This window comes from Manihot esculenta, chromosome 10 (assembly GCF_001659605.2).
Source record: "Manihot esculenta cultivar AM560-2 chromosome 10, M.esculenta_v8, whole genome shotgun sequence".
In the NCBI taxonomy this organism is placed as follows: Eukaryota; Viridiplantae; Streptophyta; class Magnoliopsida; order Malpighiales; family Euphorbiaceae; genus Manihot; species Manihot esculenta.
In genome coordinates, this window is record NC_035170.2 from 3,552,501 (window position 1) to 3,673,012 (window position 120,512).

The 120,512-nt window shown below is 32.3% G+C and overlaps 7 protein-coding genes across 17 annotated transcripts; 2 read left to right on the forward strand and 5 right to left on the reverse strand.

Annotated features, from left to right (window-relative positions):
• The first annotated feature begins 8,963 nt into the window (after positions 1-8,963).
• Positions 8,964-23,938, forward strand: LOC110623889 (ABC transporter B family member 20). 2 transcript variants are annotated; one of them, XM_021768906.2, is made up of 11 exons: positions 8,964-9,649; positions 16,357-16,411; positions 16,506-16,681; positions 16,769-16,969; positions 17,615-17,874; positions 17,955-18,265; positions 18,358-18,578; positions 18,673-19,013; positions 19,163-19,947; positions 20,036-20,277; positions 22,051-23,938. In XM_021768906.2, exons 1-11 carry the CDS (start codon positions 9,251-9,253, stop codon positions 23,278-23,280), a joined length of 4,221 nt encoding a protein of 1,406 aa, XP_021624598.1. In that variant the 5' UTR covers positions 8,964-9,250; the 3' UTR covers positions 23,281-23,938. The 2 variants fall into 2 exon arrangements, with proteins under 2 accessions (XP_021624598.1, XP_021624600.1); XM_021768908.2 differs by having other exon boundaries at positions 9,589-9,649; positions 16,586-16,681.
• Positions 23,939-24,556: 618 nt separating this feature from the next.
• On the reverse strand, positions 24,557-28,275 carry LOC110624982 (photosynthetic NDH subunit of lumenal location 1, chloroplastic). 2 transcript variants are annotated; one of them, XM_043961205.1, is made up of 8 exons: positions 28,050-28,275; positions 27,859-27,955; positions 27,316-27,399; positions 26,429-26,502; positions 26,220-26,342; positions 26,069-26,140; positions 25,156-25,252; positions 24,557-24,952 (listed from the first exon to the last, which is right to left on the reverse strand). In XM_043961205.1, exons 1-8 carry the CDS (start codon positions 28,110-28,112, stop codon positions 24,849-24,851), a joined length of 714 nt encoding a protein of 237 aa, XP_043817140.1. In that variant the 5' UTR covers positions 28,113-28,275; the 3' UTR covers positions 24,557-24,848. The 2 variants fall into 2 exon arrangements, with proteins under 2 accessions (XP_043817140.1, XP_043817141.1); XM_043961206.1 differs by having other exon boundaries at positions 28,059-28,274.
• A 1,354-nt stretch (positions 28,276-29,629) lies between these two features.
• Positions 29,630-33,268, reverse strand: LOC110618398 (psbP-like protein 1, chloroplastic). Of its 3 annotated transcripts, XM_021761524.2 has the most exons (8): positions 33,108-33,268; positions 32,934-33,027; positions 32,104-32,178; positions 31,838-31,920; positions 31,637-31,759; positions 31,404-31,475; positions 30,642-30,738; positions 29,630-29,986 (listed from the first exon to the last, which is right to left on the reverse strand). In XM_021761524.2, the coding sequence occupies exons 1-8, from the start codon at positions 33,168-33,170 to the stop codon at positions 29,883-29,885; spliced, it is 711 nt and encodes a 236-aa protein (XP_021617216.1). In that variant the 5' UTR covers positions 33,171-33,268; the 3' UTR covers positions 29,630-29,882. The 3 variants fall into 3 exon arrangements, with proteins under 3 accessions (XP_021617216.1, XP_043816549.1, XP_021617217.1); XM_043960614.1 differs by lacking the exon at positions 32,104-32,178 and having other exon boundaries at positions 31,838-31,911; XM_021761525.2 differs by lacking the exon at positions 31,637-31,759.
• A 3,686-nt stretch (positions 33,269-36,954) lies between these two features.
• On the reverse strand, positions 36,955-44,855 carry LOC110624995. Its single transcript, XM_043961141.1, has 6 exons — positions 44,718-44,855; positions 43,925-44,610; positions 43,724-43,810; positions 41,143-41,215; positions 40,241-40,905; positions 36,955-37,351 (listed from the first exon to the last, which is right to left on the reverse strand). The coding sequence occupies exons 2-6, from the start codon at positions 44,606-44,608 to the stop codon at positions 37,262-37,264; spliced, it is 1,599 nt and encodes a 532-aa protein (XP_043817076.1). The 5' UTR covers positions 44,609-44,610; positions 44,718-44,855; the 3' UTR covers positions 36,955-37,261.
• A 2,872-nt stretch (positions 44,856-47,727) lies between these two features.
• Positions 47,728-57,620, reverse strand: LOC110624793 (protein-tyrosine-phosphatase MKP1). Of its 5 annotated transcripts, XR_006352296.1 has the most exons (5): positions 57,390-57,620; positions 54,376-57,012; positions 52,057-52,234; positions 48,866-48,927; positions 47,728-48,207 (listed from the first exon to the last, which is right to left on the reverse strand). XR_006352296.1 is itself a non-coding variant. In XM_043960935.1 (3 exons), the coding sequence occupies exons 2-3, from the start codon at positions 56,881-56,883 to the stop codon at positions 52,178-52,180; spliced, it is 2,565 nt and encodes an 854-aa protein (XP_043816870.1). In that variant the 5' UTR covers positions 56,884-57,012; positions 57,390-57,620; the 3' UTR covers positions 51,921-52,177. The 5 variants fall into 5 exon arrangements, 1 of the variants encoding a protein (XP_043816870.1); XR_006352294.1 differs by lacking the exon at positions 47,728-48,207 and having other exon boundaries at positions 48,750-48,927; XR_006352295.1 differs by lacking the exon at positions 47,728-48,207 and having other exon boundaries at positions 48,750-48,927; positions 57,266-57,401.
• Positions 57,621-59,950: 2,330 nt separating this feature from the next.
• Positions 59,951-75,542, reverse strand: LOC110624779 (beta-hexosaminidase 1). Of its 2 annotated transcripts, XM_021770095.2 has the most exons (16): positions 75,114-75,542; positions 74,927-75,010; positions 74,368-74,403; positions 72,260-72,371; positions 72,080-72,150; positions 71,816-71,946; positions 71,490-71,506; positions 71,162-71,210; positions 70,321-70,421; positions 70,029-70,088; positions 68,943-68,976; positions 68,476-68,574; positions 61,738-61,797; positions 61,393-61,643; positions 60,370-60,565; positions 59,951-60,139 (listed from the first exon to the last, which is right to left on the reverse strand). In XM_021770095.2, the coding sequence occupies exons 1-15, from the start codon at positions 75,450-75,452 to the stop codon at positions 60,390-60,392; spliced, it is 1,620 nt and encodes a 539-aa protein (XP_021625787.1). In that variant the 5' UTR covers positions 75,453-75,542; the 3' UTR covers positions 59,951-60,139; positions 60,370-60,389. The 2 variants fall into 2 exon arrangements, with proteins under 2 accessions (XP_021625787.1, XP_021625786.1); XM_021770094.2 differs by lacking the exon at positions 59,951-60,139 and having other exon boundaries at positions 60,226-60,565.
• Positions 75,543-103,070: 27,528 nt separating this feature from the next.
• On the forward strand, positions 103,071-108,062 carry LOC110625010 (metal tolerance protein 11). Of its 2 annotated transcripts, none has more exons than XM_021770492.2 (6): positions 103,071-103,470; positions 104,444-104,553; positions 104,654-104,899; positions 106,395-106,475; positions 106,646-106,879; positions 107,412-108,062. In XM_021770492.2, the coding sequence occupies exons 1-6, from the start codon at positions 103,305-103,307 to the stop codon at positions 107,757-107,759; spliced, it is 1,185 nt and encodes a 394-aa protein (XP_021626184.1). In that variant the 5' UTR covers positions 103,071-103,304; the 3' UTR covers positions 107,760-108,062. The 2 variants fall into 2 exon arrangements, with proteins under 2 accessions (XP_021626184.1, XP_043817087.1); XM_043961152.1 differs by lacking the exon at positions 103,071-103,470 and adding an exon at positions 103,950-104,090.
• The last annotated feature ends 12,450 nt before the right edge of the window (positions 108,063-120,512 follow it).

A 120,512-nucleotide genomic window follows, 5' to 3' on the forward strand; every position in this document is an offset into this window, starting at 1 on the left:
AATATTTTAATATATTTTTAAAATCAAAATATTAATTAATAAGTTTTTCTATATTACAAAACTTAAATAATATTTATCCTATAAAATAAATATGGCCCTGTGTTGATTTTGGTTTGAAATTAACAGTTGGATTTACCTTTCAAATCAAATTAAAATGTATTCGATTTAAAACGGTTGAAAATTTCAATTTTTTAACGATTTCAGTTCAGTTTGAGTTTGATTTTAAAGCATTATAGTTTTGATTTCAATTTTAATTAAATCTAATTTGATTTTGATTTGAAAAAAAAATTAAAGGTAAAAAAATAAATAAAATATAAAAATAAATATAAATTTTAAATATTATTAAATATATATTTTATTAAATAAGTAAATTATAAAATACATCCATTTATATGATATAAAAAATACCCGAGAGAGAAATTCTTGGAAGACGTGATCTTGTCCATAGGTACTTGAGAAGCTGCAGAGACCTAAAACCAAACAAGTTAAAAAAACATTCGAGGAAAATCAAGAAGAGATAAACAAAGCAATTAAACGAAGCGAAATTCCCACATCCCTGCAATCCTGAAGACTAGACACAAACATGTATTTTGCGACATCATACTTCTTTTCAACAGAAGTCAGTCGAAGGTATCCGACTTGTTCAGAAAGGCTTAACTGGGGCAGATCGTTGCAGCCTAGAAGGACATCCTCCCAAGAGAGCTCCACCTCCCAAGACAACCCGGAATTCTTTTTCAGCTCTACCACTGCGAACCCCTCTACCCAGCCTTTTATTGAGTCATTGTGACCCGAAAATATGGACAGCCCTCCGCAGGGGACAAAATAGTAAAAGTCCTGACTCGCCCTAACTAGCCAAAAGAAGATAACAAACAGACGCGCTGTGGGTGTGAACCCCCAGCAGTCAAATAGACTCAAATGAGCACATGAATAGAATGAAATTAAGAGCCAGCATCCAAGGGGTTATCCTGAAATACCGGAAGATCTCAATGAAAAAAGGGGAGAAGGGAAATGTTAAATCACACTCTCGTTGTTTGACAAATAAGACCAAACTGCGGTCCCTCTGAGGGTCGATTAGACCAGAGAGAGGAGGATCCGAAAGGACGATCCTCTCATTCCGATAGGGAGCCCGAATATGGAAAAGAGGGGTATCCAGATACTCTCGAGAAAAGAAATTTTTTAGGGTGGACGGAGTAATACTAGACTCTTGATTAATGACGGGCTATCCATGGTGAAGTGAAAAGCGTACCTTGAAAACGATGGGGGCAGAAGGACAAAGCAAGCGGAACGCGCAGAGAATAGAGAAGAATAAGAGTTATGTGAATACTAAGAAAATTCGAATTTTGAAACAGTAAAGAGAAGAAGAGACGTTTTAAGGGGGACAGTCCTCGGGCCACGCGGTGAGAAGGTAAATGGGCAATTGATGACCGCTGGGTTTCACCACCCCGATATGAGGCCGAGCCCATGATGACAGCTCTAGTCCAAGGTTCACGAAGCCTCTTAAATGGGCCGGTCCAGACCATTCGGCCTTGAGATCGGGCCTCCCTTGGGCCTCAATCTCTTTACCCCCAGCTCGGTCATGAGGCTTAGCAGGAGAGGGGATAACCAGTCCATCCACCTAGTAGATCTGTTTACACGCGTGCCAGGGGAAAAATTAAATTGCCGTTTAGTATGGAGCAGACGTCTAATGCTTTTGTATGTACTTATCTATAAGACAAAGACATGTGGCCCAGTAGCAGCAAGACCATTGGACGTCACTAGCAGATAAAAGAAAAGAATAAAAGGAGGGGAGCACCCTCCTCTCAGACCAAGCTTACTCAACCATTGTAAACCCTATTTTCTCTGGATCTCAGAGCATCAATACTATAGTAATTAAATAGTAAAAAATTAATATCTAAAATTAATAAAAAATTTATTAGTAGATTTTTCAATAATTCACGGACGTTTTAATAAAAATTTTAAATCAATTGACTAAATAATAAATTTTACTAAATTTGATAGATTAAATAGTTATTTTCCAAATTATCTAAACATCATATACATATCATTAAAATACGAGGTTGATGTTAATGTAAGGGTACAAGAATTCCAAACTCATATAAGTGGTAGCTTTCTAATTTCTCTTTTTATTAAAAAAAAATAGAATCACCATTTAATTATTATTTATTGAAGTTTGAATATCATTTTTTTAACTTAAACATTTTATTATGGATACATAGTGATGATATGATATTTGTAGGATTATATTTGCAGGATTTTGGTGTGAGTGAGATTTAGAAGAAGGTAGGATTTTGGTGTGAGTGAGTGAAATTAATCTAAATGGTCCACATTTTTCTTTTTTATTCATTTTTCTCTTATTCTCTAGTGAGGTATAATCTTCATTCGGCTACGGTGCCACTTATCACTACTACATAGAGCTGTACCGGTCTTTTCACCATTTTCAAACGGCCATTTAATTTTTTTTCGGCGCTTGTGTTGATAGGATCGTGGCATAATTAGGTCTGCTCCCCTACTCTCTCATCACGTTAGATGATGAGTTAGGTCCCTCTTTGATGAGACCGAACCCCAATTAGCCCGATTTATTCAGACTGAATTACGCGCTAATAAATCAATTTGCATAAATTCTAATAAGTTTTGGATTTAATTCTCTAAGAGCTCGACCGGATACCATTGGCCCCCAACGGTCATCACATAGGATCATAAGAATTATTTTTCATTTTATAATTATTTTACTTCCAATGGAATGATTTAATTTAATTTTTTTTCCATTTTCTAAATCTTTTAGGGATGATTTAACTGATTTATTTAAAGTGAGAATAAAAATGAATTTTTATATTATTTGACTATAAAAATAATAGTTCTTACATAACTAGTGGCAAAGCAGAACAACCTTAAAAAAGAAAAGAAAAAACAGATAAGAAGAAGAGAGCCTTGAATGGACAGAAGAAATGCACTGGCACACACACACACCCGCATCCTCAATGATATCTCTGCCTCGGCTTTTTCTCCTCAGTCTCTTGTTTGCTGTAATAAAAAAACTCATTTTCTTTATTTCAAAGCTACACTAACCTCACCCACCATTCTACACAAAACCCATACTTTCTCTCTCCCTTTTGGCCAACACATCACAAAATTCCCCAATTTAAAATGTTAAACTTTTCAAATATTTCTATATTAAAAATATTTAAAATAAATAAAAAAAATTACTATTATTCCCATAATACAAAAACTCATTAAGTCTTATTTTAAAAATAATATATTAAAATATTTATAAATTTTTTAAAAAATTTACTAATTAATCACTCCATTATTTTTTATCCGTTATATATTTAAAAAAGTTTTAAAAAATTTAAATATCTTAACACAGAGAAATTAATTATAATATATTTTTATAAAATTATACGGAATAACTAAATTTTTTTTTCATATTATATGAATTAAATAATAAAACACTTAACTATTAAAATTATTATAATTGTAATGACTAATTAATAGATTTTTAAAAATTAAGAGATTAATTAATAAATTTTTTTCATAATATAAAAATTAAATAGTAATTTTTTCAAAATAAATATGTATTTTTATCACTATCCAACTACAAGCTATTTTTTTTAGTAAAACAGTAATTTATTTATTAATTTATTAATACATCCCTATTTAACATTATTCCTAAAATAAAATTTATTAAACTTAAAATTAATTTAGTAACATAAGTTATTTAATATTAATGTAGTACCATAAAAAGAAGATATATTTAGAACATTAAATAAAATTTATTATTTTAACTATATTTTCTTAATTTGCATGAAATTTGAAGTTACTCTATTTTTATGATATTGATGGAATATTTTTCTATTATTTTTAAATAAAAAATTTAAATTTTATATGATTGGTTACTGAAGTTACACGTTTATTGTTGAAGTTTAAAAGTTTTCATTTTATTTGAGTCTCTAATAATTTTAAACCAGACCAAGTCTATTGGAAAAGAACTTTTTAAATCCTTAATAAGATTTTAATTATTTACTTAATTTTTTTTTTCATTGAAATTCCTAACTGATAAATCTAATTTTTCTCTTACTCCATGATAGATTTAGTTTTATTTTGGGTCCATCATATAGGTTTCTCAATATTCGATTTGATGAAAAGACTTGCGAAATAAGGAAAGATGGTCAATAGTCTACCGAGATGCTCCCGGTGGAGACCCTCTGATGTTCAAGTCAGGTTTCTGCTTATTCATACTACACCAGTTCATTTTAATTCCTTCGGCGGGCGTGCGGATAGGACTGCGAAGTGACTGGACCGATTACTCTCCCTCACATCACATCATCGGACTGGGTCCGGCCCGGCGTGTTTGGGTTGAAGCCTGAGATGCCGAGTTGATCAGTCTAAGGAGGGCTTGATGGATTTTGGACCATTGTTCTCTTTTTAGGTCCGGTCTCGCCTAGAGTAGAGGAAACCCGACGGTCATCACTAACTAATCGTTAATAAAGAATTAGCATTTAAGTATAAATTAAACTAAGTTGGAACAAAACAAAATCTACACATTACTGATAAACGTTAAAAAACAACCGTTCTCTCTTTTTGACGAAAGCCGATGATATCTTTTTTTTATAACTTAAAATTTTCTGTGAATTTCTACATGTCAGTTGATATATTTTTAGAAATGTAAATGTTTTGTTCAATAAGAAAATTATTTTTCAATTTCTATGAAGAAAAGGAAAGAAATTGCCGAGAAAAAAATTGAGAAAAAAAATATATCGTAATTGAAAGGATGAAAGAAATAAAGCATTTCATTGAACAAAGTCCATCAAGCAGCTATTAAAGATCATCAACCTGATGAAGTAAAAATCTTAAATTTTTTCTTTAAAATATGATAATTATCATTATAAGCCTTTAAATTCTCACAGTATCAAAAACATTAACAGAGGCGATCCGCTTGTCATTAAGGGAGTAAGAAGCAATGGTGGTTTGAGAATTATGGGAAAATATAAATTTATTAACAGAGGCTCGCGAGATGGCTCGTTGAGAAAGCTCACGAGCAGACTCGTTAAATAGGCTCGTGAGTAATATTGTTTAAATAAATTGGTGAACTAATTCGTTAAATAAATTTATGAACACGTTCATATATTATTAAAAAAATAAAAATAACTATAAAGTTATAAAATTTAAACTATTATAAATACTTAAAAATTATAGTATTGAAAATTACAAATAATTAAGATTAATTAATATAATTAGTATTCTTTAAAATTAAATTATAAAAATCTTTTGTATATAATTATTATAATAAGATTCAATAAAATTAATGTATAATCACAAATAATTAATATTAATTATTATAATAAGTATTCTTTAAAATTATAGTACTACATGATAAATTGAGTTGTAAAAGTTATATGCATTTTAAAATTAAAGTATAATTATAAAAAAATTTTTATATATAATTAAGCATACAATATAAAAGATGATAATAATTATCAAAGTATATTAATAATAATTAATTAAGTAAACAATGTATATTAATCAAGTGTTTTTTAGTTAAAAATTTTAACTAAGCATTATTGATTAAAGTATCAAAGTATTATTGGTTAAAAATAATAATTATCGACAATAATTTTCGATTTCTGACATTTCATTTTCAAATTTCATCTTAACCAAGTATTATTGGTTAAAAGTTTTAACTTAAAAAAATATAATCAGTCCTATATGAATACTATAAATAATTAAAAATTATATTTTTAGAAATTTCAAATAATAATACGTACTTTTTAATATTATTATTCAAGTAGTATTACCTGATAAATTAAATTGTAAAACTAGATACTTTTTAAAATTAAAGTATAATTATAAAAATCTTTTTAAACTAGATACTACTATAAATATTTAATTAATCATTATTAATATATTTATATAATTATTACTAAAAATTTATAATTATTAATATTATTCGAGCTTTTTTAACGAGTTTCTTAATCGAGCTTTTCGAGTTCAAGCTCGAGTTTTATTAACGAGCTTCTTAATTGAGTTTTTCGAGTTCGAGCTCGAATTAGGCTCGTTATTAAACTGAACGAGCCTTTCACGAGTCGAGCTCGAATTGAGCTCGATTATAATATTTAATTTTCGAGCCGAACTCGAATCAAATATTAGAGTTCGAACTCGAGCTTCCAAACTTTTTTAATAAACGAACTTGAGCTTTACAAAGTTCGGCTCGGCTCGGTTCGATTACACCCCTATCCGCATACCGTCGGTTTAGTTCAAAATCGAATCGAACTGAACTGAAATTTTAGTATTTATGAAAACCGAACAGAATCGATTTTGAGCAGAAATCAAATCGAATCAAACCGATTTGATTCAGTTCGATTTAGTTCGGTTTGATTGATTTTGATTTTTAATAATTTTTTTTTATTTTTTATACTTTATTTTTAATATTTTAAAATTTAATTAAAATATTTAATCTTAATATAATTTAATTTCTCTATATTATTGAAAATAACATATTATTATCACTAATCGGTTTGGTTTGATTTTTTCGATTTTTTTCTGATCAAAATTAAACTGAACCGAAATAATTAAAATTTTTAAAATTAAAAATCGAACCAAACTGAATTGAATAAAAAATCGAATTAAATTTTGAAATTAATTCCGTTCGATCGATTTTTTTTATTTGAACCGAATACTGGTCCCTGCTACCGCAGGAATTAATAATTTGCTTTAAATTCAAGTGAAAACTGATCAATATTTTACAATGTTGAAACTGTGAATTAGTAATTAATTACTTGCTTTTAATAAATCACTCATAAATTTATCAGTTATGCTTGGCAACAGTTTTAGTAAATTAAAAAAAAAAAAATAAAATTAACTTGAGGCGAATCTAATATAAATTCCTTTTTATATGATAATGAATTTTATAATTACTAAATTTTTTATTGTTAATTCTAATGTTGATTGTAATATTGTTTTGTAAAAAATATATTTTAGCATTTTTTAAAAATTTAAAAATTAAAAAAATTAGTTAATAAAAAATATTTTTATAATAAAAAAATAAATAATTTTAAAGAAAAATAAATTTCTCTTAAGTTATTTTTGAATATAATTTATTTTTTAAATGAATAAGTTTTTAGATTTAAAAAATATTTTTATTTAATATAAAAAAATATGTTTAAAACTAAATTTACATTTTATTGTAAAAGTTTTAAAAAATGAAAAATAATATATTTTTAATAATTTTTAAAATAGTCCAGTCTTGTTTCAGCGGGTTGACATGAGTACAAGAAAAGAAATTTTTTGTCCAGATCTCTCCGTTTAGAAGTCAGAATTGAATAAATTAACAATTAAAATTTAATATTTATAAAAATTAAATCAAATCGATTTTGATTAGAAATCGAATAAAATTAAATCGATATAATTTAATTCGATCCGATCAATTTAAATTTTTAATAAACTTTTAATTTTTTACGACTTAATTTTAATATTTTAAAATTTAATTAAAATATTTTAATTTAATTATAATATAATCTCTATATTATTAAAAATAATATATTATTATTAATTAATTTGATTTAATTTTTTTATTTTTTAATTAAAATTGAATTGAATTAAAATAACTTAAAATTTTAAAATTAAAAATCGAATTAAACTAAAATAAATAAAAAGTTATATTAAAATTTTAAATTAATTCAATTTAATTAATTTTTTTAATTTTAATTAATTACGGCTAACTCCTTTTCCTATTCTCTTTAAATTTTAATAAAAAATATAATCTCTCAAATTTTTATATACGTGTGAAATGTAATTTTTATAAAATAAATATAAAAGAGACTTATAATAAAAATATATTACTTAGTGATTTGAAATTTATTTATTAATTTTTTTAATTATCATGTGGCAATTCTCATAAATTATGTACATATTCTGCTTTAAAAAGTAAAAAAAAAAAAAAATTGAGCGTAAAGAGAAAATAATTATTGAGAATAATCTTTTTCCTTTTCAGTTATCCTTAGAAAAAATACAATGTAGCCCCACTTGACCGTTAACCTAACTTTACCAACAAAACAAAATAAAATTAAACATTTAGAATTTTTATTTATTCTAAAATATATATTTTCATTTATTTATCCTTTAATTTTTAATTGTTTTAGAGATTAATTTAAAATTTTAAAACATAATTATTTATGTTTTAAGTTTTAAATTATTTAAATTTTTAATAGTAATTTTTGTTGCATTTTTAATAATAATTATTTTTATTAAAATAAAAATTTCAATTACCTTTTTTTAATAAAAAAATTTACTATTTAATTTTTAAATATAAAAAATTTTTTAATTAATTTTTTAATTTAAAAAAATATTAAAATATTTTAAAAATTTTAAAAATTTAATTAATTAATCATTTTATAGAATTTTAACAGTTAAATATTACTAAAAAATTTAATATATTCTTATGTATTATTAGAAATATTTATAGAAATATTTTTTTATTAATTTAATTTCATAATATAAAAAAATTATTAATTAATTTTTAAAAATATATTAAAATTTTAAAAAATTTTAAAAAATTTATTAATTAGACTATGTATTAAATTTAATTATTAACTATTATAAAAATTTAAAATATTTCAATATAAAAAATTAATTAATAAATATTTTTATAAAATTACATTAATTTGATAAATTAAGAAATTTTAGATTTCAGATCTTTAATTTTCATTTCAAAAAAATTTTTTAATAAAATTATTAATAACAAATTTTTTATAATAAAAAATAAATAATAAAATATTTAATAATTAAAATTAATAGAAATACTGGATAATAAAAAGTTTAAAATTTATGAGATATTTTTAATATATTTTCAAAAATTAAAATTGATTAAATGGTAAATTTCTCTTTTCCAAACGAAAAACAATAGAAACTGGTGCACTACACGCGCCCTTTTTCTCTAGAGTGGAGCTATCGTAGGGGGTGAGTCAACATTTCCTCTTTCTCCGCCTCTTTTGACTGAATCACCTTCCTCCTTCACTTAGCTCCCATTTTTTCCCTTTAGCTTTTCCAGCCCAAAACCAAAAAGGAAAAGAGAGAAAAAAAAAGAGAGATTTTTAATAAAAGAGCACGAAAATCACACTCAAAACTCAGATTCCAGAACCTCAGAAATCCCAATTGCTTTTGTTTTTCCCCTAAATTTAGTGGATCTACTGCTAAATTTAGCGGGGCAGGAATTTTTAGGGTTTTTTCTGTGTAGAAGGTGCACAGTTCAGTCAAGATGATGATCTCCAGGGGACTGTTTGGGTTGTCCCCACCTCATATACAGCCGTTGACGCCGGTTTCTGAGGTCTCTGAGCCTCCGGAATCGCCTTCTCCTTATCTGGATACATCTGCTGAGGCAGCTGCCGCTGCTGCTGCCGCTGCTCAGGCTGAGGCGGAGGAGGAGATGGAGGAGACGGAGGATATGGAACCGCCTCCTGCTGCTGTTCCGTTCACGCGGTTGTTCGCTTGTGCTGACCGACTTGACTGGTGTCTCATGATCGTTGGCTCGCTTGCTGCTGCTGCGCATGGCACTGCGCTTGTTGTGTACTTGCATTATTTTGCGAAGATTGTTGAGGTTATGCGGATTGGTCCTAATAGTAATAGACACGAGGAGCAATTTGAGAGGTTCAAAGATGTGAGTATGAACATTTCGAATCTTGAAAATTTGCTTGCAAATTTTGTAGTTTCTGTGTTTGCTTTGTTGTTCAGAAAATGAGGGAAGTGGAAGGAAGCTGAGATTTTGTGTTACGGGTTTTTGGAGCTTGCTTGAGTTCAGGTGAATTGAGTATATGTGGTACTTAGGTGAGATTGATTGGCGGGTTAGTTAAATTAGGATTTCGGGCTTAGAATCTGAAATTGATTATGTAGTTTGATATCACTTCCTTTCCTATGTCTGGTTATTGGAAAGCACATCCTTTTTTGTAGTGAGAATTAGATGAAGAAGCAAGCACATCGTTTTTTCTAGTGGCAATTGGATGAAGAAGCAAATTTATATTTTTGAATTGAGAGGAGTGTTGTATAAGAAGAGGTGCTATTTAGTTGGTTGAACTTTACGATTCTGCATTTGATATTAAATCTTATATGATTTAATTTTTTTTTTTTTTAAGTTTTGCTTTATATGTTGGGTTTGATAACTACTAATATTTGCAGGTAGATTGTGTTTACAATTGATGCCATAGTTATACGCTACAACCATTAATTTGTTTTCCTTAATTAATGGAGATAATATATTAAGGTTGGGGTAAGGAAAAGGCAGGAATTAATAACTAATAGAGCATTACCTATCAACAACAGGCCTCTGTTATCAACTCAGCTAAACCTCAATCGCAAACTATCAAGATCAGTTATATTAACCCTTTTCTTCCATTCTAGTTAGTTTAGGACCACATTTTATTGCAAGGTCTTGTGATCTAAAACTCTAAATCCTTCTTTATTGCTTAATTCTATGCCATTATTGCTTTTGTCTCCTCTTCTTTATTCCTTTAACCGGTATGTATACAATTTTTTTGTATAGGCACTTGTTCCGATCTACATTGTTGATGTGCAAATATCTCAATATTCTCTCTATCAATTTATTCTTAATGGGTGCAATTTTCATATTCCTTCAAATGCACTTGGTGATTTCCTGTTGCTTTCATGCTTCCATCTTTACACTTGCTCTCTTTATACTTCTGATATATGTTGTTTCATTGCGCAACATTCATTGCCACACATTTTTTGTAGCCAAATGCAGTCTTGTAGAGCTTCTCCTCAAACTTAGTGGGGATTTTGTGATTACTTAATACACCACCTTTTTATCCTTTTCAATCATTCTGCCTTTATCTTAAATTTTGCATCTTCAATTTTCAGTTTTCTCGGAAAGTAAAAAAGGGAAATAGAATACTGTTCTTCACAAATAAAAAGGTTCATGATAGTTGTCAAAGATGCAAGGTGTGGAAGGCACAACTTGGGGCCTAGGCATTAGGTGCAAGTGTATGCCCAAGGGATGTTCCACTGTCATGTGAATTAGGCTCACATTATTCTTAAACTGCGTATAAAATCTTGCATAATATTTCAGTTTGTAAATTCTTAATGCAACATCAATTATACAAAAAAGTTCACTACTGAAGCTAGTTCATTAAGTCACGTGCAAAGTAAGGTCGAATATAATCACACAAGTAAGATTATAATTTTGAACTCCAAATTCTACTCTCAAGCTATATAGTACTACAAAAAAGATGACTAAAAAGTAAAAAGTTAAGTTCATCAAAAGTCATAAACACCCAATAGTACACAGGGTCATAGACACTTGATAGTACACAAGATATAAGGAAGTCCAACAAAAAGTAAGATTGAAAAAAGAAAAAATCTCATAGATCGGTACACTAAGGTCCCTTTAAAAGGCTTGTGCTTGGGCATTGTCGTGTGCATGGTTATTAAAGGTGCGCCCTAGGCGCGTTAGGCCCTCAGTGCAGCGCCTAAACACCCTCCAGAGCGAGCCTAGGCGGCCAAGGAGTACCTAGGTCGCCTCAGCTACACAGGCGATTCAACTTATGAGCACAAGAAGAAAAAGAAGAAGAGGAAGAAAGAGAAGAAGAAGAAGCAATCCAACTTTAGAAGATGTGTCAACTTGGCATTAATTGGATTGCGATATGACCTTTGCTATGTGAAAGATCAAATTTTAGCTAGTTTAGTTATTCCAACTTTAGAAGATGTGTCAACTAGGCTCTTACGTATTTCCCTTAGAAAGGTGAATTTAATTCTCTTATGCATTTTACTGATGATGTTGATGCGCAAGAAAAACAACGTGATAAATCCTTGATGGTTTTGGTATTAATTGGATTGTGATATGACCTTTGCTATGTGAAAGATCAAATTTTGACTGATTCAGTTATTCCAACTTTAGAAGATGCGTCAGCTAGGCTCTTACGTATTTCCCTTGGTAAGAGTGACGATATAGATATGGAATCCTCAGTTTTAGCCGTGCAGCCAAGGAATCAAGGATAAGGAGGAAATCGCAAAGGTAAAGGGAAGAAGTTTCATTGCTCCTATTGTGATAAGAAAGGTCACACACGGGATGCATGTTGGGCATTGCATGGCCGACCACCATGGCCCAATCAACCCGATAATACTGGCAAGTCAGTAGCTCATCTTGCTCAATCTAATGAAGAAGGCCTGCTTTCACAACCTACTGATAAATCTCAGGAACTAGATTCAATCACTTTAACTGAAGAAGACTATAAAGAATACTTGCAGTTCCAAACAGCTAAGCAACATCCTCCATCTTCCAGCATTGCTCACTCCGGTAATTCTTTTGGTTGTCTAACTAAGTCTTCACCTGTTGGTCCATGGATCCTAGACTCTGATACTTCTGATCACATCTCTAGTAATCACAATCTTTTCTCTACTCTTGTTTTACCTTCCACACCGTCTAAAGTCACCTTAGCTAATGGTTCACAAACTCAAGTTAGTAAGTCTTCACCTGTTGGTCGATGGATCTAGACTCTGATACTTCTGATCACATCTCTGGTAATCACAATATTTTCTCTACTCTTGTTTCACTTTTCACACCGTCTAAAGTCATCTTAGCTAATGGTTCACAAACTCAAGTTAAGGGCATAGGAAAAGTACAACTTCTTTCTATTTCCTTAACTACTGTCTTGTTCACTCCTGAATATCCATATAATTTAATGTCCATTAGCAAATTGACCAAAAATCTTAATTGTTCAGTAACTTTTACTGCTGATTCTGTTGTGGTGCAGGATCGGAATATTGAGAGAATGATTGTAACAGGATTTGAATCACAACGATTGTGCCACCTCTCCACCTCTCCAGTTGCTTTTGTTTCTACCACTTCCGCTGAGCTTATTCATAATCGTTTGGGACATCCTAGTCTTCTCAAATTATAGAAAATCGTCCCTAGTCTTTCTTCTTTGTCTTCTTTAGCATGTGAGTCATGTCAACTTGGGAAACAAACTCGTGCTTCATTTCCCAAGCGAGTCAATAACAGGGCCACCTCAATGTTTGACATTGTTCATTCACACATTTGGGGTTCAAGTCGTGTCAGTACAACTGTGGGATTTCAATATTTTGTTACTTTTATTGATGATTATTCTCGTTGCACTTGTTTTTTTTAATGAAGAATCGCTCTGAGTTATTCTCCATTTTTCAAAAATTTTGTGCTGAAATACATAATCAATTTGGTGTTCGCAATAAAGTTTTGCATAGTGATATTGCATGAGAATATCTTTCCTTCTATTTTTCTCATTTTTTGTCTACTCAGAGTATTACTCACCGGACTTTTTGTGCCCATACTCCTCAACAAAATGGTACTGCCGAACGAAAAAATCGGCATTTGATTGAAACCGTCCGCACCTTACTCATACATCATAATGTTCCGCTGCGTTTTTGGAGCGAGGCGGTCTTTACTGCCTTCTACTTGATCAATTGTATACCTTCCTCTATTTTGTAGCATCGGAGTCCTCATTCGGTTCTCTTTCCTAACCAGACCTCCAACCAGTAGTCTCTGCGGGTTTTTGGATGTATATGTTTTATTAATGATCATACTCTTGGTAAAGAAAAACTCCAGTCCAAATTAGTTAAATGTGTTTTTCTCGGCTATTTTCGGCTTCAAAAAGGTTACAAATGCTATGATCCCACTAATAATAGATATTTTGTCTCTACAGATGTCACATTTTTTGAAACCTCCCTTACTTTTTTTTCTAGTCCAATGCACAAAACCTTTGTTCTTAGAACTTTGCCTATACCTGCAACTCTTATATTTCCTTGGCCTCATGTCAGTCCATCTCCCACTCCTACACCTCTTAAGGTCTACACACGTCGGCCTCACCCATCTGCTACTAACAATGATACTTCTCTTCCGGATGCAGGTACTTCTAATGACTCACCTTTTATTCTATCATTACCTACTTTGGTCATGCCTTCAGTAGCAACAGCTACTCCTCTTCTTGCTATCCAAAAAGGTATTCACTTTTCTCGAAATCCTCATTCCATTTATAATTTTGCCGGTTACCATCTTTTGTTTCCTTCCTATTATACTTTTGTTTCCACCATGTCTGCTGTTTCTATACCCAAGACAGTTAGAGAAGCATTGGATCATCCTGATCAGTGCAATGCAATGGTTGAGGAGATGACTGCTCTTCATAATAATAGAACTTGGGAACTGGTCTCTTTACCACCTGGAAAGTCTACTGTCGGTTATCGATGGGTTTACACAGTTAAGGTTAGACTTGATAGCAAAATTGATTGCTTTAAAGCTCGCTTTGTAGTTAAAGGTTACAACAGATCTTTGGGCTTGATTACTGTGATACTGTCTCTCCAGTAGCCAAAATTGCTTTTGTTCACCTTCTTATCTCACTGGATGCAATTAATCACAAATGTTGCTCAGGGGGAGTCAGACTTAGTATGTCGTATTTGACGCTCCTTGTATGGTCTAAAAGAGTCTCCAAGAGCATGGTTTGGATGATTCAACACTGCAGTTCAACTGTTTGGAATGTCTCGAAATAATTATGATCATTCCGTATTTTTACGTCAAAATGGCGATTGATGCATCTACTTGGTGGTCTATGTTGATGATGTTGTCATTACAGGAAAATGATAGGAAATGATCATTCAACATTTGTTTAGTCATTTCCAAACTAAAGACCTGGAAAAATTGAAGTACTTATTGTGGATTGAAATGGCATAGTCTAAATCAGGTATTGCAATTTGTTAACGAAAATATATTTTGGACATATCAGAAGAAATAGGCATGTTAGATTGTAGACATGTGGACACTCACATGGATCCAAAATGTCAAACTGGTTCTTGAATAGGGAAAGCCACTTAAAGATCCTGCTAGATACAGAAAATTAGTTGGCAAACTCAATTATTTCACTATCAGTCAACCATATATTTCCTTTGCTGTAAGTGTGGGTAGTCAATTTCTTCAAACCCCATACAGTAGTCACTGGAATGCAGTCATTAGCATTTTTAGATATAGCAAAGGAGTTCCAGGACAGGGACTACTCTATAAGGATAAGAATCACTCACAAATTGTTGGCTATTCTGATGCAGATTGGGTAGGTTCCCCTGCAGATTGGGTAGGTTCCCCTTCAGATAGACGATCTACTTCAGGATATTGTATTATGATTGGAGGGAATCTTATGTCCTGGAAAAGTAAAAGATAGGGTGTGGTTGCAAGATCAAGTGCAGAAGCAGAATATCGAGCTACGGCTTTAGCAATATGCGAATTCATTTGGTTGAAGCAACTCCTTCAGGAATTGAAATATAGCGATACTAGCCGAATAAAGATGATATGTGATAATGAAGCTGCCCTCCATATTGCATCAAATCTAGTTTTTCATGAGAGGACGAAGCATACAGAGGTGAATTGCCATTTTATTAGGCAAAAGATTGAGTCGGGATCAATTTCTACTATTTTGTCAACTCAAATGATCAACAAGCTGATGATTTCACAAAATCTCTTCGAGGTTCACAAATCGAGTATATTTGTAACAAGTTTGGAGCATATGATATGTACCCTCCAGCTTGAGGGGGAGTGTTGAGATTCTTTCTATAAATAGCCTAGATTTCTAGTGATAATTAGGGATATGATTATGTGATATGATTGAGACATGATTAGGCTATAATTAGGGAATTAATTTATTTTCTTACCTAGTACTTACTCTTGTAAATAGTATATATACTCCAATTGGTTTGAGGGGAATAATCAAGTATTTTCTCTCAAAGCTTTTGTTTTCTTCTTCTTTTTTTCATCATCTGTTTTAGTTATTAACAGAATAACTGCTCCTGGATTTCCCTCCAAAACACTTAGCCAACTTTTGTTGACTTTTCAACAGCTCACGCACCCTTATGTATGAACCTCTTTCTATAATACGTAACAGAAGTTTTATGTGTGTGCGGGGATAGCTTTTCAACTCGTCCTTTATTTGTAATCTGCAATCAAACAATGAATACCTGCCTTGGATAAATAAAAATTGAAAATAGCCTGTGTCCTTGAAAAAAGTTAAATTTTTGGGCGATATTCTAAAACCCATTAGGTACAACCAGTGTTGCATGGCCATGTGATTTTTTATTTAAAATTTTTTTTAATCATGCGCAAGATAAAATACGTTTGCCATAAATTTCAGAGATCCCAATGTTTGATTTTCAACGACTGAAACTTGGACATGAATATTCATTTGATATGTGCACACAAGTCAAGGATATATAGCTTCATATATTATTTAGGTTATTTTTGAGGAGGATATTTTGGTTCATTTATGCTAAAAATAAATTTATTGTTTTTGTGTATTTCAAGCAGATTTAAATTTTACTAATAAAGCTGTTTGTTTTCTGCAGCTATCTTTAACAATTGTTTATATAGCTGTGGGTGTTTTTGCAGCCGGTTGGATTGGTAAGATTTAGAATTATCATGATTTTTTTTTGCTTTCTTCTCATGTAAATTTTCATCTTTGTTGCCATCGATGCTAACTTACTTTCTGTAATAGAGGTATCTTGCTGGATTTTAACTGGGGAGCGTCAGACTGCTGTCATAAGGTCTAACTATGTTCAAGTATTACTTAATCAGGACATGAGCTTTTTTGACACCTATGGGAACAATGGGGACATTGTAAGCCAAGTATTGAGTGATGTGCTGCTCATTCAGTCTGCTCTTAGTGAGAAGGTATCTTAGAATAGAGATAGATCATTCCGCGAATTTCTGATTCCCAAGTATCATAGTTAACTAGTTGAGAGGTCTTGAATGATGCAGGTTGGAAACTATATTCATAACATGGCAACATTTTTTAGTGGTCTTGTCATTGGATTTATCAACTGTTGGGAGATTGCGCTTATAACGTTAGCCACTGGTCCATTCATTGTCGCTGCTGGAGGTATATCAAATATATTTCTTCACAGGCTTGCCGAGAGTATTCAAGATGCATATGCAGAAGCTGCTAGCGTTGCTGAACAGGTTTATGCTTTCTCCTGTTATTATTATACCTCAATGAATCCACAAATCCTGCTTGCTCCTACAAACACAAAAGGGGCCCTAGGGCTCATAAAGGAATGAAAGGATTATCTATACATTAATTCATTTAATATTTAATAGTATTCTCTCTCTAAAAGAGATACTCTTGCCTTAAAGATATTAAGGTCTGTCTCAAATGAATGTTTCTTCTTCCTATGATAGTGTTCTTATTTACTGTTTCATGAATTTGGTTTAACTTGCTACATTTCTCTTTCAAAAAAAAAAAAAAAAGACCACAAGAGATGACCTTACAGAAAAAATTAGGTCTTCTAGATTAATGTGTTTAGTTTAGTCCTAATGAATTACAGTAGAGGCATAGATACTAAAGGCTTGCTTCAGGTACAAAGTACAAACGCTTAGAGAAACCTGCCCTAGCACCTCAAGTGCAGAAAGTTGGGTGAGGTTCATGCCTCAGGTGATGTATATGCATTTGATTGGTGGCCCATTCATTGGAACCTCTACTTGTCCTGGCTTCATATTGTTGGCATCTGTTTTTGCAAATTGCAATACATTACAATTTATTCAGTATGCATCTTTTTTGTGAAATGAGCTATGGAACAATTTGTTAATGATTTCTCAATTGTGCAGGCAGTCTCATACATTAGGACCTTATATGCATTTACAAATGAAACTTTGGCCAAGTACTCTTATGCAACCTCGTTACAAGCTACTCTAAGATATGGTATTTTGATTAGCCTGGTGCAAGGGCTTGGGCTTGGTTTTACATATGGGCTTGCAATATGTTCTTGTGCCTTACAACTATGGGTAGGAAGATTCCTGGTTACACATAACAAAGCTCATGGTGGTGAAATTATAACAGCTTTATTTGCTGTAATTTTAAGTGGCCTGTAAGTCTCTTTTTCTTCTCTGTTGTTGGTGCTGTTATCTTCTATATGGTTTTCTTATCTGCTCTTTGGGTGTTTTATAGTGGGCTAAATCAAGCAGCAACAAACTTCTATTCATTTGACCAAGGACGAATTGCTGCTTATAGACTTTATGAGATGATAAGCAGATCTTCCTCCACAGCTAATCAAGATGGAAACACCCTAGTGTCGGTGCTAGGAAATATCGAGTTCCGGAATGTATATTTTAGTTATCTGTCTCGTCCTGAGATCCCTATCTTGAGTGGATTTTACCTCACTGTACCTGCTAAAAAAGCTGTGGCACTTGTTGGCAGAAATGGCTCTGGAAAAAGTAGTATTATCCCTCTCATGGAGCGGTTTTATGATCCTACCTTAGGTATTTATGGCTCATTATATATCACCTAAGGTTTCACTGAATTTCCTTAACAGCATTTATTCATTTTTATTTTTATTTTTATTATTCTGCAGGAGAAGTTCTTTTAGATGGAGAAAATATTAAAAACCTAAAGCTGGAATGGCTCAGAAGCCTTATAGGACTAGTCACTCAGGAACCTGCCTTGCTGAGTCTGAGCATAAAAGATAATATCGCATATGGACGGGATGCTACTTTGGATCAGATTGAAGAAGCTGCGAAAATAGCACATGCACATACATTTATCAGCTCACTTGAAAGGGGCTATGAGACGCAGGTGAAACTAGCAAGACTAAGTTTTTGCTTGAACCTGTGTTCCGTTATTTATCCTTTAGCCAATCTTCTGAGAATTTAACGCTTTTGCCTTGCAGGTAGGGAGAGCTGGTTTAGCATTGACAGAGGAACAGAAAATAAAACTTTCTATTGCTAGAGCTGTGCTTTTGAATCCAACAATTCTTCTGCTTGATGAGGTGACTGGTGGACTTGATTTTGAAGCTGAGAGAACAGTGCAGGAGGCTTTAGATCTCCTCATGTTGGGACGGTCAACCATAATAATAGCCCGGCGGCTCAGTCTTATTAGGAATGCTGATTACATAGCTGTAATGGAGGAAGGCCAGCTCGTTGAAATGGGTACACATGATGAATTATTAAACCTGGATGGTCTATATGCAGAACTTCTCAAATGTGAAGAAGCTGCAAAATTACCAAGGAGGTATAGGCATATTTCACTTAGAACTATGACTGAAAAAAAATTTCATGTTGCATGCAGCTTCTTTTTTCAAGTATATATATATTTTTTAAAATGATGAAAATTTGTGGTCTTCTAGAATGCATGATTATGAGATATGTGTCTTTCTCCAGGATGCCAGCTAGAAACTACATGGAAACCACTGCTTTCCAAATTGAAAAGGATTCTTCTGCCAGTCACAGCTTCCAAGAACCGTCGTCTCCTAAAATGATGAAATCACCTTCTCTTCAGAGAGTTCCAGGTGTATCACGGCCTCTGGATGGCACCTTTAACTCACAAGAATCACCAAAAGCTCTGAGTCCACCACCAGAGAAAATGATGGAAAATGGTCTTCCATTGGATGGAGCTGATAAGGAACCATCAATAAGAAGACAGGATAGTTTCGAAATGCGACTACCGGAGTTGCCCAAGATTGATGTTCAGTCTGCAAATCGACAAACATCAACTGGGTCAGATCCTGAGTCACCTGTATCACCCCTTTTGACATCTGATCCAAAAAATGAACGTTCCCACTCACAGACTTTTAGTCGGCCTCATAGTCACTCTGATGATTTTCCAACTAAATTTAAGGACGCAAAGGATACAAAGCACCGGGAAGCACCATCTTTTTGGAGATTGGCAGAACTTAGCTTTGCAGAGTGGCTTTATGCTGTATTAGGGAGCATTGGTGCTGCTATCTTTGGTTCTTTTAATCCACTTCTTGCTTATGTTATTGCGCTGATAGTAACCGCATATTATCGGCCTGAACAGCATCACTTGCGGCAGGATGTAAACAAGTGGTGCTTGATCATTGCCTGCATGGGTGTGGTGACAGTTGTTGCAAATTTTTTGCAGCACTTCTATTTTGGTATTATGGGTGAAAAAATGACGGAACGAGTCCGAAGAATGATGTTTTCAGGTAAGTAATCATTATTCTTGTGGTAGGTTCTTGAGAATAGAAATTCCTGTATATGAAGTTTGCCTTGTTACTGCCCATTATGTAACAGCAATGCTGCGCAATGAAGTTGGATGGTTTGATGATGAGGAGAATAGTGCCGACACATTGTCCATGCGGTTGGCTAATGATGCTACATTTGTGCGGGCAGCATTTAGCAACCGGCTTTCAATATTTATACAGGACAGTGCTGCTGTTCTGGTTGCCGTTGTCATAGGAATGCTGCTTCAGTGGCGATTGGCTCTTGTGGCATTGGCAACCTTGCCAATTCTCATGGTTTCTGCAATTGCACAGGTTTGCATATTTTTTCTTTCTAATTTCAACTAGATAGCATTTAGTTGTCAATGACTCATTGCTTTCATATTTCTTAGTTTTTGAATGGACCAATTTGTGGATCATTATTCTTTTGATCTTTGTTGCTGTCTGCATGCCAATGAAAAAGATCATATAGTTGCTTATTCTATAAATTGTATTCTAGGAATTCTATTGGCCAAATACCTATTTACACACTTATATTATTTCAGATTAGTCCATTAAACACTTGAACTAATATTGTAACCTACTAAACATCTAAATGTACGTAAATCATAATAATTAAACACAAATTAACCATATCATTGATGACTTGTCGAAAAAAAATTAGAAATAGTTTTAATTAGTGCTAATTATGCTCAAAATTCTATTGATTGGACTCTAAATTTTCATAAAATAAAAAATTCCTCTCATATAACTTTGTCAATTTATAAAAATTTTTTGAGCGCAATTAGTAAAATTTAGAGTACAGTAAACAATATATATGATCAATTTTTTACTTTTTTTAATGATAAATTTTCAATAATATAACTAATTTGTGTTTAATAATTATGATTTTTACAAGTTCAGGTGATGAATAGGTTATGATTTTATTTTGAGTGTTCAATGGGTTAATCCCAATCAGTATAGGGGTATGTATGAGTGTTGAGCCAATTCTACTGCTATCATTCTTTTGACCTGCGTTGCTGTGTGCACGCTAATGAGTCAATTTCTCTCTATTCTTTCAACAAGATCTATCTTATTGTTGTTTTCTACAAGATTGCAAATGCAGTTTTGCAATTATTTTCTTCAAGATTATTCAGTTTGATTACTCCATATTCAGTTTGATTACTCCATATGTTGAGTCTTTTAGTTTATTGTATTGATTGTGAAGTTGAAAAGAGAAATAGGAAATATTCTGATATCACTTATAATTTCTAAAATGCTCTGAAGCAAAGAGGACTAGAATTTCCAAAACATCATCCTGGTCTCTAGTGTGGCCATTAAGTTGACTAGGGGATGTGTAAGGAATGAAGAAGAGGAAGCAAAGGAGTTGTTAAGTGAGGGTTGTTAAAGAGATCAGTTTGTTGATTGTAAGTTGTAACTGACTTGAATGATTAGTAGCCAAACTATAAAAGGTTTGAGCTGGAGGTCGAATGCATTGTGGTTTGTTAGATGAAAATTCAGAAACTCCAAAGCTCTTGTAATTCTCTCTGGAATCTTCTTCTTCTTCTCTTTCCTCTCCAGCTGCTCACTTTCTCATACTTCCATTCTCTCTTTCCAGACAACTTGTGTCTCATATTTGAGCTCTACTCTATCCTGAATGGTGGAGTTCCTTACAGGATTATCCTGGGATACAACTCTTATCAAATGGGTTGGGCTATATTTTTTTTTATGATTGGCATGCTCAAAGTTATTGCTTATTGTTAAAAACGCCTAGATATTTGAATGCTTTTGCTACTTTTCAGATTTTTATGTTCTGTCTTATTCTTTTCCTTGCATATGTTTTCACTTTCACCTTGTATTTGGTATTGAGACTTGCATTTTCAAAATTTTTTTTCCGAGAATTTTTGTTTGCATGATCTATTGGTCTTTGCAATATTATGATCTTTCCAGTCGTAGCTACTTTAATGTTTCTTGGATGTAAGAGTTATGTAGAAACTAAGCTTCAAATATATAAATGTCTTTGGTATTTGACAATTTAATGATGACACATTGTGGTATCTAATTCTTTTGCCCTCAAATTCTGAATGGCTGCCAACTGAAATGTTGCAGAAGTTGTGGCTTGCTGGATTTTCGAGGGGAATCCAGGAGATGCATAGGAAGGCATCATTGGTCCTTGAGGATGCTGTTAGAAACATTTACACTGTTGTAGCATTCTGTGCTGGCAACAAAGTAATGGAGCTCTATATTTTGCAACTAAGGAAAATATTAAAACAGAGTTTTTTACATGGAATGGCCATTGGTTTTGCATTTGGCTTTTCACAATTTCTTCTTTTTGCTTGTAATGCTCTTCTTCTCTGGTACACTGCATACTGTGTAAAGAATGGTTATATGGATATGCCTACAGCCATCAAAGAGTATATGGTTTTCTCATTTGCAACATTTGCGCTAGTAGAGCCTTTTGGATTGGCTCCTTACATTCTTAAACGGCGGAAATCTCTCATTTCAGTATTTGAAATTATAGATCGAGTGCCCAAGATAGATCCAGATGATAACTCAGCACTGAAGCCACCAAATGTCTATGGGAGCATTGAGTTGAAGAATGTCGATTTCTGTTATCCTACTCGCCCAGAAGTGTTAGTATTGAGCAATTTCAGTCTCAAAGTTAATGGTGGACAAACAGTAGCCGTGGTAGGAGTCTCAGGCTCTGGAAAGAGCACTATAATATCTTTAATGGAGAGATTTTATGATCCAGTTGCTGGTCAGGTTCTACTAGATGGGAGAGATTTGAAACTTTATAATTTAAGATGGTTGAGAAGCCATCTAGGTCTGGTTCAGCAGGAACCAATCATCTTCTCAACAACCATAAGAGAGAACATTATATATGCTAGGCACAGTGCCAGTGAAGCCGAGATTAAAGAGGCTGCAAGAATAGCAAATGCTCACCACTTCATCAGCAGCTTGCCTCATGGTTACGATACACATGTGGGGATGAGGGGTGTGGACCTGACACCAGGACAAAAGCAGAGAATTGCAATTGCTCGAGTGGTACTGAAGAATGCGCCCATCTTGTTATTGGATGAAGCTAGCTCTTCCATTGAATCTGAATCTAGTAGGGTGGTGCAAGAGGCACTAGATACCCTGATTATGGGAAACAAAACAACCATTCTGATAGCTCATAGAGCTGCAATGATGAGGCATGTTGACAATATTGTTGTTCTTAATGGAGGGCGAATTGTTGAGGAAGGGAGCCATGATTCTTTGATGGCAAAGAATGGCTTGTATGTCCGGCTGATGCAACCCCACTTTGGAAAGGCGTTACGACAGCATCGACTTGTTTAAGTTGGGTTTTTGACATTCAGGCTTAGTTCCTTTGTATAGAACTTAATTGGCCATTTTAAATTTCTGGAAATGTGGATACTCTTGCACTAAAGAATACTTTCCAGAGTGGGCAAGTTCCAACGAGAATGACGAGACTTGTAACAATTTTGCTATGGTTGGATGGGTGGATTTCAGTGGTGGGTGGCAGTGGCAGTTTTAGCTTTGCAATGTAGGGTTTAGAAATAGGGATTTTGAAGCTTGGTTGGCCATTGAAGACATGCTCTCAGGGCTAGATGCATATTCTTTTTGGAGGCAAGGATTGGGTTGTTGCCTTGTCTCCACCGGGTATTGATTTGTTCTTTGATCGAAAAAGCTGGTGGGAGGGAGAGGTGATAATTCTAGTCCTAATGAGGTGTGCTTATGGATTTTGTTTTTCGGTTTTTCTTAGATATTCTTTTTTTCTGACTGTCTTACGTATTCCAAGTAGCATGGATGATGAATGTGTTTCATACTGTAAATTTTACATTTGTGAAAATGGAAGTTTAGAAGAGAAAAGAGGTGGAGGGTATTTGTTGTAATCTTTCTTTGTAAATAACTACGTGGATAATTTGTAAGCTTTTTTAACTTTTTGCGGCATAGTTAACTAGTTCAATTCTTGTTCCATTTGCTTTGTGCATCAGATTAGTGACCTTTTAATCTTCTGCAGGAAATTGGGAAACCAGCTTTATTCTGCATGTTGTAATGTCTGATAATGGCTGTGAACAACTTCTGCCTGTTCTTAAAGCATGGAAAATTCACTATGAAACTTGATGGAGAATATGAGTTATATAGGCAAGTGGGTGAGCAGCCAGGTTTAATTTTACTCAAATACTTAAATGGAAAGTTTAATTTGGCATATTTTTAACTTTTTATTCAAATTAGTCCATAAACTTTAATTGAAGCTCACTTTAGCCCAAAATAGTAAAATTTTGAGCTAAATTTTTTCATTTATTGATTTTAGATAAGAAAAAAAAAGTAAAATTTCTTGATATCTTGATTTAGCAAAAGATCAAGTAACAACTTTGATGTTCTTGAATTTAGGGAAATTTGTATTTAAATTGAACTTTCTATATGATTGAATAGGGAATTATTTAACCCTCATGATTGTTTTACAAGTTGAAAAATTATGCATGATTTTATATATTTCGAAAATGTAAATTACATTTGTTATTTAAAAAGGAAAATTCTAAATAAAAAAAATTAAATTAAATTAAATTAAATTTCTGTGAAATTTTTTATTTCAAACAAGGGTAAAAAAAAAAAAAAAAAAAACTACTGTATTTAGAGAATGAATGTACTGAAATATGAAGTACTCGACTTCTGATAGCTTACGAACAATAGCAGCTACACAAAATATTTGAACAAAACGTGGATGAAATTGAATATTAATGAAGTCCTTAGTATGCAGCTCAAGGGCATTACATTTTAGTCTCACTGCTAAGGGTGTGAAGGTGAAGGGCAGCTGAGGAGATCATAACAAAAACTGTTTCTGCAAAGTATCTACAATCAATGCCAATGTGTTTCTCGTTCTGTCAGAACTCTGAAGTAGTTTAGATATCAAGCATCTTGAAGGAGTCTGCTACTACTTTAAGCTTGTTGCGAACTCTTTTCCATCGTCTTTCATTTGCTCCCACAATCAGGGTGTAATATCTCCCTGCACACAAGGCCATCCAAGTCTCTTACTTACATCTAAACATGAGATCTAGTGAATTAAAAGCTTACATATTGCTGATCTTATGATGTGGTAGGGCTTAATTATTCGGAATTACCAAAAGCTGTGGTTTGAATAACTTATTTACCAAAAAGTGATGAATTGCGACTCAAAATCGCGTTTAACAAAAGATAGTGTTTTTTTACCATTGCCAATTCCAATGGTTGCAAAGGAAGTACTTGAATAATTTGGAGATGTAAGCTGATATTCGAAGGTGTAATAGTTTTTCCCATCTATGGATCGCTGCATTCAGTAAATAAGCCATCAAAGAATTTGTCAGCATCAATTTGAAAGATCATTCTGTTTACCCACAAAACCTACTCATGCTTTTTACAATCAACTAATCACATAGTAACTTCTGAACCTTATGATTCATCTTTTGAAAGCTTTATATAGAGATTTCACTACAAATGGTAGCAAAGAACAAGTAGAGGCTGCACACCTGTTTGGCATTATGGTTTCAGCATCAAAAGTGCTTTTCAGAAAAAGACACCATTTTAGACGCCATTGAAGAAAGTAATTTGAAAAAAGTTCTGTTATTTTAGTATGATTAAAGCTTATCAAATATAATCTTAAATAATTTTCTAATACTAGATAATTAATATATTTAGGGAAGCTTTTTGTTAGTCATTGAGAGGAGAGAAAAATAAGAGATATGATTGAGACTGTCTTCAATTTTATTGATCATACTGCTACTTATACAACCAAATATAACTAAAAAAATAATATGAGGTTATAAATAATCTGAATCTTAATTTAAAAATCTTAACAAAATAAATTAAATCTAAATTATTTGATTTAACATATTTTTCAAGGACATTAGTTTGCAGTGTACTGATTCAAATATTCAACAACCTTTTTCTCAATAGAATTTGCAACAGCAGTATTAAACAGATACTTCTATGGATATAGGCAATCAACAAGAATTATGTTTTAACTGAGTTATCAGGTTTGTTTCAGAATTGATCAGCTACCATGTGGCATGAACATTTTCAGTTTAAGGTGAAAAATTATCCAACAGGCAAGAAAAACTGAGTAGTAGGAAGTATCAGTATTAACCTCCTGCATCTCAATTATAGTTGGAATTTGATTTGGTGCAGCGTACACATGTTTCACTAAATCAGAAACAACCTGGACAACATAAATTCTAGTCAAGGAATATTTAGACATTCATGATTCAGAACAAGTGCAAAATTATCATACTTTATACCTGTTCCATTGGTCCCAAATCATGAATGTCTTTTTTATCAGTTGGTATGAATCTTACTCTTACATTCTGCAATTGTAGGACTCTGTCCTTAAATGCAGAATCATGCCCCCTGAAGTCAAAATCCTAAACAATGGACAAGAGACTGCCCTTGAGTTTCATAAGCTGAATAAAGTCACATTTCCATATTATTAAATTAGCGCACAACTTACAATCCAATCTGCGGGATAGTAATATGAATATCCATCTTTTGAGTCGGCAAAAGCTCTATAATTCTTTGGTGCCTCTACACAATACAAAAATATGAGCAAATTGTAATAGGAGTGTCTATATGTAAATGACACTATTCTACTAATCTGGCACACAAAGCATTTGTCCTTTTGTCTTTGTTATTACCATATCTTCGTCCTACAAAAATAGACCTACTTATTTTTCATGTGTATTAAAAGAATATAGTTTATGTAAAAACAATAAGTATTTATTGTCTTTCCTAATATATCCTTACTTATGTTACTCCAGTACTAAATTATTCTTGAAACTAATAAATTTTACTTTTTAATGTACATTAAATAGGTCTATATTAGGAAGTTAATAAATAAATTACTAGTTCAAAAGGGAAAGTGGTCTATAGTTTAGGACGGATGAAAGAAAGCTAAGCCTATTTTTATATGATAGAGAGACTATTTTATTTGGGTTATTGGGGAAAACATGGGGCGTCGAACTCATGACATTTAATGTAATTAACTTAAACTCTATTCAGAAGGAGGTTTTGTAAGAAAATGAGATATTTTTTAAGGTTTTAAGACTGAATTTGTACTTCACAGAATTTATGGTTTTATAAGATACGGTTTTTAGAGAGATTTTAAAAAAACTTGCATTTCCAAGTAACCAAATATAGGGGTTAAAGTTATTGAGGTTCTCCTTAAAATTGGTCCTTTCCTCCTAAATAATAAAAAATAAAAAAAAAATTTACCATGAAAACCTTAATTTCTTCTAAATTCCAAAGAGAGTAGGTGCATAAACAGATTCATCCCACTTAGCAAGACATTGTATACTATATATTTAGAGAATTACATGGAGATAGACCAATATATGTTACCTTCAGCAAGAAGGGGATTTACTGGGAGCAGACTTGCTGACAGTGCTCCAACTCCCAACACTAGCAATCTTCTTCTGCAATTGCCTAAAGGAAATTGGTATTGTGAATCACAAGACAGAAAAAAAGAAGGTTGTCTATAGTGCAACTTTTTGCATTAAAAAGCCAACATCTACTTATTCATTGTTGCAAAATTCCATTACTAACTGCACACTGAGGTATATCTTCAATCAATTGGTGTTCAAGTTAAAAGAAAGACGAAAACTAGAAGTCTATCAATTATTTCTACCAGAAAAAAAAAAAAAAAAAAACCAAGTCAAAGGGCATAATTTGGGTAGAAATTTGTGGATAGAAAAACTCATATTATCCAATCACCAACTTTCAGGATTTAAACTCTATGCTAGGCAGTGAGAAATTTAATTTGAACTCAAAAATCGAAGTTAAAACTGATAAGGGTTTCTTCTAAAACATGATTTCCCAATCCTAAAACAGAGCCCATTAGAAGATAAGCACTGAAATTGAAGAATACTCTGATGGGTATCTTACTTTCTTCATTGAAGGTTGCTTCAGTAGTGTATGAAACAGAGTCGACACCAGCTAATGGAAAGGGTCGAGGCAATTCATTTGAACAAGGAACGTTTAACTGGAAACACAGAAAAATTTGAATATCTATGAATTAGGCCTGAGCGATTGAAGTTAAAGTAGAAGCAAGAATACAATGTTGAGAGGAGACTGACACTAAAAACCTTTTGGGATAAGGTTGAAGAAACCAAACTCAAAGAAACTGAAGATAATGCCATTGATAACTAGGAGAAGAAGAAGTAGCTGCAGGTTCTCATAAATTAGCTTTGGTTGTTGATGGGGTTAGGAGCTTGTGGTCCTTTCTTGGAGAAGTTCTATGTGCGCACTTATCCTTCTCATTTTACAGTAAATGGATAATGCAGGAGTTGCAAGGAGAATATTGGCGCTCCTGCATTTTATTTGGTGCTTTTTTCAAAAAGGCCAAATTTGTTTTTAACTATAAAAAAATCAAATTTCAATTTTTAACCTAAAAATTTTCTAAATTATTATTATAATATTAAATATATTCAAATAAAATTAAATAGATTGAGTATTCTGAATCAAAGCAAAATTAGATAAAAAAAATAAAATTTATTATTTTCATCTTTCCTAAATAATTTAGAAGTAAATTTGGCCTTTTCAGCTAAATTTTTTTTTATTTCACTTAAATTTTTTTCTTTAAAATCCAGTCCACCGTACACCCCGTTATACAACAAATATTTTTTAAAAATATTGAGTTTTAAATATAAAAATTATTAATTAAAAATATTATTTTATATAAATAAATAATTAAAATATATAAAATTAAAAATATTGAGACAATAATAATAATCGAATTTAAAATAATAATTTAATTTAATTTCTGACGGGTTCGGATTGAGGTATATTAACTTTTGTAGATTCCGAACTGTTTACATCTTAATTATTATTATTATAATTTATTTTATTTTCTTTTCAATAGAATCTCTCATTAATTTGCTTTTTTTAATTAAATTTAAATTACTCTTAATATCTAACTCAATCTATTTAATCATAACTTTATTATTTTAAATAAAAATTAATTTTTCATTTTATACTATCTCCACTCCATAATATATATATGGTTTAAGATTTATATAATAGTTTTTTAATTTTAAAAAAATTATAATAATTTATTTAAAACATCCTTTAAATAGTTATAATTTTTTTACATATTAATATTAAATAATTTAAAAATTTAATAAATATATAAAAAATAAAAATTAATGTTATCTTGAAATTTATAATTTAAAATAAAAGTAAATTCTTTTAATATTGTGGATAGTATTAAAAATGATGGATATATTTAAAAAATTAATAGAAAAACTTTGACTTTAACTAAAATAATTATAATTACTTACTTTTTTGTAAAAAAGTAAATAAATAAAAATTATAAACGGAGAAAATAACAACAATTTTCTCAATTTGAGGGTCCGATTATGTTGATTAAGCATTTAAGTTTCCAAGGTCATCTACGAGCTGATCTAAAAACCATCAAGCTTTGATCTTCTCTTGGAGAAAAAAATATTTATTTCATTGGGGAGATTTACTATGAAATTCTTAATTTTTTTAGAAAATTTATTAGTTCATTCTTATTACAAAATCAATTAATTAAGATATTTTTCAAACTCCTGCGCGAAAATAGGCTAGTCTTCTTTTTTTTACTGGGAAGAATGCATACCTATGTTTTCTTGTGGGATGAATGGGCCCCTCTAAATCTTATTTTAGACACTGAATGTAATTTTTATTTTTAATTCAATTTAATTTTGACTATGAACAAATGAAAATTACATGACTACAATATGTCAGAAGGCAATGTCATTTCCCTAAAAATGACTTCCCATGAAGCTCTGCAACAAAGAAGAGGAAAAAAAAAATGAAGAATACATGGCAATAAGAATTAAGGCTCATAAAGCTCTGGAGATGAACAATGGTGCTTCACATTTAGAAGCTTAAACCGGAATGAGATAAACGGGGATTGAGCAACCACATTAAACACTGAAAATATTGAAGGAATCAACGACTGCGTGCAATTTATCTTTCATTTTGTCCCACCTCCTTTCATTGGCCCCTGTGGTCAGTGTGTAGAATTTACCTGCCACAGAAAAGCCAGATCCAAATGAAAAAGCAGAATGAGGATGATAACTTGCTTTCTGAGGGTCGGGGTTTATTTGACATTAAAGAGCACATCTAACTAAAGATGTTGGTAGTGTAGATCAGCATTTTCACAGGGAACAGAAGTGACTCAGTCTTTTGTAAATAATTTTAGAGATATACAAATGACAGGATTGAAGTTTTGGTCCCACTCATGTCATTGATCTGAAGTGATAAGAATGACTAATAACAACACATGGACTACTTTTAATTTCAGATATTAAATAACTAAAGAGAGTTGCCATGAAAGATCATCTCAGGCCTTGAATCTCCAAAGCATCACCAAAAGTTCCACTAGCAATTGTAGGGCCAATATGGCATATGTGACAGTGCGTGGCGAAGGGAGAAGCAAAAGGGAAATAAAAAAAAAATAGAGGAGACGAAGGAAGATTATCACAGCAATTTATGGATTTGTTCTGAAAATCATAGGTTGATCAATTCATTTCCACGAAATCATGATATCTATCCAAAGCAAAAAGGGGTAGGAATTTATTCAGAAATTTAAGATCAGCAAATGAATGATGAGGCAGGGTACAACAAGGTCAGCTAATCCATCTCCCAGTAACATATTAAAATATAATGAATTTGTTTCATACCGTTGCCAATAGAGATTGTACTAAGAGCATGACGGGTATAGTTTGGAGCCTGAGCAATGAACTCAAATGTGTAATAAGCTTTTCCATCAACGTCATGCTGCATCATAGACAAAATAAAATCAATTAAGAATATCATCACATAGCCAGTACGATCACTTGCATTGATAAAATAATAATAATAATAATAATAAAAGCAATTTTTAACCAAGTAAACAATGTAGCTGTTGAATCATAGTATTCCATTAATAAATGTAGTATAACTCAGTTCAGTTCAGCCCGACATGGTTAAGTTATTCTTAATTTTTAAAAGCATTGGGCTTCATGAAATATAGTAATTTTGAGCAGCCATTAATATCTTACAAATGCAAATCTCCACAATAGTCTATATACGTAACTAATAGTTTCAATCATGTAACTCACATTTGATTTCTGTCATTTATGCTTGCAAAAGAGGTTAAGAAGGATAGCAGGGAGATTGAAGCCAACCAATTGCCTAAGGAATTGTTTGGCCTTTATCATTGTAATCCAAATTGTGAATGTAGGTTTCAGTGTCCAAATGTAGCATTCCACAAACTTATTATTTTATATCCATCATAAAGTAATCAGATTCATGAAGGAACTGAAAGGGAATCAATAAAATCTGAAGTGCTTAGTACAACAGATGATTCCCCAAAGTATTTTATTGGAAGCAAATGGCGCCTTGCCACTTTGTGAGATCATAAAAATTAAAACACACTCAAAGTAAACAAGAGGAAATCATACCTCAGATGCCTCAATTAGTTTTGTTTTCTGGGATGGAGGGGCTAACACCTTTTTGATCAAGGTTTCAGCAATCTGAGAATGTGAAATGAACATTGTTAGCACCTTTCTATCAGTTAGAGTTATGCTCTAATAGACAAATTACAGACCTATGCATGAGTGCAAAATAGAAACCGACCATGGTCTTCTGTTCTTTGGAACAAATATAAATGATGTTAGGAGCATTTATAGAAAACCTGTTGTGGAGGTCCAAAGTCCCGAATATCTTGTTTGTTGGTTGGGATCATATTTACACTGACACTTTCTAATGGCTCAATGACATCTTTAAAGACTTTGTCTTGACCATCAATGACCACTTCCTGTCAACGTCCCAGGGACCAATGTATTTGATATCATCATGAGAAGAGGAACAAGGATGGAACCAATAGAAGACTTACCTGCCACCCAAATGGATACAGGAATGAGTATCCATCCTTCTTGTCCGTGACTAACAGGAATCCCTTTTTAGTTTCTGCAGCAACTGAACCATATCAAGGATGTCCTCTTAGGATATCAGAATCATTATTTAAGGAACCAACATATTGCATTAACAGAAATGGTGGTTTTTCCAAGTTATATACAACTTGAGCATAAATGCAGACGCTTCATTAGCTTATGAACAAAGCAAAACAGAAAAGCCTACAACTGGAATAACAAAACTAACATGAAGTTTGGTTAACAAGAGAAACCCAAGGAGCAATCACGCTGACAGCAATCAGTTGGCGTCTCCTTGATTTAACTGCAAAGGTAGATCAAAATTAAACGGAAAAAAAAAAGAAACAGAAGCATATTATAATCAACTTTGTTCCAAAAATATATATTTTCTTTTTCAATACATTAAGGTAATTGAAGAATGTAAGTACACTAGATTATCATATCCATATTCCAAGAAGATGGCAACTAAATGTCCACCACAAATATTTACAGTCCTCAATCAATATGCTTGGAAAATGATTTTCTTCTGTAGGCAACAAGTATGAGTTACTAAGGTTATTCTTCACATCAACTTGTGTGTAAGCATGCAAAAAAGGAAGCTCTCAGTCTTTTCTACAATTAACTGCAGCAATGAGAATTGATCTTTAATATTATACTGTGTTTTTTAATTAATTTTTTTTTCTTCTGCAGTTGACCTGTAGTACACATCCTGTCATAGCAAACACCACCTAGAAGATAATTATTCATAAACGGCCCATTAAAACATCAGGCATATCTATGCCAATAGATTCACAAAAAGATGCCCTTCACTTCGACATAATATCATAATCAAATTGCCAGCCAACATTTTCCTAAAATTCACTTGAATTGAACCATTGTATAGAAACAAATTGCACTCTATAAGCAACCCATGTATCAGTGTTAAGTAAAATTCAAATAATGCAATCAATAAGAGTTGCACAATTCAAAGTATGCTAAACTAACTTGCCAATTTTCCATGATTAATAATGACATTATTCATAATAGAGAATCAGGCAATTAATCAAACACAATACAGACCTTGAGCATGAGCCAATGATTGGTGAGCCCGAACAACAAATGAAAAACCTCTTCTACAGCAAGGAAACGAACTATGATACCTTTGTAGTCCAATCTATATACACAACAGAAGAAATCAAAACATGCAAGATTATATAAACTTTTCAGAAATGAGTATATATGGAGAGGGAGGACCTGAGGAAAAGAGTTGGGAGACAATGTACGAGAAAGAGAAGGCGAATTTTGCAAGGAAGCCATCGTTGAGCGTAGTGGGTAGAAGTTGTATGGACAAGAAGAGACTAACGTCTCTGCTCTGCTCTGGACGCCAAGTAATTGTTTTTTTTTTTTGTGGTGGAGAGCCTGTTGAGAGATAGAAAGCACTGTTTTAAATATTAAAAGTTAACCGTCGTCGTTTAGCATTGCACATTTGTAAATTTTATTTTATTATTTTAATATTTTATAATTAAAATATTTTAAAGTAATTTTTAAACCATAAAAAATTATAGTTTATATGTTTTAAAAAATATATTTAATATTTCTTATAGTTTTAAATAATTTAACTAAAAAGTTCATTCATTAATATTTAGTATTATTACCGTTATTTTTTTATTATATTTTATTATATTATATTATAATAACAAACAATAATATTAAAACCTAATAAAAAAATCTTTTAAGTAATTTTTAAAAATATAAAAATTATTTAACGAATGCAAAAACTAATTAGTGAATTTTTGTAACATAGATATTTGAAAGTTTTAGTATCCGTTAACAATTTTTGAAGACTACTTCGCTCCTGCTCGTTAGCCCACGCAAGTGCTGCATACACTTGTTCCACTCTTCTTGCATTAAACATTGCCTCAAATTCATCGGCTGCCAAAACTGTTTCCTTCTTAATGATCACAAGCATGTTCAGCTCCTTGTGCTGATCATTAATCACGCTCGCTTTTCTACGAGCAAAACCTAGGATTTGTCTAATAACATCGTCTTGATTCCTTTAAGAAATCCAGCTCTGCGATGGACTTTGTCTCCATTGAATTCTATCTAAAGTAAAGGAGATATTTGAGTGGGATAACATCCTGGAAACGCAAGCCCATGACGGTGCACCATCGTCGGAAGTTAAAGAGTGACATGGGAAAGAGAAAGGTATCGTTGTATCGCTGGGGTCCTTGATCTCGTTTGGCAATGAGGATTTGAGCTGTGACTTCGGAGATGAAGCTTGAGAGGATTCTTAAAATTATAGAGAATTTGGAGGTTGAAAGAGAGTTGTCTTGCCTTGAACCGCCGTAGATTGCGGAGACGTAGACATTGTAGTTGTGCGACATGGTGGGAGATAGACATTGCCAAAGATTTATTGTTCATATAGAGAGAGCCAACTGCTGAAAACTCTAATTATTCTTTTGCTGTGAGATTTCCATGATCAGTTGTGAGAAGGTTTAACATTCTCGCAGTGCCACATTCAGATTGAAGTGTATGATAAATATTTATAACAACTGAAATAGATAATTGATACAGAATTCATTCATAACTGTTTTGATTTTATTTTTTATCTAGAGCAACATTACATTTTTAAAATTAAAGTTTCACATCAATAAAATATTTAAAATTACAAATTGTAATAAATAATAATTAGATTAATTATAATATTTATTTTTTAAGTTTATAATATCAATTATTATATTATAACAATTATGTATATACATGAAAAAAAATTATATACTCTACCATTCGAATTCATTTTTAAAACACTAAAAATAAAATATAAAAAATAAAAAATCTATTAAAATTTCAACCCATCAAATCAAATTAGATTGGTTCGATTTAAATTAATTTTTATTTTAAATTAATTTAATTTTTATAAATATTAAAATTTTAAATTTTAAAATATTTAAATTAATTTAATTTTAAATTGAATTCACCGAATATTATAATCAAATTGTCATTTGGTTCAAGGACACTACATCTCCAATTCAATTCTTTAGTATGTCATAAATCACAAAGTCATTGTGAATAAAGTTCTATGGCATTAGATTCTTGAATTTTTACAAAAAAAATACTCTTAACAACCTATACTAAGATTTGAAAGTATCAAAGGCAATGACCGGTTGATTTCAGAATTCAAATTATGTGGTGAGGTCTAGAGAACAAGATTTTAGTGTGTAAACTTTATTCTTCCATAATGGTATTTTTTTTCTTTTTATTTTTTTCTTTTTGTTTGCCAATGGTGTCCAACGGTCTCTCTGCTAAGTGATGTTTGTCTCTGTCAGGTGGGTCTCTCTGCTAAGTGATGTTTGTCTCTGTCAGGTGGGCCCGTATCATTAGGTGTCATACTTATGTCAGTCGCCCATTTAATTTTTCTCAGTGCGCATGCGAATAGGACTGCGAAAGGACGATATTTACCCATTTCTCCCCATGTTTCTTTCTCGGGCTAGCCTCTTATTTACTGGGCTTGGACGTATAGATGACCCGGCCTGTCATTCATGCTAGATTCTAGATTGAAGTCCCTAGACAGGCTTGTCCAGGGGCGCTCCGAACTCACAGCATTTGCAGAAATTTACTTTATTAAAGAAAGAAAAATATTTGACGAAGTAAAAAAAAAAATCAACTAAATAAATATAATTTTAATATTTTTTAAAAATTTTAAAATGATTTAATTAATTTAACCCAATCAATATACTTTAAAAGAAAAAAGAAAAAAAAAATGGATTGGACTGGTCTCAACACTGGTTTAAGGAGTGGAGAACCATGATTGGCTCAGTTGGCTCCCTTAATAAATAGTCCCAATCCAGTTTAGAAACTCAAATCATTTAATTTGTTGTATTTCCGATTCAGTTTATGGTTCCAAACAGCTTATTTGATTTTATGTATTTATGTTTAACAGCTTCTGGACTATAGAATAGCAGAACCTTGGTTGTTATCTCATTGTCTTTTAGTTCAAGGACACTACAAGTCCTATTCGTTTATCTAGTACGTGATGGCATCATATTCTTTAATTTTAGTCGATTATTTTCTCAAAATGAAATGCTAAATCTTACTTTTACAAAAATCAAATCACTCGTCTCAGCACTCATCCATAAATTCTTTAATTTTTGCAAAATAATTTTAACAATTTCAAGTAAAATTTTTTTCAAACAATAGAAAATTTGTGAATTATCATATGATATTTTTAATGAGAACTAGAGGAATAATAAACGCTTTTGATCATGGGGTGGACAACAAAATTCCCAGTAATAGTTGATGTTGATGTATCAGATGATTTTGGATTTCTGTTGGTGCTGACTGGTGTAAAGAAATTCTGTTCCTCCTTATGGCAGTTATCCGTTGCCACATTCTTGCTAATTTGAGGAGTTTCTTTGGGCTAATCATGCTTCTTATTGTGTGTTGGAAAGAGAGATTTAGATCCTAAGACAGTATTGAGTTAATGACTGAGAAGCAAAGAATTGGGTACTATATAATAGTAAAAAGGTTTCAGCATTGGGAGATTCCATATCATTAGCTTTCCTTGTGTTAAGTTATTTTTTGAGTGTTAAGTTGAATTGAATTTAATTATAAAACCAAATAACTATGTGTTATTTGATCTAAACCAACCATTAAACAGCCCTGATTATTTACAATGTAGAAGTAGTTGTTAGTTAATTTTGAGGAGATGGCTTTGAATTGTTTAGTTAATTGAGGAGATGCTTTGGATTGTTGGTATAGGTATTTATGTTTAACAACTTGTATCGTATAGGGAAAAGAACAATTTTGGTTTCTCATTTTCTCTTTTTGTTAAGGACACTGCAAATCCTATTGGTTTTGTTAGTATCATAAATAACAAGGCTTCTAAGCCTCTGTTTAGGAGAAAATTTTATATGTCGATTCTCATTTTGTCTACATCCTTCTACCATGTAATTTACTAACAAGGTTGGTCCTCTGATCTCTGTCTACTGCTTGTAATATATGCTGATCTAAAATTATAGGTAAAATCTGGTTAGTTTGTGCAAGTATGATTCTGTTGCCCACTTGCTTATGTGGTGGATGGAGCAAATCAAGACCTAATAACTACAAGAACTATCAAAACTGGTATTCATGGAAACTGTAGCTGACAGTGGTGTGTGCTTTGTAACAGAGAATTGCTATTAATAGGATGCCATTTAAGACATCAGCAACAGCAAGTTGCCGCCAACTACCAAGGCAGTTCAAAAACTAGATCATTATGCTCCTAACTATATAGAAGGGAGACCATGCCAATAGAAAACACTATATAACTAAAGATAATCCTACCTCAAAATAAGGTTAACTAGAATTAGAAAAATATCATATATCCAACATAGTCTCAAGGAGGTGCTGCTCCATCTTTGATCTCATACTTAGTAAGAAAGCTTGATGTCATGCTTAGGAAGGAAGACACTAGTAAGAGCTACCTTTGACTGGAGAGAGGCCTTCAACAATTCCAGGCCCTGTTAAAAGGCACAAAGGAAATTCGATCAAGGTCTATATATTGCAATCAACATGTTATGAGTAAGGAATAAAGAAGTATTAGATTAGTCTCTATATTCAGTTGTAATTGTAGAAAGTAGTTGTGGCACCCAAAGTAGTATAAATAGGAACTTACTTGTAAAGATAAAGATATCCAAGATCATTAGCAATCAAAGATAAACTCTTTCTCTCTACTTCTTATCTTTCATCTTTTCTAATTCTCTCTATTACTTCTCCCCTTTCTATTTCTTTTCTCAGCCCATTCTACTTCTCTCTCTTTCTCTCCCTATTTCTCTGTTTCAAAAGGAATTGCAAGTCTGTCATGTAACAAGTGGTATCAGAGCCAACGATTTAGAGGCCTAAATTCCAGGTTCTTTTCTTCTTCTTCTCCTCTCAGATTTTCTTCTTCCTTCCTCCTTTTCCGAGATTTCTCCCTTCTTTCCCTCCCTTCTTCTTCTATTCTGCTTCTTCCCTCTAATTCTTCTTTCTTCTTCCTAAAATTTCTTTCTTTACCGTCCTTTCTTCTTTCTGTTCTTTCTTCTCTCTTCTTTCTTCTTGACAGAATTTTTCTTCTTCTGTCCCTGAGAAGTTTTTCTCCTTCTTCCTCTATTCTTTCCTTCTTTCTTTTCCAGAATTTCTTTCCTCTCATTTGCAGAAATTTCTTCCATTTCCTTCCTTCTGTTATTGCTTTGTTTCTTCTTCTTCTTGGCAAAACCTTGTTTCTGCGCCTCTTTCTTTCCTTTGGAACCCCTTTCTTTCTTAAATTCTTGAACCAAATTCTTTCTTGTTCTATTGTTTTCTGGTTTCTTATCTTTTCCTTTCTTTAATTCCTCATTTTTAGCATTTCAAGAACTTGTTTATTGGAATTCTTGAAATTTTCGTTCTTTCCTTTATTCACATTCTTTTTGTGTTCTCCCTTTCTTAAAATTCTTGGATCATGGAAGTGCAATATTTGGCACAAATATTTCTTAAAGAAGTTCGAGAAATTCTAGATAGAAGATGGTTGGAACAAGGATTTGAAAAAGTGATTCAGAAAGTAGAAAATTTATATCAAAAAGTAGAAAATTTAGATCAGAAAATGGAAAGGTTTGAGCAATCAATTCAAGTGACAGAAGAAAAGATTGCAGTTTTGATCAATGAAAATCAAATTTTTGAAAAGCCTAGTGAAGAACAAGATGTCTCTTGTGAAATTTTGAATAAGAAAGACAGGGCCATTGAAGTGGAGCAGGAGCTTTTTGTTGATATGCCTAATGTAAGTGAGATTAACGAGGAAAAGAACGATAAAGATGCTGATGACGGGCAACTGGAGTTTGAAATGAGGACACTATTAGTTGAATCTGAAGTATTTGCACAAATCATTTCCAAAAATGAATTTTTTATTTTTGGACATGTTCTTAAAAAAAAGAAAGATAAATGTGTTACAAAAAGTGTGGGTATTGGAAACACGTGGCAGTATTTTGGGAGCCAAGATGGTGAGTTCGGCTGTTGTCATCCTGGAATTCTTATGGAAGATAAATGGGAAATAGCAAGAAGAGAAAGGAAGAAGGGTATGACATTAAATTCTATTGCGATCTTGAAGGAACATGCATGGAAAATTTGGAGAAAAAAAAGAGTTTAGCATCTTCAGCCAAGCCTTATGGGTCATTTCAGCTGAAGTGCGTGCAGGAAGTGAACATACATTTGGGTTCTAAATTCAGGGGATTACTGACCAGCAAAAGCTGCTATGGGGATTTTCACATCCTTTTGACCAAGCCTGAGGAAAGAAGCCACAGAAATTCTTTCAATTTTCAGCATTTTTTTCATTCTTGAGGACAAGAATGATTTCAAGGGGTGGGGAATGTTATGAGTAAGGAATAAAGAAGTATTAGATTAGTCTCTATATTCAGTTGTAATTGTAGAAAGTAGTTGTGGCACCCAAAGTAGTATAAATAGGAACTTACTTGTAAAGATAAAGATATCCAAGATCATTAGCAATCAAAGATAAACTCTTTCTCTCTACTTCTTATCTTTCATCTTTTCTAATTCTCTCTATTACTTCTCCCCTTTCTATTTCTTTTCTCAGCCCATTCTACTTCTCTCTCTTTCTCTCCCTATTTCTCTGTTTCAAAAGGAATTGCAAGTCTGTCATGTAACACAACACAAAAGCACTACCTCACAACTCAACTTCAAGTAAAGAAGAGGGGGGGGGGGGGGGGAAAGATCTTATTTTTTAAAAAAATTTCATCTGAACACTAACCCTTTGTTTGGATGTCTAGTTGTGAAGTGGAAATGGAGAGAAATTAAAGAGGAGAAATGGAGAGAAAAGAAAATAATAGAAATGTGATTTCCTTCCTTTTGTTTGGTTAGATTATTAGGAGTGAGGGACATACAATTTCTCTAATGTAAAAAATGACTATTATGCCCTCACAAGTTAATAAATGGAGGCTTTAAAACAATGAGGACATTTAAGTATTTTAATACAACTAATTCTCATGTTTTCTCCATTTCTCCCTATTTCCCACCAATTTGGAGAGAAATGTTGTGGGCAAAAATACAAGGAGTTGAGAAATATGATTTCTCCTCTTTTTATCTCCATTCCTCTCCTTTTCTCCTCTTCCGTTGATGTCCAAACAAGAGAAAGTAGGGAAATCAAATTTATCTTCTTTTCTCTGCTCTCCATTTCCCTCAATCCAAACATAGAATAAGTAAAGAAGAGAAAGGAAAAGAATAAAGAGAAATTTCATTTCTCAAATCATCTTAGCGACCCAAAATTACTTCTGGTAGGCACTTAATCCTCCTGATAGAAATGAAAAAAAAACAAATCCTCCTGATAGAATACAAAAGAAAAAAAGAAACAATTCTTGAATGTAATGAGTTGAAATTAGACATACCTCATCAATGCCAAATTCAACCATTCTCTCCTCAAGTGCAGCAAACCCATTAACACTAAACTTGTTGAGAAGAGCAACACCAGAGATCATTGACATTGGTGAAACTGACAAATCATCAGTGATCATATATGTAACCAAGCCCTTCACAAAACCTCCATCACTACTATTAGTTGTATCACTAGCTGATGTAAATTTGTTATTGGTGCCAACAAACGGCAGTTCATAATTCATTGAATATTGGCAGCTAGTGCAACGGGCACCTTTCTGATCAGTAACACACCTGTGGTTACTATGATTAGAACAACCATACAGCTTTATCCCTGGCTCAGGTTTTAGATTGCCAATGTCAGGCAGCAAGAGAGGCACATTTGCCATCTGGGTCAATGAGACTTTGGGTTTCAGAAGTGAATCCTTACTTTGATTTGGTTGCAAGTAAGCTTCATTAAGGTTTTCAAGGCTCTCATAAAGATTTCCTATACAGCCAACCATTGCTGTTTTTTTAAGCAAATTAATTACAGTACCAACAGGCAAAGAAAGCAGAGTGAAGAGAAAATCCACAAAATCTTTTCCTGCTTCTGCAAAAAGGACTTTGTTTGCCTTCTTGTCGATCAGTAGCTTCAAGCTCACTTTCTTCTCGGTCGCCATCCTTGATGAATAGCTGATATCTGCATTTACAGACGCTTGATTTGATTATTGCTATTATTTTATTTACCAGATATTCTACACCAATTCTATTTCGGGGAAATATTAATTTGTTCGATTGACTATTCTTTCAAGAATGGCTTCTCAAGGATCAAATCTGAGTATTCTAATAAATCAAATGAGAAGATTAAATTAATATTAGGGTTCTAGTTAAAACGAAAACAGCATCTATATAAAACCGCAGATGAAGATGAATGTACCTGTTGGCTGGTGCTTTACTGCGTCAAGTTTTAGTATAAAACTAGATTTTTTCTTTTTTCCCCAAGGTAAAACCTAGAATTGAATTGTGAATGAAGCCAGAGGATGATACATGATATATAGGAGAGTCCATGGGAGTAAATATAGCGTATGCCGCCGGAGAGTAAGGGAATTATGGGCTTGCGGTTTCGATCTCGATTTCGACAAGATACTTTATACTCTTGTTCGGGATGGAAAATTTCTATATAATTCAAATAAACTGAATTTTTTTTAATAATTTTTATGTTTAGTAAAATAAATAATATAGGAAGTGATTTTGACTTAAATGTAAATATTGTTAAAATTATTCAGATTTTATGAGAAACAATTTTAATTAAAGTTATTTGTATTAAAATTACTTACAGCTATTCCATTTATTTTTTTTCTCTTATTTTTTATTTATATTAATTTAAAATTTATTTGTGTATGTTAAATTTTAAATTTGGTTGTGTTTTCTCGACTAGCTATTTCTTTTAAAATTTAATGTAATATTAATATTAATATTTAATATATTTATAATTAATATTAAAAAATTAATAATAACAATAATTAGCAATAGTAACATTTAGAAAAATATTAATCGATGAATTTTTAACAAAAAAAAGGCAATGCAAAAAGTATAAACGCAATGCAAAAGGTAATAAGTATATTTAATTGAAACTCAAAAAGATATTACGTTTAATACGAATTTTTTAGGGTTGTAACTGAATTTAAACTTAATTATATTATAAATAAATTTAATATAATTTAAATTTATTTAAATTATAAATAAATTTAAATTATAAATAAAATTTAAATTATAAGGTTATTAAAAAATTTTTAAATTATTATTTTTTATTTAATTGAAATTTCAAAAATTCAAAACTAATAAGAAGATAGAAGAGTTATTTTTACTGAGAAATTATAATTTTTCATATCTTTTCAATTTTTTATGGGGGATTAGTGTTGGCGAACGAATCTATTAACGAGTTTATTCGCGAATCTGTTTATAAATCAATTCGCGAATCTGTTTATAAATCAATTCGCGAACTTGTTCATAAACTTGAAAACGAGCCAAACTTACGAGACTAAACGAGCTGAATATTGTTAAATTTAAATTTGGCTCGTTTATTAAACGAGTCTAAAAAGTGAGTTTAAATTCGACTCGTTTAAAAAATAAGTCGAACAATCGAATTTTTATCGAGCTGAATTTCAAATAACTCAAATTTGATTCGTTTACACTTCTAAAATCTTTCAAATCCTGAAAAAAAAAAATCAATGCAAAATTTAAAATATTTATATACTCTTAATTCCTATAATGGAAGGGAAAGAATGGCTATTGACAGCAGCAATGGATGTAAAAATTTAATTGAAGGTTCAATTTAAATAAGTATTTCCTTAAATTTTATTATTTTAATAAAAAATAAGTATTTCCTTCAATTTTATTATTTTATCGATTTTTATTATTATTATTTTAAAATTATTGTTTCATTTTTTTCTTTATAGCAATATATAATTCACCATTATAATTCTATTTAATTTTATATCATTTTCAAATTAATTTATTATTAATTATTATTTTTTCAAATAAGTATTCAAAATATTTTTTAATATTTAATAAAATTTAATATTTTTAAAATAATATAATTAAAAAATTAATAAAATAAATTATTTTTTTAATATGTATGAAAATTTTATATTAAAAAATAAACTTTTATAAAAATGAATAAATTATTATAATTAAATCATAACCATCTATTTTTATTTATTAAAATATATTTTTAATAACATCGTTATCTACATTTATAAATATATTTTTTTATCGATCAATTATTTATAATTAGTAGATTTCACTTTTAATAATATTTATTGTAAAAAACTTTTTTTCACTATTGTTGTAACATGCAAATTTATAAAAAAAAAATATTAAAATAATATAATATTTTAATACAGAATTTACTATTAAAATTTAATTTTTTTAAAATAAAATATTTTAATCCATTAAAAATTATTTTCGTATAATTTTAATAGTATAACTAAATTAATAATTAAGTGAAATAAATAAAAAAAATAATTTAATAATAAAAATAATATGTAAAAATAAATTAAATAACGATCGAATAACCTAATAAAAACATTTAAGTGGAGATTTTAACTTAAAAATTTTGAAAGTAAATTTTTTAGATTGAAAAATAATATAGAAAATGAAGGATTAAATAGTAAAAATTTTTTTGATAAATGATTAAAGAATTTTTTTTTAAATTATAAAATATAATAATGATTTAATTAAATAATTTTAAAATAAAGATAAGTTAGATAAATTTTTTAAATATGTAGAAATCTAGTGATAATTTTTCATGTTTTAAGAAAAATTACCTATATATCCTTAAAAAATTTTAAAAATTTCAGGAGGACCCATGGCCCCTTGTCTATGAATGGATACATCTCTGATAGATAGTGATACATATATAATTATATATCAATATTTCCCCCAAAACAATGTTAATTAGAATTACAATTACCCTTCATCATATATCTAATTAACACATAGTTTCAATTTGGTGCTGCAGCATCCTTCATCTCATCCTTAGCAAGGAAAGCACAAGTAAGAGCTGCCTTTGAATGAAGCGAAGCTTTCAACAATTCCAAACCCTGTTAAAAAGTCACAAAAGAAAACATTTAAATAGTCTTTCAAAGTGAAATTTTTATAAAATTAAAAGATAAAAACTTAAACTCTTTCATTTCAAATTGGAGAATTAAACGTACCTCATCAATGCCAAACCCGACAATTTTCTCTTCAACTGAACTAAAACCCCTAACATTAAACTTGTTCAACAAAGAAACAACAGAGATCATCGACATTGGAGAAACAGACAAATCATCAGTCACCATATACGTAACCAAGCCCTTCACAAAACCTCCCTCACCACCACCGCCACCACCGCCACAAGTTTCTGTACTACTAGCTGTCGTATTAATTTTTTTGCCATCAACAATCTTCAGTTCATTATTCATTGAACACAGACAATAAGAGCAAGGAGCACCTCTCTGATAAGAAACACAAAAGTGACTGTAATTCAAACAACCAAACACTTTCCCTTCAGCCTCAGCTTGAACATGGTGAGTGTCAGGCAGCAAGAATGGCAGATTCGCCTTGTAGGTCAATGGCACTGAGGGTTTCAGAAGTAAATCTTTGCTTTTATTTGGTTGCATGTAAGCTTCGTTGAGATTTTCGAGGCTCTCGTAAAGACTTCCTATGCAGCCGATCATTGCTGCAGGCTTTTGAAGAAGCCTGATTACGGTGCCTAATGGCAATGAGAGAAGTGTGAAGAGGAAATCTACGAAGTCTTTGCCTGCTTCTGCGAAGAGGACTCTGTTTGCTTTCTTATCGATCAAGAGCTTTAAGCTTACTGTATTCTTGGAGGTAGCCTTTCTTGATCTATGGCTCATATCTGTAGTTTTTGTTAATCTAATTACTTTTGAGCTTGAAATTGCATAGATCAACAAAAATTTAAAAATTAAAAAAGAAGAAAATACAGAGAGATCGAGATGAATCTACCTGCTGGTGTGCTGCTTTGGCTCGTCTAAGTTCTAGTTGAAAACTCCAACTGAATTTGTTGAATGGAATCCTGAGGGGTGCACAATATATAGGGGTGCACAATAAAAAAAAAAATTTATATATTTTTTGAAAATTGATAAAAATCAAAATATTTTTTGAATTAAAGGAAAATAATTTTTATATTTTAAAAATTTTATTAATAAATTATAAAAAAACTATTAATACCATAGAATTTTTTATATATGAAATTTAATGATAATTTTTATTTTAAACTTAAACAATTAATATTAATAATAGAAAATATAAGTTTATTAAAAAATATTTTTTATACAGATGACTACTCTTTTAAACTTAAACAATGAAAAAAATATTTTTTCGCGAAATAAATGAGTTAAAGATTTAAGTTAATGAAGAACTTAGACTGGAAGTAACTAATTGACGTAAACAGATGACTACTCTTTTGTGTTCTTGCATTTGGTCTTTTCTCTTTTGCTTTGTCCGCCACTTTTTTTTAACAGAAAATTATTATTTCATCTCCTAGAAAAATTTATTAATTTATTTTTTAATTTTAAAAATATATTAAAATATTTTTAATATTTTTAAAAAATTATTAATTAATTATTTTATTAATTTTAATCATTAAATAATATAATAAAACTCATTAGTTAGTTGAGAAATATATTAAAATTTTCATGATATTTTAAAAATCTAATAATCAAATATTTTATTAATTTATCTATTAAATATTTTATTATTTAGTATTTATAATTTTAAAAAATTTATTAGTTAATTTCTTATTTTTTAAAAAGTCTAATAATTAGTTTTTGCATATTAAGAATATTTAAATTTTTTTTTTATAATACATAACGTTTATAATTAATGAAAAGAATAATTAATAGATTTTTTTAAAATATTAAAAATATTTTAATATATTTTTTAAAATAAAAAAACCAAATTTATTCATCCTATAGAAATTAAAATTTTTTTTTGTTCTTCCTAACATTATACTTACACTGTATTTTCTTATTGTTGTGTACAATATAGTCGTGAAATATTAAATATAATAATTTTTTTTTTAAAAAAAAAAAAGAGAAGAATTTCAGGAAATGAAGAATGTTAAAATTATTGAGTAGAACTATCTTAAGATTTGCGAAGAAGAAAGAGTTGTTGAAAAGGATAAAAAAAATCTTTAAATTTACTCTAACTTCAACCATATATAACTTAAATTTTAAATATATTTATTCTAGTTAAAATTCTACTAAGAAGCTCAAATGTAGTTAGATATGTAAATCCTTCTCGTTGATTCATGGCATTTGTTCTTGAAAAATATTTTTTATAAAAAATATTTTTTTAATAATATTTTTTATAGAAAATATTTTTCACAAAATAATTTATTTTTTATTATTTAATTTATATATAGAAATTTTAATAAGATTTTCAAAATATAAAAAATAATTTTTTTTAAATAAAATCATTCTTTTTAAAATAATTTAATTTTGTTCTTTACTTAAAAAATTATTTTCTATTGATTAAATTTTTAAAAAATTCTAAACGTCAAAAATATTGAAAATATTTTCTTAGGATATATTTTTTATAAAATAAATAAAGTTTATTTAATAAAAAATATAAAATATTTTTTAATATTTAAAACACTCAGAAAAATTAATCAAATGAAAATATTTTACTGATAAAATTTTAAAAGAAAATGACTTTTTTTCTTTTCAAAAGATAAAAGTCATTTTTATAGTTTAAGAATTTCATTAATATCACTATATATATATATATATATATATATATATATATATATATATATATATATATATATATATTGTATTTTTTAAATAAAAAATAAGAAATAAAAATAAATTATTTTATTAAAAATAATTTGCAGATAAAAATACTTTCATAAAATATTATAAATTATTTTACTTTAATTTTGGCCTAGCCTGTATATATATATATAGATAGATATAGAACTTAGAACGGAAGTAATCGAGAACTTAGATTAGAAGTAATTAAGGACTTAATGACCAGCCTTTTTTTTCTTTTCTTTTCTTTTCTTTTCTTTTCTCTTTTGTCTCTATTTGCTTTTACATCTTTTGTGCCCTCTTTTTCTCTTGCTGTTCTATTTGATGTTTTTCCATTAGCTTTCGTACTATCTTTTTCTCTCACTTTTTTCTTTTCTTTCCTTTTTTTTTTTAAAAAAGTGTCATTATTGTCCTTCAACTCCTTTACTGTCATTCTTTATTACTAAACATCCACATGCATGATTTTTATGTCATGTTTGTAAAGCCAAAGAGAGGGAGAAGAAACCGAAGGCAAATGTTCAATTGAAAACATTGTATGGGCAGCTTGATAACCGGAATGAAAAATGAATAATGACCTCTAAAATCAAAGTGCCAAACTAGTTGATCCTCTCTAGGGATGAGATTAGGTGGGCTTTATGAATTTGTTCAAACCTTAGCCGGTGTTTATGTTTTATCCCTACATGTTTAATGAATATTATTATCATTGGAGATTTTTCTCTAATAAAAAATAGCTTTTTGGAATTGTCTACTGTTCACAATCGACTTTTCTCTGCCTTGTGAGAGTGTGTGACTTTTTATCATTATCATATGTTCAAAGAGTGAATTTTCTTTGTCTGGATCCACGGCGACTTTTGTGATTGAAATACTGCGCGAAAAGATATTCAATGGGATATCTGATATCTCTAATTTGCGCTTCCTTACTCTCACCAGCCATCTGACCTACTCCACCAAATAACAAGTGGCTTTTCGCTCGCGGTTCCAAGAGGAGTTGGGAGACAATTTCTAAGAGATGCTCCTCGTGGTAAATCATTTTACTATTTTCAAGTCTTTTGTTTCCCTTGTTTTCTAACTTTTTTTGTTGCCTCCGCTCTCTCAAATGCTTTGTAACTTTTTTTCTTGCGCAAATCTTGTAGAATTCTTTAAAGAGGAAGCCTTATTATTTTACTTTTCCTTCATTGTTTGTGTGTTATAGGCAAATCCAGTGATATTGGATTTTTTTTTCTTTTTTTTTAGATTTGCCGAGTATATTTGTGTTTTTCATGTGTTGCTCCTTTAATTTGCATGCAAGTATCCTATTCTTTGATTGTTTTCTTGTCTAGCAAAGGGCAACATGGCAGCGACTTGTGGAGCTTTTCTAGGGAGACACGATTGTGATGACGAGAGTACACCTCCTCCATGTTTTATGGCCAATCATGGCTACGATGGTGGGAATTTTCTTCTCAACCTTTTTAGGCATTTCCAAATTCTGGTGGCCAGCGTTTCGACAAGGTCATATTCTCCTTCTCCACCGAATTCAAAATTAGGTCAAGATTCTATTTGGTCTATAGGGCTTTAGATTTTTAGGCTGAATTTGGATATTTTATTTTTTCTTTCCTGGTCCTAGAGGCTTGATTTCGTTGAATGGGACTTTGATTTCTATCATATGGGACCTTGGACCATGTTTGTAATGAAATCTATCTTACCTGTTGGAAAAAAAAAAATCTAAGTTATTTTCTGTAAAACAGAGCTTTAAAGTATAATCTATCATTTCATCGATATAATGGTAATTGTCACGCTCACTACATAGCTCACGGCAGGAAACCAATTCCTACAGGAAATTAGCAAATGTTACAAATTACATGAACTATTAAATAATTTAATTAACCATTTTAACTTATTGAAAAAAAGTTCAAAAATTATTTAAACCAAATTAAAACTGAAGTTTTACAGTAATTATTAATAAAATAAAGATTTACTTTATTAAAAATAAAGTTATCACAGAAACTTCCCTATTTAAATTGAGATGGGGAGTACTCTCAAGCCTCAACGCTGCTGCAGCAGCAGCAGCAACAAAAAAAAAAAAAAAAAAAGGCAAGCATATTTTCACATCCAAATTGTGCCTAAATTTTTTAGAATATATTTCCATGTCCACTAGAATTTAGAAATATGGGATTTAAGGAGAAGAAGATGTCTAACTTAACAAATGAGTTCGTCAAAAAAAGAAATTCAAAAAGAGAAGTAAAGATCAAGGTGGAATTTGCAATGTATCTATTTCCTCGAGGATTTTGTTTCTGGACAATAATGAATATATAAGAACATTAAAATTTGTGGAACAAAATGATTCAGTTATGAGAGTCTTACAGTAACTGTACAACCAGATGAATTGCCACATAAAAACCATGGAAAGCAGCACCCTGCAAACACTGCATGAAAGAGTTCTAAATAACAATATGACAAAGAAATGCACAGCGACCATGATACAAGCACAAACACTCAAAATTACTACAATTAGCCCCGCCATTATAGAAATAAGGCTGCAAACAAACTGAGCAAATCAAACTTTGGAAAGCTCAGTTTTAGTTCGTTATGTTACTTCAAGCTCAAGCTCAACTAGTTATAGCTATATTAGAATTGAGCTCCATTCAAGCATTGGCTTGAATCAAATTCGTTTACACTGCTAAACTCGTGCTCAACTTGAGTTCAAGCTTGATTTAACCTCATTAATATTATATATTAGATGTGTGATTTAAACATAATTTAAATAAAATTGAATGTAAATTAACTTCCAACTTAAATTAAATTAAACAAACTTTAAAAATAATTTAAAAATATAATATAATTTAAAAATTAAACTTGCAGGACCCTACATGTAGGGTGCATTGTGCACCCAAGTGATATTTGAAAGAGCAAGAAGAAGTTTCCCTTTATAGGAGGCAACGCCCCCAAGAAACCATTCAAAACTGATGAGCGACTTTAGTCCCACACCTGCATTTCTTTTTTTAATATTAATTTATTACTTTTTCAATAAACAATTTTTAATTTATATCTTTATTTTATATAAATAATACTGCCATGAAGACCAAATAATATAATACAATATTATTAAATTAAGTAATATTTATAGTTTAAATTTGATTTGAAGTTATATTTTAATGTTTTAAAGGTATGTTAGTACATATAATCTGTATCATTAAAATATTTATAGTTGGATAATAGAAGTTTTATTCATCTAACTATATGTTATTAAATTTACTTCTGAGTTTTTGGGGCATTTTTTAGGTTTTCTATAAAAAATTAACACATGTATAGACACAGATATATGTGTGCTTAATTTTACAAACAAGAGCCTGCTAACTAAAACACATATTTTGAGAATTCACATACCAAAAAAAAACAACAGCCTATGGGCTAAATTTCACCAGTAGTCGCGGAATTTAGGAATGGTGTAACAGCATCATCCTAGAACTTTGATTTGTAATATAAAACTCCCTAAAATTTAATTTAATTAACATAAAAGTCCTTTTAACATATAATAACCAATTATTTGATTATAACATAGTAAAATGATCAAAGACCCCTCAAAAAGAAAATAACTTAAATATCTCTCTCTCCTACCGCACTTCAACTTAAATCAAATCCCCAATCCTCTTCTTCGCTTGTTCTTCTCTCTTTTGCTCTCTATATCATCCTACCCATTTGATCCCTCTATTTCTTCTTTGCCTACCCACAGATTTTAATCTTAGTGAGAATAATAAGAAAACAATTCAGTTTATTGAAGATATTACTTTAAACTTTGGTGATGTCCAAAAGAAAGTCCATGAAGAAATCCTCTCTCAATGCTTACTTGAGTACTTGCAAAGGCATGCCCTTAAAGTTTGGCCTATACCCTCCAATCCTGTGCACTTCAGACCTGATACTACTGTATCACCAATGGTTGTAACTCCTCAATCCCGTGCTCTATCCCATTTATTTCATGACAAGGTGTGTTCTCCTCATTTGAACAATTAATTGATAGTTGGTTTTCACCAAGTTTTGTGTTGTAATTCGGGGCATTTTCTATTAGTGAAATGGTGCATACAAGTAAAATTAATAAAACAAGAGCTTGATAAATAAAACAGTGCGCACTGAGATTACATAAACAGTGTGTATTAGTTTTCTTCTTCCTAGAAGCCATGCGTGCAACAGTAACGTGCAAAGTTGTTATCTAGCTGAGTTTGTTGGCAAGTTAGTTACTTTGGGTTAGCTGGTGTGATCTGTGAAAGTTACTTAGGTGGGAATTGTTAAGAGCTGCTATTAAATGTTGTAACTGTCATTGTAAAGCTCATTCTGGAATATACAATAAGATCTGGTCAAGTTTGAGCAATTTCTCTGTACTTGTTTTCTTCTTGTTTTTTTCACATCACAACATTTTGCCTAATGGATATTTTTTTTAACTCTCCAAGAGATGATTGTCATATGTGGATTGTCTTCTTTTTCTTTTACAGTCAAAATAATTGGAGCTGTTGCTTGTGTTCATGAGTAACAAACTTAGTTTTTTCTTGGTAATTGTGGGAGCATGAGGGACGTGTAGAAGGTGTTTGATGAAATGCTTCAAAGAGATATTGTGGCAGTCAAAAATCAACCCAACCACTGGTGATTAAAGTGAATCTGGAAAAAGTGAAGGTCTTCAATGTTGACCAGCAACTATGAAGGCTTGATCGATGGATAATGCAGACATTGACAAGAGATCTACTATCAACCTGTATCTGTGGTTGATTTTTTTTCTCTTTTGATTTTGGTTATTTTGCTAGATGCTTCAATCAAAATTCTGAATTTTGTTCAAAACATTGTTAAAAAAATGTTTATATTTTTTTCTGATTTTGTTCATAGGTTAAACTTTTATTAGCTTGTGTTTCTTTTTTTAAATTACTGATTTTGTTCATAGTTGGTTTTGGGTAATTTTTGAGAGAAGATCATGCATGTTCCATGTTGGAAGAGAAGAAAGGGTGAGAAAAACCCAATATATGAGAGAAAGAGAGAAGGCTTTAATGAAGATGAAAGATTTTATTTGAGGATATTTAGGTAATTCAATTTTCCTTTTTACTCTTTATTAAATTTCAACAATATCACGTAAAGAGAGTGACTGGAAAACTGGAAGTAACATGTTAAAGTTACAGAGTTTTTTTTGTGTTAACTCGATTATAGTCAGAGGAGTTTTATATCATAAATTAAAGTTCAAGGACAATGTTGTTACAATACTTTAAATTCAAGGCAATTGGTGAAATTTAGTCACAACCTATGTAACATATGTACAACCTATATAGGATAAAACAGAGAAGCATTCTTCCTGATGCCAACAGAATTAACTTGTGAAGTGCCTGGGCCTATTTTGGTAATATAAAGCCAAAAATCAGAGAAAAAAAACAAGAAACTGATCTCTGAAATGAAACATCACTTGCCGCATCTCAATAATTAATGAAGGTTCATAACTAATCTGTGTTCACATAAAATGCAAAAATAATTCACGGATACTGGGCTAGTTTTATAAGAATAATAAAGAACAAGTAAATTACCTCACTGGTTTTTTGCCACGAAAGTTTATTTTAATTCTTGAAATCTTGTGATATAAATTAGGCCAGCTGAAGTAACTGAAAGAAGATTAAGCTATTGGATTGCAGATTCATCCTTGATTTGCTACACTGCAGGGAACAATGCAACAAATTCAGCCGGTTCTTCACCTTCTTTGATTATCTGTTCATTATCACAATTCAAAATGCACACAGATTATCAGCACAGTGTAGTGATGCAAAAACAACTATAATAACAGCATTCTCACACCATTGGTAAGGAATCAATTAACAGGAAAGGCTTAGAAATAAAGAAAAAATACAAGTGCAACAGAACCAAAACAGAAAATTTTCAAAGTTCAGCAAGATAACGATGTTTCTTTATGCATTTTTTCCATAAGAGTTTCAAAGCATGCCCTACACATTCATTTACGCTTCCTGTCTAAGTTTCCCAAACAAGAGATTTCTTCTCGATGGATCAACACAATCTTTTATTCTCTTACCTATAAGAGCAATTCTCGTTGAACATAAGCATTTGTTCAACTGAAGGTAATATATAAAAAACCACGAGAAATATTGAAACCTCCAATAGTACACAGGTAAGTAATTTCTTGTTCACTGCACTAATGCATTCTCCTAGTATTGTTCAAGCATTATTTGTGGGCACTCTTGGACACCTCCAGACATTGTTCCCAAAACTTAGATCAAGGACTCAACATTGATTTTTTTCTTCTTTGACACAAGCAATGTTTAGATTTCATGACATTCACATAGTAGGATTTATAATTACTAGGTGAACAAACTTTCTAGTCTAAACTACACAAACTATTCTCTAGCCATGGAAGTGTTTTAGGAAAACATGGAAACACTTGGGGAGCCCTAGATATCTCAGCGAACACGGTAGGTGTTCTCCACACTTTAAAACATGTCCACAATTAAAACGGTGTTAATACCAGCATAAACAATTATGCATCAGGAGGCCAATATTCTTTCTAATCTCAATTACATTGAATATTTCTTGTATTTTCTGCAATGCCAAGCATATCAAAAAGAGAAAGCAGGCACTCTAGAGAATTTCACATGAAGAAACCAAGCACTTTACAGGGGACTAAAATGCAATAAACTGTTCTAAATTCAACTAAAAGCTAACTGACAAACTTTAGGAAAGCCATTGAAGCACCTTTTATGTTTTCACTGCTAAAAGATATAATCAACAAGCCTCACTTTTAAATAACTCACCCTGGCAACATCCAAAACCCGCATGCATTCCCTTATGCACTAAAGAGATATCATTACATATGATAAGGAAGTAGAGTATGTACTACGTACCCCTGTACTAACAGTTCTTGTTGGTTGCCAAATCACTGGAATTGTAACTCAAAGAGCTTTTAATTGAATATGTTTAATAGCCTTGTATCTGATTAGTGTTGTCTCTCCCTTGTTCTGATTATCTTGGTGGTTGCCAAATAACTGGTAAGCATAACTAAATGAGCTTTAATTTGAATAGCTTTACTAGCTTGTATCTGATTAATGTTCTCTCTCCCTTGTTCTAATCTGAACAGATAACAGAACCATCCTGTCGTTATGGATTATAGAGGATGGAATTTGGAAGTACCTAAACTCCAACTACCACCTTCAAATTCTTTTGAGATTGGGCTCCACTTGCAAGTATGTTTGCTTAACCAATTCAAGAATACCTATGCTATCTAAAGTGCCCACAAGTCAGATTACAAGATAATATAACCCAGTCTATGCTGATCCAACTTATGCAAACAAGACAATACCTCACCCATCCGCCTATGCAAATTGACCATCAGCCCTTGTGAAATAAGATTTCACCCACAAGGCCCTTCCTAAATATAAATACAAAATGATAAAGTGACCAACTTAACAGTCATATTTAGTTGCAAACATTATATATTGTTCAACCAAAACCAATTTTACAGGTTCACATAAGTTTTTCTTATTAATTAGTTACTGACCAAGTATTCAGTTAGACACCTATAACCATTGCAAGAACAAGAACTGAAACATCACTTCCCTTGGGCAAAGGATTTAACAACTGTATTGCAACCTACCAAGACTTTTCTATTTTCATACAACATAGAAAAAACTTAAAATCATTATATCAAAGAAAGATAATTAAAATAATAATAGACTCAGTGAACAGAAATTCACAATCCTTTCGAACTATTGCAACACAGAAACACAACAGCAGACATATTTAGTCTCTAGATCTAACTAATAAGGTGCATGCACGAAAGAGAATTACAAAAGTGATCCAAACAAAAGATAAGAACGCACAAATGTTAAGAAAGCAAATACCTTAACAGGGATGTCTTTTGGGAGACCCATTTGAGTTAGAACATGACAACCAACTTGATTGCAGTCAACAAATTTTCCATCCATTAATACTTTGTTGCAATCTAAGTGAATTAGGCTCTCATCAAAAGGAAAAGACCTTCCTATCCAAAAATATAGGATCCTACTACCCTCTCTGCCTAAACCTTTAGCTGGAGCTAAAATTGCAAAAGCAGCTTTAGAATCCAAGTCACTGGTACCAAAAGTTGCAATTCTTTTCAAACTGGGCCAATGGCATATCAACATTAGGTTACAAGAAGATGAAAGTTTTTCCTCCTTCCCATTTGAGATGGGACACCCAACACCTTCTCCCAAAAGACAATATCTACCAGGTCCATCACAGTTATTTACAGAGGCAGCTTCTCTGTCACATGAGTCAACACTAACTACTCTATCTTGAGATATATTCAACTTGCATTTTTCCATTGAATCTTCGTCTCCTTTAGCATGATTATTGGACTCTAAAACAATTTCTACGTTATTTGAATTACACCAAGAAAAAGAATTCTTGTTTATCTTAGCACCATCTTCCAAAGAGCCAAGTGAACCTGGAGGTGTCTTAGTCACCCTCATATTACCAGTCATCAGTGGCAGCTTCAGAGACTTAGATAAGCTACCTCTTCGTTCTGTATGTGAAGGGGAAGATTTTTTAGATGGTGAGGAAATAAATTGAGAAAAATGATTTGACATTCTATAGACATCATGAAGTGCAGGAACATTAGATGGTGGTTCAGAAGAAGCCTTGGATGAGAGAAGAGACAAGTTAGAGAAGTCGGACAATGTTGAAGATACAAGAACAGAACACGAAGCTGCTGAAGGAGAATCTAGAGAGGATTCTGAGAAGTACTTTGAGCTGGTACTAGAATCAGAAGAAATGGAATCAGGGGAGAGATAAGGAGGAGAAGTTGATGTAGAAGAAGATGAAGACGAAGATGGTGATGAGGAGTGCACGATCATCATAGAATCTGAATACACCCTGGAGAGGAATATCTTTGGTGCTGAGACAAACTCCTTCATATCAATAGGAGCAAACTTCCGCCTTAGCATACTCCAACTGCTTTCTCTAGCAGGAATGTGGGTTTCAAGCTCATTCTCTGAGGATGCAAATGGAGGCACAAAACCTCCCTTAATCGCTTTTTGAAAAATCTCAAAATCAACATTATACATGTCCACTTTTCTCTCACCAGGGCAAATCTTAATTGCTGATTTCCCAGAATCCACTCCATTACTAAATTTTTCCATCAAAGGCAGATAATTTGAAAAAGCATCCCAAAAATAAACAGGTTCTTCCCCTTCTTTAACCACTATAATTGGCCCTTGAGCTCTCTCATAACGAACAATCTGGCATACAGCCCCTCTAGCATCCCTTTCCATAATGGCATCACAATTTTTACCAATCCAGATATATATCACCGAAGGAATATGAACAATAAAGGCACCTCTAGAATCCAAAGCAGACGGTGAAGGATCATTCATCATTCTTGGGACAAGATGCAAGGGATCATATGGTGAGTGTGGTGCAATTCTATACATCCTCAACAATGAACTAGGACTAAGGGGGATTGCATGAACCCTCTTTTGGCACTGCAATAACTGGCAAGCAAAACCCATATTTGGGTCAGCAATCCCTCTCGCTGCCTTGACATATTGAAAGGCATCATCAAAACTCTGACCCTCTCTCCACATAAGATATGCGATCACCAATGAAGTGGACCGTGAAACCCCTTGGCAACAATGCACAAAAACCCTGCCTCCCTGTTCCCTAACATCCTCAAAATAATCAAAAACACCGTACAGAATACTTGTGATATCCTCTGAAGGACTATCCTGCAACCACAGGGTCCTATACACAAAGTTAGTCTTGAAATACTCAGGACAAACAAAACCCACACAGTTCAGCACATGAGTAATTCCATTTTGTTTCAAAATCTCCCTATCTTTAGCAACTGCATCCCCACCAAGATAAACATGCTCTGCTACCTTTGAGCATTCTTTATCAAAGAAAGCAATCCTATCTCTCCTCAGTAACCCAGCATTTCTATCCGAGTTCCTATGGATGGAAGATAAATCAAGCTTCAACCTCTCGCCACTCTTGTTACCACTTGGCGTGGTTGGCTGAGGCCACTCGCCCAAATCATCAGAACCCGCTTTCGGCCACTCATCTAAACTTCTACGCGCAATCGACAATGGCTGCAAAGGTGGTAAGCATGACCGTGCTTTACAATTATTTTGGGATCGTGGGGTTAAAGGAACAGGGTACCTACGGTTGTGCACATTATTACTATTACCAATATCATTACCATTCAGATCTAAAACACAGTCTCCCTCTTCAGCTTCAGGGTTTTGAAGGGCAGTCCTGGAAGAGGACCAGGATGCAGAACGCCAGAACGTTTTGCGGGACCCAGTAGCGGAGGGAAGCTGGCGCGAAGGTGGAGGCAGAGCCAGAGGATTTACATCCTCTTTACCCACCATTCTCGCTCCACTTCAAAAAGTTCAGAAAACGTAAGATTTGAGCCAAACCCAGAAATCTTTAAAACCTTCCTTGGCGTTCCCTTACCCAATTTGTGTACTTGGAATGAAGAGTGTCCGCGAATAAGTTAACTAAAAAATGAGAAATAAAGGCCCATATCAGATCAAGCAGTGTCCTAACCAGCAAGCAAGCAAAAAGTAGTAGAAAATCAAGCATTTCAGCGCAAAACTAATTAAAATAAAATAATAATAATAATAACAAAGGAAGATAGCAGAAACCAATTTGACACTAAATCAATAATTGACAAAAAAAAAAAAAAACAGAAATTCAGGAGCCAATTAAGAAAACCAGTTAAAATTTCTCAGAGAGAATCAAGGGAAGTACAGTGAAATCATAGTCTAGGTTTTTTTTCTTTCTCTTTCCTTCTTGATTCGTTGTTTTTCTCCAGTGATGCAAAAATTATAGACGAGTGAGGGAGAGATAGAGAGAGATTAGATTTGCTACTTACAGAGTACGATATGAGGTGAAACCAAGAAGAGAGGATGATTCAAAACAATAGAGAGGGAGAGGGAGAGGGAGAGGGACAGGGAGAGCCGGAGATGAAGCTGGGAAAGGTCAGCAGTCTTTTTCAGCTGACACTCTCTATTTTTTTTTTCTATAGGATTTGGTAATTTTTAAAAATAACAGAAAATAAGTAAATAATAACTTTAGAAAACCAACAGGGGTAGTTCCCTTACTATTGTAAGATCTCGCAAAAAAAAAATTATTAAGGTCCTCGAGTTTCAATCGAATCTATTTATATAGAGAGAGAGAGCGAGGCGAGCGTGAGAGGGAAAGGGTGTTATTTGTCAGCTAGAGGGGCTTCGACCTCCCTGTCTCTTCTTCACCTGTTGATTTTTTCTTTGTTTGTGTCTTTTTATTTATATTGAGTGGATTTTTATTGTATATAGATTTGATTTTCTGGTAGTTTTGGGTCTTGAATTTTAGGCCAATTCTCTTTGCTTGAGAAAGGATATTTGATCATTGATATCTACTATTTGAGATATTTACCCTATATTTGGCAATTAATACTCCCAATAATCTCGGTCACATCCCTTTCTAGCTTCAATTTCCATGTCTCTTCTTCACCTGCTGATTTTTTCTTTATTTGTATTTTTTTATTTTGTGTTATGTTGAGTGAATTTTTATTGTGTATAGATTTGGGCTTTTTTTTTTTTAATTTTGGGTCTTGAATTTTAAGCCAATCTTCTCTTTTTTAAAAAAAAATAATTTAAAATAATACCGCAATATTTGACAATTAGTGCTTCTAACGACTTATATCACATCATTTTCAGGTGTAGTGATATATTTTGTATGGAGATCGCTATGATCTTCTTCATAAGTGTTAGTTTTGGTTAGTGGTGGTAGTAATGTCGTTGGTGTTTTCATTTGTTTACTTTCATTTATTTCACACGTCAAGAGCACTATGAGTTTTGGTAGTTTCACTTATTATTTCTAATCAGTCGATTAAGGTTTTAAAATTTTATTATCGTTAAAAAATTTATTTGTAAGATTTTTTGATTGTTACATGTTTGATATTTAAATTTAATATTAAATTTGATCGTTATAATTTTATTATATTATTTCAAAATTTTTATAATCGTTTATAACGGCCTTTTTTCATTATAAATAATTTTTATTTTTTATATAAAAAAATCTCATTTTTCTATTTTTTATTTGTTAACTATAAATTTAAATATACTTTATTTTAAAAATTATAATTTGAGATCCACATCGAATGTAGAGTGTGTGAATAAGATTTATATAAAATTAAGAATTGTTAATGAGTGTTAAATTTGCCAATTAAAATTTATTTTTCTTGTAATTAGTTGAAATAAAAGAGTAGTTTAGTAAAAAAAAATTAAAAAAATAAAGTTTTTAATGGAAGTGATTTTGAAGAGGAGTTTAATATGCCTCTTAAAGTTTTAACAAAACAACAATTCATCGAAATAAAAAATTAACAGAAAATAAAAGAAGAAAAGAAAAATAATAAAATTAAAGGAAGCCCTATTTTATTCCAATCTTTCAAGATTTCACATTGAATATTAAATATAGAGCATGTGAATAAAACTTGTATAAAATTAAAAATTTTAACAAAATACTATGATTTTAATAACAGTTAAGTTTTATTTTTAAATTTAATGTGTATTTTATCGCTTGCCAAAAAAAAAAAGACTTGTAAAAGACTATTCATGACTTGGTTTATAGAATTGTTCTTCACTACAACAAATCGCACCGTAAATGGTAGATTTTTTATTCATATAATAATTGAAAAAATTTAACAAGTACAATTTCTTAGTTTTCTTAATTTTTAATCAGGTATTAAAAATTTCGTAAAAATTCAATTCAGTTTATTTTTTTAATAATTATCTTGTTATAGAATAAAAATTTTAATTTTTTTTAATTCAAAAAAAATTTAAAGAAAATTCAAATCTTTAATATGTTTAAAAGAATTTATTAAAATTTTTTTATTGTAAAATGAATATGAACGAAAGATAAACTAATTGGAATAAAAGTTAAAATAGGCTTAATTTAATTAAACTTTTCCAATAAATACAAAGTTGAAATTAAGCACTACTCCTTGAGAGTTTGGAAAAGTATTTATTTATTTATTTATTTGCTTTGCACACAAAATTGCAAACATGTCAAGATATTTGTGTGGAATTCAGGCAAAGAAATTAGCAACAGATTGAATGATGGAGCTTATTCAATCTAAAATCAACTATTTTAGAAGTCATTGCCGTTTTTTCTCCTTAGATTATTTGACAAGTTAGAAAGCCAATCGATTAATTCAACATTTAGAATTAGGGTGAATATTTCATCGATTTGATTTAAAATCGAATCAAATTGAATAAATTAAAAATTAAAATTTCAGTATTTATGAAATCGGACCGAATCGATTTTAGATAGAAATCTATTTAAATCAAATCAATATAATTTAGTTCGGTTATTAAATTTCAGTATCATTCTCTATAGCAGTTGAACTAAAAAATTTCTCAATTCAGCAGATTAAATAAGATTTTTTTTTTATTATTGAAGATTAAATAAGAATTTCAGAGAAGAAAAATCATGGTAACTATAAGTTCACAAGGTTTAGCTTGAATTTGTAATGATGCTCATCATTAGTTCTCCACTTGTCTTCCCATGGGTATGAAGGGATCACTTACAAGAAAGTCTGCCAAAGGGATAAAGTCTCCCTATACATCACACAGCAGATTCCTGGAAAAATTTGCAGGAATACCCATAAACATTGGCAGTAAAGAGCAATGAAGTTTCCAACCACATTTCCATAATTTCAGAAAGGATTGATAAAAAATTATTCTTTTATTTCAAATAAAAAAAATTACAATAAAAGAAAACAATTGAATCCAAACGGAGAGGGAATGTTTTGGAGTCCTTGCACTTGTTATATACAAAATACAGATTCAGCTTAAGATGCATTAAATTACCTTATCCTTGACATGAATACTCATTGAACATAGCATGATCCAGGACCGAGCGGAGGTTCTCGGGCGAAAAAGTTCGTGACAGGAGCAGCTTGAACTCCACGCCTATTCAGTAGGCATCTGAAGTAGTGGAAGCGAGGTAAAGCTGTTAAGGAAATATTTCCAGAAGATATGTCTTCCCTCCTACTCCATAAGCGCTCTGCAAATGATAGAACAGTAAGTAAAAAAGAAAAGCTTTTTTTTTTTTTTTTTCCGGAAGAATATCGTAGTTTGATATTCAGAATACAACTATGATTGTTGATAAATGAAAACAACAATACTTGCACAGCTGCAAATGAATAAACTGGTGGCTATTAAGCACTACTCATGGTGAGGAGATTTAAAGAGGTAGTATTGCAAATTTAGCATCCGCTTATTTACAGAAAATAACTTGTATTTGAAAAATATTTTTTATAAGATCATCATAATGTAGAAAATAACTTCCTCTTTTCAAAAAAGTTTTCTTTTTGATCAGGAAAATATCTGCCATCGACTAATTTTTCTGTGTGCCCCAAATGCTAAAAGTGGTGGAAAATGCTTTTTAAAAAATATTTTTCTTGAAACACGTCAAGTACCTGGTTATGCTTGTTTGAGTTACACTGGGCCAGTTTTAAGGTGGTTTGCTTTCATATTTTCAAGTGAGTTCCTTTAATTGATATCCAGTGGATCAGAAAGAACACTTACCTGAAGAACTTTCTTTTTGTCATACTCAAATTTTGTGTTTCATTTTAGGAGAAAGTCTTATTATTTCTTGCACATATTCTCCTCTTATGTCCCAAAAAAAAAATCCTCTTTTGTGGTAAAATTTCCCGTAGAAGTCAAAATGATTCCCAAGATCACTAATTATTGGAACTCAGAGCAAGTTGTCCTGTTATCATGAATCTAAATTATGGGATTAAGAGAAAAAAGTAAAAAGCATTTTTCAATTTGACAGAGCTATTTTCCAATGCAAGTCTTAAAATTTTATGCATGCAAAGCCAGGGGTACCTGCAGCAGCCGCTGCCCGAGGCCATATTGTTTGCTGAATATCGGAGGCATCGGCTGTCTCACCCCACATGCAAACTTCTCCTCCAAGCACAAGATCTTGCTGTGAAGTAATATTTATTCCTTCCAGCGGCTCAGCCTCATAAACTTCGTCCCAAGGGACGTCTAGATGATCAAGATACCAGAATTCTTGGTTACTGAAGATGCATCTGAAGCCTTTCGCAACAGCCTTGGCACAAACTCCACCGCCCAACCTATGCCATCATAAAGAAGAGTTCTTGCTTGAGAGACTAACAGAAGAACACCTTCATCTTAATAAGAAATTTTGAAGTATAGGGAAAAACAAACCAGTTGTGCACTACAGTCTTTGGATGAAGTTTTGATGCAAATGCATTGAAAGTTTCCTCCCTGAGATCACAAAAATTAGATTCGCCACGCGCACATAGAGCTAAGTCGGAGATTACATAATGTTGATAATACTACTTAATATTAATGTTCTCACTTCCCAGACTGGACAGTTTTGAATTGGAGGACAGAAGGGGTCAAGTAATAGAAGTTTGAAGTAGCTGATCCGAGAGGGTGATCAGCCACATTGGGACTGAGACACAGCCAGACTCCACAGTCAAACTAGGTTAAGGCAGGAGTTGCATTATTTTAGCAAATGAAAATTTTGAAAATAGCTCTTAACTATATACATTGAAGATTTAACTGTCATTAGTTTTCTTTAATATCTTTTCAAATTAAATACACTGCATAAAGAATAAAACTAAAATCGAATCAAACTGAAATTTGATTCGGTCCAATTTGACATTTCAGTTCTCACCACCTCACCAGACCCAAAAAACACATACTTGAAGAGGGCACACATAATCTATACACACCTAGCACCTTTGTCTTATTTCAATTTTGTCCCTACATGAGTTAATTATTCACATGTATATGATTTTAAAGTTCAAAAAAGTCTTCTGTTCCATTTCAGTGAATAACTTGTTTTATTAAAAACACGTCACATATAATTTGTTATGTTAAAGAAATCATTGTAAAATTTAACACTTTAAAGTTCATATGCACTTGACACCTTTATATAATTTATTCCAACATGGCCCAACTAGTTATAATGAAATAAAATGCATATCTTTATACAACTAACTAGTCTTTAAACTATAAAATTTTTAATTGAACTTGGATATAACTATTGAGATACTTTCTGTAAATAATCTAGATTTGTAATAATTGTATGCATAATTAGATGCTTAGATTATGTGATATAATTGAGATATGATTAGGCTATAATTAGGAAATTAATTTATTTTCTTACCTATTATGTATTCTTGTAAGTAGCATATATACCCCTATTGGTTTGAGGAAAACATCAAGTATCTTTCTCTTAAAATCTCTGTTTTCCTCTCCTTTTTCATTGCTATTTCATAGTACCAGAGCCAAGAAACTTGGCCTACCTATGAGTGACAGATCTGTCACCTTCGTTTAGAGACTTCCTGAAAATCAGTTAGTCCCACCACCTAGCCCACCAATCTTGCTTGCTTTCGATCGGCGACCCAGTGAAGTGTCTCCACGTGCTAGCGCGTGAACAGTTCTTTGGTGACTTTCACGCCAGCGACCCTTCCCTCAGCATCACCAGAAACCGGCGACTCCAACCTACTAGGTCCGGTCACCCACCCAGCTCTTCTTCACGCGTCCCTTGTGAACAATAGCCTCGGATCTACGTTCACGACACAAATTTCTTTTTTGGCAGATTTAGATCCTTATTCTAGTCCCTTATTGTTCTAGAATCTGCGTCAAACATATCTGAGAAGCAGAGCGCCTTCAATACAGATTTTGAATCCCTTAAACCTTTCTTTTCAATGCTACTGTGAAGTTGCAAGCAAGTAATAATTATGTGTCTTGGGTTGCATTAGTAGAAGTATGGTTTTTAGGACAAGGGTATAATGATCATTTAACAAAAAATGTCACTATTGAACCACTGGGTTAAGATTGATGCTCAATTATGTAGTCTTTTATAGCATTCATTAGACTCGAAATTGTTTGCTTTATTTCAGTTTTGCAAAACTCGTCATAAGGTTTGGACTAAGGCCAAAATGTTGTACACTATTGATGGACAACGCAACACATTCATAAGGTTGTGTCAGATATAGTCCACTTATAACAGAATCATCAGGACATGGCTAGTTATTTTAGTCAGGTAAAAACTCTAAAAAATAAATTTAATTCTCTCGTACCTTTTACTGATGATGTCGATGAACAAGAAGAATAACGAGACAAATTCTTTATGGTTTTAGCATTAATTGGGTTGCGATGTAACCTTTGTTTTGTGAAAGATTAAATTTTGACTGATTCAATTATTTCAACTTTAGAAGATGTGTCAGCTAGGCTCTTACGTATTTCCCTTAGGGCGATGCTACAAATATGAAATCCTCAGTTTTGGCTATGTAGCAGGGAAACCAAGGACAAGGAGGAAATCACAAAGGTAAAGAGAAGAAGTTTCATTGCTCCTATTGTGATAAGAATGGTTACACAGGATGCATGTTGGATATTGCATAGCCAACCACTATGGCCTAATCAACTTGACAGTACTGGCAAGTCAGCAGTTCATCTTGCCCAATCCAATGGAGAAGGCCTACTTCCACAACCTACCAATAAATTTTAAGCATTGGATTGAATCACTTTAACTGGAGAAGACCATAGAGAATACTTACAATTCCAAACAGCTAAGCAGTATCCTTCATTTTCCAGCATTGCTCACTTTGGTAATTCTTTTGCTTGGCTAACTAAGTCTTCACATGCTGGTCCATAGATTTTAGACTCTGATACTTCTTATCACATCTCTGGTAATCACAATCTTTTCTCTACTCTTATTTTAGCTTCTACACTATCTAAAGTTACATAAGCTAATGGTTTTTTCTGATGAAGAATCATTCTGAGTTGTTCTCTATTTTTCAAAAATTTTATGCTGAAATCCATAATCAATTTGGTGTTCACATTAAGGTATTGCGAAGTGACAATGCAAGAGAATATTTGTCTTCCTCATTCACTCAATTCTTATCTACTCAGGGTATTACTCACCAGACTTCTTGTTCTCATACCCCACAACAAAATAGGGTCGTCGAGCGAAAAAATCGGCATTTGATTGAAACAGCCCACACCTTACTCCTACATCACAATGTTCCGTTGCGTTTTTGGAGGGAAGTTGTCCTTACTGCCTGTTACTTGATTAACTGAATGCCTTCCTCTGTTTTGCAGCATCAAAGTCCTCATTCTATTCTATTTCCTAACTAGAATTCCACCCGGTTGTCTCTGCATGTTTTTGGATGTATATGCTTTGTTCATGATCATACTCCTAGCAAAGACAAACTCTAGTCCAAATCGGTTAAATGTGTCTTTCTCGGCTATTCACGGTTTTAAAAAGGTTACAAATACTATGACCCTACAACTAACAGATATTTTGTGTCTGCAGACATCACCTTTTTTGAAACCCCTCCTTACTTTTCTTCAAGTCCAGCACATAAAACCTTTGTTCCTAGAGCTTTGCTTATACCTCCGACTCTTATCTCTCCTTTGCCTCAAGTGTGTCCATCTCCCACCTCTATGCCACCTCTTTAAGTCTACACACGTCGACCTCACCCATTTGCTAATAACAATGAATTTCTCTCCCTAATACAGGTACTTCTAACACTCACCTCCTGTTCCATCATCACCTACTTCGGTGTCATGCCTTCAGCAGCAACAACTACTCCTCCTATTGCTCTTCGAAAAAGTATTCGCTCTTCTCAAAATTCTCATCCCATTTATAATTTTGTAAGTTACCATCGTTTGCCTCCTTCCTATTATACTTTTATTTCTGTTGTGTCTGTTGTCTCTATACCCAAGACAGTTAGAGAAGTATTGGATCATCTTGGTTGGTGTAATGTTATGGTTGAGGAAATTACTACTCTTCATAACAATGGAACTTGGGAATTAGTATCCTTACCACCTGACAAATCTATTGTTGGTTGTCGATAGGTTTACACAGTTAAGGTGGGACCTGATGGTAAAATTGATCGCTTTAAAACTCACATTATAGCTATAGGTTATACACAGATCTTTGGACTTGATTATAGTGATACTTTTTCTCCAGTAGCCAAGATAACTTCTATTCGCCTCTTTATCTCATTGGCTGCAATTAATCACTGGACCCTTCATCAATTGGACATTAAAAATGCCTTTTTTCATGAAGAGCTCGCCAAATAAGTTTACATGGAGCAACCTCTAGAGTTTGTTGCTCAGGAGAAGTCAGGCTTAGTGTGTCGTCTTCAGTGCTCTTTGTATAGACTAAAACAGTCTCCAAAAGCATGGTTTGGACGATTCAGCATAGTAGTTCAACAGTTTGGAATGTTTCGAAGTAATTCTGATCATTCCGTATTTTTTCGTCATAATGGTGATAGATGCATCTATTTAGTGGTCTATATTGAAGATATTGTCATTAAAGGAAATTATCATGATGGAATCTCTCAGCTTAAGCAACATTTATTCAGTCATTTCCAAACAAAAGACCTGGGGGAAATTGAAGTATTTCTTAGGGATTGAAGTTGCACAGTCTAAAACAGGTATTGTGATTTCTCAACGGAAATATGCTTTGGATATATTGAAAGAAACATGCATATTAGACTGTAGACATGTGGACACTCCCCATGGATCTAAATGTCAAACTTGTTTCTGAACAAGGGGGAACCACTTAAAAATCCTGCTAGATACAGAAGATTAATTGGCAAACTCAATTATTTCACTATCATGCGACTAGATATTTCCTTTGCTATAAATGTGGTTAGTCAATTTCTTCAAACCCCCTATAGTAGTCACTGGAATGCAGTCATTCGAATTCTTAGAGATATCAAGGAGTTCCGGGACAGAGTCTACTCTATGAGGACAAAGATCACTCATAATTGTTGGCTACTCGGATGCAGATTAGGCAAGTTCTCTTTCAGATAAATGATCTACTTTAGGATATTGTATTATGATCAGAGGGAATCTTATATCCTAGAAAAGTAAAAAAACAGGGTGTGGTTGCAAGCTTAAGTGCAGAAGCAGAATATCGAGTTATGGCTCTGGCAACATGCGAACTCATTTGGTGGCTCTAGCAACATGCGAACTCATTTGGTTAAAACAACTCCTTTAGAAATTGAAATATGGCGATACTGGCCAAATGATTCTGATATGTGATAATCAAGCTGCTCTCCATATTGCATCAAATTCAGTTTTTCATGAGAGGACGAAGCATATAGAGGTGGATTGCTATTTTATTACACAAAAGATTGAATCGGGATGCATTTCTACTAGTTTTATCAACTCAAATGACCAACTAGCTGACGTTTTCACAAAATCTCTTCGGGGTTCACGAATCGAATATATTTGTTACAAGCTGGGAGCATATGACATGTACGCTCCAGCTTAAAGGGGAGTGTTGAGATACTTTCTGTAAATAGCCTAGATTTGTAGTAATTATGTGCATAATTAGGGATATGATTAGGCTATAATTAAGGAATTAATTTATTCTGGTAAGTAGTATATATACCCCAATTGGCTTGAGGGGAATAATCAAGAATCTTTCTCTCAAAATCTCTTTCTCTCTTTCTTTTTTCATCATTGTTTCAACAAGAAATGATTATGATGGAATCTCTCAGCTTAAGCAACATTAGTTCAGTCAATTTCAGACTAAAGACCTAGAAAAATTGAAGTATTTCTTGGAGATTGAAGTGGCATAGTTTAAAATAGGTATTGCGATTTCTCAACAGTAATATGCTTTGGATATATTGGAAAAAAACATGCATGTTAGACTGTAGACATATAGACACTCCCATTGATCCAAATGTCAAACTTGTTTCTGAACAAGGAGAGCCACTTATTACTTAAAGATCCTGTTAGATACAGAAGATTAGTTGGCCAACTCAACTATCTCACTATTACGTGACCAGATATTTCCTTTGTTGTACGTGTATTTAGTCAATTTCTTCAAACCCCATATAGTAGTTATTAGAACGCAATTATTCACATTCTTAGATATATCAAAGGTGCTCCAAAACAAAGTCTACTCTATAAGGACAAAGGTCACTCGCAAATTATTGGCTATTCTGATGCAGATTGGACAAGTTTCCTTTAGATAGACGATCTATTTTAGGATATTGTATTATAATTGGAGGAAATCTTATATCCCAAAAAAGTAAAAAATAGGGTGTAGTTGTAAGATCAAGTATAGAAGCAGCATATCGAGCTATGACTTTGGCAATATGCGAACTCATTTGGTTGAAGCAGCTACTTCAAAAATTGAAGTATGGCGGCACTAGCCAAATGAAGTTGATATGTGATAATCGAGCTGCTCTCCATATTGCATTAATTTAGTTTTTCATTAGAGGATGAAGCATATAGAGTGAATTGCCACTTTATTAGGCAAAAGACTGAGTCGGGATACATTTTTACTAATTTTGTCAACTCAAATGATCAACTGGCAGATGTTTTTACAAAATCTCTTCAGGGTTCACAAATCAAGTATATTTATAACAAGGTTGGAGCATATGACATGTGCGCTCCAGCTTGAGGAGGAGTGTTGAGATACTTTCTACAAATAGCCTAGATTTGTAGTGATTATGTGAATAATTAACTGCTTAAATTATGTGATATGATTGGGATATAATTAGACTATAATTAGGGAATTAATTTATTTTTTTACCTATTATATATTCTTGTAAGTAGTATATATATCTCAATTGGCTCAAGGGGAATTATGAAGTATGTTTCTCTCAAAATATCTGTTTTCCTCTTCTTTTTCATCACTGTTTCAATAACAAAGGATTGTATAATTGAGGACTAGAAAATTTTTAACTGTTTGGATCCCAGTCTGGAAAATCCAACATAGGTCTAACAAGCATGTTTCATTCATTAACAGAAGTACAGTTTAAAATGACGTTATTTGATTGATTCACAAATAAGCAACGCAACATTGATAATTAAATTTCAATAGCAATTTTGGACAGGAAGATCCAGAAGGGTAACCGACTTTTTGAAATGCTAATAACAAGTTTGCTGATAAAAACATACCAGTTGACAGGAGTCCAACCTTTTGAAATTGCTATTTCTTGAGCTTTAAGTACAAAATATTCATATGCATCCTTAGTAGTAAAGTTGCGATCCCGAATCCTACAATTAGATCAATGAATGACAATGTATAATAAACGTGAAAGTTAGAAAGCATGCAGGCAATGAAAGCATGTTAGACATAATATGTCTAGATCACCAAATTTCCCAGAGTAGCAACTCATTCTTTACAGCTCATTGCTCGGAAGAAGAAGAAGAAGAAAACACTACAGTCATTAATGATTAGAAAACATCCAACATCAGAGTATCATAGGCATTATTTACTGCTGATTGTTATTTGAGTATCACTTAAGAAAGGAATCTCATAAAAGGCGAATGAAAAGGCTACAGAAGTCATAGTTGCTCATTCGAACAACAGTTTCCTTGGAATTGGAAGTCATCAATTAACAAGTGATAAGTTCAGTATGTACCATTGTTTTATATGTGAAGTAAAGAGCCAGCAATCTGTCAAGGATTGAAACCAACTTGTATCACTAAACACCAAATGGAATCCAACATAAATTATAGCATAATAGAGAGAGATGAATGGATAGATACATGGAGAGAGTAGCAACCAGCCATAGATTTTAATTATGTATAAATAAATATACAGAAAAATGAGTGAATTTTACTGATAATATTCGTCAAGAGCTCAAAGCTGCTGCCACTTGGAACCTTACCTCTATGTTCTTAAGCTCTCTTTATTCAAGTCAAGGGTTTCTTATCAACTAAGAGAGTATCTAATGCTCAGAGAATTGATTTTATCAAAACTGGGGGGAAAAGGGGATTTTTATTATCAATAATTTTCAGGTTAGAAAAAAAATCATTTGGAAATACCAAAGGTTTCTAGGATTCTCATTGTTAAATTTGGACCAGGCCTAACTCACCCAAAAGTTAGCTCAAGGGGAGGAGTGCCTATGGCCCATATAAGGGGCACATTACGCCTTTCCACAATCGATGTGAAATTCAACACACTCCCTCACGTCCAGAATTCTACTGGTGCGTGACATATTTATAGGAGGCCCAACATCGGATGGGAGGCTCTGATACCATGTTAAATTTGAACCAGGCTTAACTCACCCAAAAGCTAGCTCAAGGGGAGGAGTGCCTATAATCCATATAAGGGGCACGTTATCCCTTTTCACAACCGCGTAGGATTCAACATTCATGACTACAAGGCTAACCCAGTCATTTCACTGGAATTAAGCAAATGAATCACATCGCAAAGAAGCAAAAATTCATTCAGTCTGCATGCTGCTGATACAACAGCAGAAGAGCTCTTTAAAAACCAGCAAGTTTTGTAGATTTAAAATACATCAAAAAAATTCTTTTAAAACCAACGATATGACTCATCAATGCAATGAAAATTTTGGCCTTAATATTCATATGAAATTACAGTAGAAATTATCAAATATAACATTTGCCTTCTCTTTTAACACAACACAGAATCATGATTGTTTTAGTTATGCTACTTCTTTTGCTCTTGGCTTTTAACAATAAAAGACACGCATACTAACCTGTATTAACCTCATCACCACCCAAGTGGAAGAGCTCAAAAGGGAAGATTTTTCTCATGTCTGCAAAGAAAAAATTGCAAAAGAATTTTTTTTAAAAAAAAAAACAAAAACAATGAAAATAATTTATTTCAATGGACACTAGACATTTGATTGACAAAGTTGAAGGCCTAAGAACTTCAATAAAGATTGCAAGCTCCATAATCAGTGATACTAAGAATATAATCCAAAATTTTGAAAAGATCAATATCAACATAACAAGTTAGACACATGTATAAATTGAAGAAGGCTTAACCTGACAGAATGCCAGATATCACATCAAAGGTAAAATTCTTTGTAACATCGAGTGGCTCCTTACAGGAAACCGAAGGCCAAAGATCAGGATATCCAGCGCCCCTGCCGAGAAAAAATATCACAAATTTGAGGAATTTCTCAGTAATGAAAAATTTTCTGTACCACCAAGGCACCAACAGATAGACAGACAGCTCATAACTGGTCAAGTACAATCCGAAACAAAAATAATCATAAACTAAGGTTTATGCTGATATTTATTCAAAACCTTCTGATAGGGATTTAAGTTTACCTTTTCTAGGAAGAAATTAGAAAATCTAACTAAGTTTTTACTTGTTAAGGAAAACTGAGTTGGTTTAGTATTGCTAATTAATGTTGTGTTTAGTTTTTTTTTTTTTTTTGAGACTCCTAAATCCTAATACCTATGTCATCCAGGTATGTAGAGCTTGTGATAATGAAACAATGCAATCTTGAGAGGTTATTTCTTTTCGCCTTTGAGTGTTCTTGTGGTCTACATCACAAGTGCTTTTGGCTCCTGAAATTCCCACATGTCAAGTTCAGGTAATCACCAGAGAAATGAACTAACTAAACGGAAAACTTTAAGTTCCCATTCTGCAGACCCAGTTTGCACAAGAGAAAAAAGAAAAGCAGAGTATCCTCTCAATTCTACGCTGAAGTTTGGAGTGATCAAATTGTATTAGTTAAATTGCATTCTAAATTCTAATTGCTACAGGATTAAGAACTATAGGCAAAATGCTAGCTCAACCAAAAAGACATTTAAGTATGTATATCCCCCAGTACTCGGAGGTTATAACCTGTATAATTGAAAATAAGTAGTCCCTTACCAAGATTCTGCATGACCAGGCACATCAATTTCTGCCAGAACATTGATGCCTGCCAAGTGCCAACCATAAACCACCAAGAAATTTTTAGAAAGCACAAATGAAATATGTTATTTTAAACCAGAGGACTCTGACACCCAAATAAAATCAGTCTATAGCTTAAACTTATTTTACGGCCTAGTAATGAAATTATTGCAATTAATTTTTCACGTGAAATGTATTCTTCCACATTTCCCTTAATAATATTCAACTAAATAATTGAATAAAAAAATGTATCACGGATATGGCCACAGTTTTTTGCTAAAGTTCCAAATCAAAGATTGATACTAACCTCTCATCTTGGCAAAGCTTCATGTTGATGATACATGGAAACATAAAAAAATAAAAAGAATGAGCAAAAATGATGTTAGCATGCAAAAGGAAAGAATGACATAAGATAAAATGAGAGAGATAAAAAGATAGAACAGAGAAGAGGGAAAGAAAGAGTGGAGATGAAGAAGAAGATGATGAAGAACAACAAAAATGTCAACCTTTTATCCAAATATTTGTCCATTCACTTAAAGCTTAAGTTCATACCAAGAACATTTCTTTTCCCTTTTTTTCTCAAGTGCAAATTTAATGTTTGCTTGATAACAGAATAATCAGTAGAGATCTTACTTTACAATTTCATAGGCACCCTCCACTGTGTACCGCTCCCACTTTGTATATGAACCTTCCCACAATTTTGGATATGATGGTATTTCTAAAGGAAACGACTCCTCATCTATAATGTGCCAATGAAGGACATTCTAGTAAATGTAATATCCAATATCAGTATTACATGCAGAATAAATAATAAAAGGATGGTATAATGATTAAACGAATGCTTGACTTAATTCTATTGGTGAAATAAAAAGCTCCCAAATGAATAGCATAGCTTACAAGTTTAGCATATGACATGGATTCAATTATCTGCTTAATGACATCTACCGGTAAATAATGCCTCGATGTATCTGCAGATGTGAGCATGAAGAAAGCAATTGAATAACATTCCAAGATAAAATTATAGTGGGGAAATTTTGCAATTTTACTTTCTTCCACAGTAGAAGAAATGAGGCTTACCAAGCAAAAGCCCACGATATGAAAATCTTGGTCTGTCTCGAATGTACCATGGTGCCTTGTAGATTTGTACCGATTTATTTCCATAATCAAATGTACACAGTTGGCTGAATGTCTGAGATCACAGAAAAAATATATATATTAAATGAAGAAAGCTGAGCCGCATGCCTCAAGCTACTTGCAAGCTTATCAATATTTAATAGAAGTTTGTTTCATGCTTGAAAGCTAGATTAGCTTTTACTCTCTAAGCAATCACCATCAAACAACTTAAGTAAATGCAATCATCAGTAACAGACCCATTAGAAAATGTACAAGTTAAAAATGTATTGTATTTCACAGTTTGACTTGGAAGCCTATACTAGGAGTGAGCATTATTCAATTTGAACCAAATAAACTGACTTAACTGATTTAATTCAGAAATTTGATTTGGTTTAAAAATATATAATTTTCAGTTTTCGGTTTGGTTTTCAAAATTTAAAAATAAGAAAAACAAAAGGGACCAACCTGTCTTAAACTGACCATTTTGCACTAGATTAGTTAACTTACCACTACATAATCTATTTTTTCCCTCTCTGCACGTCCCTCTCTCTCACTCTTCCAGGAAGTCTTCCTCCCAATCACCCAGTAGCCCTTTTTTTCATTTTCTTCTTTCAGGCATCTTCTTTTTTTTTTTTTTCATTTATTCTTCTTCTTCTTCTTCTTCTTCTTCTTCTTAAGTCTTCTTTTTCACGAGTAAGGTTGACAGCCTCTTCTTCTTGTAGCCTTGCCAACAGTGGCCCAACACCCAGCAGCGCCTTGCCCTTTGACCTGACCTGCCACACCCACCCATCACAACCTCATCTTCAGATTTGCCTCTCAGCTACAGCCCCTTGTTTGAAGCTTTGTGGCCTCCATTGTGACCTTACCTCCGAGCCTTATAGGCAGGGCAGCGATGCCTCCATTGCAGGAACACAGTCCATGCATTTTTGGTGTTTTGCATTGTTTAGATTCGATTTCTCTTGTATTAAGCTTAGAGATTGTTATTCAAAGATTCAGATGTCTGTTTCATTATGAAATTGCTACATTGAAATTTCTTCTTGTTCTTGAAATTGCGAATAAAGCCTTCCTCTTTGTGAATGTGAATTATGTTTTGTGATTTGGAATGTGAAATTAGGAATCTAAACTATGAATAATAATTGTATTTTTAAACTGTGAATTGTGAAGAAAGCCAATTTACTGAACCGAAATAACAAAAAATTTTCAGTTCAATATACATACTAGAATCAGTTTGGATTTTTATTCTTCAATAATTTGGTTTTCACTTTTTCTTGGTTTGGTTCAGTTAGCGAACCGTTTGCTCACCCCTAGTCTATACCAATACAGTCAAATGTTTTTCACATTTATTCTGCTATATTATATCTTCCGATGATTTATAATACATTATTCATAAATTTCGTTATATACAACTATGTTTGGAGCCAAAAGTTTTTGGTAGCCAATTTGTGGCTCCAAGGTCATCTAACCACACTTCACTAAAATTTTAGTGTCCATTTAAAACATACAGATCTTTCATTTGTTAAAGGAAATCACGTTGACACTGCATCATAAAAGTTATATTACAAAGATATCATGTTATTTAGAGAATTCTTCCTTAGCACCGCAAAACCCAACTGACCAAAGTTTTAGACCAGAACAGAGAAAACTTTAGAGGTCAAAGGTAGTTACACGAAAGAGAGAGAGAGAGAGAGAGAGTAGTATTTGGCACCACCTCTTGTGCTTATTCTTGAAAGACCCCACACATAAATTAACAGTCTGCACATGTAATCCATTGTAGAAAAATAAGAATAAAAATGAATTAGGTAGTCTACTCCTCCCCCACCCCCACCAACACACTCTCCCTGTCTCCCTCCTAATCTACATGGGAGGAGCAATCCAACCTTCAAAACAGCGCATAGGATTCACAAGTTGCAGGCACCCCTCCCTGCACCCACACACTCTCTCTCTCCCCTAATCTACATTGAAGCAGCAACCAACTTTCAAAACAGAACATAGCAATCACGTGTTGTATGCATGCAATATGGACAATATGCATGTGGCCATTTTATTATGCAATTCACAGGTAACGTTAATACCTCCAACCCTCGCAATGCACCATAGACAGTATTTGCCTGCAAAAAGAGGGAATATGAATGTCATTTGCCTGTAAAGAAGGTTAAATGACCAAAAAAAAAAATACTAGAGTGAAATGCATGGTTACATACACACATTTGATTTCATAGATTAATAACTGAACTTAAGAAATAACGCCACATTAAATTTGGATCATGAAGGAAGTCAATTTTTTCCTTTTTAGTATGTGTTGAAATTTAATCATAAGAGGGGAAATTAGCACTCGGCCCTTTTTGTCCAGAGAGGTCCTAAAACTATGTTATGGAACTACTCAATGTAAAACCACAAGCTTGTACGTGAGGGACTAAGAATAATATCTCAAACTTTAGTAACCATAAATACCCACATAAGGGAGTTAAAGGGAATAATCTAGAGAAATCGAAGAGTTGATCCTCCGAGAAAATGAAGGGCTGAAAGTGGTGCTATTTAGCAAAAGAAATGTAGCATCCATCAAATAACCAAATCAATAGCAAATGAAGCAAAACAAACCCATGAACTGAAACTCCAAAACAAACTTTTTACCTCAATGGTCGCTTCCGCAATGATTGACTCTCCATCACCCCCATCCACCAATAACGTATAACTCTCATCAACTCCAAGCTGAAGCTGAAGACAATCCCAAACCCACAACACACAATGTTCAAAATTCACGATATAAAAGCAATAAGCAAAGTCCCAATTCAAAGTACAAAAATCTCAAAGCACTCACCTCCTCATTAGGAGAATGAACCACAATTTTCAATTCATTGATGTCATAAGCCGATCTTTTAAATCTAAACGCTTGGAAAATAGAAAAACTTTCGCCATCCTTGAATAGAATCCTCTTGTATCTCTCAAACGCATCTTCAATAATCGAGGAGTTACCTCCTTCGCCACCGACAACAAGCGACAGGCCGGGGTCAATGGATAGGATGTGATCACCGGAACTGATTTCCGAAGGCAGCGGCCAGACGTAAGTGAGCTTGTCATTGAGTTTGAAGGCGAAATTCAGCCGTAGGACTGCCAAAATTACGAAAATTGTTACAGATTTCGATGAACCCAGCAACATAGTGGAGCGAGAGAGAGAGAGAGAGAGAGAAGCTGTTGAAGTGTTAGATAGAGAGAGATAGACAGAGATAGAGTGTGGTTAACATTAGACATGATTCTGTTTTACCGTTAGGTGGATGTCTTTGTCTGGTTCCTCGCTGTCGAGGCAAGAGGGAACTTTGGATCTTGGATGATTGACCATGCGAAATTTGATGACATCCAGCACGATACAAATTTTAATTTTTATAAAATCAAATCAACTCGATTTTAATTAAAAATTAAATTAAATTAATTTGATTCTATTTAATTTTATTTAATTAATTTAAATTTTTAATAAATTTTTTAATTTTTATATTTTATTTTAATATTTTAAAATTTAATTAAAATTATTAATTTTAATATGATTCGATCTTTATATTATTAAAAATAATATATTATTATTATTAATCTACTTAATTTAATTTTTTATTTTTTTATTAAAATTAAATTAAATTAAAATAATTAAAAAATTAAAAATCAAATTAAAATAAATAAAAAATTAATAAAATTAATTTTTTAAATTAATTTAATTCAATCAATATGTTTTTGATTTAAAACAAATATGACTCGCATCTATTTTGAGCTAGTAATTTTCACAGCGAAGTGAACCGTTGTTGGCTACTCCTTTTTACACCATGCCCATGAGAAGGTAGGTAATTTTTATTAAAGTAATTTCTTTTTTAAAGGTTTTAAAACTTTTATAAATATTATTTACAAAAGAGGAAATTGAGTAGGAGGCCCATTCTACAACATTATACAGCACAGTTACCCCAACCTAACCCATTAAAATAAGAAAAAGTTAATATTTAGTCATTTTATTATAAAAGAACTCCGTAGTTAATATTTCAATTTTAAAATATATTTAATATTTTAAAAAATTAATTAATTAATTTTTATGTTATTTTTATTTATTAAATATTATAAAAAATTTAAATTTTTTTTATAAATTTAAGTGATTAATTAATATTTTTTTAAATTATAAAATGTAAAGAAATAAATATAAGGCTTAAATATTATTGAATGTATATTTTATTAAATAAGTAAACTTTATAACATGTATTCATTTACATAACATAAAAATAAAATAATATTACATATAATATAAAAAAATAAAATAATAATTCATCCATTCTATAATTTTTATTTATTTTAATTTTTCAAATATAATTTTTTTATTAACTTTTTAATTATATTCATTTTAAATATTAAATTTTATTAAATATTAATAGATATTTTTTTAAAAAAATTCAAAAATAAAATAAAATAAAATAGAATTATAACACTCAATTTATATATTATTATAGTCTCAATCTCAAATTTTTTATCTATCTTTTCTTATTTAATTATTTTAAAATTATTATTTATTTTTTAATTTTAATTCAAAAAATGAAATCGTAATTAACTTTATTAATTTAAAATTTCAGTCTAATTCAAAAATTTGAAACGATTAACCAATCCAAACTTTGACCAGTCCGGATCTTTGGCCATGTCAACTAATAAGTTTTTAGTGTAGAGCAGGGGTGAGCAGTATTCAGTTCAAATCGAAAAAATCAATCGAACTGAATTGATTTAAAAATTTAGTTCGGTTTTTTATACATTTCGATTCGGTTTGGTTTTTAATTTCAGAAATTTCGATTATTTCAATTCGGTTCGGTTTTGATCAGAAAAAAACCGAAAAAAACAAACCGAATCGATTAGTGATAATAATATATTTTTTTCAATAATATAGAGAAATTAAATCATATTAAGATTAAAATATTTTAATTAAATTTTAAAATATTAAAAATAAAGTGTAAAAAATAAAAAAATTATTAAAAATCGAAATCGATCAAATCGAATCGAATCGAACCGAATTAGACCGGTTCAATTCGGTTCGATTTCTGATTAAAATCGGTTCGGTTCGATTTTTCATAAACATTAAAATTTCGATTTTCGGTTTATTCAGTTTGATTCGGTTTTGAACCGAACCGACCGAATGCTCACCCCTAGTGTAGAGGTAAGAATTATTAGTATATTAAAAAACTTAAATTTCATTTTTTGAGAATACATTATTAAGAGAATACAGTTAAAAACCGCAAAAGGATTATTTTTTATGGATATTAAACAAATGGTTATATTATTTTTTCCTTTTTAATAAGAACATGTGAAATTGCAAGGTTTTGAAATACGGAATACAGTTTAGTAATGAAGAAAAGTTGAGAAGTAGTCTGCATATCTTGGGAAAGTTGAAGGACGAAATCCACTCGTGTATGACTGTATATCAACAACAAATATCAAAGTACTACAATCAAAGGGTCAAAGAAAGACCTCTCAAGGTTGGTCATTTGACACTGCAAAGGTTATAAGTGACTGAAAAACGAGATGGGTTAGAAAGGTCGCTAAAATAAGAAGGACCATTTAAAGTAATCAAGATCTTTAGACTAGGAGTTTACAGAATTGAGGATCTACATTAGGAAGGCTGAACTACAAGTATGGAACATTCAATATCTAAAAAGGTATTTTCAATAAGAGTATACATTGATATACCTTTAGACTTTTATTTTAGTTAATTGAAATAAAATGACATGTTCTTTGAGAGTGTGTTAAAATAAAATAAAAAACAATAAGAAGACCTGCAGCAACGATAGACACCAATTTCAGACATTGACTCCTACTATTAAAAAGCTAAGTTAGTAGTTAACATCCAAAAAACTTGCAACCACAATAGGTGTCAACCTCGGATAATGACCCTTGTGCCAAAAGGCCGAGTTAGCCGTTAACATTCAGAAAGACGTGCAACCACGGTAGACACCAGCTTCGGAAATTGATTCCTAGCAACAAAAAGCCGAGTTACAGTTAATATCTAGAAAGACCTATAAGGCTGTAACCACGGTAGGTGCCGACCTCAGACATTAATCCCTAATACCAAAAAAGTCGAGATAACAGTTAACATACATGAAGACTTACAATCACGACAGGCGCCAATCTCGGACATTAAAACCCTATCACTAAAAAACCGAGTTAGCAGTTAACATCCAAGAAGACCTATAACCACTGTAAGCGTCGACCTTGAATATTATGCCTTGGCACTAAAAAGTTCGAGTTAACAGCCAAGAGTAACTGCAACTAAGGCAAGCGCCAGCTTCAAACATTGACTCTCTAATACCAAAAAGCCAAGTTAATGATCAAGGATAAAGGATTTACAAACTAAGTACTTCTGAATATTAACTTTGAGACCAAAAAGAATAATTTAATTTAAACCAACAAAACTGGACATACTGTAATAGAATATGAATAAGTTAATTCCTCGTTCACATTGGTTAAGGATAAAAGACTCTTCTTGAGAAAAATAAATAAAAAATATCTTAAAGAGTACAACTCAATAAAAAGACAAAAAAAATTCTCAATATAAGTAAATAACTAATAAAAACACAAGGCTCAAGTAAGAAAAAAGAGAGAAACTCATTGAAACCTTTTGCCAATTATCAAAACCTATCATTGTAGCCCAACGGAAGTGCAACACCAACCAAGCTAGAGGCTAAAATTGGTACCATGTTGTTTTCAGTTTTTAATAGTCATATAGCAGTACATTTAAACATCTTATATTACAACACCAATAATTTATCAATCGGTAAACCTCAAATAATAGGCTATCGAAAGTAGGAGTGAGCAGTATTCGGTTCAAACCGAAAAAACTGATCGAACCGAATCGAATTGAAAATTAGTTCGGTTTTTTATATATTTCGGTTTGATTCGGTTTTTAATTTCAGAAATTTTAGTTATTTCAGTTCAGTTCGGTTTTGATCAGAAAAAAATCAAAAAAACCGAACCGAACTGATTAATGATAATAATATATTTTTTTAATAATATAGAGAAATTAAATTGTATTAAAATTAAAATATTTTAATTAAATTTTAAAATACTTAAAATAAAGTATAAAAAATAAAAAAATTATTAAAAATCGAAATCAATCAAACAGAACCGAATCGAATCAAACCGGTTCGGTTCGATTTGGTTTCTGACCAAAATCGATTCGGTTCGATTTGATTTTTATAAACACTAAAATTTTAGTTTTTAGTTTATTCGGTTCGGTTCGGTTCAAAACCGAACCGACCGAATGCTCACCCCTAATCAAAAGTGGACATGCAACCACACTTCCTCAATTACTGAGCAACAAGCCCCCAATTAAAGCATAACATGTAGAGAAAAAGTCACAAACCTTAAACCACAACTATACCAATCTCGACAAGGGAGAGTCTTAAGGAGGAGAAGACCATCAAACTATACCAAAAACTAATCAAACCCCATTCCTGCTTGAAGGCAAGGAGATTGAAAACCTCGTATGCATGGTCTGTCTCACTGTCTGCTTCCTCTTTTCTCTTCTCTCTAATGTATTATTATTATTATATACACTACTACAAGAATTATAGTTTTTAATAAAAAAAAATAAAGACTAATTTGATTTTATTTTTTTAATTTTTTATATACGTAATAACGAATAATGTAGTTGATTATTGTTTAAAATTTGATGAATATTGTAAAATATTTTTATTAAAATAAGAGTATTAATCGTTAAAATATATATTTTTAAAATTTTATATTTAATAGAAAATAAATAAATTACCAATTAAAATTATAATAAATTAACCAGTAATATAACTTGTAAATTATATAAACTCTGAACAGAAATTAAATTTTCTTTTTTAGTAAAAATATTTGTGTATTCAATATTATCAATACTTAATTATTTTAAATTATTATCATTATTTTAAAATTATTATATTATAAAAAATAATTTTAAATTTAAATTTTAATAATAATAATTATTATTATTAAATTTATTTTATAAACACATTAATTATCATTAACGTATCATAATTATTATAATTTTCATTTTAATTTTTTACATTAAACTTGCTTTTCACATTCACTGACTGCCGTTTTTTTCGTTTTGATTTTCTTTGTAATTTCCCCAATCTGATCAGTATTTTGCACTCTGCTCTCCAGAGTCCAGACCATATATATGTATAAATTATTTTTCTCATTTTCTTTAAATTAATTAATTATATTACTTACTTTTACACGTTTTTAAAATAATTTTATTTGTAATAAAATATTGTTATTGTTTTAAGTGTAGCATTGTGTATTTTATCTTATTATAATTATTTATTTTTTATAATTTGTATTTTATTATTAAAATAAAGATTTTTTTATAATTTTTTATGTTAAATTATTAAATATTTTTTATGATCGCTCGGGTGTGAAAGAAGAATACAGGCCCAAGAACCATCAGGCCCTTCTCAAGAAAAACCAGCCCAACGACGCGCGTTTCAGCATGGTCAGGAGAGTCAGGCACACAGACCCACCTGAAAGAAGCCTGACCCAATGACGTGACAAGAGGAAATAGAGCATGCCAAATCACCTCGTAACTCTACCCGTATATGTGCCGAAAGAATTAAATGGTTGTCTGGCGTGAAAAAGAGTTCTGACACATCGTACATATAAACCTGAATGACAAAAACATGTGACACTATAATAGAAAGGCAGTTAGGCATCACTAGAAGATAAAAAATAATAAATTTTTTTTCTTTTCAACTAAACTTATACAACCACGTAAACCCATATTTTTCTTTTCAATGAATTAAATGGTTTGTAAACCATTATCTTTTATTTTAGTATCTAAACTATCATTTTATACTATTAATTATTAGCAATATATTTTTATTTTATTAACTCACTTTTACTCATTGAAATTTATTTATATAAAATCTTTTTAAAAATTAAAATTTATTATTATTTTATAGAGATAAATATTAAATTTTTACATCATTAAAAGAAATGTTGATTTTAATTAAATAAAAAAATATTTTTATAAACTAGTAGGTTGAAATTTTTTCAAAATGCTTTTACTCATATTTGATAATTACTTTTTTTTATTATTTAACAAATTTTAGTTTAATTATTTAATTTTATTAGCATTCTATTTATTCAAATTAATTGAAGATACCTTTTAATATTTAAATTCTATTTGGTTAAATTTTATTTAAATAAAAAATATAAAAATAATTAATTAAATGAATAAATTTGAATTTAAAAATATAAAACGATTAGTATCTTTATTTGGGTGAGTTTTTATTTAGATTTAAATTTCATTTGACTAATTGATAAGATGTTATTATTTTTGTTTTAAATTTAAATTATGAGTAAAAAAATTATTTTAATTAAATGAATTTCCTTTTTAGCTTTAAATTCTAAATTTTTTGATAATATAATTTTATTATAATTTTTTAAATTTAATTATAATTATAGGTGTAACGATCCGGAAATCGGACCGCTACCGGCGCTAGGATTCAGGTCGAAAAACTTAAATATTCCATGAAACCAAGCTCAACCTGTACATGCATCATACTAAAAACATAAAACTCATACTAGAGCGCTCATCAAATGCTCTAGTATGGTAAACATTACATGTCTTAAACTTGGTTCAAACATACTCATAATTAAAACTTTTACATAAGGATCATATTAACATGGATTACAATGATAAAAACTAGGGCAAAACACAATTCTAATTCATTATACAATACATGTTTACAACTATTCTATTATGTCAAACTATACCAGCTACTATGCCGGCTTCCCGAGCTATCTTCGACTCTGCAAACCTGGAGTTAGGAGAAAAGAATAAGTTATAAAAACCTAGTGAGCAGAACATAAAAACAGTTTAATAAACATATGCTATAATGAAATGTATCACAATACAAACAATTCACATCAAGATGGACTTGTCACCAATAACCCTCTACATAATCCAATGTCCCCGGCCCTCGATGGAACTCTTCAGGACTTTCGTTTAAACATAACATAACGTATCCAAAATGCCATGGGCGTAGAATGGGTCTCGACCTGGACTTCCTCTTACATATTGCCAGGAGCGTAGAATGGGTCTTGACCTGGACTTCCATATCATATCATATCATATCATATCGAAGGCTAGTAGGTCATCCAATATCCATCTATAACAACAATAAATTATGCAATGTATCATATTCGTGAATTCTAATGCAAAACAACCTAATACATAAATATGGCATTCATGATGCATGAACATGCTTAAAAAGTTTGATGACTTTAAAACAATATATTAGTTTAATTCTACTCACCTCTGGCTGACGCTTGCCTAACAATGACGCAGATGAACTCAAATAAAGGACCAAACATAACTATTATATTACTCTAAACAACTCCCAAAAACCTCCCTAAAACATACTAAAACATGCACATAAAACAAGCAAAGGAAGGCTGGGCAGGGGACTTTCGGAGGCAGGTTCGGCGGCCGAAGGTCCCTCACAGATCCGAAAGTTAGGGACTTTCGGAGGCAGGTTCAGCGGCCGAAACCCCATCACAGATTTGAAAGTCATGCTTTCAGGGGCAGGTTAAGCGGCCAAAAGGCTGCCTCCACAAGCAGGTTCGGCGACCGAATCTGGGTTCTCCAACAAGGCAGAACCCAATTCTGCCCTAGGTACTCAGCCACCAAAACTTTCAAATCCGCACCCTCAACTCCTCAAAACGTGCATGCACACTCATCAAGCATAAGGGGCATAAAAACTAGTCTAAACCCCAACAAACAACCATACAAACATCACAAAAGCAAGCATTCATCATCAAAACTAACACAACCTTAAAACTTTAGATCTAATCATTTCATACATTTTTAACCCCTTAACCCTTCTTAAAACTTAATTAAAACATAAGAAAAGCTAGGATCTAGGCTTACCTCTTGGAGATCTAAGAGTAGCAGCAATTCAAACTTAGAGATGAGAGAAAAAAATGATCTTCGGAGGGCTCCAAGATTTAAAAACTCGAATTCAAGCTCAAATCTTCAAAAACAAACCAAAACTCATGAATTTCTTAATAGATTTGAAGGAAAAACCACAAAAGCATCAAAGGGTGGCAAAAACTCACATCTGCCCGAAGATGAAGAGAAAAACTCTCTCATTTTCGGACTGAAGGCCTCTTATACGTGGCTGGATAAACTACCTTCGGGGGCTAAAAGAGGAGGTCCCGCGGCGGCACCACCTTCGGCGGCCGAACTTAAGGTTCGGCAGCCGAACCTGAGTTTTCCTTCCAAAACTCTTTTCTTTCTTTTTTAAAACCTTAAAATTTTCAAAATTATTTTATAAAAGCCTTATTTTACCATTCCTAAGAAGATTCGAACTCCGAGATTTCATCGGAAGATTGAAATTCCGACGCTGGAGTCTACCGGGTATTATAATAGATTAATGTTTAAAAATATTAGATTAAAGTTTTTAATTTTTTTATTATAATTCAAATTTTTAAAAGAATTTTTATATGGTCGAAAAATAAAAACTTTTATTTTTTTAACTTTACAAATTAAAATAATTAAGTTAATGTAAATTAATTTATTTTTTAAAAAAAATAAATATTATTATAAATTAAGTAATATTTATAATATTTAAAAATTAAATTTACTTTCATATATTTAGTATATCGTAATATATAATATGATTATAATAATTTTTTATCTATTTTATTTTTTATTTTAAATAAAGTTAGATTGTATTTTTTAGAAATTTAAAATTTTTCTTAATTAAATAAAATATAATTAAAATTTTTCTTATTGAAAATTAATATATTTATAATAATATTATAATATATAAAAAATTAAAAAATAAATTAAATATTTTAATGAATATAATAACGAGCTATAAAATTATAATAAATTATGGATTATACTTTATTTTTATTTTAAATGTGATAAATTATAATTTCGTTAAAATTTCATTAGTTTTAATTGTTTTTAATAAATTTGTATGCAAATTAATTTAAAATGAAAAAGGTTTTTTTGTTTGTTTAAAAAAATGTCACATTACATATTATATCATCACAAATTTTTAAATAAATTGATAACTTTTTTTCACTAATTTTAATTTCCTTTTTAATTACTTTTATAAAATTCTATTTTGAATTAAAGTATAATATAAATAAGATTAAGAACTTATAATTTATATAAACATTAAAATTAAAATTTTTAAGTTTATATAAATTTTAAAATTAATTTAAATATCAAAAACATTATAAATGTAAATAATTTACACTCACAGTCTTAATCTGGTGATAAATACATCTGAGTAAATATGAGAGATCTCAAGTTCTACTTTCCTAATTTCCTATCCCCATTTCAAAAAAAAAAAAATAAATTGAAAAATTAAAAATATTTAGACAATTCCATTATTTCCTTTTCCTTTTCTAGTTTTATACACATTATAGAATTATAAGCTTACTATAAAATACCTTTAATGATATGTGTATGTATAGATTTTGTTTTAATGGCACTATAATTTAAAATTATTAAATAAAATATAAAATTATAAATATTACATATTGAATTATGAAATATATTGAGCAGCAAACAATAATTTTATGATTAAAGAAAATTTAATTTTTCTGGATTTTTTAAGAGTTTTATTCATATTATTATATATGAATTTATTAATATTTTTATTTTTAAATCACTATAAAGAATAAAATATATATTTTTTAATTAAAATTATAATTTTGAACAAACAAATAAAATTTTAATTTTAATATATTTATATGTCATGTGTGATATTTTTATTGGATGGTGATGATCTGAGATCCAGAAAATAGATGATCTGAGATCCAGAAAATAGGGTTTTACAAGGGTTCTGTAGACTTAGCCAAAAAGCCCCCTGAGAAGAGAATGTTTCTTCCTTTTATCTGTTTCCATTGTCTGTCACTGACGTGTAACGGCCTGACTTCTATTGGGCCACCTGTCTCTGCGATACTGATACGATCGTACGAGGATATCAGATTTCTACCCATGCATAACGGCCTCTGATTCCTTCCGGGCGTGCATGTGGATGGACCCACAAGACAGACGGGTCGATCCACTTCCTGGTTCTGAGCTGGGCCTGAAGATTGGATTAAAGTTGAGCCCAGATGGGATCTGTTTGATGGGCCGTGTGGACTGGGTCGGCCTGGTTGAGGAAGCTAACTGGAGCTCGGTCTTAAAGCCGAGCGGACCGAACCTGGTTCATGCGGAAAACTTGAAGGCCTCCAAATAATGGGCTGGTACCATGGGCCTGGCCCCAGACCGGGGTGAAGAGATCCAGCGGTCATCAATTGCCCCTTTACCTTCTCGTCAGTTATTGTCCGACTGATGAGGGGGTAAATATCGAGAGTAATAATGACCCCGCCGTCCAAGGACAAAACTGCTCAAAACATCTTTTCGGCTCTTCACTGTTTCAAATTTCGTTTCCCGTCAGTCTCCCCAGAACGTTGGCTCTTCTCTGTTCTACTGCTCTCTTTGCTTTCCTCTGCTCGAAGGAAAGGATCGTTATTCCTGATCCTTCTCCCCCTGGCCTAGTCGACCCTCAAAGAGACGTCAGTCTAGTCTTCTTCATCAAATAGAGAGAGTATGGTCTGTCCTTTCCCTTTTCTCCTTTCTTCAAAGAGGTCTTCCAGTACTTCGAGATCACCCCTCGCATGCTAACCCCTAACTCCATTCTTTTCATGTCTTGCTTTGAATCCGTGTGTCTGAGCTGGGGGTACACACCCACGGTTCATCTGTTCGTTAGCTTCTTCAGGCTGGTTAAAGTGAGTCAAAAATTTTATTACTTTGCCCCTCATGGTGGGCTATCCATCTTCACGGGCTATGAGGACTCCATCAAATACTGGGTAGAGGGGTTTTTAGTGGTAGAGTTGAAGAAAGAGACGGGGTTGGCTTGGGAGCTCGGTCTCCCCTGGGAGGATGTCTCTCTGGGTTGCAACGACCTGCCCCAGTTGAGCCTTACCGATCAGGTCGGATTCCTTCGACTGACTTCTGTGGATAGGAAGTATGACGTCGAAAAGTGCTTGTACGCGTCCAACCTTAGGGATATTAAGGACGCGGGTATCTTATTCTATCTGTCTGTGTTAATTTTGTCTTTATGATGCTTTGCTAAAAATGGTTCTAACCTGTCTTATTCTTGTGGCTCTTGCAGCTTCTTCAGTGAAAATGGACCAAATTAAGCCCCCCAAGAATCTCGTGCTGTCCCGTGAGAGCATGGACGCTGCTCTGGATGCCCTTCTGGCTGGGCAATCCGTGAGGGAGGCTACTCAGAGAGTGGTCGAGGCTATTTCTTCGAGGTCGGTTACTCGACCTCCTCTTCCCACGGCCTCTTCTCAAGCTCCCAGGCCGAGCTCCCAGCGTAGCAAGTCGTCTCAGCCCTCCAGCTGCAACAGATCTAGCTCGGCTCGCCAGTCCTCTCAAGCCCCTCGGCCTCGACGTGCTTTTACTGAGAGGACAGAAGAGACTCCAAGAATTATTTCTGAAGTGGCCGAGGATGCCGAGCTGGAGAGGACGGATCCTGTCCTTCCTCCTGTGGACGCTTCTGATGTGGGGCTTGAAGTCCCCGCTGTTGCTGAGGGGGAGGTCCCCAAGGTGGGGCTTGAGGCCCCCATTACTGAAGAGGAAGCTCCAGGGAAAAGAAGGGAGGTTATTCTTGTAGACGAAGATATCCAGGAGGCCCCTACCGGAGATGCCCCTGCTCCTGGGGATGTCGGATTCGGCCCTATTAATGACAGAGGTGTCACAGAGAAGTCTGGGGACAAGCGTCCTGCCTCCCCCGAAATGTCCGCCCCAGCTCCTGCTCGGAAGAAATCCAGGGCTTCCAAGGGATTAGCTCCAGCTCTCCCCCCTCTTGAAAAGAAGAAGGGTGTTCCTGTGATACCCCTATTGTCTGCTCCTGACAACGACATTTTGAACGCGGAGGACATCACTCATCAAACTCCAGCGAGCGTTGTAGCGGAGATCTTGCGGGAGCGGATGTTCGGGGGAATCACGGAGGCTTCGGACTCTCGTCTGCTTGCTTTGATCAGCCATTTGGCTGGCTTCACACGAGAGCAGACAGCCTTCCGGTCTCTACCTCGAGGGGAGCTCGGAGATAGGATCAGGGAGATGCTCCTGATGGTAAGTTGTTCGTTCTGATTTCTGCTCGTATTCCAATTTTCTTTATTTCTTTGTTCTGACAGCTTTCTCTTTTGTATTAGGTGATGGGCCTCTTCATGGAGGTGGACGCTCGTGACCTCTCTCTCCGAGAATCTGTTGATCGTCGGATCGAGGAGGCGCGTCTGGAGGAGAACCTGTCTGCGACCAGTCATGCCAGGAGCAACCTTGCGGCAACTCGAGAGCATTCTAGGTCCCTAGAGGCGGAGTTGTCTCACGCCCGGAGGGTTCTTAAAGAATCTGACGAGAGGGCAGCTGCTGCTGAAGTCCGCTGTGAAGAAGTCCTGAAGCAGCTGTCCTCCACGGTAGATGCCCTTCGTGAAAGGGACGAGGCTATAAACCAGAGGGACGAGGCCCAGCGTTAGTATGAGGCCTTAAAGGTTGATTTCGAAGGAGCCCAGGCTCGTCTTAACAAGGTGGAGGTCCAGAAGGAGGGGGCACTAGCTCGGGTTGAAGTTCTTGAGCAGGAGCTGAGTAAGAGTTCTGATCGCATTAGAGATCTGGCCTCAGCGGCAGAGGAGTCTAAACTTCACAATCAAAAGCTCTGCCATGAGGTCAAGACTTTGGAGCATAGATGCTCAACCCTGCTCGAAGATGTCAGACTCGCTGAAGACAGGGTCCAGCTGGAGTGTGAGAGGCTTCTGGTGGAGTATAAAGAGTCTCCCGAGATGAAAAAAGAGAACGAGCAGGCCTGTTAAGCTCGTCTCCAGGATTATAAAAGTTCTTCTGAATTTAAAGCCAAGATGCTGAGGCCTGTGAGAAGCGACTTGCGGAGTTCCAAGGCTCTGATGAAATGAAAACTGCCATATGGAATAAGGGCTTTCGCATGTTCATCTCTGGGTATAATAGAGGTCTGAGGACAGTTAGATACAATCCCTCCACTCCTTTGGCCAAACTCCGAGGTGCTGAAGAAGACTCTGATGGAGAGGAGGTACTTTATGGGGAAGATGACAGACCTCTACCCAAAAGAGCTTCTCGCACTGCAGCTGAGCCTTCTGAGGCAGAACCCGAGCTGGGGAACGACGATGCTGGGCCTCAAGGGCAGGAGATCGTGCCTTTCGTGGGCTCTGGGGGGTCTGAGCAGAAGGATGCTGGGCCTCCCACGGACAGCAATGCAAACAATGTAAATATAGATAGTACAGGGGATAATGTAGATGATAATGCCCCTAGACATGTAAGTCCTTTAAGGACTGTTTTTCCTTCGATAGAGTAGACTGTAAAGTAGGTTGCAATTACTTTTCTTTTTAATGAAATTTAATTTTCGAGTTGTGTTGGTATTTTGAGTTATTTTGATTGTTATTTATTTCTCTGGCTTTATTCATACTTGAGCTGTTCTTACCTCTACTTGTTCTTCCCTCCTCCTCGGGCTACTTATTCTGTCTAAACAGTCTAACTTGTTTAATTTTAAAGATTTGAGAATAAAACACTTAGGCGATGTCTAATAAATCTTGTAAGGAATTGACTACATCGCCTTTCATTTCTTGCCCCTCAGTTAATCAGGGCTGAAAACTTAGCAAGAGACTTAGTATCTGACTTATAATCTTTTCTAATTTCACAAGGGCGTTCTTATCTGTAAATTTTCTCCGAGCTGGATTTGCCTTAAGGCTAAGATCTTCAAGCTGTACTTTTTTATAGATTTCAACCTCATTAGGTCTTTACTATGAGCTCGGTTTTTAACAGCTGACTTAATATCTTCAACTTTCTTTCCATTATTTTATATGTATTAGTTCGGGCGTGTAGCCTTTATATGACTGAAGTAAAAGGGATTATGTACCTCTTTAAAACAACGAGCAGGGTTGATCTTCTTGTTTTCAATTCTGTTTCTTATCTGCTCACGCCGTTGAACTTCCTTTCAGCTCATAAGAGGTTTGTTATCTTCATTTTGTTTTTTTGAGCTTTCTGAGCTCGGTTCTTCTTCTTTGCTTGGTTTTCTGAGTTCGTTTTTTCAGGTCGGCACTTTTGGCCTCTTGTCGTTCTTCATCTGATGATTCAGTTTTTGGGTATTCCCCGGCTGGGTGTTTTATTGCTTAGATCTTCCTCTGGGTTAGCCGAGCTGGTTTAGTGTCATTCATCAATCTTTGGGGTCGGTATCTTACTAGCCTGCAATCCGAGTTCGGATTTAGACTTTTTATATCTGCTTTAGTATATTCTTGAGATCGGCATGGCACTTTGCCTCATTTGGTTGTCATATGAGATCTGAGTCCCTTTCTCTTAGGATCTGAGCTCCTTTGGGAGGTCGGGTCTAGCTTCGCTCCGGGAGATCTGGGTAATCTCAGTCTTCCACCTCCCTGAGGTCTCTATGTCTCAGTTTGGTGTTTGTGGTGCCAGGAGATCTTGGGGATCCTGGACTTCCACCTCCCTGAGGTCTCTATGTCTCAGTTTGGTGTTGGTGCCGGGAGATCTTGGGGGATCCCGGTCTTGTACCTCCTGAGGTCTCTATGTCTCAGTGAGGTCTTCTGATGCCAGGAGATCTTGGGGATCCTGGTCTTCCACCTCCCTGAGGTCTCTATGTCTCAGTGAGGTGTTTGTGGTGCCAGGAGATCTTGGGGATCCTGGACTTCCACCTCCCTAAGGTCTCTATGTCTTAGTTTGGTGTTGGTGCCGGGAGATCTTGGGGATCCCGGTCTTGTACCTCCTGAGGTCTCTATGTCCCAGTGAGGTCTTCTGATGCCAAGAGATCTTGGGGATCCTGGTCTTCCACCTCCCTGAGGTCTCTATGTCTCAGTTTGGTGTTGGTACCGGGAGATCTTGGGGATTCCAGTCTTGTACCTCCTGAGGTCTCTATGTCTCAGTGAGGTCTTTTGATGCCAGGAGATCTTGGGGATCCTGGTCTTCCACCTCCTTGAGGTCTCTATGTCTCAGTTTGGTGTTGGTGCCGGGAGATCTTGGGGATCCCGGTCTTGTACCTCCTGAGGTCTCTATGTCTCAGTGAGGTCTTCTGATGCTAGGAGATCTTGGGGATCCTGGTCTTCCACCTCCCTGAGGTCTCTATGTCTCAGTGAGGTCTTCTGATATCTGTTCTTTTCTTTTTCTGAGAGAGTTAATACTCACAATAATAGAGATAATCATTGCATTGTTATAAGGTGGTGTTATTCCATTCATTCGTGTTTTCATAGTACAAGAATTTCTTTTTACAATTATTCTAAGGGAAGTACCTCTTATGCTTCACCGACTCATTAAACCTTATGTTCCTCCAACGACCATGTTGATGGTCCCACTGGACCCATCATTTACTGGCTCCGCTCCCGTTCTTCTGAGTGTTTGCGCTGCTAGGTTCGGTTGAGGCCTTTGTCCCTCCAGTTTCTTCACAAAGTTCTTGAGGTGTCCCCTCTTTATCAGCCTCTCGATCTCAGTAATCAACTGGAAGCAGTTATTGGTGTCGTGGCCGTGTGTGCCATGATACTGGCAGTATTTGTTAAGATTTCGCTGGTCTGCTTCAGTTCTCAGGGGTCTAGGCCATTGTAGGAATTCCTTGTCTTGGACGGCCATGAGCACTTCGGCTCGGGAGGCATTGAGTGGGGTCGGCTTCTCTGGGACCCATGGGGGAAGTGTCTTCTGTTCGGAGGCCCGAGGAGGGGGGAGTCTTTGGTCCCTTCTCTCCCATGGTTGTCTGTAGAGTTCGGGTTTCTTGCCGTACTTCTTCTCGTGCCTCTCCGGCCTCCTTTCCTCCGGGGCTTTCCCTTTATCCGTCACTCCCCTGGCAAATCTGCTTGTTACCAAGGCATCATCCTGCCTGATGTACTTCTCTGCCCTCTTCATCAGCTCGGCCAGTGAGGTAGGAGGCTTCCTGCTCAACGAGCCAAAGAACTCGGGCGAAGTCGTCCCTTTCTGCATAGCCTCCACTGCTCTATCCTCATCCAGTTCGGGAGTTTGCAAGGCCTCCGTATTGAAACGGGCAACGTACTCTCTGAGCGATTCATCCCTTCTCTGTCTGACTGTTTCTAGATAACTCGTCTTTCTGTCTGTAGGCACCCCAGCGATGAACCGGCTAATGAAGTGAGTGGCCAGATCTCTAAAGCTTCTGATGCTTCCGGTCTCAAGGCTGTTGAACCATGCCCGTGCTGGCCCCGAGAGCGTCGTCGGGAATACCTTGCACATCAAGGCATCTGACAGAGTCTGCAGCTCCATAAAAGTTTTGTAGTTCAAGACGTGCTCCCGGGGGTTTCCAGCTCCGTCGTACGCCGCCATAGGTGGCATCATAAATTTCTTCGGGACGGTCTCCTGCTGCACCCACTTTGAGAAGGGTGAAGAGGTAGGCAGAAGAGTTTGGCTGGGGTCCTTCGCCCCTAACTCAGCCAAAAGTTGCTCTCTCATCTTCTGCAGCTTTTGGTCTACGCTCTCTTCTTCCTGCTTGGGCCTTTTCTCCGCGCGACCTTCCTCCTCCCATGTCTCGCTCCCCGTTCTTCCGGTGGTTCCGGCAGAATAACTATCAACCTCATCATTCTCTATCAGCTCCCTCACCCTCCTTCCGTGAACTCGAGCTTCCGGCTCTTCCTCTTCTCCGACTCTTCTCCCCCCGTCTCCGGTTTCTTGGCTGACAGTTCGGAGATGGTTGAATGTAGGCTAAGGTTCGTTGGTCCGGGGCTCTTCCACCACCGGCAACACCTGTACTGGGGTGCTAAGGCCCCGTTGTTGCATTATCTGCCCCAGCCAGTGGGTAGTGTTTTGTAACTGGAGGGCGATGACTTGGAGGTCCTAGTTGGACAAGGCAGCGGCAGACACATTCCCTGCCGGGCTTGGCGAGGGGTTGAAAGAGATGGGTGGTTGATTGTTTGGAGTTGTAGGACTGGAAAAAAAGAACTGATGCCCCTCTTGGGTGGAGCTCAGGTCATTGGGAGTGTTAAGAATGTTGTTTTCATTGTGATTAGCCATCGTGGATCTCAGTGGGTTTGTTTAGAGTGGAACTCCGGTGATGAAAAGATCTCCTTCATTCCCACAGACGGCGCCACTTGATGATCTGAGATCCAAAAAATAGATGATCTGAGATCTAGAAAATAGGATTTTACAAGGGTTCTGTAGACTTAGCCAAAAAGCCCCCTGAGAAGAATGTTTCTTCCTTTTATTTGTTTCCATTGTCTGTCAGTGACATGTAACAGCCTGGCTTCTATTGGGCCACCTGTCTCTGCCATACTGATACGATCATACGAGGATATCAGATTCCTGCCCCATGCATAACGGCCTCTGATTCCTTCCGGGCGCGCATGTGGATGGACCCACAAGACAGACGGGTCGATCCACTTCCTGGTTCTGAGCTGGGCCTGAAGATTGGATTAAAGTTGAGCCCATATGGGATCTGTTTGATGGGCCGTGTGGACTGGGTCGGCCTGGTTGAGGAAGCTAACTGGAGCTCAGTCTTAAAGCCGAGCGGACCTGATTCATGCGGGAAACTTGAAGGCCTCCAAATAATGGGCTAGTACCATGGGACTGACCCCAGACCGAGGTGAAGAGATCCAGCGGTCATCAGATGGAATATCCAACCATTCTTTTGACATGATATTCTGGATTTATCTGGTAAATTTCTGAAATAGAACTTATCAATTCAATTTGTAATACTCCACTTTTATAATGTCTACTAATAATTTCTCAAAATGGGAGAATTATAATTTTATTTTTTCAAATTTATTATAATTAATAAATTAAATTTATATTTTGATATTTGATTAGGCATTTTTCTTTCTTAATTTCAAAGTTAATCATTGGAGGTTACCGAGCAATATTCCGAATGTTGAATAATTAAATCTGAATTTTTATTTTAAGAGAGAATATAGATCTTCCCTTTAGACGGCATTTGTCGCTTCCGTATGAGCCATTGGGGTGTCAATGTAAACTTCCTCCCTTATTCTGCAAGCCATAAATAAGACTTCCTCTCGAATTTTATACTGCTCAAGAGTTGTTCGCAATTTTTTAATATATTAAAGTATTTACTCGTTATTCAGATTGTTGAGATCTGTCTCATTAACCATAAAAGGTGTATTTTGTTCATTGCTAGGGGTGAAGGAAATAACGGTGCCTTTATTGACAGTAAATTTAATAACAACTCGTGAATTATCAGCCATTTGGGATAAGAAAATAAAAGGAAAAAATATTTTTTAAGAGAAAGTGAATAGAAAACTGGATTTAATCCAAATGAACAGAAATAATTTAATGAATTGTCCGGCAATAAAACTAAATAATGTAGTTAAAAAAGAGCTAAACTGGAATTGATCGATTTGTAAAAGAGAAGATGTGAAGTGGTTGGTGTCCTATCAGCCATTTGGGAGAAGAAAATAAAAGGAAAAAATATTTTTTAAGAGAAAGTGAATAGAAAACTGGATTTAATCCAAATGAACAGAAATAATTCAATGAATTGTCCGGTAATAAAACCAAATAATATAGTTAAAAAGGAGCTAAATTGGAATTGATCGATTTGTAAAAGAGAATATGTGAGGTGGTTGGTGTCTTAGGACAACCATTTCGATACTCAAATTAGTAAACTGATAAAATTTATAAATATAATGAATTGTTTTGAATTTTGAATCAGTGTGTAAGAACATTTCATGCTATAAGAAGATGAGATATACTCGAATTTTTTAAAAATCTAATTAATACCGACCTAGGGGACAGAAATCCTACATTTGTAGGTGAATTAGAGATCAGTTAAATTACATCCGCTAATAGTAATTTTTCTATGAATATTAGGCCTATTCTTGAGAGAATAAATCTTGGTGAAGTATCGACGGTTGCGGTATCCTGATCTTCCTTTATATAGGTGTCAGTTTATTAGACTCTTATCACGTAATATTGTCTTATAATGACAAATCATAACTTGTTTTAAATAATTATTATATCGCATTAATATTTTTATATATTAATTAATCAAATAATTTTAATTAAAATTATATAATTAATAATATATATAAAATAATATAATATTTTTATTAACAACTATATATAATATATTTTAATATTAACATTATTATTGTTCAAATGTTAGTATCATTATTTTTATTATTATTTTGATATTAATTATTTATTATTTTAACATTATTTTTATTATTATTTTGATATTAATTATTTATTATTTTAAAATAAAAATAAAAATATTATAATTTTATTTATAAAAATAAAAATTTAAACCAAAATTAAAACTAAAATTTAGAGTTAAAAAAATCAAAATAAGAATTAAAATCAAATCAAAACTTACCGAAAATGTTTAGAACCATAATGTATTAAAATTTGAAATATAGTTTATGAAAATCAAAGAGCGAGATTTAATTTCAGTTTTGATTTTTAGCAAGAGGAGATTTGATTTCGATTCTAATTTTTAATAAGAATTATATTTAGAAACGGAACATTAGTTTATATAGTTTAATTGAATTAGAATTTTTCAATTAATTTTTTAGATATTATGTTAATTAAACTCACAAAAAATTTGTCATATGATGGAAGAAATTTTTTCAACCTATAATGTCTCTGTCCTAAATGCCTGACTGCAATAAAAAATTATTTAATTCAATTGTATGTACAATAATTACATATTAACTATTAATTATAATAGATTTATATAGAACTCACTATGTTTTTTTTTTTTGCTAAGGATAAAATTTCATTGAGGTTAAAAGGCCTCAGACTCACTCCATTGACATAAGTTGGATTGCAAATCTAGAAAATCAAATAAGTAGATCCAAGAAAAGAGAAAGTTAATGAAGCCCAAACCCAAACTCAACTATAAATCTAAGCCCAGAGCAAAATAAACTCTAATTACAGCAAAAGTAGGGGTGTAATCGAGCCGAGCCGAGCCGAACTTTGTAAAGCTCAAGCTCGTTTATTAAAAAAGTTTGGAAGCTCGAGCTCGACTCGAGCTCTAATATTTGATTCAAGCTCGGCTCGAGAATTAAATATTATAATCGAGCTCGATTCAAGCTCGACTCGTGAAAGGCTCGTTCGATTTAATAACGAGCCTAATTCGAGCTCGAGCTCGAAAAGCTCGATTAAGAAGCTCGTTAATAAAACTCGAGCTCGAACTCGGAAAGCTCGATTAAGAAACTTGTTAAAAAAGCTCGAGACCGAGCTCAAAATTAAAAAGTTTGGTTTGAGCTCAAGTTCAGGCTCGAGCTCGAATTAATGATTACACTTTAATCAGTTTTTAATCATCATTAATTTAAATAATATAAAAAAAAGAGTGTACATAAAAAAAATTACGTAACACAATTTATAACTAAAATAACACAAATAAATATAAATTCAACAACATAATAAAATTAGATTACACACAAAGTTTAATATCAAACGAATAAAGTTGATTCTAACTTCCAACAGTTGAAACAAGCTAATATAATTTAATTATCTTCATAATCATCTTCATGCTTGTTCAATTAGTTAACTTGAATTTCAACTTCAACATCCATATAACCTTAATTAATTATTATTAATATACTTTGATAATTATTATCATCTTTTATATTGTATGCTTAATTATATACAAAATTTTTTTATAATTATACTTTAACTTTAAAATGTATATAATTTTTACAACTCAATTTATCATGTAGTACTATAATTTTAAAGAATACTTATTATAATAATTAATATTAATTATTTGTGATTATACATTAATTTTATGGAATCTTGTTATAATAATTATATACAAAAGATTTTTATAATTTAATTTTAAAGAATATTAATTATAATAATTAATCTTAATTATTTGTAATTTTCAATACTATAATTTTCAAATATTTATAATAGTTTAAATTTTATAACTTTATAGTTATTTTTATTTTTTTAATAATAAATGAACTTGTTCATAAATTTATTTAACGAATTGGTTCACCAATTTATTTAAACAATATTACTCACTAGCCTATTTAACGAGCCAGCTCGTGAGCCTTCTCAACGAGCCAGTTCGCGAGCCTTCTCAACGAGCCAGCTCGCGAGCCTTCTCAATGAGCCAACTCGCGAGTCTTCTCAACGAGCCAGCTCGCGAGCCTAAAAACGAGCCAGTTCGCGAGCCTTAACGAACCGAATACTATGGAGTTCAAGCTCAGCTCAGCTCATTTAAGTGACGAGCCTCAAAATTGAGCTCGAGTTTGGCTCGTTTAAAAAACGAGCCGAACTCGGTCGAGCTTTTATCGAGTCGAGTCTCGAGTAGTTCACGAATAGCTTGGCTCATTTACAGCCCTAAGCAAAAGTTGCTCAGGGATAGCACCTAGCGCCGCCGCCCTAGTGAGGAAGCTACCATAATCAAAGAGGTAGGTGAAGAGGCTCTGCTTGCATGCAATACATAAGAAAGCGAAAAAAAATGTAAACAACACAAAGAAGCAAGTTTAGGGAGAGAGGATTTGGGTTAGAAGTTAGAGAAATTGAAAAATCATAGGGGAAAACTATAAATCCACCAAAATGTCGGTGATGGGCAAGGCTGCTGCCTATGCTAACAAAACTTTGAATTAGTAATTTTGAAGATTGGAGTCCACGAATTAAAGATTTAGAGGCTGTTGAAATTAAAATTAGTTTGATTACTGCAAGTAAATATAATCTTTGAAATTAAAGATAGCTTGCAAATTGAATTTGACATAAAAAAGATAAATGGATAATTAAACTAAACTCACCTTTCTTAATTTTTAGAAATTATATATTAGTTCATCAATTATGTGTAAATATCATGATTAAATTGAAAATTTTCCATAAATATTATTATATTTACATAGTAATTTTGAGAAAATATAAGTCGAGGAGCAACACTTCCAAGAATGAGGGATCTTACATTAATTTTGGAGTCTCCATGTGTAGGCTTTATACAGGGAAATCAAATAATTTTTTTCAAATTGTCATAATTTTAATAACAGTTTAAACATAAAACCGACAACTATAAAAATAAAATTAAAAAATTTAATCTTAATTGTAAATAATATCCAAAAAAATATCTCAACCATCTAAATTAGACAGCTTTTTCACACTCATTTACCAATATAAATTAAACTTTGAGATGACAAAAGTCGTGCAAGACTTGCTTTTTCTTAGGATAGCGTATCATGCTTATACTCCCATTTTCCATAATTGACAAACAACTCAACATCACTTAGATAAATTTACATTAATATATAAGTGAGACTTTTTTTAATTATTATATTTATTTTAAATATGAGCATTCACTGATTTAATTTAAAATTAAATTAAATTTAATAATTTAATATTTAATATTTATAAAAAATAAATTAAATTAATTTTGAATAAAAATTAATTTAAATTAAAATAATTTATTTTAATTTAGTTTAATCGATTTGATTATTTAATAAAATTTTTATTATTTACATATTATTTTTAATTATTTAAATTTTAATTAAAATATTTTAATTTTAATTATATTTATTCTCCTTAAATTATCAAAAATAATATATTATTATTCATTTACTGATTTATTTCTAATAATAAATGAGCATAATTAAAATAATTAATTTTTTTTAAAATAAAAATAATAACCGATGATCGCTAAAACACTAATATTCACACTATAATTAGGCTCAAAACTCATCAGAGTTTATTAGGCAAACTGACCATTAATATACAACCTAATCCACAATCGAGCAGGCCGAACTGAAGAGAGACCTGACTCATCTGGCATGATGGAAAAGTAAGAAAACAGGCTCAGTTATGTCACGACTCTATCAGCATGGTCACCGGAGAAAAATTAAATGGCCGATGATGGTGAAAAGATAGATACATGTCCGTATATACACCTATATCTAATAACGACAGGTGATATTATAATAAGATGTCAGTTATGCATTGCCATTAGAGAATGAAAAAAAAAATCGAAAAAATTATAAACCATTCAAGTTAAACTCATTCACCCATATTAAAACCTTATCTTCTTCTGTATATCAAATTATCCATACCAAATTAAAATAAATAAAAAATTATATCCATACCAAATTAAAATAAATAAATAATTAAATTAAAATTTTAAATTTATTTAGATTAATAATCTTTTTGATTTCAAACGACTACTTTTCACCGTAATTCATAATTATATTCTATTTTAGAGAAAACTTAATAAAAAATAATGTTCATATTATATTTTTATTTTATTAATTTTAAACAAATATTCAAATTATATTCATTTTACTATCTATAAAATATTAATTTTTTGAATTTATGATCAACCCTTTCAACAATACTATGTTAAAAAAGTTGAATCAATCGAACCAAATTTTTAAAAAAAAATATAACTGAATTAAATTTATCGCTATACTCTTGCATGTTTTTTTAATAGTCAATTAAGGTAAACTTTGGTATGCCTTTTAAATATTTTTAAAAAATTTAACTTTATGGAAGAACTCTTTCGCAAGATAACAATAAAAACTACTTTTTAAATACGGTTGGCGAAGCAAAGATGGATTAGGTATACTATAGTGGAGCCACATGGAATAAAATAAGGCAATATAATAATATATCTACCATTCCAATAGAATCCGATTATATTATAAACTAATAAATTGATTTTTTTAATATTAATTAACATATTTGGTTATTGATCCAATTAAATTAAATTAAAAATTTAATTTAATTTTTTATTTATTTTAGTTTGATTTAATTTTTAATTTAAAAAATTTTAATTATTTCAGTTTAGTTCTATTTTGATAAAAAAAAATAAAAAAATTAAACCGAATCGAGGTTAAAATATTTCAATTAAATTTTAAAATATTAAAAATAAAATATAAAAAATAAAAAATTTATAAAAAATTTAAATTAATCAAACCAAATCAAATCAGATCGATTCGATTTCTCATTAAAATCAGTTCAGTTTAATTTTTATAAATACTAAAATTTCAATTTTCAATTTATTCAATTCGATTCGATTTTGAACAAAACTGCTCACTCTACTCACAATAATATCAGATTAAAAAATATATATATTTAATATAATCATCAGCTGCATAACCATTCTATTTTAGTTATCAATTATGATTAAATTTGTTTGGTAATGTCATTATTTAAAAGAAAAATATTAAATTATAGTTAAATATATATTTGCCCCCTTTTAACTTCATCAAATAAAATCTTGTGATACAATTAAATTATTTAAAACTATAATTAAATTACTTTATAGTATTAAAATAAATTAGTGATAATATATATTTATAAAATTTAAAATACTATTTAATTTTATTAATATCAATTGATAACATAATAATTAGATATAATGTATAAATTTTGAAATTATAAAAAACATTCTTTTTATATTTAAATTTGTATACAGATATTATAAAATGTTCACACTATTTGCTGATTAACATTATGATATTATTTTAATTTTATTTTTTTATTAATTTACGTGTGCTATTCGATATTTTTAAATATCAGTGACTATTTTTTTTATCATATTTATTTTGAATTTAAATAATAAAGAAAAGAATAAATGTAAGTATGAATCATAATTAGAGGTCAACACTATTCAATTCAAATTGAAAAATTGATCGAATTGAATTAATTTAAAAATTTAGTTCGATTTTTTATTTATTTCGGTTTGATTTAATTTTTAATTTTAAAATTTTTAATTATTTTAGTTCGGTTCGATTTTAATAAAAAAATAAAAAAATCAAATTGAACTGATTAATTATAACAATATACTATATTCAATAATATAAAATGATTAGATTATATTAAAATTAAAATATTTCAATTAAATTTTAAAATATTAAAATTAAAATATAAAAATAAAAAATTATTAAAAATTCAAACTGATCAAACTGAATCAGATCAATTCGATTCGATTTAATTTCTAACTAAAATTGATTTAATTTAATTTTTATAAATATTAAAATTTCAAATTTCAATTTATTCAATTCAATTTAATTTTAAATCCAATCCACTCATTGCCGACCACAATCTGAATTTAACAACCTCATTTATTTATTTATAAAGATAACTACAAAAATATTAATAAAAATGGAAAAAAGTGGTCCTGGTTGGTAGTGGTGTGAAACATTTTTCTATTTTTCTTTTTTCAAAAATTGCTTTTAGAAAACGTAACTTACAATTTAGGACCTGTGTGGATTGATCGATAAGATAAAAGACAATAATAGTGAAAAAAAATGCAATTTTAAAAAATATAAGATAGAAAATAAATTTAAAAAATAGAGTTATTTGGAAAAAAAAAAGTGAACAGTACATAAATAAAGTTATATATTTTTTTGTAATAATTTATTTTAATTGTAAATAAAAGCAAACTAGATTTTTTTACTATTTCAAAAAAATATTTTTATTTCAAACGTTAAGATAAAGAAATAAAAATAATTTTTTATTTAATTTAATTTTTGTTTCTTTACTCATCACTCTTTATTTAAAGAGGTTTTCTAAAAATAGGCTGGCGGCAGTAAAAATTAGGTAATAAAATTATTCTTAATTAATTTGATTGATGGGTCCCTATTAAATGCTCCCACGAAACAACTTGCCTTGATTGATAGCACCGACTTTAGTTTTTATATAATAAAAAATAGTTTTTTTTTCATAATTTGTATTTATTTTATTTTTTTATAGATACTAAATGTAATTTTTATTAATTTTTTAATTATATTTATTTTAAATATATTAAATTTATTAAATACTAAAAAATATTTAAAAATAAAAGATTATTGAATCAAATTAAAAAAATTAATCAAATTAAATTAATTTATAAATTTAATTTATTTTAATTTAATTCAATTTTTAATTTTAAAAAAATTAATTTAATTTTAATTAAAAAATTTAAAAATTGAATCGATTAATAATAATAATATATTATTTTTATAAATTGATTGAAATATTTTAATCAAATTTTAAAAATATTAAAATAAGGTATAAAAAATAAAAAATTTATTAAAAAGTCTAACAAATCAAACTGAATTGAATAAAATCAAATTAAATTGATTCAATTTAAATCAATTTCAGTTTAAAATCAATTTGATTATATTTTCATAAATATTAAAATTTTAATTTTAATTTTATTTAATTTATTTAATTTTGATTATAAATAAAATAAAATAAAATAATATTATAATAATTAATTTATATGTTATTATAATTTTAAAAAGAAAAAATGATAATAATTTTAAAATAATTAAAAAATATAAATAAAAATTATAAAATAAAAAATAATTAAAAAACAATAATTATTATCATAAATATTTTTTAATTAATAAAATTAAAAATATTTATTCCTGAATAAACATATCACCTTTATTTTAAATTGCATTTATGTGTTTAACTTTAATTCCCATTCTCGATGGGAATTGTAATCGAATAAGATATAATTCAATTTTTAGTTGTTTTTTAAATTTATTTTTAATCAAATAATATTGTTTTAATTTAATTATTTCATATTTTGATTCTTGATTTGATTTTTTATTCTTTAATTCTAATTTAATTATGTTGAAGTTTGATTCGTGTGAGGATAGTGGAACTTGAATTATTTTCTGATTGTTCTTCAAATTTTTATAAAATGACAAGAATTACGAAAATTTAAATCAGCATAAAATTTTGAGTATAATTAATAATAAATATAATTCTTTTATTTTTTTATAAATTATTTATAATATATTTAATTTATATGTTAATTACTATATTTTTATAAATTTAATATAGAATAATTTATTTTTTAGTTTAAATGTATAATAAATTAATCTAAACAAATTAATTATTATCAGATTTCTATTTTTTTTAATACAACTATTAAATTTTTTTAAAACGTAATAATAATCTGAATTTCAGAAAATAGAGTTTTGTGAACTTAGAAAAAATTCAAGTTTAGAGGAGGGCAATCCTTCTTTTATTTGTTTTTTTTTTATCTTCTAATGACGTATAATAAACGGTCTATCATTGGGCCACCTGTCCCTGCCATGTTGATTCAGACGTACGAGAATATCATATTCCTGCTACATGCGTAACGGCTTCTGATTCTTCACGGGCATGCATGCCGATGGACCCATCAGACGGATGGGTCGGTCTCCTTCTAGATTTCGAACCGAACCAAAAGATAAGATTAAAACTGAGCCAAAAGAGGATCTGTTTGATGAGCCGTACGGACTGGACGGGCCTGATTGAAAAACTTAGATGGAGTCCGGTCTCAAGGCTGAGTGGGCCGGACTGGGTCCATGCGAGAGACTTGAGGGTCTCCAAATAATAAATTATTATCATGGGTCTGGCTCCAAACCGGATAAAAAAATTCAGCGGTCATTACTTATAAAATAAAATATTAATCGATACATTTTAATTTTAAATATTTATATTATATAATTAATTTAATTTTTTAATTATATATATATATTATTTTTTTACCATAATTTTAGATATTTTAATATCTAATTTATCCGAGAAATACTATCGAGTATATATGTATTACTATGTTTATCGTGATTCTAATGAATAAATGGGACCCATAAACATTTGCATCAAACTGAATCAACACCATCACGTGATCCCCTGAATGAAATCGATCCGTACACGTGTATACTTCACACGAATTACGTACGCCTCTACCTAGACAACCGCGTGCTTTCCATCTGACCAATCATCTACTTCCAAGTGGAAAATAAGTTTCTCTAAAATAAATAAATTTATTTATGTGTCTAACGATTTTTCGCTTTCCCTTCTCTGGTTCAAAAAATCGCCTGCAGTCTGTCAAGTGCCTACCACAAGCAATAGCTTCCATATTTAATATCCCCGAAATACCCTTCTATTGCCGTTAAATTTCCACTCTCTGCCCTCCTTTTCCAACAACAACACGTTATATTAAATAAATAACAATAAAAATAACACTTGCATTACAGAGCTTCTTGAATCTTGTGGCGTCCTGTGAGTGAAACGAGAATGGTGGAGCCGGGGACACATGCGAACGAGGAGGAGCTTTCACTGTTGTCTCTCAACAACAATGGTGATGGCTCGTGGAGGCTAAACTTTGATGGATATCAGTTATCTGCAGGGCATAAAGAGAAAAAGCCGCCTCGAGGTCTCCACGATTGCCTTGGTGTTTTAGGTAATTTAACGAAATTTTCCCTTTTTTGTGTAAATTTTTATATATAGGAACTTTGATGCTTATTTTTTTGGGTATCTGATTTTGTTTTTTATTTTTTCCCCATTTGTGTGATTTTTCATTCTGAATGCAAATATTCTGTTTTAGCTTTTGATGCATTATAATTTTTTTTTCCTTTTTTTTGCTTGTTTCGGTATTCATTTATTGTTTTGTTTGATTATTTATTGTTTTGATGTTTCATCATTTGTTTGTCTTTGAGTGAATGGATCGCAGATAGTGTTAAGAAGTGTACGAATTGAGTTATTGATTGTTTCTTATTGTATATAAGCAACAAGAGGTCGTGATGGGTGTTTGTTTGTTGCTCTGGCTATTTATGGGTAGTTTTCTTTGGCCATAAAGAAAAGAAATTTACTGTGACCGCTACTTGTTTACCTTTGGCTTCCTTTTTATTGGGTAGGATAGGTGTATGATTAACTGGAGTTTAGTGATTTCTGATAAGATATTTTATTAGGGATCATGGCAAACTTGTTTCAGTATTTCTTGATTGATTAAAGGACATATGAGCTCTGTTTTTACTTATTGCCTCTGGCTTATACCTAGTCTTGCTGTGAAAGGCTAAGCTTGTAAGTTTCTTTAGCCACTGGAAGCCTTTTTTTTTTTCCTGCACGTCCACAAGGTCGATCATAGCTTACATGAGTAGAGTGAGTTGACGGCAGCGTTTTTACTAGAGTTTATATTTGTTATGTGACCTCACTTTATGATTTAGTTTATTAGTTATGTGCAGTTTACACTGATTTTTTTTTTATTTTTATCTAAGACATGTGCAGGTGGGGTTTTTTTTTTTTTTTTGGGGGGGGGGGGGGGGAGTATGATAGCTATTTAGCTACATGACTATATGGATAATGGTGTGCTTGCAATTAAAAGTTCAAAGAGATGGTGTGAGTGACAACTGACTTATGTTGGTTGGCGTCTTCAGGTCCAGAAGATGATGTAGCCGAGTACTATCAGCAGCAGGTGGAAATGCTCGAGGGTTTTAATGAAATGGATGCCTTAGCAGAGCGTGGCTTTATTCCTGGAATGTCAAAGGTTTCTTTGTCTTCTTTCCCATTGTTTGAGCTGAAACTGAAACACAGTTGATGCACTCTTTAATTCCTTTAACTAAAACCTTTTTTGCATATGGGTGCAGGAAGAGCAGGAGAGTTTGGCTAGAAGTGAGACCTTTGCTATCAGAATATCAAATCTTGCTAATATGGTTCTTTTTGCTGCTAAGGTTTATGCCTCTATCAGAAGTGGTTCATTAGCCATTATTGCATCCACATTGGACTCTCTGCTTGATCTTCTGTCTGGCTTCATCCTGTGGTTTACTGCATTCACTATGCAAACACCAAATCCATATCAGTACCCTATTGGAAAGAAGCGCATGCAGCCATTGGTTAGTCCTTCATCAAGAAGTGTACATATCCTGGTCATTTTATTGTTTGGCGTACTTCTCTTTTACATCACAAGGCAATTTTAGAACTAAGCAATTAGCAACATACAATTCTATTATTAGTATATTAACACGTGTCATCAGAGAACTAAGATGATGCTTAAATTATCAAATTTTAATCTTAGTATAACAAGCAAAACTTACAGCACAAAATTACAAAGCTTGCATCGGAGAATTGTTACTGTGAAAGAGCAAGAACATGTGGATTACTCACTTCATTTATGAATGCTCCTATGAAACAATGTGGTAAACCCAAAAGAAACCAATGAATCATATGTTTGTCTGGCAAAAAACACAAATTTCCCTGATGAACGCTTCCTCAACTGTGATGCTGAATTCTTTTTTCCACTGTTCTCTGCTTTTCTACGTTGCTATTTCTTCTCTTGTTTCTTTCTTCATGTGTGAGTTGGTTAGTATCTATGCAAGAGCAAAAAAATGTGGATTAATCACTTCATTTATGAATGCTCCTATGAAACAATGTGGTAAACCCAAAAGAAACCAATGAATCATATGTTTGTCAGGCAAAAAACACAAATTTCCCTGATGAACACTTCCTCAACTGTGATGCTGAATCCTTTTTTCCACTGTTCTCTGCTTTTCTACTTTGCTATTTCTTCTCTTGTTTCTTTCTTCATGTGTGAGTTGGTTAGTATCGATGCAAGAGCAAAAAAATGTGGATTAATCTCTTCATTTGTGAACGCTTCTATAAAATAATATGGTAAACGTGAAAGAAACCAGGGAAGCATATGTATGTAAGGTGAAGACACTAGTTTCCCAAATGAACACTTCTTCAACTGTGATGCTGAATTCTTTTCTCCACTGTTTTCTGGTTTTCTACGTGGCTATTTCTTTTCTTATTTCTTTTGCCTGAACTTAATTTTTGTTACTAATTTTCAGTTTAATGCTGCTGTTATAAAAATTTGGCACGTTTTACTCATGATATTACATGTGTGCAATGCACACTGTAAAGGCTTGTAAATTTAGGTCTCCACCAGATATTTTATTAAGTTTATCTGCATTTTTATCTATATGTCCATGAACAATAATGGGTACATCTGTTCCGGATATAAAATATGGAGAGTTTTGTCTCCTGAAACTATACATTGTAAATTGAGGTCTCCACAAGAGTTTGAATTAATGTTTATCAGCAGTTTAATCTATATTAGTACTCATTTCTGTTCCAGATATAAGATATGGATATTTTGTTGGTTGAACTATACATTGTAAATTTAGGTCTCCAGTAGGTTTTGATTTAATGTTATCAGCAGGTTATATGTATACGATATAGCCGTGAATAGTGGTAGTCATATTTCTGTTGCTGATATGAAACAAGAAACTTTGTTTGTTGAGATTACACGTGTATTTGATGCCTCATAGAATTTTAATTTACTGCCATGTCCTTTAATGTTCAACCTCATCATTTGGGAAGCATGTACAGGGGATTCTTGTTTTTGCCTCTGTAATGGCAACTCTGGGACTGCAGATAATCTTGGAATCAGTACGCACATTGTTATCTGATGTAAGTAGACCCTGATGAAATTCCTAGTCCATAGTTGTGACATTTCCATTAAGAATGTAACATTTACTTATTTCAGAAGCTTGGGTGAAATGAAAGCGAAATTTATGCAAACTCCTGCATGTTCTTGAACAGATATCCATCCTCACATTTCTTCTGATGCCTCTTTTCAGGAGAATGGATTTGATTTGACCAAAGAGCAAGAGCGTTGGGTTGTGGGGATTATGCTTTCAGTGACTTTGGTAAAACTTTTGCTGATGGTTTATTGCCGCTCTTTTACTAATGAGATCGTTAAAGCTTATGCCCAAGACCACTTTTTTGATGTCGTTACAAATATTATTGGCCTTATTGCTGCACTTCTTGCTAATTACATGGAAGAATGGATGGACCCTGTTGGGGCAATAATTGTGAGTACAAACCACCTCCCTCCTTCTCTATCCCTCCTTGCTATCATTTTTCTCCATTACTGTACACGAATTAATTGAGCAGAAAATTATATGTTTTTCATTAGCAATCGGCGTAGTTCTCTTCTACTTATTTGAAATTACCATTAGGTGGCTTTTAGTGGGTTTAGGTCTTTGATACAGATATCATTGGGTCGACAGCACATAAGATTACTACTTATTAAATTGAGCATTTACCATGGTTTCATTGTAAACTGTGTATTCTTTCTGTAAATGTGCCTTGCCACTTTGTTTTACATACTGTATGTTGAAGTCTGAGCTGTTAAGACTATATAAGAAAAAGGGGTAATACATTGGTTATGATTTTCTTATTCATGATATGAAGCTGAGCCCTATTAAGATACGAATGTCGGTAGAGTACCAACGTGATTCTTCAAATTGACAGAGTTAACGATTCAAATTAGCTTGGGCTGTAACTGTAACTCAAAAAAGTAGTTGGTGCATGCATATAACATGTGGTTTAATGTTGCTGCAGCTAGCCTTGTACACCATTCGAACATGGTCAATGACAGTGTTAGAAAATGTGAACTCCCTCGTTGGAAAATCAGCTACTCCAGATTATCTGAAAAAGCTCACATACCTTTGTTGGAACCATCACAAGGCCGTTAGACACATCGATACGGTCCGGGCTTACACCTTTGGGTCCCACTATTTTGTTGAGGTTGACATTGTACTGCCTGCTAGCATGCCGTTGCAAGAGGCTCACGACATCGGGGAATCCCTACAGGAAAAGCTTGAGCTGCTGCCGGAGATTGAGCGCGCCTTTGTTCATCTTGATTATGAATTCACACACAAGCCCGAGCATGCACAATCACTCCCATAGTAAGATGGAAATCTAATCCCTTTGTTCTGTTGTTTTGGTTTTTCCCAAACAAGGTCTACCACGTACCAAGTCCATGAAGAATATGCAAATGGATGATGAGTAATTGCTGGCAAAGAGCATATGCAAATGGTTGTTAACTGCAGATTCACTAATTTATCGATTTGAAATCGCAAAGTGGTGATCCTTTCCTTCAGACAAAGGGAAGATGGCTTGGAGAAAAAATTGTCTATAGATTAAGATTTGCACTATATTTGAGAAGTAATGAATTTTATGGTAGAGGTTGATTGCTGTTTTCTTCTGATATATGATTTTCTCTTTAAGATCTTTATTTCTAAGTAGAAGCAAGCATTTATCAATTATAACTGAAATCTTGAATGGAACCATTTAACAGAAACTGTGCAGAGAGTAACAATGAACAAGAAACCAGATGCAGCTGTGTCATGGATTATAAATGGAAGGTACCTTGTTTATGTGTTCCCAGATGAATGTTTCCTCCATGTTTACATCATATACGGCACCGATATCTCCTGCCTGAGCAGTTAGCCCCCTTCATCCTCTGATTCCTGTGTTGCGAGTTCATCACCGACTCTTTTGTAGACTATAGTTCCTAGAATTTTTATATGTAGTTTACTCCATTGATCTCTAATGAACCCAAGTAATTCATCATGATTAAAACACTAGCTAGCATTCAAATCACAAATGGATCAGAATCTCCCGATTTGATTGAAGTCGTCATTCACATTTGGCTAACATTTTGCTAGCAGACAACCATGTGATAATTTTATTTAATGTATAGTGAATAGAGAACAAAATAATAAATTATTGTGTATAATCATATACACAGATTTATACACACAGATTTATACTGATGGTATCTGAGTAAATCTGAGAGGTCTCTGATTCTACTCTCTTAATTTCAAATTTCATTTAAAAAAAAAAATTATTGTGTACAACTAATATAAAAATAACATATAAAAATAGCATATGATACCAAAATAAATAATATTATTCAGTCTCAATATCATCCAAATTAATAAAATTAATTTTAAAGTATTTGTAATAATTTATTTAAAATATCTTTAAATAGTTATGTTTTTTTACATATTAATATTAAATAATTTAAAAATTAGTAAAAATGTATATAAAAAATAAAAATTAGTGTTACTTCAAAATTATTTTTAAAGTGATAAATAATTTGGATGAAAAAAATTATTTAAAATAGCAGGTGAAATAAATTTATAGATTTTATATAATGCATTTCAAGGTCTCAATATACCTTACTATAGGATATTAGATTAATTATAGTACATCTTTTACCCGTCAGCTCACATTTGCATCAAATCTCTTATTGATATTGTTGTAATATTTTAATATTTAATACATTTAATAATATAACTTAAGTTTAAATTTTTAAAATTTTTATTAATATAATTTAAATTATTTAAATTAAAATTAAATAATCTATTTAATTAAGTGTAACTTTAATTAAATTAAGAGTTAAAGGTTTCAATTATAATTTATTTTATTTTTCTATTCTAAGTAGGATAAGGAGATATATTTATCTATAAATAATTATCATTTTATATATTAAAAAAAATTAATAAGTACATATTTGATATTTCTTTTACTATTGTACTTTCATATTTAACAACTTACTAAATTTTCAGAATCACTTTATTATTTTCATTATAAATCATTTTGGTTTCGTTATTAATTATATTGGTTGATGAGAAGTTTAACATAACAACATTTAAAATACATCTAAGTTTTAATTTTTATTAAATTATGTGATAAATTTTTTTTATTACGAGTTGATTTTATATTCCACATTAGTTTTTGTATTCTATTGGATCTGTATAGACTTTGTCTATTGTAAAAGGCTTGATTTTCCTTAAAAGAATGAGATATTTATGTCTCAAATTAATAAATCTCGTAAATATTCTTTTAATGTATATATTTATATTATTGTAATTTCACAAGCAGATACATATCACGGCAGTTTGCTCTTAAGACATATATTATGGCAAATATATGTTTAAGATGACTATTACCTCAATATTAGACTTTATATAATTTACCTTTTTTAATTAGTTGTTATAAGCTATTGCTGCATTTGCAGTGATCAAACAAGAAAAAGAGCTCGAGTAGTCCTTAATTATTTATGATTTACTTTTAAAGCTGCAACTATCATTCTGAAATCCTTAGTAGAGTTCGCATTGGAACTTGAGCGAGGAGATTTTGGGTTTAAGAGAAAAATCGATGGAATTAATCTATTTTTTATTTTTATTTATCAATTTGCTGTCTATTTTTTTTTACAAAATTTTAATTTTTATTGGAAAAATTATTTTTTAGTCCCTGAGATTTAACGTAATTAACACTTCTGTCCCTCTATTTTGGCGACCAAACACTTAAGTCTCTCACTTTTTCTTCCGTCCAAATTCATAGTCCTTCCGTCCATTTAAGTCGTTTGGTAAAAAATTCAAAGGTGAGAGGTGATAATTTTTTCCAAAAATACCCTCATCTCAATGTGAAATTCCTATTTTTTTTCTCTTTCATATTTTCTCCATTTCCTTTTATTCATTATTAATTCTCCTCTCTTTTTTTCATCTTTTTTCTCTCTCCTATTTTCTCTATTTCCTTTTGACATTGTTGATTTTCTTTTTTTTTTTCTTCTCTTTTTCATCTTTTTTCTCCCTTATACTTTCTCTATTTTTTTTGACATTGACATGAAGAAGAAGAAGAAGAAGAAGAAGAAGAAGAAGAAGAAGAAGAAGAAGAAGAAGAAGAAGAATCTACAGTAAAAAGGCATTAGTTTGGGTTTCGTGATTTTAAAATAGCCGAACTTTTAGTGAGGGTCAATTTTGTCAATTCACGTATCCCAAGCGGCTATTTTGGACGGAAAGACTACGAATTTGGACAGAAGAGAAAGTGAGGGACTTAAGTGTTGGGTCGCTAAAATAAAGGGACAAAAGCGTTAATTACGTTAAATTTCAGGGACTAAAAAGTAATTTTCCCTTTTTTATTTAGTTAATTTAATAATAAAAATAAAAGTTCAAATAAACTCTTTGACCTATTATTTGGATTGTAAAAAAAGAATAACATGAATCAATTTGACTTAATTTAGTAATATTACGAAATTTTAATTAATTAATAATTAATTTCTCAGGTAAATATAGTAATATTAAAATTCAGTTTTATAATATTTATACAAACACTAATATATTTAAACTACATAGATATTGAAGAGAGTATTAGACTAATTTTATTTTTATTTACTTTAAGATGGATTTATACATATGACTGAATTTGCATATTAAAATTATTAATTGATATCACAGATCATTATGTATATTTTACTAAATTTAGTTTTTTTTTTTTTCATATTTTTTATTTTTTTTTTCAGTGACGTATAACTGTCGTCTTACACTAGTACTTTTCGGTTATATTCATGTTGATCATACGTATAGAGGTACTGTATCATTTTTTTTTCATCAAACGATTATTTAATTATATTCGGTGCCACTTGAACAGGATCCGGACGTTATAGGGTTTGTTGTTCCACATAGGTTAACGAATATTTGGAGCTAGGGCTTTCACGAATGGATTTTCGCCTAGTCCGACTTATCTGAACATACTCTGGACTTTCATAAGGCATAGAGCTGCGTCTTGAGTTCTAATTGAACCCAGGCCTAGTCCTTCTAGCGTGGGCTTGTCCGAGGCTCAGACTTTTGAAACACAGCTATCATCAAGTAGGTTAGATGTTGTTGGAAAGTTTGGCTTTTAACCACCATATTATCGATGTATACCTCTACATTTCTCCCTATCTGGTCTTTGAAAATTTTATTCATCAGACGTCGGTATATAACCCCGACGTTTTTCAACTCGAAAGGCATAGTCTTATAGTAATATGTCACATCTTCAGTTATAAAGGAAGTCTTCTCTTCATCTGATTTATCCATGGGGATTTGGTGATATCCCAACATAGCATCCAAAGACGATAAGTAATCAAAATCAGTCGTATAATTGACCATTTTCTTAATATCAGGGAGGGGATAACAATCTTTTGGGTAGGTCTAGTTTAAGTTGGTGAAGTCTATACATATTTTATACTTTCCATTGGCCTTTTTTACTAACAGGGGGTTAGCTAACCACTGTGGGTATATTACTTCCCTAATAAACCTGGCCTTATCTAATTTCTCCACTTCCTCCCTTGTTGCCTGTTGCTTCTCTTTTCTGAAAACTCTCTTCTTCTATTTCACGGGTTTGGTATCAGAGAAGATGTTCAGCTTGTGGATCATCACCTTGGGATCAATCTCCGGCATATTCGAAGGTTTTTAGGCAAAACTTGAGGCATGCCCCCTGATTAAGGGCCTTGCAGCTTCTTTTTGGCCTTCTCTTAGGCTCAAGTTGATGCTGAAAACCTTATTGCTTTCTTCTACAAATAGTGGGAAGGTCTCAAGCTTGTCAACTGGTTTAGTTCTAGCCTCCTTCCTCTCGTCTCTAACTTCCATAACTTTAAGGTTTACCTCATCTGGTTAGGTTCATTGTTCCTCTCCTGTGGCCAGGTATACTACTCTGGCTTCTTCCTACCTGCCTCGGACAACTCCAACTCCTGCCTCCGTCGGGAACTTCATGGCCAGATATCGAATGTTGGTCATTCTCTCGAAATCATATAGCATTGGTCTTCCTAAGATAGTGTTGTAGCTCAGAGATAACTTTAACACCAGGAATATTGTATAGTGAGTCTGTGACAGGGGGGCTTCCCTAGAGTGAGGGCTACTTTCACTTTTCCTTTCACCGCTATCGGAGTTCCCCCTATCCCTTTGACCAGAGTTCTCTTTATCCCTTTGACTAGAGTTCTTCCTATCCCTTTGACTGAGGCTTGGTCCCTAACGAGTTACTCCTCAAGTATTTTCATCTATTGGAAGACCCGGTAGGGTAATAGATTCACCTTGCTGCCGTCATCAACTAGCACCTTATGAACCCTGAAGTTATGAATGACTACTTCGATGATCATGCATCGTCCTGGGGCATGTATACCCCTTGTGCATCCTCTAGGGAGAAGGAGATGGTTATTGGAGTGTGCTCAGCGACTTGCATCACCTCTGTGCCGCTTTCATTTTCATTTCTACCTCTCTTTGCCACCGAAGGTGAATGACTTTCGGCTCTGGAGGGACTTTCGGCCGCCGAACCTGCCGCCGAAAGTGCCCTGTTCAGCCTTCCTTTGCATGTTTTCTATGATTGTTTTAAGGTGTTTTAGGGGGTTTTTGGGGAGTATTTTAGAGTCATGTTCTTGTATATTTGGTCCCTTATTTGAGTCCACCTGTGTAGGTTCGGACCCGAGGAACCGAGGACCCCAGCAGCGAGTCAGCTGCTTCAGAGTCTTGTCAGAGCTAGCCTAAGGTGAGTAGAATGACTCTTTATGTTTCAAAGCAAATAATGAAAGTTTTAGCATGATTCACGCATCATGAATGCCATGAGCTATATTAGGGTGCTTGCATTAGAACTCACGAATATGTTGCATTGCATATTATGTTGTTGATGTGGATGAATGTTGAATGATCCATTAGCCCTCTTATGTTATGACATGATATAATTATGATATGGAAGTCTAGGCGTGCCTGCACTACGCCCCTGACACTATGTAAGAGAAAGTCCGGGCGTGCCTGCACTACGCCCCCTGCACGATTGGATATGTATGATATGTTATGGAAGTTCAGGTGTGCCTGCACTACGCCCCTGGCATGATTAGACTGTGTAGAGGGCTAAATGGTGACGAGTTCATCCTTGATGTGAATTGTCTGTGATGTGATGCATTCAATTATAGCATATGATTTAAATGTTTTATTATTCTGCTCACTGGGCTCTAGTAGCTCACCCTATTTCCCTAATCCCCTAGGTATGCAGGTACGGGATAGAGCAGAAAGTCAAGAGTAAAGTTATGTTCAATGTAATAGTTAGCTGTAGACATGAGAATGATGTAATGTAATTGATGAGTATTGAGGTTTAGAATTGTGCTTGACCCTAGTATGTAAAGTTAATCCCTTTTGCATATGATCTATGAAATATTTTGATGATGATTTATGTAAACCAAGCTTAATGTATGATATGTTACCCCATTGGAGCATTGGATGAGGGCTCCAGTGTGGGGTTTATGATTATGAGTTGTGCATGCACAGGTTAAGCTTGGTGAATGATAGAAAAGTTTAAAAATTTTATGTATATGTTTGATCATGTATGGGATTTAACAGGTATACAGGATGTATGTTAGGCTTGCTACGGGTCCCGGCGACCTTAACCCGATCTGGATCCTAGCGCCGGTAGCGGTCCGATTTCCGGGTCGTTACAGTTCGTCTCCTGTGGCTAGGTATACTACTTTGGCTTCTTCCTACCTGCCCCGGACAACTCCAACTCCTGCCTCCGTCGGGAACTTCATGGCCAGATATCGAATGTTGGTCACTGTCTCGAAATCATATAGCATTGGTCTTCCTAAGATAGTGTTGTAACTTAGAGATAGCTTTAACACCAGGAATATTGTATAGTGAGTCTGTGACAGGGGGGCTTCCCTAGAGTGAGGGCTACTTTCACTTTTCCTTTCACCGCTATCGGAGTTCCCCCTATCCCTTTGACCAGAGTTCTCCTTATCCTTTTGATTAGAGTTCTTCCTATCCCTTTGACTGAGGCTTGGTCCCTGACGAGTTACTCCTCAAGTATTTTCATCTATTGGAAGACCCGGTAGGGTAATAGATTCACCTTGCTGCCGTCATCAACTAGCACCTTACGAACCCTGAAGTTATGAATGACTACTTCGATGATCATGCATCGTCCTAGGGCATGTATACCCCTTGTGCATCCTCTAGGGAGAAGGAGATGGTTATTGGAGTGTGCTCAGCGACTTGCATCACCTCTGTGCCGCTTTCATTTTCATTTCTACCTCTCTTCTTTCCCCTCCTACTCATACGGCCTCCAGTCTCTCCTACAATCATGTTAATTGTTCCACTAGAGCCATAATTTATTAGTGCTCCGCTCTGCTTCCTGGGCCTTTCCCCAGCTGCACCTTGTTGTTGCCTCTGCCCTTCTGGCTTCTTTACAAAGTTCTGGAGATGGACTCTCTTAATCAGTCTTCCTATCTCGTTTGTTAGCTGATAGCAGTTGTTCGTGTCATGGCTGTATATTTTATGGTATTGGCAATATTTATCTGGGTCCCTTCTGCTTGCCTCTGCTTTTATGGGTTTGGGCCATTGCACGAAATCTTTGTCTTGGATTGCAATGAGCACCTTGGCTCTAGACACGTTTAGAGGAGTGACTTCGATGGGGAGCTGGGATTGATAAGGTCTCTGTTCCTTCCTTTCCTATTAGTATTTATTCAGTGCCTCCGGTCCCCAGTCTTGTCTCCTTTTTGACCTATCTTGCCTCTTCTCCTCCCCAACCCTTCCTCTTTCTCTGTCATCCCTAGCAAATTGGCTAGTCATCAAGGCATTATCTTGCCTTATGTATTTCTCCGCCCTCTTCATTAACTCTGACAAGATAGTAGCGGGCTTTCTGCACAGCGATCCAAAGAACTTCGGGGAGGTTATGCCCTTCTACATGGCTTCTACTGCTCTTCTCTCATCTAGCTCAGATATCTAAAAAGCCTCATAGTTGAACCTAGCAATATAGTCTCTCAGGAATTCATTCCTCCTTTATCGAACGGTCTCTAAGTAACTCATCTTTCTTTCCGCAGGAACTCCGATAATGAATCTACTGATGAATACACTGGCTAGTTCTATGAAGTTCTTGATGCTTTTCCGACTCTAGGCTATTGAACCACGTCGGGCTGGTCCTGTTAAGGTGCTTGGAAAGACCTTACACATTAGGGCGTCCGAATGAGTCTGCAACTCCATGAATGACTTGTAGTTCAAGACATGCTCTTAGGGGTTTTTTATCCTATCATAGGCCGTCAAAGTTGACATCATGAACTTTTTTGGTATTGTTTCTTGCTGAACCTGTTTTACAAACGGATGAGGTTGGCAATAGAGGACTATTATTGTCTCGTGCCCCCAACTCTATCAATAGTTGCTCTTTCAATCTTTCTAAATTTTGGTCTACGTTTGCATCTTCCCTTCTGGCCTCTTCTCCAAATGGTAGTTTCTTTCTAACTCTTCACTCTTCACTCTTCGACCTTTTTGAGGGCTCAAAAGAGTAGCTCTCGACCCTATCATTCTCAATAAGCTCCTTCACTATCCTGCCTCTAGCTTGGGCTGTCGGCTCGTTTCTTCGACTTGCTTCCTCGTCTCCATCTTCTGTCATCCTACTACTCTGTTGAGAGATTGGATAGTTCAATGTGGGTTGGGGCTCATTGATATTGAGCCCTTCGGCTATAAGTGGTTTGCTCAACGGGGTATTGAGCCCTCTCTGCTGTAATCTCTAGCTTAGCTAGCAGGCCATTTTTTGCAATTCTTAGTTAGACAAGAAAGTTCGGGGCATAGTCCCGGTTGAGTTTGGTGAAGGATTAAGCAACATGGGTGGCTGATTTACTGGGGTGGCTGGACTATAGAACGAGAATTGTGGTCCTTCATGAGTCGAGTTCAGGTCGTTTGGGGTGATTTTTGTATAGTTTTCGCCGTGATTGGCCATATAGATATCAGTGGGTGAATGAGGATAAGAACTCTAATGACGATAAGATCTCCTTCATTTTCACATATGGCGCCAATTGATGTCTGAGATCTAATAATGGGTGAGACTCAAAGTGTATTTTGATAAGTTTGGTTTCTATTTTTCTTGCGAATTATTTTAGTCGCTTTCTCTTTTGTCTTTTAGTGATGTATAATTGTCGTCTTGCACTAGTACCTTCCTTTTATATTCACACTTGTCGTACATACGAAAATACTGTGTCCTTTTCTTTCGTCAGACAACCATTTAATTACATTCGACACCACTTGAACACGATCCTAAACGTTATGGAGTTTGTTGTTACACGTAAATTAATGGATATTTGGAGTTAAGGCTCTCACGAACGGATTTTCACTCAATCTAGCTTATCTGGGCGGACTCCATACTTTTATAAGATATAGAGCCAAGTCTTGACTCTTAATTGAACTTAGACCCAATCATTTTAACAGAGACTTCACGAGACCCAGACTTTTAGAATCCGACTGTCATCATTAATCAATCCCATATTGCAAAAACTTTGATAATTTATTTTCATTTCATAGGTTTCCAATATAAACTTATGCAATTTAATTATACAACTGTATGGACAGCGGAAAGCTTGAAACCTATGACACAAATTATTTATATTTTGCTCTTTCATCTTAATCTTATCAGGATAGAACTCAAATTCAAAATTTTTAAATTGTGTTTATTCTACTTACAGGGAGTAATTAAAATTGACCTAGTTACAATCCAATTTAAAAATTGAAATCAATTTATTATTTTAATTTCAAATTTTACATTTTTAATTTAAATTCAATTTATGATTCAAATCGATTTGAATCATGATTAGGAGTTATATGAAACTAGCGCGACCTTCAAATTCAATTGATCGAGATGTGATGGACTGTGAGATAGGTGGATTTCGTTTTGAAAATTTAACTTTTTTTCTGAGATTTGAATTTGCTAATCTTCGTTCAGTTGATTTTTCTCATTTCGAATTGTTATTTTGACTTTGATTTTGAACTTACAGATTATAAATTTGATAATTGTAAATCAATTTGTTGATTCTATTTTGTAAGATATTAAACAAAATTGAAAATAGATAGATAGTCAAGCAAGCAAGAGAATATTAGTACATTTAATTTAAGCATATTTATCATAAATCTGATTTTACCTGAATTTACCTGAAATAAATTTAATGATTGTTAAAAAAAATTATTTTTTTTTAAATTTTAAAATATTTTCTAATTTATCTCCATTTCAAAATCCGAATCCCATAAATTATTTTGGTGGGTTCAATTGAATAGTCTTCAAAATGACGTCTAAATACATTTTTTCGCCAAATTCAAGCTGCTCAGTCCTCCTATAAGTATTGGATTGTTTTTTAAATTCCTTTTAAATTATAGGTAATTTTTGTAGATGATAATTTATTAGTTAAATTTGTAATACATCGATATGATTTAGTTTATAATTTTTACCTTAAACAATTTTATCTTAAGCAATAAAATGAAAAAAAAAATTCTTTAAAATAAAAATTGAAAATTAAGAGAATAAAATCTGAAACTGCTCAAATTTATTAACTGCTATAATAATTATTTTTTTTTTGAAATAAGGGTTGGGGGAGTCGAACCTTAGACCTTTCAAGGCTACAGGATGCACTTTCCACCAGGCTAAGCCTTGGAATGCAACTGCTATAATAATTATTAAAATATGATTTATAATTATACTCACATGTTTAGTCTGATAGTAAGTGTATCTGAATAAATATGAGAGATGTTACGTTTTATTCCTCTGATCTCTAATTTTTAATTTTTTAATATGGGAGATGTCACGTTTTATTCCTCCGATTTCTAATTTTTAATTCAAAAAAAAAGATTTATAGTTTAATTATTTTATATGATTAAAATACTAAAATTACTTATAACCTTAAAATCAAGGGTTTACACTTAATTAAAAGAATTAAATGCGTGCATGCCAGCACACAGTACTCGTGTTTCAAGTGCCCCGCCAAACTTATATATCAACCACACTTCGTTCTTTTTCATAAAATACTTTTCATATTTTTTAATATTTAACATGTTATTTTATTAAAAATATTTTTAAAGTGAAAATCATTTTTTTCTTTATAAATATTATTAATATAGTTTATTTATCAAATTAAATTAAACCATAAAAAATAAATTATTTTATGTTATGATTTAAATTATATTTATAAATGAATATAGTCTAAATTATAATAGATAAATTGCTGTTCAAAAAAATCAAATTAAAAAAATAAAAATAATTAAACATTTAAATTTATTTTAAATTATATGGCAAAATAAAAATAAATAAATTTTATTTTTTTAATTTAAATTATCTATATATTATTATTAAATATTAAATCAAATAATCGTTATCTTAATTTGAGAGCGTCAACTACAATCTTTTTAATTTATTTATCCTTTATTAATATTTTAATAACAATTCACAGATAGACAAATTCAACCTTTATGCACAAGAAAAAAAATCTTATTCTACAAAGTCTTTTTATTTAGAAAATATAAAAAAATGCTATATATTTTATTTATATTTAATTTAAAATTTAAAATTTAATTTATATTAAAATAATATATCGTAATTTACCTTTATTAATAATGACGGTAAAATTTTAATATTATTAAATATTATTGATATGATAAATATTTTATTATTTTTAATTAATATAATGTTTTAAAATATTTTTTAAAATTATTGTCTTGATATTATATTAAATTTAAAATTAAAAATAGTTTTAATTTTAATTAGATATAATTTTATTAATTAAAAAAAAAGTTTGGAAATTGAAATATGAATATCTCAACGGCGTGGCACGGTGACCCTGATCTCCCGTGACCGACAGTATGGGATGCAATACATTCCACCATTGTCACATCACCATTGTTAGTAAATCCAATAAAGCCAGGCGGGTGCTGCCCACAAGATACAGGCGGCAAGTCGATGGAAATATGGAGATTATCTTCATGATTTCATTAACGAAGGACTACCAGCGTTGAAACGAAAAGGGCCGGGGAGTACAACAGTTGCACAGTCTTTAACGTTTCATGTTGGCGGCATGAACAGCTGGCCGGTCATCGAGTGAGCTGTTAGACAGTAGGCGCGCCTAGAGCTCTTCTCAAGAAGGAAGATGAAATTTCTTAGCCAAATTATGATTTAATCCCTACAAGTATTTTATTAGGGCAAATCATAAAATACCATTTTAATATAAAATAAAGAGATATTTAAAATTTAGTTTTTAAATATTATTATTATTAATAAATTAATATTTATATTTTTAAAAATCTATTACAACGTTTTAGATAAACGATAATTTTATTTTAAAATAAATTTTTATTTAATTTTTTGATATTGTTATTATTAATAAGTCAGTTTTTATATTTTTAAAAATTTATTAAAATATTTTTTTATTTTTTTTATATGTATTAAAATATTTTTATCATTTTTTTTTATTAATGAAATAATCTAGAAGATGATGAAAGAAAAGAAAAAACAGAAGAAGAAGAAAAAGAAGATGAAGAAGAAGAAGACATGAGGAAGAAAAATGAGGAGGAGAATGAGGAGGAAGAAGAGGAAAATAACGATGATAATTTAATTTTTTATTATATTTTTAACGATAAAAATAAATAAAAATACTATTGATAATATTATTGATGGTAAAAAATATATAAAAATATTTTAATAAAATTTTAAAAATATAAAAATTAATTTATTAATAATAATAATATTTATAAATTAAATTATGAATTTCTCTAAAATAAATTAGGTACAATGAAAGTGCAGAATTTTAGTTCAAAAGGATTCCACATAGTTTAAATTTTTAATTTTAAATAAAAAATTTAATTTTTAAATTTATTTATAATTATAATAATTTTTTTAAATTAATTTTGATAATATTTAAATTAATTCACTTAATATATCATTAATTTACTAAATAAATAACTTGATTAATTTAAATTTAAATTAAAATTTTTTATTTACCTAAAATTTTTATTAAAATTTTCATTTTTAAAAATAAAAAAATTAAGTATTTTAATTATATAATTTAAAAATTTTAAAACTTTAATTAAAATTACTTATATA

Excerpts from the sequence above, each read along its gene's own strand:
- LOC110623889 (XM_021768906.2), top strand. The coding sequence starts at position 9,251 with ATGATGATCTCCAGGGGACTGTTTGGGTTGTCCCCACCTCATATACAG. Across the intron at positions 18,266-18,357 it reads GTTTTATGATCCTACCTTAG|GAGAAGTTCTTTTAGATGGA; the intron begins GTATTTATGGCT and ends ATTATTCTGCAG. Across the intron at positions 19,948-20,035 it reads CCGAAGAATGATGTTTTCAG|CAATGCTGCGCAATGAAGTT; the intron begins GTAAGTAATCAT and ends ATTATGTAACAG.
- LOC110624982 (XM_043961205.1), bottom strand. The coding sequence starts at position 28,112 with ATGGCATTATCTTCAGTTTCTTTGAGTTTGGTTTCTTCAACCTTATCC. Across the intron at positions 26,503-27,315 it reads AAATCCCCTTCTTGCTGAAG|AGGCACCAAAGAATTATAGA; the intron begins GTAACATATATT and ends TGTATTGTGTAG. Across the intron at positions 24,953-25,155 it reads AACCATTGGAATTGGCAATG|GGAGATATTACACCCTGATT; the intron begins GTAAAAAAACAC and ends CCTTGTGTGCAG.
- LOC110618398 (XM_021761524.2), bottom strand. The coding sequence starts at position 33,170 with ATGGCTTCCTTGCAAAATTCGCCTTCTCTTTCTCGTACATTGTCTCCC. Across the intron at positions 33,028-33,107 it reads CTCCCAACTCTTTTCCTCAG|ATTGGACTACAAAGGTATCA; the intron begins GTCCTCCCTCTC and ends TTGTGTATATAG. Across the intron at positions 31,476-31,636 it reads ACTTTGGACCTCCACAACAG|ATTGCTGAAACCTTGATCAA; the intron begins GTTTTCTATAAA and ends TCACATTCTCAG.
- LOC110624995 (XM_043961141.1), bottom strand. The coding sequence starts at position 44,608 with ATGAGCCATAGATCAAGAAAGGCTACCTCCAAGAATACAGTAAGCTTA. Across the intron at positions 41,216-43,723 it reads ATGAGATGAAGGATGCTGCA|GTTTTACCTTGGGGAAAAAA; the intron begins GCACCAAATTGA and ends ATTCAATTCTAG. Across the intron at positions 37,352-40,240 it reads TTGAATTTGGCATTGATGAG|GGCCTGGAATTGTTGAAGGC; the intron begins GTATGTCTAATT and ends GCCTTTTAACAG.
- LOC110624793 (XM_043960935.1), bottom strand. The coding sequence starts at position 56,883 with ATGGTGGGTAAAGAGGATGTAAATCCTCTGGCTCTGCCTCCACCTTCG. Across the intron at positions 52,235-54,375 it reads CAAAAGACATCCCTGTTAAG|ATAATCAAAGAAGGTGAAGA; the intron begins GTATTTGCTTTC and ends GATAATGAACAG.
- LOC110624779 (XM_021770095.2), bottom strand. The coding sequence starts at position 75,452 with ATGTTGCTGGGTTCATCGAAATCTGTAACAATTTTCGTAATTTTGGCA. Across the intron at positions 74,404-74,926 it reads TTGCGGAAGCGACCATTGAG|GCAAATACTGTCTATGGTGC; the intron begins GTAAAAAGTTTG and ends CTCTTTTTGCAG. Across the intron at positions 70,422-71,161 it reads CCTGGTCATGCAGAATCTTG|GGGCGCTGGATATCCTGATC; the intron begins GTAAGGGACTAC and ends TTTTCTCGGCAG.
- LOC110625010 (XM_021770492.2), top strand. The coding sequence starts at position 103,305 with ATGGTGGAGCCGGGGACACATGCGAACGAGGAGGAGCTTTCACTGTTG. Across the intron at positions 104,900-106,394 it reads AGAAGCGCATGCAGCCATTG|GGGATTCTTGTTTTTGCCTC; the intron begins GTTAGTCCTTCA and ends AAGCATGTACAG. Across the intron at positions 106,880-107,411 it reads ACCCTGTTGGGGCAATAATT|CTAGCCTTGTACACCATTCG; the intron begins GTGAGTACAAAC and ends ATGTTGCTGCAG.